We start from the raw sequence: 144,179 nt of genomic DNA, 5'->3' as shown, positions 1-144,179 counted from the left end.
CCAAGGAGATGGAGGGTTTCTCCTATTCCATCCTGTAATGTTTTCAGGGTGTCTGCTTTGACTCCGAGTTCTTTGATCCATTTGGGGTTGATTCTGGTGCAGGGTGATATATAAGGATCTAGCTTTAGTTTTCTACAAGTGATTAACCAATTTTGCCAGCACCATTTACTGAAGAGGCTGTCTTTCTTCCATTTTATTTTTTTAAGCTCCCTTATCGAAATTTAGGTGGTTATAGTTCTGTAGGTTCATTTCTGGGTTTTCAATTCTATTCCATTGGTCCTGAGGTCTGTTCTGGTGCCAATACCAAGCTGTTTTGAATACTATGGCTTTGTAGTAGAGTTTGGAATTTGGTAGTGATATTCCTCCAGCACTGTTCTTTCTGTTAAGGAACATTTTTGCTATTCGGTGTCTTCTACTGTTCCATATGAATTTTTGAATTGCCTCTTCAATTTTCTTGAAGAATGATTTTGGAATATTTATACGTATCACATTGAATTGGTAGATAGCCTTTGGAAGTATTTCAATTTTCACGATGTTGATCCTTTCAATCCAGGACCATGGGAGGTTTTTCATTTTCTAAGTTCTGTTTTGACATTGTTTTTCAGGTTTTTAAAGTTTTCATCATAAAGGTCCTTCACTTCTTTGATTAAGTTAATTCCTAGGTATTTTATTTTTTTGTGGGGCTATTATGAATGGAGTTGCTTTCCTGATTTCAGCCACACTTCTCATTGTTGGCATGCAGAAAAGCCATTTATTTTTGAAAGTTAATTTAAACTATGCTTCTTTGCCAAAATTTTGAATCAGCATGAGTAATTTGGGAGTGGAGTCTCTGGGATTCTTTAAATACAAGACCATGTCATCTGCAAAGAGGGAGAGTTTTACATCATCTTTCCCTATTTGGATCCCTTTTATGTTTGCGTCTTGTCTTATTGCTGTCGGTAGGCATTCTAATAATAAATTGAAGAGAAGTGGGGAGAGTGGACATCCTTGTCTTGTTCCTGAGTTAAGAGGAAATGGCTTTCGATTTTCACCATTAATCATAATGCTGGCTGTAGGTTTGTCATATACAGCCTTTATTGTATTGAGGTATATTCTCTGGGTTCATAGTTTTTCCAGAGTCTTCATCATAAAGGGTGTTGGATCTTGTGAAATGCTTTTTCTGCAACTATTGATATATCCATGTGGTTCTCATCAATGTTCTTGTTGATGTGATGAAGTATATTAACTGACTTGCATATATTGAACCAGCTTTGTATCCCTGAAATAAATCCTGTTTGATCGTATGTATGATTTTTTGGGTGAATTGTTGAAGTTGATTGGCCAAAATTTTGTTGAGGTGTTTAACATCCATGTTCATCAAAGGAATGGGTCTATAGTTCTCTTTCTTTGATGAGTCCCTGCCTGGTTTGGGATAACGGTTATGTTGGTATCATAGAATGAATTCGGTAGTGAACTTACTCGTTCAATTTTATTGAATAATTGGAGGAGGTTTGGTGTGAGCCCTGCTTTGAATGCCTTGTAGAATTCCACTGCAAATCCATCTGGTCCTGGGCTTTTCTTAGATGTGAAGTCTCTTATTGCTATTTCTATTTCTATACTTGATATGGGCATGTTAAGTTGTTAACTCTTGGTTGAGTTTCAACATGTCGATATTTGATAGGAAAAGGTCCATTTCTGCCATGTCTCAAACTTATTAGCATACAGTTTTGAGAAGTATTACATTATAATGTTCTGATGGTGATGTTCCCATTCTCGTCCCTGAGTTTGTTTATTTGGGTGTGTTCCCTTCTTTTTCTGATAAAATTTGCTAAGGGTCTGTCAATTTTGTTATTTTTTTGGGGGGGTGGTCCGGTCGTGGGGCCTGAACTCTGGGCCTGGGCGCTGTCCCTCAGCTCTTCAGCTCAAGGCTAGTGCTGTACCACTTGAGCCACCGCACCACTTCTGGGTTTTTTCTTTTTGCTTATGTGGTGCTGAGGAATTGAACTAAGGGCATCATGCATGCAAGGAAAGCACTCTACTTCTGAGCCACCTTCCCAGTCCTAATTTTGTTAATTTTTTCAAAGAACCAACTCTTTGTTTTTTTATTCTTTTTAGGGTGTTTTTGGATTCTAATTTACTTAATTCTAATTTAATTTTAATTATTTCTTTCTGTCTACTGCATTGGGGTTTATTTTGCTGATCTTTTTGAAGGAGGTTCAGATGTCTTATTAAATTGTGGTTTCAGATTTCTCTATTTTGTTGATGTAGGAATTCAGAGCTATAAACTTGCCTCGGAGTACTGTTTTTGTTGTGTCTGAGAAGAGCTGGTAATTTGTGTGTTTATTTTTGTTGAATATCATGAACATTTGCATTTCCTTTCTAATCTCTTCCATGACTCATTGGTGATTCTACAGTGTGTTGTTCAGCCTCCATGTGTTAGAGGACTGTCTTTGGTCGCTTTTCATGTGGAGTTCTAATTCTTTTCCCTTAGATGCCATTTCTTGGCCTTTGTCTTGTTAGTTTTCTATCTGTAGGATATCTTTAAGTACCTTTGTAGGGATGGTTTTTGTGGAGATATATTGTTTCAATTTTTCTTTGCTATGGACAATTTTTATTTGATCTTCAGTTATGAAGGAGAGTTTAGCTGGGTACACTATTCTTTGTTGTGGTTTGTCTTTAGGGCATGTCCTACATCACTCCAGGCTCTTCTTGCTTTAATCATCTTTGCTGAGCAATCTGATGGTATACTAATTGGTTTCCCTGTATGGGTGATTGGTATTTTCTCCTTGACAGCTTTAAGGATCCTTTCCTTGGTCTGAGTTGATCCTGTGCGGATTATAATGTGACAGTGACATGTCCTGTGCTGTTCTGGTCTATTTGGGGTTCTGAAAGCTTCTTGTATCTGATTAGGCCATAGGCCTATCTTTTTGCATGTTTGGGAAGTTCTCTGCTAGGATTCTGTTAAATAAATTTCCTAGACCATTAACTTCTGTCTCTAGGTGCTCCTCTATGCCCATTATCCTCAGATTAGGCCTTCTGATGGTGTCTTCCAAATATTGGATAGATCAATCATATTTCTTGGATTTATACTGGATAGTTGTACGTTATTTCTCTATAATATCTAGGCTGTCTTCTATCCCCGAGATTTGATCTTCTGCCTTGTCTAACCTACTGTCAAGACTTTCTATTTGTTTTTAATTTCTTTCCTTCTAGTTGGTCGGCTTTGATGGCTTCAAATTCTTTGTTGGAGCTTTGGTTTAGATCTTGTATGAGCTTTACTTACTTAATTTTGTGTTCAGTGTTTATTCTCAGATCACTTAGTTGATTGGTTATGGTTTCCTTGGACTCCCATTCCTTTTGGCAGGCTCTATTCTGCATTCCCTTTGTGGTCTCCCTGAATTGTTTCAGCTGTTTCTTTATGAATTTTTTGAATGCCTCTATTTATCTCTGTCTATTATGATCACACTCTCGCAATTCCTGTATTACTCTTTGATTAGTTTCCTCACATTAAAGCAATTCCTGTAATTCTCTATAACTGTTCTCAGCCTGCTTATGTAATTCCTTTATTAATTTTTAAGTAGCTTCCTAATGCTCACAAGATTCCTGTACTACTCTTTGGATTGCCTCCTCTTGGTCCCTTTCACGCTCACACTGAGACCTTTGCAAATTTTCAATCATTTCATTCACCATGTTTACCAGTAGTGTTTGTAGAGCTTTTGGGGAAATATTAATTATTATTTTACTCATTAACTATTCTTCTTATAATTATCATTAATTATTCTGTCACCTGATTATCATTAGTGGGAGTTCAGATACCTGGACTTGCCATTTTTCTTGTGTTTTTCTGGCTTGTTCTGCCCATTTGGTATGAAAGAAAGAGCAACTTTGTGCTAGAACACTATTTTAAGGTAAGCATCAACCAGAGTCCTTCAGTTGCACAACCAAAATGGTTGCAGATACAATCTAGTTCAACAGATACAATCTATTCTAAATCAAACAACCATGGATTAATGGGTTAAGAACAACGAAGAAGGATTTGGCAAACCAGAAATTATTAGCTTCAGGGAGAAATGTGGGTCAAAATAGGACTAGAGGGATGTGGAGAGGTAAAATGAGAGTAAATATAACCAATTCCGGACAGAATCATAGGAGAGAATTTTTTTAAAAAAATGGAGAAACAAAAATTTAAATTTAAGAAATGAAACATGTAAAAATTATGTAAGTTTAAAGAAATGATATTGAGAGAAGAAAAGGATAAGATGAGAGGAGGGGAGGGATAGAAAGGAAACGTGAAAACTAAAAAATAAATTTTTTAAAATTAGTAACTTGAAAATTATGTAAGTATAAAGAGATAATACTGCTATTAACGAGGTTAAGCCTAAGAGGTTGTGAACTGAGTAATAAATTTCTGGCTTAAGTAAGTACATAATGGGGGAGAAGGTCTAACAATTGACAACAGGTATGTATCTGGAGTTGAGCAGAACAGCAATTAAGTCATGCAAAAAATAAAGAAAGAGAGAAAAAATGAAACCAATAAAAAGGACCAAAAGGTCAAAGAGATTAAACAAACAGAAAACACTTTAAAAAAATGAAAAATTAAAAAAATATGTTCAAAAAAGAGTTCTTTGTTTTGGGGTTTTTTTTTAGGAGTGGGGATGGGAAGAGCCTGTATCTCCCCTGTGTCTATAACCAGTGTCTTGGTGGAGTCTCTGGTCTGCTTGTGATGTTTGGTTTTCCTATGGCTTGATTGGTTTCTTAAGTCAATTTTGTCAGGCAGAAAATGCCCGGTGTAAAGCAGGATTTTGTGATCCTCCTCCCAGGCTAGTTCAGTGGGAGGGAGATCTTTGAGTATCACAAAAGAGGGAGATGGTGGTTTCCTCTAGTTTGGAGATGCTGTGGTGAGGCTAGGTTCTGGGTTGGGTTGAAGCCTTTCAGCAAACAGTAGCTTTTCCCTGAGGGGCTAGCACCTGAGACATTCACAGAGCCCAGCTTAGAGCCATTCTCAGGGTTTATGTTTACTGAATTTCAATTGTTGTTTAGGCTTCTGTAGGATGGGGCAGCCTCTGGCTCTGTTTACCCGGTGAAGAAAGTCTTTTCTCCGATGACAGTTTACTCTGCCTGGCAGAGTGACTTTCCCCTGGGTGTAACTGAGCCTGGCAGGTCACTTCTAGTTCCTGTGACCTGCAAAATGACTCTTTTGTTTTTTTTCCAAGGCCTGACTCGGAGCTATCTGCTCAACCTGGCCTTTGTCAGTATCAAAGATGGAGACTTCCAGTGGTGGTGAGGGGAGGGGTGGCCTTCCCACCTCTGCTCCCTGAGGAGTGAGGAAGTCAGGGTTCTACTCACACCAGAATCTTGGTTCCTGGACCCACTCTGGTCTGAAATCTGCAGGACGAAGATATTTGCTCCTTCTCAGTTCTTGCTGGTGTTGAGTAGAATCCACCAGTCTACTGTGTCTGGCTCCTTTGTCCTGGACTCTAGGTTGTAGGTATGGTGTCTATTGCCGCCACCGCTGCCACCACAGCCCTTGCAGCTGCGGCTACTGGCAAGTGCTCAGATCTCTTTCCTTGCCTGGATTTTCCCTCTCTGGCCATACTCCTTGTACTGTGATGGCGCACTTGGGTATGATTCTATAGCCTAAGACTGTTCACAGGAACACTAAAACTGCTTTCTATGCGAGCACTTGTTTCAAATCCTACCTCTCCTCAGCTATTTTCTTCTGAACTCCCTTAACACATTATTATGACATGATATTGTGACATCACATTGACATTGTGATATCACTGTGCCATTCTGTTTTCACAAACCTATTATGACATCTCATGTTAGAAAAGTCATGGGTTTTAGGACTTTTAGCTCCTTCCTTGAACTCTTGTCCTCATTGTAACCTAGTAGCAATTGAAATCAGACATGTGATTTTAATATTACAAACTAGAAGTGACATCACTATTCTATGGGTGACCTCATTACCAACCTGATATCACAAACCTATTGCAGCACCGCATTGCCATTGTGACATCACAATCACATTGTGACATTTCAATCGGTTATGACCTCTTAGCTCTTTTGAAAAAGCATATGGCCTTTGCGACATCAAAGTTCACTTGTTTACCCATATAATCATTGTGGTCTAAAAAGATCATTTATACTATTGTAATATTACAAACCCTTGGAGGCAGGATCACCAGTGTGACATCATTAACCTGCCCTTTCCTCATAACTTTGACACGATACCCTTGTGATACATAGGCCTTTGTGATCTCATAATGTTTTTGACTTCATATTTCAGGTATGATGTGTGATATTAGAAACGCACTCTATCATAAAAATTGTGTCATCATTGTCAGATATCATGAGCATGTGTTACATTGTGATATCACATACCTGTTGGGAGTTCATCACATTTGGGCCAATGCATGACTGTGTAGATCTCACAATCCCATTCTGAAATCATATTCTCATTGGGAGTTAATGAAAATTGAAGTCCAGCATGCCATTGTGACATTATCAACCCAATTGTGACATCATAAACCTATTGTGACCTCATCACCATTATGGAATCACCAACTAATTATTATATCAAAATATTATTATGAATTGATATTGTGACACCATATTGCCATCACTGTCCAATTCGGATTTGCAAACCAATTATGACCTCATAACATTTTACAAATTTCGTGGCCTTTGAGATTACTAATATGAAGTATTAAACTTATGATGCATAAAACACAAGACAATCCAATAAGGCACATTGAAAATAACTTTATTTACACTCAAAATGGGCCTGCATTTAACTTGTCCTGGTCTGTACACTCAGTGACAAGCCAGCACCAACCACGAAATCTCAGACCTCCAGTGAGTGGGCAGCCACACATAGTTAATTGGTCTACAAAGCACCAACTCCCCAAATTATCATCTCCAAAGCTCCAAACTTCAATAGGTAAGGCTTTGTCCTTTTCCCTTACTCCCTCCTTCTTTATAGACTTTCCTTCATTTCCGTTTTTCCCTTCCATCACTTCCTTTTTCTCTTTAGGCCTCTCTACTATCCACAGTCCTACACTTCTCTGACCTGGTGGCCAACTGGCATACTTTCCCTCCTACTCTCCCTCAAATTCCTCTTCTCCCAAGGCTTTCCCCTCCTGCTGTCTCACCACTTCCTTCCCTTGATTTTCTCCAATTCCATTTCTCTGACCATGCAGCGTATACATAGTTTGAACACCTCCATCACTCCAGTGGGTCTCCTGCCTAACAGTTTTCAACCATCACTTCACAAACTGCCCGTTCCCCAATCACTTCTTCACAGTTAATCAAGTGAGGATGACATCCTACCCCTTCCAACAACATACTCTGGCCCTTTGGTGGTATGTCCCATGCACTCCAGTGGGCCAGGACATGGGGTCACATTGATTAGTGGGCCCTGCTGATTATTAGGGCCCCGCTGCTTTATACACCCCCCACTGGTTTTCATGTCCAATCAAATCCTTGATTCCTTCTTACCAACTCCTAAAAATTCCCTTCTCTCAACCCAATGAACAGACTTAAAATGTAAATTTAATAGAAAACAAGTAAATTATAGAAACACACTAGTTAGCAGTAATTAACACTTAGTAAGTCTTATCCTTAAAGGATCATCTGAGTGTCTCTGCACAGTTCATCTTGCAGCTTTCTCTGTATATTGGTCCCAGCACCACCAAATATGGTCCTTGTCACTTTGGTTCTAATTCAAGAGCATGATGAATTTTTATACCAGCTGTCCTGGCAAGAAAGAATGGGTGAAGTATTTTTTTTTTTCATCTCCATTTCTTAGTTTATTTCACTTACTTAAGGTCTAGCTTTTGAATTTATTGTTGAAGGAGACTTGCTATAGAATAAACTACATCACTCTCCCCAAAGAAATTTGCCTTCCAATTGGATTTAATTTCTTATTTTATATTTGAACTTATCTGTTGCCATCATGATTATTTATTTTTTAAATACTTTGTACTGTTATTATTTTTAAGTAGTTGTAGAAAGAAGTTCCCATTCTACAAAACAGTACATGAATACAAGCTGTCTGACAACATTGTCACCCATCCCTCATAACCCTTCCCTTCTCACACTTTTTTGTAAAAATTGCGATAGGTGATTACATATATTTCACATATTTCACAACATTGTGGAATTGTGATACTTAGTTAAAGTCACAAACACATTTTAAACTTGACAAGGCAAAATATCGTTATCATGGTCTAAAGTTTGTTAATTCTATGATCTTTGACAATCCAAATTATTTTTCCTACCTCAGGTGATGTTTACATTTTTTCCCTTTTGCTTAGTGTAAGCTATTCCCTCTTTCCCTCTCATTCCTCCCTTCCCATCAGTGTGTTTGGGTTACTTAGTTATTTTTCTTCTATGTCCAGTGCAGCTGATGGACACCTTTGTTGTATGTTGTTCCATTTCCCACTAATTCTGTTCCTCCTCCTGGCTTCCCTCCATTGTGTGCATATTTCTACCATCTACATAGTCAAGAACATGAAGTCATTAATGGTGATACAACAAAAAGAGTGGCTGTCCTTTTTTACTCGAGTTCTGTTTACTTTGTCATACCTTCTTGCATTTTGGCTTTAGAATCCACATATCAGGTAGACCCTGTGCCATTTGTCTCTTTGTTCTTGGCTTACCTCACTCAAATAATTTTTTCTAGTTCCATCCATTTCCTTACAAATGCCATCATTTTATCGTGTCTAATCGCTGCATAGTATTCCATTGTATATAGGTACCACAATATTTGGATCCACTTATCAGTAGTGGCTCATCTGGGTTGTTTCCATATCTTAGCTATTGTGAACAGTGCTGCAATAATCATAAAGGTGTGTGTGTCTTTGTATACTGGTTCCTGTTTTTCTGAATAGATGCCTAGGAGTGGTATGGCGAGTTCATAGGACAGGTCGATATTTAGCTTTCTGAGGTACCTCCAGACTTCTTTCCAAGTGGTTGTATTAGTATACATTCTCACCAGCAATGAAGTAATGCATCTCTTTCTTTGCATCCCTTCCAGCATCTGTCATTGGCTGAATTTAGGTTGTGGGCTATTCTGACTGGGGTAAGGTGGTATCTCAGAGGTTCTTTTTATTTGCATTTCCTTTACGGCCAGGGATGATGAACATTTCCTCAATGTTTCTTTCCTGTTTTTACCTCTTCTTCTGAGAAGTCTCTCTTTAGCTCCCTTGACCATTTCAAAATTTGTTTGTTAGGTTTGTAAAGGGTTAGTTTCTTGAGTTTACCATATATAATGGATATTTGACCCTTGTCTGATATATTGCTGGTAAATATTTTTCCCAATTATTTGGCTTTCTTTCTAGTTAGTTGCTACTTTTTATCTGTGTAGAAACTTTTTATTTTAAGGTAGTCCCATTTATCGAGTAATTCTCCAATTTGTTGTGACCCTGGGAATCTGTTCTGGAAGTTCCTGCTTTTGCCTATAAGTCCAAGTCTCTCTCATACTCGGTCCTGCAGTATTTTCAGAGTTTCAGGCTTGATGTTAAGGTCTTTAATCCATTTTGAGTTTATGTTAGTGTATGGTGATAGGCTAGGGTCCACTTTTAGTTTTCTACATGTGGCCAGTTTTCCCAGCACCAGTAGTTGAAGAGGTTATGCTTCTTCCACCGTATGTCTTTGGCTCCTTTGTCAAATATCAACTGACTGTACATGTTCAGCTATACTTCTGGGTCCTCTAACCTGTCTCACTGATTTTTGGGTCACTTTTTGTGCCAGTACCAAGTTGTCTTTGTTATTATGGCTCTATAGTAGAGCTTGAAGTCCTGTATCATGATCCCTCCTGCATCCTTTCTTTTGCCTAAAATTTTTTGGCTATGTTAGGGCTTTTGTTGTTCCATATGAAATTTTGGACTATTTTCTCTATTTCAGTAAAGTAAGTGGTTGGAATTTTAAAGGGAATTGCATTGAATGTGTTTATTATTTTTGGCAGTATGGCCATTTTCACCATATTAATTCTGCCTATCCAGGAACATGGGAAGTCTCTCCATTTTCTGGTATCCTCTAAGATTCCTTTTTTTAGGCTTTTATAGTTTTCATGAAATAGACCTTTTACATCGTTGATTAGGTTACTTCCTAAATACTTTTTTTTGAGGTTATTGTGAATGAGGTTGTTTCCTTGATGTCCATTTCTGTTTGTACTTTGTTGGTTTACAGAAAGCCGACTGATTTTTGTGGGTTAATTTTGTATCCTGTTACTTTGCCAATTTGGTTTATAAGCTCTAAGTGTTTGGTGATGAAGCTTTAGGGATCGTTAATTTATAAAATAATGCCATCTGCAAAAAGAGAGAGTTTATATTCTTCCTCTCCTATGTGGATCCCTTCAATGTATTTTTCTTGCCTTATTGCTCTGGCTAAAAATTCCAGAACTACATTGAAGAGGAATGTAGAGAGTCGGCATCCTTGCCTTGTTCCTGTTTTTTGGGGAATTGGTTGTAGTTGTTCCCTATCAAGCATAATATTGGCTTTTGATCTACTATGTAAGGCTTTTATTGTCTTATGAAATGTTCCTTCTATTCCTATTTTTTCCAGAGCTTTTAAGATGAATGAGTGATGAATTTTATCAAAATCCTTTTCCAAATCAATGGAGATAATCATGTGGTTCTTGACCTTGGAACTGTTGATGTGATGGATTACATTTATTGACTTACATATGTTAAACCATCCCTGCATCTCTGGGATGAAGCCTACTTGGTTATAATGTATGATTTTTTGATATGTTTCTGGATTCTGTTGGTTGCAATTTTATTGAGCAGCTTTGCATCTGTCTTAATCAAAGAGATCGGTGTGTAGTTCTTTTTTTGTTGGGTCTTTGCCTGGTTTGGGGATGAATGTGATATTGGGTTCATAGAATGAGTTTGGGATTACCTCCTCTGTTTCTATTTCTCTGAAGAGCTTGAGGAGTATGGGTATTAGTTCCTCTTTAAAGGTCTTATAGAATTCTGTAGTGAATCCATCAGGTCCTGGGCTTTTCCTGTTGGAAGATTTCTTATTACTTCTATCTCATTGTAGGTTATTGACATTTGTAATTGCTGTATTTCTTCTTGGTTCTGTTTGAGCAATTTGTATTTCTTTTTTTTCATGCAGGAAAAGAAGTTTATTTACCAAAAGGCTGCCCCCACCATGCATGGTGGAAAAGCATGACTGAAAAGGAAGGGGGTAGACCCACCTATGATCAAGTCTTATCTAGGCCAAGGACAGGAAGAGGTGTGGCCAGGTGCTGGAAAATTGTGGCCACATTGGATCTGGATGAATAGTAGAGAGCAAAGAGATCCTGAAGGTAAAGAGACTTCTCACAATGTACCATTGCAGAGACATAAATTGTCTAAATCTGAGAACAGCAAAAAATATTAGGTTATATGGCTATCCAGGGAGCGCAGGAGGCTTGTCAGCGGGGTTTCACGGCTCGGGAATGACTCACACGACCCCATTAAATGTGTTAGAGAGTCAGTTTGGTGAGTGAAGGAGAGCTGACTAGGAAGAAGCGGAGTCCCGGCTTGCCCCAGACCCCTATAGAGAGAAATGTCTAAGCCCCCCAAACCAGGCATTCTCCACTTCAGAGATGACCATCCTTTCTGATAAAGGCCATAGGAGCTCTGTGGAATGGCGCCACATCTGAGCAGAGATTGAGCAACAGAGAGCCGTGGAGAGTAGTTTCATTCACCAGAGTAGAGAAGTGGTGTGCACATGGATGTGAAGGCCAGCAATGGTATTGACTTTTCACCAATTGCTGAAAAGTCTCACATGGTTTATCAAGGCAGTTTGGTTTGCAGAAAAGGGGTGGTTAGGAAATTCTAGCATTTCCAACTCAAAAACCTCATCCCAATCATGGCACCATTTGTAAGGTATATGAAATAGGTAGATTTCATTAAGTAGCCCATGAAGAGAACACCACACGCTATTCAGGCATGAAAAGAAGTTTATTTACCGAACTGCTGCCCCCACCATACATGGTAGAGAAGAATGGCTGAAAAGGAAAGGGGGGGGGATAGCAATTTGTACATCTGTAGAAATTCATCCATCTCTGCTAGGTTTTCCTTCCTTTGTGAGTAGAGTCTGGAATTATTTCTTTATGATTGTTTTGATGTCTTGGATGTTTGCTGTAATTTTTCCTGTCGTATCTCTGATATTATTGATTTGGGTCTCTTCTCTTATTTTGTTAGTTACTCTTGCCAGTGGTCCCTCAGTTTTAGTGTCTATTATTTAAACAGCTTTTAAAAATTAATTTTATTTATAATTTTCATAGTCTGTCTCATTAATTTCAGCTATTATTTCGGTTCTCTTTCTGTCTAGCAACTTTAGGTTCAATTTTTTCTTGTTTCTCTAGTAGTTTTAGTTGCATCATAAGATCGTTTACTTGTTCTATGTTTTCTTGATGTGTGCACTGAGAGCAATGAATCTGCCCCTCAGGAATGCTTTCGCTGTGTCCCATTGGTTTCTTTGTGATGTTTCTTCATTTTCACTGAATTGTAGGAACTTTTAAATTTCTTCTTTAATTTCTTCTGTGATCCATGTATTGTTCAACAGAGTGCTGTTTAATTTCCATGTGTTTTTTTTCTATTTATGCCTTGTTCTTGAGAACGAGTTAGATTACACTATGCTCAGAAAGAATACAGAGTATTATTTCGATCCTCTTGTATTTGCTTAAATTCCATGTATGAACTAAGAAATGATCTATTTTAGAAAAAGTTAGGGGGATTGCAAGAGGAAGACCCTACTCGTGTGAATACCTGTAATTCTAGCTACTCAGGAGGCTCAGATCTGTGTATTTAGGTTCAAAGCCAGCCCAGGTAGGAAAGGTCATGCGGCTTTTCTGGGGTTGCTCAGCACCACAGCCTGCCTCAAATCTGGGGTTGTTCACCACTTTTGCCACCATGAGCTGCTTATGCATGCCAGTATGGAGAGGCAGAAACCACCACGGGTCTGGACTTGTTCACTGCAGCTGCCCCCACCTCAGCCACTGCTGCCACCCCTGGCTGGTCTGGGCAAGTGCCAAGAGGCATTGTGCCCCAATTCTGGCTGGTCTGCCACCACTGCCAGCTGCTGCTGCTGTTTCAGGTTAGGCTAGGCTATTTACACCAGCAGGACAGAGGTGCCACCCTGAGAGTTTAGGATCCTTTGCCACTGTTGACAGCTGCTACTGCTCCTGACTGGGCTGGGCTACTTGTACCAGCCAGGCAGAGGCGCTGTTCCAGGGAGGTTGAGGGGAGTCTTTGTTCCAGCTCTGCCTTCTGAGATTTCTGTTTGTATATTCTGGGTTGGCCCAGCTCTTGGGAGTTCCTTGGAGACTTGGGAAGCTTGTGGGTGTGTGGTCCTCAGAAGGTGAGGGAAGGGTCTTCCCACTTTACTGTCTGTGTAGGATTTTCCCTTTTCTTTTTGCACTTCCTTTATCTCTCTGAGTAATTGCCTTTTTTTGTGGGTCACTTGGAGAAACAGAGCATTGAAATACAAACTCTGTATTTGGTTGGAGAGAGCTGTTGTGTTTCCCTGCTGTTCCATCACCTTCTTGGTCCCTCCCCTTCAGGTGGAGTTTTTCTTAGCCAGCCAGTGGGCCTTGGTTACCAAAAGAAAGGTACATAAAAGAATATGTTGTAAAGCCTGCAGATTGAAGTTAGACACTTCTGTTAATATAGCCTTCCTAATTTTAGGAAGCCAAGGGGGTGTTCTACACTAAAGTATTTCAAAGGGATTGAGTCCTTTAACATAAGGGCTACATCTTGCTCGAAAGAGAGTGAAGTGGAGGAGGCTTACCTAGCTATGGCCAGTCCCTGTATTTAATTTAGTTAAAGTTTCCTTTAAGGTCATTTTCATTCTTTCTAATGCTTGAACTCTGAGACTTATAAATGGATTGTAACTTCCAATTTATTAGGGCATTAGTTAATAATTGAGAACTTGGGCCATGAATGCTGGGCCATCTTTTGGACCCCACAGCTAAGGGTAAGGCAAATCAAAATATTATTACATGCCTCAGCTCAGCCTGAAAAAATGTCCATTATTACTAACAGATACCAATAGCCATACTTTCCAGGATTTACCTCTGTGGAGTCCACTTTCCCAAATTCACCATCTGAGGTTCCTCAAATATGAATTATTTTCATATGTTCCAGCATTTCAGCATTTACCTGTTGGAAATTACCTACACACATTACAAAGTATTGTCAGGCTGAGGCCCCACCGGTTTTCAGAACAGTTTTAGGCAGTGTCCTAGGGCAATTTACCAGGCTGCAAATATCTGCATGTAAACTGACAGAAAGCTTGAGCCTGTATGCATTTTTCACAAGTTCAGTATCAACATTTGAACACTTATTACCACTGTTTATGCTTCTTCCTTTAATATTGATGACCAGTATTTCTAGAGAAACAACTAGTTTTAGAGTGGTCTCCCAAGCTACCTCATCAGCTCAGATGTTTCCCTGTATCTTAGGGTCTCTAGTTTCTTTAACTCCTGTAAAGTACTCTGAAACTTGGAGACTTCTTCCATTTTATTCTCCTCCTTTTATCTTAAACTTGCTTTCATGATCCCACTCTCCTTCTCAATGTGCTCCTTAACCTAAATGTGTTTTGGCAGGGTCACCGGAGAGTTCCCTTGACTGGCCAAGTGCTCCTCCTTCTCATAACACCTTTGCTTGCTCTTCAGCTCCTCCCTTAAGTTCACAAAGGTGCCATTGAGAGGTATTTTTCCCACCTCCACCTGTTCCACTGGGACACGATGCTTCTGCATTACATTTTTGGTGAAGATTTCAGCAGTCTTTTGGGGATTTTACTCTAGTAGTTTCTCTTTCTAGTTTTCCACTTCAGTGTATTTTTGTGACAGATCTTTCAACTGTTTGTTTAGCATTTCTGCTTTTCTTCCTAATGGTCTTTCCCTTTCCATGGCATTCTCTATCAAAGCAAGTGGTCTTTTAACTCTTTCTGAAGAGAAACAATCTCTTTCTTGAGCCTGATATTTTCCTGTTCTCTTTTCTTGGCCTCTTCTTCTATGACAGAGCACTTTCCCGTCTTCTCTGCTAACTACTCTTTCCTACTTTCTCTGTTGCTTTGAATTTATGGTGACACTTTTCAAAGCTTATAATCGACATGTACTTCAACCTAATATATTCTTATATCAGGTCCAGCTCTTTTCTTTTCCTTTTTTTTCTTTTTCTTTTGGGTCTGGTCGTGGGGCCTGAACTCTGTCCAGGACACTGACCCTCAGCTCTTGAGCTCAAGGGTAGTGCTCTACCACTTGAGCCACATAGCCACTTCTGGCTTTTTTCTTTTTGCTTATGTGATGCTGAGGAATCAAACCCAGGGCCTCACGCATGCAAGGCAAGCACTCTAAAACTGAGCCACATTCCCAGCTCCCCAGCTCCATTTTCATAGCCATAATTTCTTAATGGAATTCAGAGATCCTTTGCATGTTTCTCCAGAGCAATGAACACATTTTCCTTGTAATTAATGTGATTACTTAACCTGTCATTTACATTTTCCAGGTGGTGAATGTGTCCTCCTTGGACATTCCTTTTTCTAATGTCCATTTTGCTTGCATTAAGCTCACTGATCTAGTCCTAGAGGTTCCCTACTGCCATTTGCAAATGATCTGTACTGTATTTGCCAAAGGTTTCTTGATCCCTATTCTGGTGCTCCTACCAAAACTCAAACTCTTTTTTTAGACTCGTTTTTTTTCAGGGTGTCTCTGTTATCAAACACCAACTGAGCAACCACTTTACCTCAAAACCTTCTAACTTTTCAAGCTTTCTTCTAATATCTGTGGCTGACTGGGTAACAAAGGCCATATTTAGGGCTCTTTGATTCTCCAGGATTTAAAGATCTATAGCCTATAGGTTCTATAGGCTTCTGGCAGAATTTCCAGAAAAAGCATTAGGGTACTCACTGGGGAACAGTACCATCTCACTCACCTTAGATTGAAGACTGGGCTTTCTAGCCACTGCGGTATCCCTGCTAGCTGAACCTGGAAATAATTGGTAAACACCTCCATATCTCGACTGCTGTAAGCCTCAGCTTGGGTAAGTCTGGAGAAAGACTTGTTCCAAATAGTCTGGGTCAATAGTGGGGCTACTGTCTGGTTCAAGGACCACCGTCAAGTCAACGACAGTATTCACTCCCTTTTCTACCAGGTGAAAAACACCTGTAAAATTTGCTGACAGTCATCCCAGATGTGCTTTTGTGTGAAAATTACTGTCTCTAATGAGGTAATGAGCCCCTGTTTTTTTTTTTTTTTCTGAAAAGGATGGATTTTTCTGTTTCCAGTTACACAGGTCATTACTTGTAAAGGGAACATATATTAGAAAGGGGTCCTGCCCACCATCTCCTCCATGTTCCTGTCTCAAGGGTAATAAGGGTAACATACCACATTGTACCACCTCAGTCTGGTACAAGTAACCACTTTTAGTATGGGAGGACTCATTAAAGTTGCTGATGAAAAAGAATAGGAGAGAGAGTACATCAGTGCATCTTCCTCTGAGGATTCTGTAAACCTGGGGAAGAATATTTTTTGGATATGACAACCTAAGGCCTTGTTCTCCCATCCTGAGAACATGAGTAAACAGGTGCATGCAGGACATAGATAGAACTATCAGCATACATACAAAGACCAAGATCCATAGACACTTAACCCACATGTCCCATACCCCTCAATGTTGACCTCTACAGGAGGTCCCAGATGACAGAGAGAACGTCCCAGATTGCCTCTTGAGGAGGCCACAGATGACCTCTGGAGGATGTCACATATATACTACCTAGGAGGCCCTACATGACCTCTCATGGAGGTTCCAAATGGATTCCCAAGGAAGTGTCAGATGACCTCCAAAGGAGTTTGCAGATGTCTTTTCAATGAGACTGAGATTACCTCTCAAGTAGCTCCCAGATGGCCACTCAAGGAGGCCACATGAACTCCAGAGAAAGTTCCAGATAACCCTCTTGAGAAAGTGACAGATGACCTCCAGAGAAGGTCTTATATAGCTTCTCAAGGAAGTCCCAGATGATGTCCAAAGATGGTTATAGATTTCTCATCATGGTAGCCTGAGGTGACCTCCCAAAGAGGCTCCAGATGACCTCAAGAGGTGGTCCTAGATTGCCTCTTAAGAAAGCCCCAATGACTACTTTTGAAGAGGTCTCAGGTGGCCTCCTGAGGAAGCCCCAGGTGACCTCTGGAGATAATCCAAGATGGCCCCTGAGAAGGACCCAGATGACCTCCAGTGTAGGTCTCAGAGGTCTTCTCAAGTAACTCGCAGATGTACTCTTGATAAGGTTCCAGATGGCTTCCCACAGAAGCCCTACATTATCTCTCAAGTAGGTTCTAGATGGCATCCCAAGGAAGCCACAAATAGCTTCCAGAGGGGTACAAAACAAGCTGGCAAGCTTACGAAGATGCACCTCTAGAGGTACATAAATGACTTTTGTCCATGTTGGACCTCCGGAGACAAACACTCGAGGTAGACTCTCAACCCTGAGGGCTGACACTCTCACCTATGGGTATTTTTCCTTGGGGCCAAGGCCTGATGCAATCCAAATGGATTATCTCGATAGTCTTCAAAAATAAGGACCTCTGTAGTTCAAAAAAATCCATCGAGACACATTTTAAATAATAAATGTTCTCCAAACCACCAACCCCCAAAATTATGATATCCAAAGCTCCAAACATCAAAGAGAAAGCCTCTTTTCCCCTTCTCTTTGACTCTCCTTCGCTACAAACAATACTTCTTTCGAGGTCTTTTCCTTTTTCCCTTCTACCAGTTCTTTCTTCTCTTTAGGACTCTCCACTCTCCACAGACCAGAACTGCTTTGCAAGGCTCATCAGTTACCATCCTTCACCTTCTGCCCTCCCTCAACTTCCTCTCCACCCAGGTTTTTCCCCTTATGCTATCACACCACTTCCTTCCTTCCAGGACTTTTTCTTTTTCTCTCACCTTCTCTTGCTCTGAACAAGCAGCCTACATAAAGTCTGTACCCCTTCTCCATTCCAACTGCCTGTTTTCAAACTGCCCACAGCCAATCACTTCTTAACAGCTCAATTCGTGGTGATTAATGCACCAGTCCCTCCCACAGGATGCCTCACCTTCTTTGGTGGCATTCTTTGTCCTCTCCAGCTGGCCAGGAAATGGGCCCATGCTGATTATCACACCCTATAGATTATCGGGCCCTGCTGATTATTACAGTATCCTCCTTGTGAACAAGTAGCAATTGAAATTGGAAATTTGATTGTGGTATTACAAACTCATTGTGACATCACAAACCCATTTTGACATCATCACTACCACGACATAACAAACCCCTTGTAACAACATTGTCATTGTGACATCATGATTCCATTTTGACATCTCAAATCTATTATGACCTCTTAGCTCCTTGGAAAAATAACATGCCATTTTCAACATCACTGTCCCTTTGTGTACACATATCCTTGTTGTGAACTGACAGTTGAGATCAGACATGCCATTATAAAATCAAAAATTGTTTGTGACATCCTTAACAGTATGACATAACATTTTCATTATGAGAGCATCAGCTCATTGTAACATCACCAAACTTAATGACAGAATCGCGTTATGACAACAATTCTTGTGAAATCACAGACACATTGGGAATGCCTATTCTGTGATTTCATTGTATTTCAAATGTGGCATGAGAGTTGATATCAGAAATGCATTTTTGTGCATACAAACCATTTTGACATCATACTAACTTTGTGACATCACAGTACCATTGTGATATCACTAACACAATGTGACATCAAAAACCTCTCCTGTCCTCCTAACTTTTGTGACATGCTGACTTTGTGATATGTTAGACTTTTTGCCCTCATAATGTGTTTTCAACCTCATATCTCATTTATGACTTGAGATAACAGAAATCAACTCTGACATCATGACTATTGTGACATCACACTGACAGATGTCATGATCATCATGTCACATTGTGATATCACAAAAGGTTTTGATATCACAATTAATTGGTGATACCATACAGTAAGGGGGCTATGATGTAACAATTGGTTAGTGATATCCAAATGGCATAATGGATCTCAATTGTTATAAAATCACAGAGAATATGAGTTCACAACAGACTGTGGTATCTCCAAAGTCATGTGTTTTCACAAATGTTATGAAGTCATAGGAGGATTGTGATGTCACATTGTGACACAATGTTTACCATGTCTGTCAGTGTGATGTCACAATGGTCATGATGTGACAGTGCCTTTCTGATATCATATATCATAACTGAAATATTATAAGGTTGAAAACAGATTATGAGCTCATAAAGGGCCTAAGACATCCGAATTGCTGCACATCACAAGACTTATGAGGTCTGGGCAGGTTTTGGATGTCACAGTGTGTTAGTGATATCACCATGGCACTGTGATGTCACAAAGTGATTGTGATGCCATATATTTATGACATCACAATATATTTCTGACATCAACACACATGCCACATATGAAATAGAATGAAATAAGAGAATAGGCATTTACAATGTGTCTATGACATCATAATGACAATATAATGTCATAATGCTATGAGATCATTGTAAATTGGTAATGTTGCAAGAAGGTAATTGTGTAATAATGAATATGTATTGTCACACTGGCGATGGGATCACAAGGGGTTTGTGATGTTACAATGGCATATATGAATTCAATAGTCATGTGTTCACAATGAGGATATGGGTACACAAAGGGCCTATGATGTCACGTATGCCATGTGTGTTTACAAAGGTACTTGGGGTCATGATAGCTTTATGATATACAATTGTGATGAAGTCACAATGGGCTTTTGATATTATAATGATTTGTAATATCTCAAACACAAGTCCATTTTCAATTGTTACTATTTCACAATGTGCATACAAGTTCACAGAATGAGCTGGAAGTCATAATGGACATGAATTTTTAAAAATGTTAGGAGGTCATTTTGGTTTGTGAATATACAATGGGACAGTGATATCACCATGACAATGTCAACTCATTATTATTGTTTTGCTGTCACAATTAGTTGATGATTCCACAGTTGTGGTGAGGTCAGAAAATATTGTTGTGTTGGGCATGTCACAATGACATGATGATTCTCAATTGTCTTAACTTTCAATGTGTATATTAGTTCACAAAGGGACTGTGGTTTCTCCAAAAGTATGTGTTGTCACACATATACTGAAATCCTAAAAGGTTTGTGATGTCAGAATTTGACACAATGGATATTACATCTGGCAGTGTGATGCCACCATGGTCATGATGTCACTGGGAATTGTGATATAAAATGTCATCTGTCAAATCTAATGAGGTCAACAACAGATTCTGAGGACAAAAAGGCCTAAGGTATCAGAATTGCAGCATGTCACAAAAGTTATGATGAGAGGATAGGTTTGTGATATCATGGCGGGTTAGTAATATCACAATGGAAACATGATATACAAAGGGATTGTGATATCACAATGGTTATGAGTTCCTGATTTGTTTATGATATCAATGTACATGCCACATTTGAAATAGAATGAAATCACAGAAAAGGCATTCATAATGTGTCTTTGATGTCACCATGACAATGTAAAGTTTTAATTCTATCATATCATTTTAGTTTTGTGATTTCACAATGAGAAGATGGTATAAAAATGATAATGTGATGTCACAATTATGATGATCTCACAAATTGTTTTGGATGTCAAAATGTCATGTCTGATTCTCAATTGTATTTCACAGTGGGGCTTTGGGTACACAAAGAGACTCTGATATCACAAAGCTATGTATTTTTCAAATGTTATAAGAGGTTATAATAGTTTTGGAATGTCACAATGTGATCCTGGTATCAAAACAACAATGTGAAGTCACAATGGGTTTGTGATGTCACAGTGGTGATGAGGTCACAATGGGTTAGTTATGTCAACAGTTTGTAATATCACAATTATTTGTCCAATTTCAATTGCTACTAGTTCACCATAAGGACACAGTAATAACCAGAAGTGCCCCTATAATCCACGGGAACAGATAGTCATCATGGCCCCCTAGTCTGGACCAATGGAGAGAGGGGTGCATGACATTGGAGGGAGCAGGGCATGCTGCTGAAGGAGATAGGATGTCAAGCCCCACATGGTGAGCTGCCAAGAAGTGATTGGGAATGGACATTTGGTAAGTGATAATTGAAAACTGGAAGGCAAAAATCATATTGTAGTTGGGGAAGGGTACAGCCTTTATATAAGCTGCATATTCAGAGCAAGAAAAGGGGAGAGAAAAAGGTTAAAGGCCTGGATGGAAAGAAGTGATGAGACTGCTGGAGGGCAAAGACCTGAGAGGAGAGGAAATTGAGAGAGAGCAGGAGGTGAAGGACGGCAATTGGCCACCTGAACAAGGCAGGGCAGGCCTGTCAAGAGCAGAGCAGCCTGAAGAGAAGAATTAAATGGTGGAAGGAAAAGAAAAAGAACTGAAAGGTAAGACAGATCTGTAGAGAAGGATAATGAAGAGAAAAGAAAAAGCCTTGTCCTTTGAAGTGTGGAGCTTTGGAGATCATTATTTTGGGGGTTGGTTGTTTGCAGACCAGTTAACAAGTGGCTGAACTGCTCTTTGGAGGGTTCATGGTTGAGACTGAATTTAGCTCTCAGCATCCAGCCCAGGCCAAGGTAGTCGTTTGTTACAAAATTTATGAGGACAAGACAGGTTTGTGATGTTACATTGCATTAATGATATCACAATGTCAATATGAGGTCACAAAAGGATTGTAATGTCACAATGATGATGTGGTCACAATGGGTTTCTGAAATCAACCTGTATGCCCCATTTGTGATAGAATGAAATCACAGAATAGGCAATTGAATTGTCTCTAGGACCTCACAATGAAAATTTGATGTCATAATGCCATGATGTCATTGTCGTTTTGGGATGTAACAATGGGCTGATGGTATTATAACAACAATGTGATCTCACTCTGGAGAAGATGTCACAACGCGTTTGTAATGGTACACTGGCATGTCTGATGTCAGTTGTCTTTGTTCACAATGACGACATGATAACCCAAAGGGACCATAATATCACAAACACCATGAGCTTTTTCAAAGGTGCTAAGCAGTCACAACAAGTTTGTGATGTCACAAGGTTATGATGATATCAATGTGGCAATATGATGTCATAATGGGTTTGTGATGTCAAGTGGTGATAAGGTCACACTTGGATAGGGATGTCACAACGAATGTGTAATATCACCATTACATGTCCAATTTCATTCTACTAGATCACAATGAAGATAGGAGTTCACGTAGGGAGCTAGAAGACAGAAAGGCCATGAATTTTGTAAAATATGAGTACATAATAAGCTGGTGAAAATGCAATGAGACAGAAATAGATGCAGAAAAAGCATTCGACAAGATCCAACACCCCTTTATGATGAAGGTTTTGGAAAAATTAGGAACCCATGGAACATTCCTCAATACAATAAAGGCTGTATATGACAAGCCTACAGCCAGCATTATACTAAATTGTGAAAAACTAAAGCCATTTCCTCTTAACTCAGGAACAAGACAACGATGTCCACTCTCTACACTTCTCTTCAATCTATTATTAGAATGCCTAGCTACAGCAAAAAGACAAGATGCAAACAAAAAGGGGATCCAAATAGGGAAAGAAGAAATAAAACTCTCCCTCTTTGCAGATGACATGATCTTGTATTTAAAGAATTCCATAGACTCCACTCCCAAATTACTCAAGCTGATTCAAAACTTTGGCAAAGTAGCAGGTTATAAAATTAACCCCCCAAAATCAATGGCTTTTCTGTATGCCAACAATGAAAAAAGTGTGGCTGAAATTAGGAAATTAACTATATTTGTAATAGCCCCACAAAAAAATTACCTAGGAATTAACTTAACCAAAGAATTGAAGGACCTCTATGATGAAAACTTTAAAAACTTGAAAAAGGAAATCAAAACAGAACTTAGAAAATGGGAAAAACTCCCATGCTCCTGGATTGGAAAGATTAACAATGTGAAAATGGCAATACTTCCAAGGCTATCTACAAATTCAATGTGATACCTATCAAAATTCCAACCTCATTCTTCAAGGAAATAGAGGAGGCAATCAAAATATTCATATGGAACAATAAAAGACCCCGAATAGCAAAAATGCTCCTCAACGGAAAGAACACTGCTGGAGGAACATCAATATCAAATTTCAAACTCTACTATAAAGCCATAGTAATCAAAACAGCTTGGTACTGGCACAAGAACAGACCTCAGGACCAATGGAATAGAATTGAAAACCCAGAAATGAACCTACAGACCTATAACCATCTAATCTTCGATAAGGGAGCTAAAAAAATAGAATGGAAGAAAGACAGACTTTTCAGTAAATGGTGCAGGCAAAATTAACTACTTGTAGAAAACTAAAGCTAGATCCTTATATATCACCCTGCACCAGAATCAACCACAAATGGATCAAAGACCTCGGAGACAAAGCAGACACTCTGAAAACATTACAGGATGGAATAGGAGGAACCCTATGTCTCCTTGGCGCAGGCTGAAATTTTCTTAATAGAGACTCGGAAACACAATAAATCAAAGAAAGGTTGGGCAAATGATATTGCCTAAAGTTGCACAGCTTCTGCATGGCAAAGAACACAGCTAGCAAGATCAATAGAAAGCCTACGGATTGGAAGATCTTCACGAGCCATACAACGGACAAGGTTCTCATATCTAAAATATACTTGGAACTCAAAAAATTAAATCTCTCCACCGAAAATCCTCAAAGAAACAACTGCCCTATAAATAAGTGGGCTAACGACTTAAAGAGAAACTTCTCTGAAGAAGATAGAAGGATGGCCAATAGACACATGAAGAAATGCTCAACCTCCCTAGCCATAAAAGAAATGCAAATCAAAACAACATTGAGATACCACTTCACCCCAGTTAGAATGGCAAAAATCAAGAACTCTAATAACAACAGATGCTGGAGGGGATGTGGACAGAAGGGAACCTTACTGCATTGTTGGTGTGAGTGTAAACTTGTTCAACCACTTTGGAAAGTAGTATGGAAGTTCCTCAAAAGCCTTCACATTGAGCTCCCCTATGATCCAGCAATCCCAGTTTGGGGCATTTACCCAAATGTTTACAAACAAGACCACACTAAAGCTACCAGCACAACTATATTTATTGCAGCATTATTTACTATAGCTAAGATATGGAACCAACCAGATGCTCCTCAGTAGATGAATGAATCAAGAAAATGTGGTATAGATACACAATGGAATTCTATGCTTCCATCAGAAAGAATGACATTGCCCCATTTGTTAGGAAATGGAAAGACTTGGAAAAAAATATATTAATTGAAGTAAGCCAAGCCCAAAGAAACATAGGTCCCATGGTATCCCTTATTTGCAATATCTAGTATAGGTATGAGTCAAGCAGAAAAGGTCAGATAATGTGATGTTAGGAAAATGAACCCTCAGGTATGTATTTTAATGTTTTTTCTCTTATGCATGTCTTTCTAACGCATTTATAAGATTATTTCTTTGTTGCTTTGTATGTCCCTCCCCCACAGTATAACCCTACTTTCACTGTATTTGATGTCAGTAAAATTTGTGGAGGGGAAGGGGAAAAACAGGTCGTTTAAATTAGTATACAGGTGGATCCATTGCAACAATGAGAATTACAAGTTGTCATGTCGAAAATGAACTTTACAAGTTTGGTGGGGGGGGAGCATTGGGGAGGGCAGGGGGAGGCTGGGAAGGGATGTGAAGGATAAACAAAGGAGGAGGCTACAATGCTTGATGAGATATGTACTCATTATTTTGCCCATGTAATTGTAACCCTTCTGTACAATATGTTCACAATACACAATAAAAATTAATAAAAAATACATCATACTTAATTTTGGTATTAAAAAAAGAAAATGCAATGAGACAGAGATATCTCATTGGCAATGTGATGCTACCATTACATGAGATAGTATTGTTTTGAAGTCACAAATGGTGATGCCCTACAGGTGATGAGGTCACTTAAGTTTGTGATTTCACAATGGATTGGTGATGTCACAATCTCATGCCAGATCTCTAATTGACAATGACTATATAAGTTCACAAGGGATAATGATGTATCCAAAGGCCTATGTTGGCACAAGTGTAATGAGTCAACATGTTTGTGATGTCCTCATGTGACACAGTGGTCATGACATCTGGCAGTGTGATGTCACAGTGGTCATGATATCACAGTGGATTTTTGATATCACATGTCATGACTTAAGTATTATGAGTTAAACAATTTATGTACTCAGAGAGGCCAAAGAGATCACACTGGCAGAATGTCAAAAAAATTATGAGGATAAGACTGTTTTGTGATGTCACAGTGGGTTAGTGATATCATAATTGTAATATGGTGTCATCAAGGTATTGTGATATTATAATGATTATGTGGCCACAATGTATTTCTGATATCAACCCACCTGCAACATTTGAAATAGAATGAAATCACAGAATAGGCATTCCAATGTATCTGTGACATCACAATTACATGTGATTTGATGTCATTGTTGTTTTATGATGTCATGTTGGGCTGATGTTATCATATTGACAATGTGATGTTACACTGGTGATGATGTCACAAAGGTTTTGCTATGTTAAAATGGCATGCCTGATCTCAATTGTCATTAGCTCAACATGAGGATATGAGTGCACAAAAGGCCTGTCATGTCACAAAGGCCATGCTTTCTTTCAAAGCTTCTGAGGTCATAATAGTTTTGGGAATTCACAATGTGATCATGTTGATACAATGGGAATGTGATAACACCATGAGTTTGTGATGCCTCCGAGGTAATGAGGTCACAAAGAGTTAAGGATGTCTCATCAAGTTTGTAATATAACAATGACATATACAATTTCAATTTCTTCTAAGTCACTATGAGGATACTATAATAACCAGTGGGGCCAGAATTATCTGTGGGAGCCAATATTCATTGTAAATTCTTGGCTTGGCCCACCGGAGATTGTGGGGAATGCCGCTATAGGTGGAGGTGTCAAGCCTCACACGGTGAGCTGTCAAGAAGTGATTGAGCATTGGGCAGTTTTGGAAGTGATCGTTGAAAACTGTTAGGCAGGAGATCCGTTGGAAGGAGGAGGGATACAACCTATATATAAGTTGCATTTTCAGAACATTGTAATGGAGATAAAAATGGGAGTTACCCGGATGGAAGAAAGTGGTGAGACAGCAGGAAAGGAAAAGCCTGAGAAGAGAGGAAGCTGAGGGAGAGCAGAAGGTTGGCAAGTGGTCACTGGGTCAGAGTAGGGCAGGCCTGTGGAGAGTGGAGAGGCCTGAAGAGAAGAAGGAAGTGGTGGAAGGGAAAAAGGGAAAGACCAGGAAGGAATGACATGTCTGTAGAGGAGGGAAGAATGGAAAGAAAAAAAGCCTTGCCCATTGAGGTTTGGAGCTTTGGAGATCATAATTTTGTGATTGGTTGTTTGCAGAACAATTAAGAAAGGGCAGGGCTGCCCCTTGGAGGTCTGAGGTTTGGTGGTCAAGGCTGCTCTTGAACCTGGGTATCCAGTCCAGAATAAGGTAATCACAATCCCCTTTCTAGTGAAAAATGGTTTATTATATTAAATGTGACTCGATGATTTGTCTCCTTTCCTTAGAGGTCATATGTACATGAGTTCACAGAAAGAGCTTGAAGTCTCAAAGTCCATGAATTTTCTAAGATCTGATGAGGCCATAACAGGTTTGTAAAAACACAATGGGAGAGTGATATCACAAGAGCAATACTACAATATTATGAAAAATTATGATTTGATACAACAATTAGTTGTTGATGCCATTCTCATGATGAGGTCACAATAAGTTTGTGATGTCACAATGGGTTCACGATGTCAGAGTGGCATGGGAGATCTCAACTGTCATTAGTTGGCAATGAATATATCAGTTCAAAAAGGGACTGTAATGTTTACAAAGGCATGTTTTGTTACAAATGTGATGCCGTTCTAACAGTCTTGTGAGGTCAAAATGTGACACAATGGACATGAAATCTGGCAGTTTGATGTCACAGGGAATTTCTGATATCACATGTCAAACCAGAAATATGAGATTGAAAACATATTATCAGCTCACAAAAGGCCTAATATATGGCAATAGCAGTATGTCACAAAACTTATAAGGACAGGACTTGTTTGTGATGGCACAGCACGTTAATGATATGACAATGGCAATGTGAAGTCACAAAGGATTGTGATATGACAATGGTTATATGGTCAAAATGGGCTTCTGAAATAGATTGAATTCACAGAATAGGCCTTCACACTGTTAAGTCACAATGTCACTGTGATTTATAATGCTATGATGCCATTGTCGTTTGGTTACATCACAATGAACTGATGATGTCATAATGACAATTTGATGTCATTGGTGATTTAAGGTGTTACAATGGTTATGAGGTCACAATATGCTTCTGATACTAACACACATGTTAACTTTGAAATAGAATGAAAAAGCCACGTGGCGGTGGCTCATGCCTGTAATCCTAGCTACACCAGAGGCTGAGATCTGAGGATCGTGGTTCAAAGCCAACTCAGGCTGGAAAGTCTATGAGAATCTTATTCCCAATAAATAAAACCATTAGAAAACCAGAAGTGGCTCTGTGGCTCAAGCGATAGAGAGCTTGCCTAGAGCTGAAGAGCAGGGACAGTACCCAAGCCCAGAGTTCAAGCCCCACGACTGACAAAAAAAAATTAAAATTAGGCATTCACAATCTTTTTATAACATCACAATCACAATGTGATCACATAATGCTGTCTTGTCATTGTAGTTTTGTCATGTCAAAAGTAGTTGATGCTGTCATAATGACAATGTTATGTCACTGTGGTGATGTCACAAAGGGTTCATTATGTTAAATTGACATGTCTGATATCAATTGTCAGTTCATAATGAGGGCATAGTTCCACAAAGGGACTGTGTTGTCACAAAGGTCATGTGTTTTTTCAAAGGTGCTAAGAGGTCCTAATAGGTTTGCATTGTCACAATGTGATAGTGAGGCCAAATGGCAATGAAAGCTCACAATGCTTTTGTGATGACACATTGGTGATGAAATCAAATAGTTTTGTGAAGTCACATCTCATAATCACATGTCCAATTTCAGTTGCTACAATTTCACAATAAGGTATGAGTTCACAGAAAAAGACAAGTATAAAAGGCCATGAATTTTCTAAAATGCTATGAAGACATACTAGGTTTTTGAAAACACAATGGTACAGTGATATCACAATGGCAATGTGATGTTGCAATATGATGACTTAATAATATTTTGATATCACAATTTGTGATGCCACACTGATGGGTTCACAAGAAGTGTGTGATGTCACAATGGGTTGGTGATATCAAAATGACACATGTGATCTCTATTGTCATTAACTCACAATGAGTACATGAGCTCACAAAGGTACTCTGATGTCTCCAAAGGCATGCATTTTCACAAAAGTGATGAAGTCCTAACAGGTGTGTGTTGCCAGAATGTGACAAAATGCTCATAACATCTATCAGTGTGATGTCACCATAATCTAGATGTCACATTGGATTCTAGTATCACATTTCATACCTGGATTGGGTTTGAAAGCATTGCAATTTCACAGTGGGTTAGTGTTATCAATATGGAAATGTGGGGTCACAAAGGAATTGTGCTATCACAATGGCTATTAGATCACAATGTGTTTCTAGTATAATAGGTTTGTGCTGTCACAATTGGTTGGAAATGTCACAATAGCATGCTAGATCTCAAATGTCATTAATTCACAATGAAGATATGAGTTCACAAAGGGACTGTGTTGTCTCTAAAGTCATGTGTTTCACAAATATGAAGTCCAAACAGATTTGTGAGTTCATAATGTGCCACCATGGTCTTGATATCTATCAATGTGATGTTACAATGTTCATGATGTCACAGTGTTCATGATGTCAGAGTTAATTTCTGATATCATATGTCATACCTGAATTATTGAGTTTCAAAACTGATTATAAGCTTACTAAAACCCTAAAATATCCTAATGGCAGCATATCACACAAGTTATGACTAAGTTATGACCTCCACATCAGTATGGCATCACCAGTTGTGACATCAAACCATTATTGTAACATGATGTTGAAACATCACATTGTCATTGTGAAATCACTGTCCCGTTGGGTTTTCACATAGTATGACCTCACACTATGAAAGCTTCTTCTATCAACTGGTATCCTCATATTGAATTATGGGTAACTGAAATTGGATATATCATTCTGATATTACAAACAACCTGTGATATCACAAAGCCATTGTGACCTCATCACCACTTTGACATCAAAAACCCAATGGGACATCTCACTTCCATTGTGACATTATGGATTATATTGTGCCATTACAAAACTATTATGACTTATAACCACCTTTGAAAACACACATGGCCTCTGTAACATCACCGAACCTTTTTTGGATCCATAACCTCATGGGGAACTAATGACAACTGACATCAGACATACCAAGGAAACATAACAAATGCTTTCTGACATGATAATTGTGACATCATGTTGCCATTATGACACCAGCAGCTCATTTTGACATGTAAAATTACAATGGCATCATAGCAATTCAACATCACATTGTTATTCTGATGTCATAGACATGTTGTGTTTGCCTATTATGTTATTGATTCTATTTCTAATGTGGCATGTTGGTTGATATCAGAAACCCACTGTGTGTTCATGACTATTTTGATACCACAATGCCTTAGTTCCATCACGTTGCCATTGTGATGTCACATTGCCAAATTGATATCACAAGGGATTTTGATGTGACAATGGTTGTGACATCACAATGAGTTTCTGATATCAACCCACATGCCACATTTCAAATACAATGAAATCACAGATTAGGCATTCATAATGTGACTATGATATCACAATGACACAATGGCAAATGTTATAATGTCATTGCCATTTTGTGATGTCACCATAAGCAAAAGATGTCATAACAACAATGTAATGTTACACCAGTTATGATGTCACACAGGGTTTATAATGTTACAATGGTTATGAGGTCACAATGTGTTTCTGATATCAACTGATATGCCACATTTTAAATAAAATGAAATCACAGGATATACACTCACAATATGTCTAAGACAGCAAAATGGCAATGCAGTGTCATTCTATGTGGTCACTGTAGCTTGTTGATGTCACAATGTGCTGATTGTGTCATAATGATTGATATCAAACTGGTGATGATGTCACAAATGGTTTGTATGTCACAATGGTATGTCAGATCTTAATTGCTATTAGTTTACAGTGAGGACATGAGAATGAAGTCACCATGACATACACAAATTAACTGTGATGACACAAATGCCATGTTTTTTTGTCAAAAGTGCTAAAGTTCCTAACAGGTTTTGGTTGTCAAAGTGTTAATGATATAAAAATGGGTTAATGATGTCAAAACTATTTTGTAATATCACATATTATTTCAAATTTCAATTGCTACAAGTTTACAATGATACAAGTTCACAGAAGGAGCTTGATGTCCCAAAGGCCATGCATTTTCTAAGATGTGATTAGGTCATAATAGGATTGTGAAAGCATGATGGTACAGTAATATCACAATTGCTATATGATGTCAAATTCTAATTAATTGGTGATACCATAATAGTGATGAGTTCAAAATTGTTTTGTGATGTCGCAGTAGATTGGTGATGTGACAATGGCATTCCAGACCTCAATTTTCATTAACTCACAATAAGTATATAAATTTAGAACGGGCTTGTGAGGATTCTAAAGCATGTGTTGGCACAAATGTGATGAAGTCAGAACAGATTTGTGATGTGACAATATGACACAATGGTCATTACATCTAGCAGTGTGATATCACTATGTTCATGATGTCAAAGTATATTTCTAATATTTCATGACATTCCTGAAATAATATGAGGTCAAAAATAGATTGAGCTATCAATGGGCCTAACATAACACAGTGGCAACATGTCACAAAACTTTTGAGGAGAGGACATGTTTGAGTTGTCACAGTTGTTTAGATATCACAATTTCAATGGTACATCACAAAGGGATTGTGATGTCACAATGGTTATGAAGTCAAAATGTGTTTTTGATATAAACCCACATGCCACATTTGAAATATAATGAAATCACATAATAGGCATTCATAATGTATATATGATGTCACAATGACAGTGTGATGTCATAGTGGTATGATGTCATTACAGATTTGTGATGTCACAATGAGCTGATGTTGTCATAATGACAATGTGCTGTCACATCGATGATTATATTGTAAATACTTTGTGATATTTCTTTGGCATATCTGATCTCAATTGACATTTCACATTAAGGATATGGATACACAAAGGGACTGTCATGTCACAAAGACCAAGTGTTTTTTCAAAGGTGCTAAAGATGTCATAATGGGTTTGGGAGGTCTCTAGGTGATTGTAATGTCATAACAGCAACGTGATATCACAATGGCTTTGTGATGTCACATTGGTGATGAGGTCACAATGGACAAGACCAATTTGTGATGTCAAAACAGGTTACTATCACAATGGCACTGTGATGTCACAAAGGGATTTTCATGTCACAATGGCTTTGAGGTCATAATGGATTTCTGATATCCACCAATATCGCTCACTTGAAATAGAATGAAATCACAGAATAGGCATTCACAATATGTCTATAATGTCACTATGACATATGATGTCATAATACTATGATATGTAAGTTTAGTGATGTCAAAATGTCATGTCTTATCTTATTTGTCATTAGATTACTATGAGGATCCCAAAGGTTGCTATGTGCCGATTCCTTCAAAAGGCCCATTGTGCTGAGTGCATTACACAGGGTTCTTTGTGCTATTTTTTAAAATTGTTCTGAGTCCTTGAGAGGTAGGTATCCCAACAATCACACACACACACACACACACACACACACACACACACACACACACACACACATGGAGGGACACCATGTACCTGCTTGGTGTATGGGGTGAATGGAGAAGAGTCCCCCAGCGGTTGGGCTGAGGGGAGATTCGATGCACCCCCTGGACAGCTGCTGGGGTTGGGGGGAAGCCCTGACCTGAGGTGAGGCTTCTTCTGTCATAGCCTGATAGCCTTAGGGCAGAGTCAGGACAGCACAAAACCAGGGATGGAGGCGTGGCTGAGGGGGGAAGAGGCGTGACCCAGGGAGGACAGGGCATGGCTGAGGGGGCACATATCTGCTGAAACCAGTGGCACACAGGGGGTGGAGCACTTGCAGAGATAAGAGCAGGCACATACATCAGGGGTGGCAGCCTCAATGCCTCTGCTGCTGTAGGAGCATGGGTCTGGGCCAGGAGCACAGAGCTGCTGTAGGAGCATGGGTCTGGGCCAGGAGCACAGAGCACACAAAGCCAGCACATCAGGCACATTCCTCGCACCACCCCAGGGAGGCTCAAAGGCTAGCTATGCCCTAAGTCTTAGGCCCCTGGCTGGGAGCTCAGCTGAAGAAGGGGCATGCTCAGCCCAGCCATCCACCAGCCCCTGCCCCTGCCCCATCTCCTGCGCTCCCTGCAGCATTGCATCGCCTCTGGCTCAGACCTGCGGCACCTCTTGGAGTCATCCAGTGATGGTGCGCCCTCAACTGGTTTAAGGCCGGGACCCGGTACAGACCCCTGGTCCTCTGCTCTGGGGCCAAGCGTCCACCATGCCACTGCCATCGCTGCAAGCTGCACACAGAACCACAGCCTACAGATTCTCCCAGCAGCACAAGTGAGTGGCCACCCGCAGGTCAGCACCTTGCCACCTCCCCCTACCACTACTTCTGCCACCCTGCAAATCCCGCCTCCCCTCTTTTGTCCCAACCATACCTCCCCAGCACCAGGCAGGCCAGCCTTGACTCTGCCACAAATGCGCCCCAGGATTGAGGGGGTGGGGGATTGGGTGTTGACTCTGGGAACTCACACTCATCCCTAGTGGCCAGTATCCCTGGAAATGGGGAGATGCAGGAATGGGTGAGAAGGGATCACCACTGAGCCCCTGGCTGGAGTAGTGGAAGCCACACAGTCCCACATCTGCACCCTTCCTCTCCCTGGTGGGAACCTGGTGGCTTTAGGCAGAGGTGGGGAACAGCACCTTTGCACCTGCCTTATTGGGTCTTTTTCTTTTTTTCTGGGAGTAGGGGGTGTTGGATGCAGAAGATAGGCCTCCCTTGCTGTGTGAGCCCTTGTCCTCTGTGCTCAGTCACCCTTTCATCTGAGGAGGGTCCCAGAAAAGCCCACTAGGGAGGTGAGAGCACTGGGGGTCAGATAGTAGGTGAATATATGGGTGGAATACAGGCCCTCAGACACACATATACCTGGTCTATCCCCCACCCCAGCTGTCAACAGTACTCACAGGGTGATCACATTTCCCAGCTCTGCCAGCATCTGCCGGTGTTCCCTGTCCATCTGGTCTCTTTGTCCTCCACAAGAATTTGCCCAGTTGACCAGAAGATTCTAGGCTGGAAGTAGGAGTCTGTCCATGTGTGTAGCCTTTAGGACCCCATCCATTTCCTCAATACCGCTCTCACCCTGGGTCAGACACCCGCCTTGGGACCCCATGACCCACTGCTTGTTTCAGTCCTGGCTCTGAGGAGCCACCTGTCTGGGGATTCCTTCACCCAGCGTCCTGGCCTAGGGTTTTGGTGAATGGGGAGTTAAGGGTGATTGTTCCCAAGGAGAAAAGTCTGGCCCTGGAGAAGGGGAGAGGCGGGGTCGTGCTGTGCCATTAGAGTGGTGCTCCCCTTGGGTGGGAGCCCTTGGTTCTGACAAGGGAACAGAGAATGGGAACCCGCATGCTCCAGCTAATACATTGTCCCAGATGAGGAATCAACAAACTTAGGAGAGGTACTACTCTGAGTCTGTGTGTGTGTGTGTGTGTGTGAGTGTGTGTGTGTGTGTGTGTGTGTGTGTGTGTGTGTGTGTGTGTGTGAGAGAGAGAGAGAGAGAGAGAGAGAGAGAGAGAGAGAGAGAGAGAGAGAGAGAGAGAGAGAGAATCTTTCTCCTTGTACAGCCTGACCGTCCTCAGGTGAGTGATTAGTTGGCAAATTGCAGGTGCTGCATGGATGAGTCAACTTTCACCATTCTGGAGAGGTGTGTGTGTGTGTGTGTGTGTGTGTGTCTGTGTGTGAATGTGTGTGTGTGTCTGTGTGTGTGTTGGGAGAGCAAGGAAATGAGAACAATGAAAATATATTTAAGTCACCATGTTTAAAACAGCAAAAGTATTTTCTTTCTCTCTCTGTGTGTGTTTGTTGTTGTTCTTTCTTCATCAATACCAAATACAAGCCCAGCCACAATTTTTGTTTTCTCCTTCACAGTTGTATGGCTCCTTTATGGAAGATTTCAGTAGACATTACTTTCCTCCCCTTTCCACCTCTCTCTTCCCCCTTTCCTGTAGCCCACAGTAGCTGCTGGGCCTGAGTGGGCCTCCCTTAGAAGAACAGTGTGAACCCTGGACTGGAGTGGATGTCTGTCCTTCTATCCCCAGCCAGAAGTTTGGTGAGGCAAATGAGATCACAGCCACATTCTTCCAGCCAGACACTCTACTCTTGTGTGTTTAGTTGGAGATAATTCAAGGGTGTGGAATGTGTCTGCCCAACATAATTAGGGAAGGAGATGAGGGAAAGGATAGGGCAGGGGCTGTGAAGCTATAAGGTTTTGGTGACTGGCATACGATGTGACATGGCAGATGGTTCACCATGAGAGTGGATGAGAGGAGAACCATATCTAGGGCATTAACAGTCTCTGTGGGCATCCGGGCACAGGGTTCTGGGCCCCACTGGTGGTGAGGATACCCTCCTGGGGCAGTGCCCAGTGTCAATCCTCCCTGGAGTCCTGCAGAATCCAATCTGTGTCCCGCCTGGGCTGTTTCTAGCTGGGCAGTAGTTGGCAAATCCATTCCCCCTGCTGGAGCCCGCTCGGTATCAGGAAGTGGCAGTTAGCTAGGTCTCGCTGAATGCTAGTTTCTGTAACCTGCTATAGGTTGTCTGAAGGAAAAGGGGACCACTGACTTTGGAACCCTTTAAGTTTGATTGGGACAAATTAAATATCACATTTTCCAGGTTTTTTTTAATTTAAGCTGGCAAGTTCGACTAATGCCTGGGATTATGGATCAAATTATATGGATGATTTCAGCCATCAAACAATGATGTTCAAAGCGACACAGGCAGAGTTCCCAAGCCAGATTGTGTCCTGCTTTGAACGTTGTGCCTTGACTGCCTTTCTCTGGCAGCTGTTGAATCTCTCTAGAGTGACCACCCCACTCGCGGACATTGAGGGGGGCAGAGATTGTGACCTCACCATGCTCAGACTGTCAGCTATGAGCATAGATGATTCCCAACACCTGTACTGGACTCTGGGAGATTCAGAGAACCCAGGCTGCCTCAAGGATCCTTCCTCAGCAGCATGAAACTTAGGGGCCAGATGTGGTGGACGATTCTGACTGGCCCCAGGGGAGGACAGGAGGCCCCTTGAGCCAGGCATTCAGCTCACAGCAACCTCATTCACACCTATGTGGGGAATTGAGTGCCACAGTGCTGGTCAGCTGCTGGACAGAGATCTTTGAGATGATAGTCATTCCAGAGGCCCTGGAATGTAGTGAGTACATAGTGGCTCACACCCTCAGAGACAAAAACTATTCAGTGTAGTGGCACCAGGATGGGGTAAGAGGGAGGAGGGAGAACTGTGGGAGAGCTTCATCAGGATTCTTCCCCTCCTCCCCCACAGAGGATTCTTACCTGAATCAGATGGGACTTTTCTGTAGTATTGTCATAGAGAGATGCTCATTTATTTATCCAACAAACCATTACAGTGTGCAACAGACTCTGGGATGTCATAGACAATGAAAAGTTCCAGGACTGGTTCCACAGCCCATGAAGAAACTTTGGATTGATTTGGATGCCAGTGCTTCAAGCGTGTCATCCTAGCTATTTAGGAGGCTGAGATCAGAGGATTGAGGCTTTTGGCCCAGGCAGGAAAGCCTGTAAGACTCTTGTCTTCAATTAACTACCAAAAACAAAACACCAGAAGTGGATGTGTGGCTCAAAACATAGACTGCTAGCCTTGAGTAAAAAGGCTTAGGGACAGCACCTAGGCTCCGAGTACAAGGCCCAGGACTGACACAAAGAAAGTGAAGAGAGAGAAGAGGGAAGGACAGAGGGAGAAAACGAGGAAAAGAAGGAAGAAAGGGAACATGCAAGCCTTGGTTTGGAGTCCATGGATCAAGGGAGCCAACTATTCACATTCTATGTGGAGACAGTTTCAGAGCCTAAAGTCAGTATGTAGGACCAAGCCACTGACCCCTCAGCAACTTCATGACAGCCAGGAGCTGTGTGATCACCGACTATATAGGGAACTAGCCTCGGGTAGAACCTAGGGCTCAGGGTGGGTCACCAGGTTTCAATTAACCCCAGCCTCATCTGGTCAGATCAGAAGAAAGTTTCCAAGATCTAGGGAGGTATTGGAGTGAGAGAGTTTCAAGGTGGGGGGGGGGGCAAAGCATAAGTAGGAATTTGAAGAGGGAGAAAGGTCAGGTATGTAAGGACATTGGAGCCATGACCTCGCCTGACAACAAAGACTACCAGCCTTTGATCCAGCCACACTGCTATTAGAAGTCCTGGCCCCTTGGGTTCATCATTGACAACCTGGCTGCCGTTCACTGCAGGATGCCTGTGCAGTATATCCTTAGGGACTAGGACATTCCAGGGCTCAATCTGATGATACCACCCCCGGTGTTCTTTCCTTCTCCAAAGACTGAGGTAAGCATGCCACTGCCACAGAACAGTGTGGGAATGAGGGCAGGAAATGGGTCTCTTGGCTGGCTCAGTCTTTAGTCTAGATGGCAGATCTGGGATTCAGAGAGGGCAGGCTGAAGGTGGAGCAGAGCTGGGTAGAGGCTGGTGGGAAAACCAGAGTGACTGGGCTTTGAGCAAGGTTGTTTCTTTGATAATACTCACAACGTAGGAACATTTCTGGGATAGAGCAGCCCTTTTCACCTCCCCAAGAGGACCTACATCCCCCCAGTCTCTGTCCCTTGACCAGGAATCCCTTTGGTTCCCATATATTATGGTTGGATAACTAGACCTTACCTCACTGCCCAGTGTTTAGGCAGTACAGTGAGAGATCCTGATTCTTTGATAAGGTCATGGGATCTTCAGTATGAGATTGTAATTGAATGTCCCAAATTGGTGCATGCTCAGTCCTATCTAAGACTGCCATGATGTAGGACATAATATCTAGGGAATCAGAGCTGGATGGGGTCTGTTCTGGGAGTTTTGAGTATTATGTGTTGGCTTTGAGCTCCCGTGTGCCCACTTGCTTCCCTTTCTTGGGTGGGTCCACGCTAGAAAAAGCTTGAAACTAGGGTGTGGATCTTGTCTTTTATGCTCCAAGATAGCACTCTACCATTTGAATCACAGCTCCACTTCCAGCTTTTTTGGGTGTTTAATTAGATAAAGAGTTCTCACGGGCTTTGCTGCTAAGTGGCATCCAACTGCAGTCCTCAGATTTCAGTCTCCTGAGGGGAAAGGATGACAGGAATGAAAAAATTTTTTTGGCTGGGTGCCAGTAGCTCATGGCTGTTATCCTAGGTACTCAGGAGCTGAGATCTGAGGATCACGAGTCAAAGCCAGCCTGCTCAGGAAAGACCCTAAGAGTTTTACCTAAAAGGAATTTCCAGAAAACCAGAAGTGGTGCTGTGGCTCAAGCAATTGAATGCTTGCGTTAAGCTAAAGAGCTCAGGGACAGCACCCAGGCCCAGAATTCAAGCCCCACAACATAAAAAAGAAAGAAATTAAGACATCTTTGCCTGCAAATGATGGTGGAGGTGTGGGGGTGTGGGGAGGGTGCTGTGTTTGGGAGACCAAGTGCTGGCCTCGTTGTACAGACATTTTTAAGAACTCCCCAAGTTTGCCCCAGTTTAAAGCCACAGCTTCAAGAGGACATGTCCTGTGACAGGCAAGGAGTGGGCAAAGGGGTGCAGGTGTGAGATTGTTGTGTCTTTATTTCCTCCATTGAAGGATAGATTTGGATGCTGGGTACCAAATCTGAAGTGAAGGGTTGCAAAAAGTTTGTGGCCTGACGAGATGGGTTTTCTCTGTGTATATGAAGGTGGCTGAAGCTGGAAGCCACCGGTGGCTCACAATTCTCATCCTAGCTACTCAGAAGACTGAGATGTGAGGACCGTGGTTACAAGTCAGCTTGGGCTGAATAGTCTGTGAAAATTGATGATAGACCACTCGAGAACAGGTATTGTTGCTTTGGCTCAACTGGGAGTATGCTCACCTTCAGCTGAATTGGTGAGGGACAGCACCTTGGCCCAGAATTCAAACCCCTGGACCAACAACAAAAAAAGAGGTGACTAAGTTTTCCACATAGCAGTGTGTATGATAGGAAATGCCATGCTGGTGTATGAGACATTCCAGATATGTGTGAGGCTCAATGTTTTGTCTACAGTGGGTCTGATGTCGGTACTGCCACCTTCTAGGGGTTGAGATCTGATGCTAATTGAGGGAGTTCATGTTTCTGTTCTCAGGGACTGCTGAATCCTTGGGCTATCCTGTGTGTGTGTGTGTGTGTGTGTGTGTGTGTGTGTGTGTGTGTGTGTGTGTGTTTGTCTGTCTGTCTCTCTGTCTGTCCGTCTGTCTGTCTGACTGTCTGTGTCTGTGTCTGGGTGTGTTCGGAGGTAGAAGACCTGGGCCTTGAACTCACGGCCTAGTTGCTGTCCCTGAGATATCTTGCTCAAAGCTAGAGCTCTGACACTTGAGCCACAGGTCCACCTGTGGCTATTTGGTGGTTCAGTGGATGGCTTTGAACAGGGATCCTCAAACCTCAGCCTCCTGAGTAACTAGGATGACAGAAAGGAGCCACCCGTTATGGCTCTGTGTGTGTGTGTGTGTGTGTGTGTAGATATTGGTTGAAACAAGGAGTGCTGGAGCCTTTGGTAACTTCTTATCACTGTCTTTGGGGGGTGCATGTGCTTTGTGGCTGAGTTCTAGGGGACTGGAAGGGTGAGACATTTGAAGGGGACTCAGCACCTATAAATTATAAGAGCAAGGGATTTTGTGACCTGGAACTGTCTACTCCCTTGGACCTGGTTGGTGGCAGAGGGAGCACGGGAGGACCAGGGGGTGGGGCCCATAGGGGTTGACTCCCCAGGAGGACAGAGAACATGGTCAGCACTTAGTAAGGCTGTGAGCCCTGTTAGTATGGACCTTATTGGCATGGGTCAGCCTCTGGGTCATCTCATCATGATGTCTGATGGGCAAGGCCAAACCTATTTTAAATCTTGACCAGTGTTCTTCAGACCTCAGCCTCCTGAGTAGGTAGGGTTATAGGCATGAGACTCTGGCACCGGGCCTCAGATATTTTTGGTATATTAGGGTTTGTACTCAAGAGCTTAGGCTTTCCAGTCAGGTCTTCTTCCATGGGAGCCAAGCCTTTCTGTCTTGGGCATTTCTGAGATGGAGACTCCATTTATGCTCAGGCTTGGCTGGATCATGGTCCTCTTGTGACAGGCATGCGCCACCATGCCTGGTCCTCTGTATTTGGGATGGTAGATATGTAGCACCATGCTCAGTCATCGGTTTAGATGGTTGTCCTAAACTCAGTCCACAGCAGCCGATTCTTGACCAGAGTTGAAGCTCTGGGTTCGGCCTCAACCATTGGTCCTCAGTCTTCTCACAGGACAGTTGTGAGGAAACAAGGGATCAATACAAGGGGAAATCTGGGGCAGGGCCAGGCATAGAGGGAACGGTCATCATATAAGTTTCTTGGCAATTCTGTGAGCATATAACAGGAAGATACCTGGAAAAGACTAAGAAGGGGCCTGTTATTTATCATGCCAAAGGTATGGGATTAGGAAACAAAACATGGCTCTCTTTCATCCTTACCCTATCCCCATGAGGAAGGGGATCATTCACTATTCAGCTTTGCAGCTGGGGAAAAAGCACAGAAAAGCTGGGTGACCTACTCATGACCCCCAGATGACAGGAAGCTCCGCCTGACTTGTCTGCCATGCTCCCTAGTACAATGGGTGCTATTCAGTCCATTTCTTGTGGTGGGAATTCCACTTATTGTCAGTCTTGAGTTTTGAACTCTGGGCCTGCACACTTTCCCCAAGCTGCTCAGATCAGGTTTAGGGCTCTACCACTTGAGCTACAACACCACTTCTGGGAGATAAGCGTCTTAGAGACGTTCCTGCCTGGGCTGGCTATGAACCATGATCCTCATATCTCAGCCTCCTGTGTAGTTACCACTGTAGGCCTGTGCCACTGGCATCCGGCTTAAGTGTAATTCTCTCTCTCTCTTTCCCATTCTCTCTCTCTCTCTCTCTCTCTCTCTCTCTCTCTCTCTCTGTCTCTCTCTCTCTCGCTCAGTAACATGTTGAATGTGTGCTGGAGGTTTTGGCTCAGCGTCCCCATATGGCTGGGACCCAAGGTGACCCTCTCATTCTGGAGGTAGGCTGTGGGTCAGGATCATTTTGGCTTGGACTGTGGAATTAGCTTCCTTAGGTAAGCCCCTCTGTGCCTTGGGTAGACCGTGATGGTTGCTCATTGTCAGTCTGTCTGGTGAGTCCTTCCCCACTACCCTCTGCTAAGTCACTTTAAGGAAAGTGGATGAGGAGGCATCGCATTGTCCAACTGCACAGCACTATCCCGAGCCTCTGATCCTCACTGCCACTTATCTGGCCAGACCCTGATTATAAGAAACTGATTTCACTCTATGTCTACCTTACATTGCTGCAGTGTGTCGTTTCGGGGATAGGGAGCAGTGTGCAGAGGAAAGACCATAGATCCGACACTTCCTGGGGGACATTTGTTCTGTGACAGCACGAAGTCATTGCTGTGGATAAGAAGAAAGCCAGCATCAGACTGAGCCAGAACAATGCTCAAAGGTAGGTAGGCTATTGAAGTATCAAACCAACCCATGTCTGCTTCCCAATCACAAAAAGGAGAATGCAGTGAAGGTAGCCCAGCACTGGCCCTAGGGGACTATAAATGGATGGTGGTGGTCAGGTGCCAGTGGCTCTTGCCTGTCATCCTGGCTATTCGGGAGGCTGAGTTCTGATGGTCGTGACTCAGAGCCAGCCTAGGCGGGAGAGTCTGTGAGATTCTTATCTCCCATAAACTACCTCCTCCACCCCCCGAAAAAAGCCAGTTGTGGTGCTGTGGCACAAGTGATAGAGCCTCAGCTTTAAGTAAAAGAAGCTCAGGGATAACACCCAGTCCCTGAATCCAAGACCTGGGACTCACAAAATATAAAATAAATGAATAGTGGGCACATGTTATCTTACTACCAAAAAGGATGGATTCATTCTTCTCTCCGGTACTTGTAGCCAAAGGTAAGTGGCGTCCCTTGATTTTCCTCTAAACATCTCCTTCTGTCTATTATTTCTCCTGGATTCAGTTGCAGGATAGAATTCAGATCATCCCACTTGATATGACCTTAAGTACCCTCCCTTGCCCGATTTTCTTGGGGTGGGGATCCTGGATGTACTCACCACTGGGTGAAAGAAGCACTAGAGAGAGTGGAGTAGGTATCCCTGAAACTCATACACACACACACACACACACACACACACACACACACACACACACACACACACACTCACCTAGGCCAACTCTGACTAGCCTTTTCCAAAGATACTTTATCTCCTTGGGTTAACTGGCCTAGGAGAGGAACTTGATCCCCTATAAATGACTATTTTAAGTAGGGCTTGCTAGTTGATACAAGATAAACAGAAGCTTAAAGGAAAGGTTCTGGACCCTCTCTGGCTCAGGCTCACACTTGACATTCTGGCTCCTCGGTAGGCAGAGATCTGAAGATCAAAGATCGAAGCCAGCCATAAGCTGGAAAGGCGATAAGGTTCTTCTGTGCATGGAACCACCAAAAATCCAAACGTGGAATTTTGGCTCAAGTGGTAGAGTAGCAGCCTTGAGCATGAAAACGCACAGAGACAGCTCCCAGATCCTCAGTTCAAACCCACACAAGAAATGGCCCCATTTGTTGCCCCCAGACTGCCTGGGCCTCAAGTGCCCTCTCACAGAGTGTGATACTGCACTGGTCCTGGGTAGTGTATCAGAGTCTTCAGAAATTAGGTAGTGAAAGCCAGGCCTTCACCTTTGCACGCTCTCAACCACACCAGCTTGAGGCAGAGCATGACAATGCTAGCAGCCTGCAGAGCCAAGAATATCCCCCTCTGCCAGGGTGATTGGAGCCGGCTTCTTAGAGGCAGCACTTGAAAGGGTGTCTTGCTTAACAAGGAGGATGTGACAGGAAGCACAGAGAGAAAAGGTGCCATAGATCATGGACAACATAGCAGACCGTGTTCTTTTCCAGCCAAGGCTGCTGGTTAGATACTCGGTAAATATGTGCAAGACTGTCCTGAAACAGGCCCAAGGGGTCACAGAACAGCTATCCAATGTTGGGATTTTATCTTAGCAGTAGTGGGCTCACCTAGCACACAGGAAACCCTGGGTTCAATTCCTAGGTCCCACATACACAGAAAAAGCCAGAAGTGGTACTGTGGCTCAAGTGGAAGAGTGCTCACATCAAGCAAAAGAAGCTCAGGGACAGCGCCTGTACCCCGATTTCGAGCCCTAGCACTGTCAACGTAAAACTTCACTCCAAGAGACCTGGGTGACAGATGGATGGTGTGCCCTCTAGCACTTAGTAAATCCATCCATGCTTCGTGTCTCCTTCTATGACAGAGGGCATCTGGACACTCCTTCTGCTCTGGGTACCCCTAGACACGGTTATCAGCAAACCTCCCAAAAGCTTCCACTGGGACATGGAGCAACTGGCCCCAGAAATTCTCAGGTACCAGTTGTGTGTGGCGGGGGGTTACAGGGCAGGCCTAAGAAGTCCTAGTGGGTCTGATATGCCCCAGACAACCAGGCCATCTAGAGGAAGTGGATGGGAGCTTAGAAAAGGGAAGTGATTTGAAGGGGACTCTTTAATGCCCATGGCCCTACCCTGATTCTGAGCCTCCCTTTGCTGTCCCTGAGGGAGGTAGAGGAGGGTCTAGGTGGTAGTGTCTAGAGGAGGACTAGTTGGAAATTGTAAAGAATAAGACACCATAGGCCATGCGCTGATGGCTCATCCTGGCTACTCAGGAAGCTGAGATCCAGAAGGTCTTGTATCCTTGCACAGGGTGGAAAGTCCAATGAGAGTCTCATTTCTAATCTCCAACCGGATGTGGTGCCATGGTGCAAGTGGAAGAGCACTGGCCTTGAGCAAAGTTCATCATCAGGGACAGTACCCAAGCCCTGAGTTCAAGCCCCTCATCCAAAAAAACAAGAAAGAAAGACACCCCTTGCTTGGCAGAGATGGTGAAGGAATAGGGTTGCTGTGGTTGGGACACCAGGTTCTGGCCTCAGTGTACAGCCATTTTTAAGAACTTCCCAAGTTTGCCCGAGTGTGAAGGTAAAGCAGGCTGGGCATGTCTTACCAAGAACTCCAGAGGTTGTGGCCAATCATAGGCAGGGTTTGGGCAGGGTTGGAGGGTAGTGTCGATTATATTCTCTCCAACCAAGGAAGAATGGCTTTGGATACTGGTGTCAAAGTCTGAAAGTGAAGGGTTGCATGTGCTTTATGGCCTGACAAGCTGGATTTCCCCTGGTTGTAAGAAGGTGGCTGAAACCTGGCATTGCCAGTATCTCACAACTGTCATCCTAGCTACTCAGGAGGCTGAGATCTGAGGATCACTGTTCAAAGCCAGCTTGGGTAGGAATGTCTGTGAGACTTTATCTCAAGTGAAGCACCAGAGAACTGGAAGTAGTGCTGTGGATCCAGTGGTAGGGCGCACACCTTCAGCTGAAGAGCTGAGGGATGGCACGCAGGCCCAAAGTTCAAACCCTATTACCGACAATCAAAATAATGTGGCTGAGTTTTCTTAATAGTGGTGTGTACAGTATGAAATGCCATGCTGTTTTATGAGCCATTCCAGACGTGTGAGAGGCTCTGAGTTTTGTCAACATTTCGTCTGAGGATGGTAGTGCCGTCTTCTCAGAGTTTGGGAAGTTCAGTTGCTCAGGGACTGCTGAAGCCTTGGGCTACTTGTGTGTGTGTGTGTGTGTGTGTGTGTGTGTGTGTGTGTGTGTGTGTGTGTGTGTATTTTTCCCTCATCATTCTCTACCCACTTCCTGGATGCTTGTCTCCCTCTTCTTGACCTTGGATGGTGCCCTTCCTCAATAGCAACCCTGTCTTTAGTCATGGTCTACAATGAGTCCTAAATTGCCAGAGACCTGAATGCATATTCCAGGTTTTCCTTGGGACCCAAGTCCGGGTGTCCATAACTTTGTCCTCATCCAGGGGATTCTGCATTCTCAGTGCTGTCTAGCATATGTTCTCTCCTGCCTCTGGGGGGGGGCAGGGTCAGTCATGCTGTGTCCTGTCCTTTTCTCAACTGGACCCCTGGCTGCATGTCCCACTACCAGCAGGCTGGTAGTGGTGTGGAGGAAGGGTGGATGCCAGTGGCTCTGGCCAGCTAGACATTGATAGCTGACTGAAGGCCCCCCAAACAAGGATAATCTGGGGCTACATGAGAGGTGAGGCCAAGGTGGCATGGATGTGGATGTATTGTTCGATGTCTAGGAAATGTCAACGTACCTTGTTGTAGGCAAGTCTATCTTCTGGCCCCAGCTGGGCCTCTCAGGTCCTTCTAGACAATTCTGGATGCCCAGAATACAGAGGCATATACTTTAGATTCCAGGGCCAGGGAACTGGGGGATGAGAGATTGGTATAGCCAGTACCTCATTGTGTTGGGGCATTAGTTTTGACCTGGATGACCCAGCCTTGAATTTCATGCCTGCCTTTGCTGAAGCCATAGAACCTTCATACCACTCACACCACCTGCTCTGCAGCACACCTCAGGACCTATGCCCATGCTTTACCTTCTGCCTGAGGCGCTCTGTCTTGTACCCACAGATTAGAACTACTGTGGAATTTTGGCACTGGCTATATCACTTCCAGGAGCAAATCTTTCCTTCCCTTCTCCAACTTTATTTTTTTTTAATATTGGTTTGTTAGAGATGGAACTTGTGCAGGCTGACTGGCAAATGCTCTATATTGGTGTGTGTGTGTGTGTGTGTGTGTGTGTGTGTGTGTGTGTGTGTGTGTGTGTGTGTGTGTGTGTGTGTATGTGTGTGTGTGCCAGTCCCGGGGTTTGAATTCAGGCCTAGATGCCATCCTATCCCTGAGGTTTTGTGCTCCAGGTTAGCACTCTACTACTTGAACCACAGCTCTACTTCCAGCTCTTTGGGTTTTTAATTGGAGAAAAGTGTCTCATATTGATTTTCCTGCTTGCAATTGGGATCCTCAGATCTCAGCCTCCTGAGTAGATTACAGGGGTGAGCCACCAGCACCTGCCCTCAACTCTACCTCTTACCTATAACCTCGGCCCTCCTCTGAGTCCCAGAAGAATATGTCTCACCAGGCTCAATTTTTTTTGCCAGTCTTGGGGCTTGAACTCAAAGCTCATACTTGGGAGAGATTCTAAACATGTGAAGACTGTGACAAATGCTTCCATTTAATTATGTATCATGTTTCAACACTTAATAAAATGTTAATTAAAATGAGTCAATGCCCTAAATTATTGTGTATAATTTTATAATAGATGTGCAAAATATAATATGTGTATAACAATACTAAATACAATAATCAATACATGAATCAAAGAAAAATAAAATACAAAATCAATAATAAAAATCATAATAGGAAATTAACATGCATATATAGGTCATGTATTACACATTTATAGAAGTATTTCTTCCATTGCAGGGCCTTCATTCAGGCCCTGGGAACTCTATCCTGAATTTCTTTTCCTCATGGACAATGAGCTTCGCATTCAGCCATGGTGCAAAAGAGTTATCTGGACGGTGAGCTCAAAAACTAGCAATGGCAGAAATACTGGCCCCAGTTCCAAGAGACTGACTTAATTTTTTAAATGGAAGCAGTTATGTTTATTCAGTTCCATACTGAACATTAAAAAAAGTAGTGTAGAGTTGTACAGCTATTCAAACATCCTTCCCTTACCTGCAAAGTGCTTCTCTGTGAACTACATTGTTTCTCTTTTTTTGTACATTTTTTATTGTAAAAATGTTCTACAGAGGGGTTACAGTTCCAGGAGCAAGGTAATGAGTACATTTCCTATTGAGCATTGTTTACTCCTCCTGTGTTTTTCCCCTACCATCCCTTCCCTCCCATCTCCACAACTACCTCCCCGTGCCGAGGTCAGTGACTTAGTTTTTCATTTTTGGTTGGCATGGGGTTTGAACTCAAGTAATGGAACTCTTTGCTCACATTGCTACAGATTTACCAAGACCCTGAGTTCAAATCCAAGGCTAGGAAAGAAAACTGGCAAAAATTCCAAAACAGGGAGCTTCATTTTTTAAAATTTAGTTAAATAGTTAATTTTTATATGTTCTTTTTTCTTTTTTTTGGCCAACCATGGGGCTTGAACTCGGGTCATGGAAACTGCTTCAGCTTGGATCTCGCTTGGCTGGGGTGCACTCATTGGACCCATAGCCAATCATGAGATCCTGGGCCAAGAGGACTTTCAGGAGGAAAAAAAATTTGGAAAGCACAAAAAGTGGTGAGCTGCAGAGAGCTGGGGTTTTACAATTTTTTTTCTTTGCACAGTGACCATCCTGGGTCTGAATGGCAAACCTGCAAAGTGGACCTGTCCTGCCATTGCTGGTGGTTATTGGGCTATCAATGAGGCCATAGGACAACCTGTCAACATAGACCCTGGGTTCAAATCCCAGTCCTGACACCAATAGCAGGAGATCACAAGAGACTCATACCTATGCATAGGAATACCGATTGAAAAAGTAGTTTAAGCATCGGTCTACTCTAAAATTGGATGCAATAATCCTAGAATGCTGATTGATCTTAATTAATAATTTATTAATCATGAAAAGAATAATAATCCTTCAATGGCGGTTTAATAAATACCTAAGAGTTGGTAGGAACATAGTAGGTGTCCTTCTATCATAGAGAAACGGCTATGGAATTCTTTACCAATATATATTTATTTGTATACCTCCGTCTGCCTATCCATGTATCGCTGTTTGGGCCAAACCTGGGGGTCGATCTCAGAGCCTGGGAACCACCTGACATCTTCATTGGCTAGAGGCTGCCATGCTCAATCTCACCCAATCATGAATTGGGCCTGCTAGGCACAAAGTTCAGATCCTGGCATTGCCAGGCATGATGGAGAACACATCTAACATCTGGATGTTATGTGATGGGATGTAAACAATATAATAAATGGTATAGGTGTCATCAGAGTCAATAAAATAAATTATAAATAAATGAATGAAACAAGAAATAAAATAAATAACCACATCAAACACAATATGGACTGAACATCTTTCCAGAAGTATAAATCTTATCTTTTAAATATATATAAGGAGGGCTGGGAAGGTGGCTCAAATGGTAGAGCACTAGCCTTGAGGTGAAGAGCTGAGGGACAGGGCCCAGGCCCAGAGTTCAGGCCCACGAGTGGACCAAAAAAAAAAGTATATAAGGAGTATCTTTGCCAGGCTTGAAGCTTGAATTCAGCCTCCCTACGAGGAGGGAATGGTGGGAGATCCTGAGATACTCGTTTGTGGACCTGGGATGAGTCATGGAATGTGATCGATCTCATCCTTGAATGAGTAGTTCGTGCATGATGCAAGTAGGAAATGATAGGCAAGACTCATGGGGTATCGATTATTTGTAAAGAAGAGTTGATGAAGCACGACAATAATCATCACAATCATGAAATGGAGGCATTAGGAAAGATCCAAGAATCGGTAGTCCACAGATTGGATTCCACCACAGATTACCATCTCTCCTACTCTATTCAAATGTGTACTTATTTGCATACTACTTTCACCTTATGAATGGATGACTGTTGTGATCCCCGCTCTACCCGCGGGGTCGGGGGCTCAATAGCAGGTCCTTGGAACGGCCTAGCTCCTTCGTGGGTCAAAGGCTGGTGTGCTCAATTGGACCCATTCGCCATTTGGTTCTGCTAGGTCCCGAGTTCAGATTCCCCGCCCTGCCAAAATATTCATCTTGATGTCAGAAGTCAATTGTTGCATCTGTTTTTTTTTTTTTTTTTTTCTGTGCAAGACCTGGATCTCAGCTAGGATGGAGAATGCATGGGCCACCCTGTGGCCATGGGAATAAGTTGTTATCCATGTCAGCCCAATTATATCTGTCACCATATACTCAAGAAAATACACAAAAAACCCATGAATAGCATACAAAATAAAGGGAATAACTACACTCAATGCACGATGCAGTCCAAACACGGATGTGAATATACATCCCATGTTTAAATGATCATTGAGGACTATTTTGGCCTCCCTGGGGCTCGATCTCAGTTCCTGGGAATGGCCCAGCTCCTTAGTGGCTCACAGTCTGGTGCGATCACGTGGACCCATTGGGCAGTTGGGCCTTCTAGGCCCAAAGTTCGAATACCAGCACTGCCAAAAATTCACACTGATGTGAGAAGCCAGTCGTTGCACCTGTTTTCTTGTACTGTGCAAGTTCTGGGTCTCAACTAGGAATGAGAATGTATACGCAACTCTATACTCATGGGAATAGGTTGTCATCCAGTTCACCACAGTTATATCTGTCATCCTATACTCAAGGAAATACACAATACATCAATGAATAAGACACAAAACAAAGAGAATGACTACACCAAACCCAAGATGCCACCCACCATGTTAGGTAATACAAATGCTCTATTTAATTATGAATTTATGTCTATATTGGCCCCCACCAGGGCTCCATCTCAGGTCCCAGGAATGGCCTAGTTCCTTAGTGGCTCACAGCCTGGTGTGCTCACCATGACCCATTCACCAATTGTGCCTGCTAGGTTTTGAGTTCAAATTCCTGCACTACCAAAAGATTCATTCTGATGTGAGAAGCCTGTGTTGGCACATGTTTTCCTGTCCTGACAATGTCCTGGGTCTCATTGAGGATGGAGAATGCTATATAGGCAACTCTTAGCTATGGGAATAGGTTGTCATCCATGTCAGCAGAGTTATATCTGTCACCCCATGTGCAATAAAATACACAATACATCCATGAATAAGACAAAATAGAACGAATAACTACACTGAATGCAAGATGCATACCACACCTCTAGGTAATGAGAAATTCTATGTTTAAAAATGGTGGGCTTGCTATTTTGTCCAGTGCTGGGGTTTCAAATCAGGCCCTGAACCAGGCCTGACATACTAGTCTTCAAAGATGGTGAGCTTCCCTGTCCCACACAGTGCAACAGAGTTACCCAGTCCTGAGCTCAAATCCCAGCACTGACAAAATTCCATCCTGATGTCAGAAGCCAGTCGTTGTGCCTTTTATCCTCTCCTATGAAAGTCCTGGGTCTCAAATACGATGGAGAATGCATAAACAACAATGTAACCATCGGAACATGTTGTCATTCATGTCAGCACAGGTATACCTGTCACCATACTTATTAAAATACCCAATACCTCCATGATTTAGAGACAAAATAAGGAGAACAATTGTACTGAACACAAGATGCTGTCCACACATGTATGTCAATATAGATCCTATGTTTAAATTATGAATTTATGACTATAGTGGACCACCCTGGGGATCAATGTCAGATTCTGGGAATGGCCACACTCCTTAGTTGCTCATTGGTTCATATGTTTATCTTGACTGATTGGCCAATTGGTTTTGCTCTGCCCTGAGTTCAGATCCCAGCACTACCAACAAGTGGATCGTGGAGTAAAAAGGACAGTGTGAAACTTTTTTTCCTTTTCTCTGTGAGTTCTGAGGGTGAGGCATGATGGAGAACATTTCTACAAATCTAGATGTTCTGTGATAAGTTGTCATCAATGTAATAAACAGAATGGGTTTCATCATAGTAAAATCAATGGTAAATAAATGAATAAAACAAAAGATACAAGGAACAACCACACCAAACATGTATGGACTGAACATCTATAGGTATGTATAAATCTTATGTTTACAATATATATAAATAGTATGTTTTCCAGGGCTGGGTCTTGAATTCAGGACTAGTGAACAGGCATGACTTTTTTTTCTTCATGTAAGGTGATCTTCCCCTTTATCCACATTGCTGCAGATTTACCCAGATCCTGAGTTGAACTCCAAAGCCTGTAAGAATAAACTGTGAATTGCAAGCCAGGGAGCTAATTTTTTTCTCAGCATGGGGCTTGAACTCAGGTCATGGCAAGTCTGCTTCAGCTTCAATCACCCTAGGATGGGGTAAAGCCACTGGACACGCAGGTGCTCCTGTGATCCTAGAACCCCAGGTATTGCAGGGAAAACAATGCCTTTTATGTTTTCTTCCTTTGCAGTGACCCTTCTCGGTCTGAATGACACTGTTGCAAAGGGTACTTCACCTTCCATTGCTGAAGGCTGACAGATTATCATGGAAGCCATAGGCCCATGTGGCAACATAGGTCCTCATTTCAAATCCTGGTCCTGACACCAACCAATGGCATGAGATACTAAGAAACTGGTTCCCATCCAAAGCAATATTACTGGAATTTTGTCAATGTCACAGTTGAATGAGTTGATAGTGAATGATGATCCTATAAAATTAAACAGCACCATTTCAGAAGGCTGGTTGATTTTATTTAATATTTATGAAGCATTAAAAGAATATTATTACTTACAGGAACACAATAATTTCAGGACACTGAGTGCTTTCATTAATAGTTTAAGGACTTAAACAATAACATTAATTACATGGACACATAATGAATACTCAGGAATTGGTAGGAATATAGTCTATATAACTGAGTAATGTATAGACATCTCTGGAACTCTATAAAGATATATATTTAATAGCATACTGCCATCTGCATGTCAATCTGTTCTTATTTTGTTAAGCCCTAGGGCTCGTTCTCAGGTCTTGGGAACATCCTGTCAGCTCAAATTGCCCCAGGATGGCCTGTTGACACTCACCCATTCTACTTGCTTCACAGGATTCTGGCCATACCCCCATTCTTTCATGCTCCTTTCTGACCAATGGGATACAAGAATGCTGGCCACGTCCACATTCCATGCTGCCAGGTAGCACTGGGATTCTCTCTGTTAGTTTACACCACTACCAGTAGTTGAGGAATGTAGAGGTGGCTGAGTGGTGAGGAAGAGACTTGAGGTGACTTTGGAGTATAGTAGGAAATTGATGCTCCCACCCCCACCTGGCCCCTTCCTTCTGTTCATGTGGTGCCAGGTTTCAAACCTCAGGCAATGGCGTGCTGCCAGCAGGCCTAAATCCCCGACCTGGTCCCTGCCCCTAGTCTTCTGCTCTGGGCCTATATGTCCGCAATGCTGCTGCCATCGCTGCTGCCGCACTTGGAAGAGCTGCCAACAGCTTCTCTCAGCAGGTGAGTGGCCGCCCCAACACCAATTCAACCGGGGTCAAACACCCCTCTTGGGGCACCATGACCCCCGTAATTGTTTCCTCTCCTCACCTCTGATGAGCCACCTTTCTGTCTTGAGCATTTCTGAGATAGAAACTAAATATATGCTCAGGCTGGGCTGGATCACAGTCCTCCTGTGAAAGATATGCTCCACCGGGCCTGGTCCTCTCTAGTTGGGATGGTAGACATGTGGCACCATGCTCAGTCATTGGTTTAGATGGATTATCCCAAACTCAATCCACAGCACTGGATTCTTGACCACACGTGAAGTTCTTTGTAGAGCCTCAGACATTGAACCTCATTCTCCTCACAGGACAGTTGTGAGGAAACAAGGGATTTATACAGAGAGATCTCTGGAGAATGGCTAGGAAGAGAGGGAGCGGCCTTCAGATAAGGTTTTGGCAATTCTGTGAGTATATGACTGGAAGATACCAGAAAGGGCTCAGGTGTGGCCTGTTATTATTAGTGTAACAGGTGTGGGATTATGAACCTAAACATGGCTCTCTTTCATTATTACCTGTTCAGTTTTGCAGCTGGGGAAACCGAGGCACAGAGAAGCCAGGTGACCTACTTATGACCTCAAGTTCACAGGAAGCTCGGCCTGACTTCTCTACCATGATCTCTAGGACAATGGGTGCTATTCAGTCTACTTCTTGTGGTGGGAAGTCCACTTCTTTTCAGTAGTGGGTCTTGAACTCTAGGATTGGGCACTGTTCTCGAGCTCCTCAGCTCAAGGCTACCACTCTATCACTTGAGCCCACAGTGCCCCTTCCAGTTTTATGGTGGTTCTTTGGAGATAAGATTCTCACAGAAGTTCTTGCCTGGGTTTTCTATGAACCATGATCCTCATATCTCAGTCTCCTGTTTAGTTAGAATTAGAGTTCTAATCCACTGGCACTGGATTTAACTGTAATTCTGGTTTTCTCTCTCTCTCTCTCTCTCTCTCTCTCTCTCTCTCTCTCTCTCTCTCTCTCTCTCTCAGGAACTGGTTGAATCCGTGCTGTAGGAGGTGGCCCAACATCCCCAGGTGGCTGGAAGCCAAGATGGCCTACTCATTCTGGAGGTGGGCTGTGGGTCAGGAGCTGTCTCACTCAGCGTGTTGATACATCTCCATGAGGTAAGCCCTCTGTGCCCTTGCTAGACTGTGAGGGTTATTCATTGTCCATCTAGCCATACTGCATTTATTTTATTGTATTCTTTCTACATCATTTTCTAGCATGTGGACAATATTATGGTACATAGTTATGGAAGGAAAATGTAATGTCAACTTAAGAAAGTCATTTAGGGTTCTGGGAATGTGGCTTCATGATACGGTGATTGCCTTGCATGCATGAAACCCTGAGTTCAATTCCTCAGTACCACATAAAAAGAAAAACACTGGAAATGGTGCTGTGCCTCAAGTGGTAGAGTGATAGACTTGAGCAAAAAAAAAATTCAGGAATTATTCCCTAGCCCTGAGTTTAAGCCCCTTGACTAGCAAAAAACAAACCAAAACAAAACAAAACAAAAGCAAAAAACATTTAGTTAATAAATACAAAATAAGGAACCCATACTTGGAATATAAAATTGCTTCTCCATACTGACATGCCATGGCACATACACTTGGTTGAAACTTCTGGAATGAAAGGTTCTGGACCGGAGTGGAGCCTGGCATAGATAGACTCAAGCCCCAGGCATCCCCCAGGAGTTGGTGAAGAACCGGATTCCCTAGAGAAGACAATCTGGTTAGACTTAACCGGTTGTTCTCTGAGAAAGAGAAGTTCCAGTGTGACTGCTGCTCACCACAGTTACCCAGGGCCCAGTGGCAGGATGCCTGCCCTGTGCCCTAACAAGTCCCACCTGGGAGAGCGTCTGTCCTGCCTCCAGGCCAGTTCAGGCCTGCCAATGTACACAACAACCCTTGTTTCCTCCTCTAACAAGCAGCTCAATATCCAAACACCATGGGAACCCAGTCCGAGAGGCACAGGCACAATGGAGGGGAAGCTGCTGAAGCAAGCGTTTGGAAAGGAGCAGAGATCACAGCAGGCAAAACAGCCATGAGGATGTGTCTGCAAAGAGTCCTTAGCTGGGTTCAGCAAAGAGAGGCTGGCGTAGGTGAGCGGGGCACTTCCATAACCAATTTGAACATCTAATAAAGCTGCCTGTGGTGGATAGATGGCTTCTGATTTGACATCGGCAACAGAATAAGGGGCTGCTAATTCAATGAATAGTCTCTGGCCAGAGAAACAAAGTCAAACGCTTAAGTTTCTGCACTTCCAGTGGTTCCTGGTATCTCCAGCTGAGTGAACATCTTTCTGTGGCCAGTTGGTGCCATGCCACCTTCTGCGGAGTCTGCGTGAGAGATCATGCTAGACAAAGAGCTTCAAGGAAGCATGCCTGCAGGGAGGGGGTGTTGGTTCAAGGCTTCCCATACACTTCGCTGCACCTTTATAGCCTCTACCTTTATTTTTACTATATTCTTCTTGGCTGTACATTCGTTACCTTTAATCTCGTTTCGGCTATTTTTCTACTGATCCGCGAACAGAGCATGCTGTATATTTCCAGGCCAATAGAGATGGCTTCTCTAAGTAATAAAGACTAAGACCAAAGTTTAAATGTGGGCAATGCCCCAATCAATCTATCATCTGGTGTTAAATTGCCTCCAGAAACTCCTACAACTTCACAAGCGGTTTTGCAGCTCACGCATAGAAAATATATAGACTTAAAATTTCCAGATATGTCCAACAGACAAAATCAATGAATTAAACTAAGTTAGAAAGAGTTATCCCAGTAGTTCAGAGAGTTCTAAAAAAAAGGGACCTCTGTTTATAAAAGAAAAAGAAAGATTCTCCCAACAGTTAATATTAAGTTTAGTCCATCTTACGTTATAGGGAATAGATGGTGGTTTCACACAAAATATAACCAACCGAAGAACCATTTCCTTATACAGGAGCTTATAAAGATGAAAATTGTTGGATAAAAATAAAAATAAAAAGAGTACAATAAAAGTACATCCCTGCCTTAGGTTTCTTAATTATTAAACATAAAAAGGCTGAATAGATGGCGCATTCTATTAAACAATATGCTAGACTTGTTTCACACCACTTAGCTTAAACTGTTGGTGGGATAGTCATCAATTTTCATGTAATTCATCAATGCTTTGCCTTTAAAAAAATTGATTACGTCCTTAAATAAACAAAGAATCTATGTCACAATCACACACTGTATAAAAATGTTAATTCTCCTCAATAAAGATACACCCAGATGCAACACTTTTGAGTCTGTGTCTGTTTGTCACTTCGCCGACACCTTACCCACCTATCCCAAGATCCCTGTCCCATCGGTCCCAGTGCTCTGGCTGAGCTGGTCTGTCACACTGACACCTGACTATAGTCCCTAATTCATGTACTTTACTTATATTAGGATATTGTGTTGAAAAAAAAGTTTTGTTCATTAGGTCACAGCAATTAATGGCTTGAATGTGCTTACAAGTCAGGTGAAGATTAATTCTGGAAATTCAAAGTTTCCAGGTTTTTGAATGGTCACTGCTAATCACAATGAGAGGGGTAGTCTAAGTGAGATTTGGAAATATTTTTGGTCATTCATGTCACCAAAATGGCAGAGACAAATTAACAGTAGTGACAGAAGAGAAGGAATAATTCGAGAGTTAATGAACAAATGACAGTAAATAAGGTATACCAGAAATTGTTTTAGAGAACCATTTTTGGTTATTGAAGAAATAGTTATCAACTAGTCTTATTCCATATTGCCTTTAGCATTCTAAATCTCTTAGACTACTTCTTAATTTCTGTGTAATAAATGTATCTCCTTCTGTGCTGTTCTTTCATACCTTATCTTTTTTGCTTTCTAAAAATCTCAGTCTTCTATATTCCTCTATGAACATTTCCTGATACTAAATACAACTACAAAGATGGCAGAGGATGCTAATGTAAGGGTCCAATAGCTCATGAGTCATTAATGAAACAACATGGAAAAGAGGACATATTTATTGCTACTTCACATTTTCTGAAAAGCTGCAATGCCATCATTTGATTCAAATTTCCATTATTTGTCTACATAGTGTCATTCAGTGCACATAAGTGCAAATATGAGCTGGGTGCTGGTGGTTCACGCCTGTAATCCTAGCTACTCAGGAGGTTGAGACCAGAGGATTGTGGTTCAAAGCCAGCCTGGTCAGGAATGTCCATGAGACCATTATCTTCAATTAACCACCAGAAACCCGGAAGTGTTGCTGTAGCTTAAGCGGTAGAGTGCTCAACTTGAGCTGAAGAGCTGAGGGAGTGCCCCCAGGATCAGAGTTCAAGCCCCACAACCAACAAAAAGTGCAAATATTACTTTAAGTTTCCCAAAAGGACGGACAAGATCAGTAATCTTCCCAAGCAGAAAAAATAATTTCAAAATGATTCAGTGCACCTATTTTTGCTGAGTTATTTAAGTTATGGCTTCTTTGCTAGACATATCCTCTTCCTTTAAAAATTGTCATATATTAGCTTTACAATAAACTTCATCTAACATTTCTTGTTCCAAAGGAGAAGTCTATACAGTTGATGTCACTTAGCTTTCTTATTATCTTAATTCAAAGCCAAACCAGGCAGGAGAGTCTGTCCAACTCTTATAGTAAATTGAACACCAAAAAACCAGAAGTGGAGTTTTGGCTCAAGCAGTAGAGTACTAGCTTTGGGGGCAGGTGGGCAGGAAAGACAACTGTTCAGGGACAGGATCCAGGTTCTGGATTCAAGCCCCAGAACCAGTACAAACTAAACAAACAAACAAACAAAAATCCCAGATATTTCTTTGGGACCTTCCTTAAAAGAGTATTGGTCTGAAAAGAGGCTCCTTTTGCTGATCATACTCACTGGATCCTGCTTTTTTGGAATCCTTATTGCTCTGGAGAACTCAGGACCAGACCAAAGGAATTGATAACTGACTCCTGCATCAAGAGAATCATCTCGGGGTGAAATGTCCATCCATATGACACTTTAAAACCTCTTTGTTCTTTTGCAGGAGAACACTTTTAAAACAAAGTTATTTCCTTTTGTTCTATGCTGGTCTTCAAATGGTACATTATTTCCTTTTGTAATACTCTCAACTAGAAGTTTACAGAAAAATTTTATATGAGTAAAGAACACACTCGGGAAAAGCCAGGGACAGCGTTTCCTTCAAGTCTTGGGATACTTTTCTTGTACAGTAAAACGGAAAGCACAAGGTAACTTGAACTTTGTTAATCCTCTATGTTCTATTCCTCTCCTGGTGTCATTTTCCACATCCAGTAAAAGTTACTTCCAGTAACAATCGATGGTGCTGCTTGAAATATAATGAATGCTTTCTGGCTTCACTGAAATAACACTAGGACACCTTTGGACCTGAGGTAACACGTGTTTCAGAGACAACTCAGTAAATAGAAAATATGAAATTCATATTGCTTATAAATACATTATAAATGAGTACATTGAGTTCAAACTTTGTAAGTTCTCTGTAAATTAAGGTGAATTTTAAATGGGAAGAAGGTTCTCAGAACATTCTTTTTGTGAGTGTATGTGCTGTTCATAATTTCCCAAATGTACATGAGCTAACAGTAAGGGAATCAATAGCAATAATAGGAGAAAGAGAAGTTCTGTGTTTAAGTATAAGGCTTCAATACAATATAGCAAACTACAAATAAGACAACATTGAAACAATAAAGCCAAGTCCAGTATGTAGATTTATGGGAGTGATATACAGAAAGCAAGACTCCTACATGGAACATGAATTATGAGGCCACTCTCATTCTAAATCATGCTTGTTAATCATGCAATTTTGTAGAAAGTAGAATGGAAGAATAATATTGTTCCCAAAGCAAGTCAGATATATGAGCATGGATTTAACTGAAAAAAAAATGTCCATCTTGTGAGAGCAGGGATTATATTAGCAATGAACTGGTGGCTAAGATCACATTTCTTTTTTTTTCTTCACTTGCATATGTATATTTTTTTTGTTGGCGGTGGTCTTGGCACTTGAACTCTGGGCCTGCGAGCTGTCTCTCTTCTATTCAGCTCAAGGCTAATGCTCTACCACTTTATCCACAGTGCCATTTCCAGTTTACTTTTAGTTAATTGGAGAAAAGAGTCTCTAGGACTTTCATACCTGGGCTGGCTTTGAACCCCAATCCTCATATCTCACCACAACCCAGCTTAGATCACATTTCTAACAGTGTAACTGAGGATAAGTAATGTGTGTGTTCATCTATCTTTATAAGAATTCTTGAGTTAGGGGCTGGGAAGGTGGCTCAGAGGTAGAGCAGTTGCCTTGCATGCAAGAGGTCCTGGGTTCGATTCCTCAGCACCACATAAGCAAAAAGAAAAAAGCCGAAAGTGGCGCTGTGACTCAAGTGGTAGAGTGCTAGCCTTGAGATGAAGAGCTGAGGGACAGCGCCCAAGCCCAGAGTTCAGGCCCCATGACCGGACCCCCGCCACCAAAACAAAAAAAAAAAAGAATTCTTGAGTTAAAAATCTGGGCTACAGCTTAGATATTACCCTCAGAAAAATGTTTGTAGTTTAAAAGTTGATACTCCTGGAGAAATAAAACCTTAGAATGAAAAGGAGTCTGGGAAGTTCAGTTTGCATCCAGCTTGGGCAGGACAGTCTTTCCAACAGTACATATAAAAAAGAAGCCAAAAGCTGGATTGGAAGAATGGCTCAGGTGGTGGAATACCAGTTATGAGCAAGATTGCCGAATAAGAGGTTGAGGCTTTTGCATGCATACATAGAAACATACACAAACACACAGAGGCACTTATATGTGCACACACAAATACACAAATGAAACAACTCTCAGAATGTGTAGAAAAGTTAGAAAACAACAGAATATATATCCTGATTAAGACTCGAATCAAGGGTTAATTTTTAATATTAGAAAATCCTCAAGTGAACTTCCTTCAAAAAAGTTTGAGAATATTACATAGGTACTGTCCAGACATAGTAAGAGAGTCAATTAATCATTATTATAGGGATCACATCCACGGAGGAACGAATCAGAGACCCCGCAAGTGCATCTGAAAATATTCATATCCTGTGTCAAATGTGAGAACATCTTTGAAAATAGTAGATAAGCAGTCTGAACAGTCACTATGGTGTATTATATCCCTGGAGAAGTTCAGAATTGGTAGTCTGTATCTAGATTAAATAAACCAAGAAACTATGGCAGGGCAATGTGATACAAGCCTAGAATTCTAGCACTGAGATTAAGACAGGAGACTAGAGAGTGGAATTACATAGTGATACCTTCCCTGGACCAGGTAGTATAATTTTGTCTTAATAAAAAAAAACAAACCAGAAAGGAATACATAACTGGACGTTTGGGCTAATTTTGTCACTATGTTTTGAGAAGTCAAATTTTCTGTTGAAATGCAACTCATACTTAATCCTCACTTGTGTTTTAAATTCTCTCTTCATTACAGATCATTCCTAGATGCAAAATGACTCATGATCCCATCCAAAATTTGAAAAAGTAAATAACCATCATTCTGTTGTATCTCAAAGAAATGATGTAGGATTACAACAATTTAAGCCTAAAAAAATAGAAAAGTTTGTCTAATGTAGGATTTTGAAGATCTTGCTAAATTAGAATTTAGATTTAAAATAAATATTTTGATTTTGTTTTTAATTTCATATTCTATCGGATGCTAAAATTTCTTTTTAAGTAGAGGGTTTAATTGACAAATTCACAAATGATTTTGCATTCTATTTTCCTAGAATATTCTTTCAAGAGAGTTATAATTAGAACTTAGTTAATAGATAATTCCAATAATTAATGTATAAAATGATAATGTGAATGGTGTAGACAGAGTTGCCAAAAATTGATGATATTAATTTATAAATTTAGAATAAGAGCAATTTTTGGAGTCTTTGTTATAACATGGTATGAAGAGAATAATCATGTGACATCTACTTTCTTCTACCTGTACGTAACACAGGAAGCAATTTCCTTAATTATTTGCCACTGTATACAATGAGAAAAATGTTAGTTTTGAGGTTTCTTTTTATTTTTGTTTTTGTTTTATTGGTTTGTCCTAGGGATTGAACTCTGGGCCTGGACACTGTGTCTGAGCCTGTTTATGCTCAAGGCTCGTGCTCTCCCCCTTCAACCTCAATGCCACTTGTGTCTGACTTTTGCTGATAAGTTTATACGATAAGAATCTAGGGAATCTTCCTGCCTGGATGGGCTTTGAACTGTAATCTTCTGACCTTAGCATCCAGAATTTATATGATAGTTAAAAAAGTATAAATATAAATAATATTTGCAAGTGTTCCCATCTCAAGAATAACAGTGGGGGGGAAATGATGCAACCCAGTTTATTGTGGTGTTCTTTCCAAAACATGTGTGGCATCACATTAGCAGAGTTGTATTTTTTTCACAGTAGAGATAAGCTATTCATGATGTGAATTAAGGGAAGTTTGTGGTGCACCCTAAAATTTGAAAACTGTTGGACTAGGATGACTCTATGTCATAAATATTGGGATTGGTGGTCATAAAAAAATAGCTTACTGTGATAAACAATTGCTTACTCTTGAAGAATTATTACCTATGGTACATAGTTTTATCCTCAACCAGAATGTGGTTATTTTTCTGTTGACTCTCAATCTGTAACACCCCATGGAAAAATGCATCTATTGCAGAATTACGTAACATGCAAGCCGGTACTGTTTTGAAACTCTCAGGTATGGAATTTTCTGAATTTGAAAATGAGTAGTTATTGGTCATTGGAATGTTGAAGAACCCATATATTCTGTCTTCTTAACAACTTATTTATTTTTAAAAGTTATAGGTTTCCATAGAATTAAACTGTTTTCGCTTTTAGTATGAGAAAGTACTATATTCTTTTTTAAAAATATTGGTAAGTATATTGTGAAAATATTGTCTAATCAGATAGCATTCAAGTTGATGGTCCTCTGATTAAAAAGGATAGTTAATTCAAATGAGACGCCAAACAGTACTGATTTTTAAAAAGGTACTACATAAAGAATAATATTTACTATACCAATACAGTGAAATGTTATTTCATGCAGCTTATTTTTTAAATTTAATTTTGTTGTCAAAGTGATGTACAGTGGGGTTACAGCAATTTTAAGGTAATGAATAAATAACTTTGCAAACTTGATACCCCTTCCCTGATTTTCTTCAGTTTTCCTTCACCCCAATACTCCTCACAAGTTGTAATGTATATTTACAACATATTGTCTTGTGAGTATTGCTATTGCATTGGTTTGCCTTTGTCCTTTGTCTCACCATTTTGTTGTTCCTCTTCCCTTCTCTAATTAACGTAAATATATGCACAATACACAGGCTACCAAAATCAAATACAGCAGGGAATAAAGCACAGGGGAAAAACCCCAAAGAAAACAGAAATCACATAGCACATTAAAAACAACAACTGCAAATAATATTCTCGTTTTCATATCTTGGAGTTCATTTTGCTCAGAATCAGCTTATATGGTTTTATATACGCATAACAAAGCCACTGGAAAATAATAGTTTCATGGACACTATATCATGAAAACAACATGTTAACTGTTTTTCATGGTAAAGGTGGGGTTAGGATTGGTGAATTCGCAGTTCTAATAAAAGAATTTCAAAAGAGTTTTAAAATTATAACAGGTAAATTTTTATTTGTTCAAATTTTTAACAACTTTGCCTATTATGAAAATTTAAATTTGCCTGGGAAAATAGGCGTTCATGCAAAGTAATCCATGGAGACTTTGCTGAGAGGGAGCAAAGTGGGTGAAGATGGCTCATTTTCACACTAAACAAACCTCAGAAACCTTTCTATAAATCCTGTAGGTTCCCTTGAGAATTGTCCTTACCCAGGAAATCTACTCTTACTGTGTGAAACAAGGTTGTAGTGGAATTTAAATTAAAAGTTCTTTAAAAAAAAAAAAAAGACATCAAAATTTGTGAATTGACTTTAATTACCAAACAGTAATTCTCTGAAAAAGATAATTTGGGTCCAAATATTTAGGGAGAAAGTACCCTCAACATTGAAAGAAGGTATTGGGTTTACACTTTTCTGTTTGTAATACTTTCCACAATGTCTTTGCACTTGAAGCACTCAACAACAGAAAAAAATCTGATTGGATACTTGAAACCAATGATTTCACATTTTTTAGTAGTTTACAATATGTAATATCCTTATTAACATGAAATATTGAGGACTTCACTTATTAAATAAGCCAAAAAGTTTTGGGATCAGAAAATAATTGAGCAAATTGAAAAGGCGAGAAAACTCATTCTTAGAAGCCCTAGCTAAGCATATTGACTTCAGGAGTGGAGGGAGGCCAAACTTTTTGATATTCATTGTCTTAATATTTTTGCTACCTAAAGTGATTTTACGGAGCCTATTTAGGACACTACAATGCAGAACAGATTGAATGAAGGCATGAAAATAAATTCCACATCCAAATAAAAGAGTTTTAAAAGGAAAACCATGAAGATGTAGTGTGGGTAGAGCCGGTCAGATCTGGTTGAGTCAGCTAGAGTAGCAGTTGAAGCACACTTCCTGCTAATAGAGACGTGACCCACAGGCATGTCTGCCTAGCTTGCCAGAAATGAGCTGTCCATGCTCCCTACAAGCCCGGGAAGACCAATCAGTGCCTGTCACCAAGCAGTGCCCATCACAAGTGCCTTACATCAACTCCCCACTAAGTAATTGGCTGGGAAGGACTCAGGAGGTTGGGAAAGCTGGGGCTATATAATCCCCCCCTTGTGCAGAAATAAACCAGACCTGCATAAGCCTGTTCTCCCAACGTGTGTTCCTTGTGTGAGTCGTTCATGCTTACCTCCTGCTGGAGATCTAGCCCTACAAGTGGTGCCCAACGAGTGGCTCGATCGCTTTCTGCAGATGGACGGTCGAGGGTCTAGTGCAAAATTAGTGCCTCCATGGGCAGCCTTCCCCCAGCAGCAGGAGAGCCTCAATCACAAGCATTTGTTGCCCTGCTCCGGAGTAGGCAGATAAAAGTATTACAAAAGGAAGCTAGATTAATATGGGAAATAGTGAATGAATTGTATCCCTGGATTGACTCCGGGGCCCTTTGGGATCCAGACAGGTGGACCCTCGTCCTTCATGCAGTTCATAAAAAGGAAGTCCATGACGGCTCTGAGCTGCCCCTAATCTTTAACCCCATTGTAGTAGCTATTCAAGACTGTCTATCAGGGAAAGAAGAAGGGGAAACTCTGCAAGCGTTTAACACCTCGCTGCAAGAAGAAACAGAACAAAAGGAAAATTGTGAAGCTGCTTTAGCACTCCCATCTTCTTGTGACACAGCAAACAATTCCAGCAAGAACACAGATAACCAACAACTTCCACTAACAGGTGACCCAGGGGGCCAGCCAGCTACGCTTGTACAACCATCTCCCCCACACTATCAGTCACAGGAAGCCTGCCCAATCATTTCTTTTGGCTGTTTAGGCAAGCCTGGGAATTCTTCTCAGAAAATTTTGTATCCTTGGGCAGAGATATCCAACTTTGCCCAAGAACAAAAACTCGTTGTTCCCTCTGTAATACAACAGTTGTTCACAGGCCCCACATCTACCATGGCAATGACAGCCAAGCCTATAATTGAACCCCAGTTCATGTTCCCTGAAAACGTCCACCGAACATCTGCACGACCTAACCAATGGTACCCCCATGACCCAAAAATACCGGGCCGCTGTCAAGGAAGATGGGTTACACTCCCTGAATGCTCAACAGATGCTCGAAACCCTTAGCATTGATCTTAACTGCCTCCATGATTGGAAGAGCTTAATGAACTGTAGTCAACAAGAAAGTTTAAAAAATGCTTAGAATGTATTGCTAAGTACCAGTTTTATAAATGGCTTTGCACTGTGGTTTTTGGTTATTTTATTTTACATGAGATAATATTTTCTACTACCAATAAGTTTTGGAAAAAGAAGAAAACTAAAATTTACTATTGTAGAGGAATATGATAGAAGTAGAAGAAAGATTTTATGTTTGTCAAATCTCTGATGAGTACCCGTATTCAAGACTTAAAGTCATATTTCTTACTATGTTAGACAGATAGGGAAAACAAAACACCATATGATAAGGCAACTATTTGTGATTTTTTAAAATGTACTTAGTATGTGATGAAATTTACTTTATTAGCTAATGTTTTGGTTTGAAATATGGGAGGCTGATCTATTTAACAAATTTTTGAAGTCACCTACTGAAAAAACAAATGATGGGGGGTATAATTTCTACACTTTAATGAATGGATGAACCTGTTTGGCATTAGTGCAGGGTAAATAAATAAACTCTATTGTAACTTGCTCCCTCCCCTTGAAAAACTATTTATGTCACTAAATATCATCTACTTGTAAAGTGTTATTTGGCAAATGTGATTTTTAAAAGTTTATTTGAAAAGGAATATACTTTCAGGAGATTAAATGTAGGTTATCATTTGTTTGACAATGACAACATTTTTATACTACAGAACCAAGTTTTACTGAAGTACCAGTGTTTTGAAGCACTAAGGATCTTCTCAATTAATGTTTTTCTGAATTATATTTGACCTCTATGTCAAGTATTCCTAGCATTGGTAGACCAAATATGGATCTATTGTTCCAGGAACTATTTTTTGGCCTGCTGATGCTGGAATGAAATTATTCATTAATCATTAGGAGAGGGGTATTACAAATGATCTAGTGACATTCGTGGTCTTGTTCAATCATATATGATGGTCATCTGAAAATTAAAAGTTTGAATTACTGTACTTTCACATTTTGTGATTTCATCTTGCATTTTAAGTTGCCTTGCATTTCCCAATTGCTTACTGATAATTCCTGCATTTCAAGGAATTGGGCCCTGAAATATAGAAAATGAGAAATTGAGATGGGTCTTCAATTACTTTCTGTTGGCATGTTGCATGGACGTAGGTGAGAATTCTTGCCTTAGTTATCTGATGATGCGGATAACTGGGACCTGGGATCCTAGGACCCGTGGATCCTGTAGAAGAATAATAGCTTTTAGACATCATATCAGAAAAATTTGAGTATAATCAGTAGGAATGCTTCAGAAACATGGAGAAAAACAGTTTGGGACCAGCGAGTTAAAACAATAAACAGAGCAGCAAAGTAAAATCCCTTATAGATTAGAAGCAAACAACATTGTTTTTTTTACCATGTGAATTCAGAAGACCAAGAACATTTAGAAGTTATCACAAGTTTATACCGAAAACATTGCATTGATAATTTTTATATTCTAATATATATTCTAATCCTGATTATTTATATTCCAATCTATTTATTGGAATAAATATCAATTAATTTTTCAAATTATCAATTAATTCTAATAAGATTCACTGTGTGAAATATAAAATCAGCACATGTAAATATAAAATATATAATAATATATAATATTAGAAAATGTTTGGCATTGTTCTGTTGTGGTAAGGGTATCAAAGGCAACAGTTTTTTTTTTCTTTCTGCTTATGTGGTGATGAGGAATCAAACCCAGGGCCTCAGGCATGCAAGGCAAGCACTCTACCACTGAGCCACAAGAGGCAACGGTTTTAAAGTATTATTCCATTACCTCTACCTCAGTGTTTGGTAGAATTAGAGCTAAAGCTTTACCATTCCGAGATATACAGCCTAGAGGCAAGAGGAAACACTGTGATTAAAACATTACCAATTTAAGTCCTAATAGCGAGGAGAAACATATGGACTTCTTTTGGAGCTATGGAATATATTTGGTGATAGAAAATCAGTGGTGTAAGTTCCTGCCTGCTTGGATGGTAGACAGGCCAAGACATTAGGTAATCATACATATGAACAATTTTTTCACCTTCTTGGCTTTAGCTTCTTTTGAAATGTTAGTGTGTAATAAACAATTATATTTTGAAAAAATACCTTCTAGTCTGAACAGTACTGTCTGAACTGTTTGTCTCTTTATGATCCCTTGTAACAGATTAGTTTTGCTCCAATAAGAAAATCTATGCTGTCAGGGTAAGATTCTGGTTCGTCTGTTCCTACATGGAGCAAGGATAAAGGGTCAGGAAGACATTTGTGCCAGTAAGACCTCATTTGGGAGATTTTAAGCTGCAGAAGTTTAGAAGTAGCTTTTAAGCAAGGCTTACTTTGACTCCATTATCTCCACAAAGCTAAATCAGTTAATAAATAAGTACTTGAAAATCCATCATCTTTGGACCTAGATATAAAGGCTGCAAAGTATGATCCAATTTCAAATGAAAAAGACTTAAAATAGTCATTGAAAAAATTGCAAATGTGAGCAATTGAACAAACAATATAAGTTTTTTCCACCATACACAGAATTTTACAGAAATAAGATGAACTGCAATTTTGGGAACAATAAGGTTTCCTTCTTACAAATAGGCAACCAAAGATATATGCCCGTCTTAAGATTGCATCATTAACTACTTAAATTTCCATGATACTACATGCTTCAGCAGCACGTCTACCCAAATTACAATACAGAGATTTACATGGCTCTTGTACAAGGATGATATGAAAATTTGTGAAGTATTGCATATTTTTCATTCTTCTGATGCAAGAAATTAAAAACAGTTATTAAAAAGTTGATTACAAATATACAAGTGTAAGAATACATGTAATTCACAGAAATAAAAGTTAGTTTGACATCATTCAATCTTCACTTTTTACAAATTCCTTTACATAGCATAACCTTTATAAAACTTTTGAAATAAGATAACATTGTCATTTTATCCTAAAGAAATAAAATTCTTTAAGGACCTAGGAATTAAAGGAATCTTAAACTGTTTCTATATGGAATGCAATCTGAAAGGACACATTTATTAATTAACCTATATATTATAAAACAATGTCGAATTCAAAGGATTATATCTAGGAGAGAATGAAATAGGTTATGGACATTACACAAACAGAATACTAAATATTTTTAAATATACTTTTTTCAGACATGCACCAGAAATATCTTTACTTTCTGTATTACTCATTTCAACAGATAAGTTAAAATTATTTATGATTTAAAAAATCACAAACTCTATAGAAATCATTATAGATGTATACAAACAACTCGAATATATTTTGACATCAAAGTCAGGCAATTCACTTGGAAGAATACCATGGAATCCATGAATTTTTAAAGTAAGATATTGCTGTTGCTTTGTATTGTGAAAATATTTTGTATGGACACATAGGATGGACTGGCAATTTTGAAATTTAAGAAACTTAACTGATTCATTAGGACTTAGGAGAACAATTTGTACAGCTTTCCAAAACTTCAAAGAGGTAGTAATACATACTTATCCTTTTGGCAATATCAAATGCAGCTTCTTCCAAGTTGTGCTTCAGACATGGTTTGAAATAATGGTTCACCAGAAGGAGATCCAGCATATCTTTGCTATATCTATTCCCAGCAGCAAGATGCAAGGGGGTCAAGAGGCCTTTAGTTTGGGCTTTGTATCTGTATCATGATGAAATAAAGAAGCCACTGTGGTATTATTCCATGTATAAGTACTGTGCAGGGGTGTCCAGCCATTCACAATTATTCCAGGAATATCTACCTTGAGCCACCAACTCATGGACAATGTCTAAGTGTCCACTGTAGGCTTCTCGATGAAGAGGGGTATACTCATCGTCATCCCTAGTATTCACATGAGTGGTCTTTTTGGAAAGTCTTCTCTGCACTGTAGTAAGGCGGTTATTTTCAACAGAACAAAGAAGAAACTGATACCATTTCTCACTTTTTCATCTTGTTCTTCAACTTCATAGCAATTGCCTAACCAGAGACTTTGAGTGCCAGTGAGAATGAGCTGTCCATGTATTTTCCCAATAGTTCACATTGGATGAAATGGTCAGAAAAATCCGGTGAATTTTCTGCATTTGTTTTTTTCACTATTATTTATTTTCTCTTTTTTCATTTTTACTATTCTAAATTATTCTAAATGGAGAGTAGGGAATTGGTAGAGAGCAGGGGAAAGATTTTCCTCCGTATTCAAAGGTACAGAATGAAAATGAGGACTAGTGGTGTCTTCATCAGCAGCTTATTCTAGGAATGAGAAAATAGGAAATAATGCTTTCTATGTAAATGAATTGGGAAATGGCAGAGGAGAAAGTGAAATGATGCAACCAAAAATATAAAAGCAAAATAAATTAGGATAATTATGGAGCAATCTTATTATCTATGAGAACCATGAAAGGGAGAGAGGAAGAGAGAGACAGATGTGCAATGATCTAGCTAGCCACAAAATCCATCCCTCTGATCAAATTATAGTGCAAATAATTTTACTTTTTAAAAGAGATGGAAATAGAATTTAAGATCAAATGTCTCCATTGTTTTTAATTATATTTTTATTATCTTAAATACTTGTACAAGGGAATTTCCATTAAACAAATCAGTTTTTTAAGTATAATGGATCTTTATATAGCTTTTCGACACCCTTCCAAACCTCACCCCACTTTAATTTTTTTCTAGTTTCATACTATCTGAATTGAATATTATACCTTCACTCTCTTCCTCCATAACTCTCTTTATTCCTTTCTTTTGACTTCCCCTCATATCTTCCAAGTGATAGTTTCCTGGTATTCATTTTGTTGGAGTAAAGTTCAATTTCATAAGAAATTAAACCTTTGAAATAATCCTCTGCAAATAGCATGCTTTGGTTAATATTTTTGTATAAACTTGTATAAATTTCTATCTTCCAAATATGAGACAGAGCATGGGTCCTTTGTGTGTCTGGCTCTGACTTAGTTCACTTAATATATTTTTAGATCTATCCATTTCGTTGCAAATAATGTAACAGTCTTCAAATGGATGGGTGCAATCCAATTGTGTATATGTGCCACACTTTCTCCAACCATCACTCCACCAAAGGACATCTGGGCTGTTTCCGTAACTTGGCTACGGTGAATATTGCAGCAGTGAACATGGTTGTGAAAGTGATTTTCTGTAACCCTTTGGAAGAATTCATCACTACCTTTATAGGAGCAATCCTCTAGCTAGTTTTCCAGAATAAGAATATCCCTCCCTTCATCTTCATCACAATGTATTGCAAGTCCTCAGAAACACCTTTCCCCCTACAGGTCTCAATAAGCTAAAACCACACAGTGCCCATATTCTTTCAATACATTTTTTACATAATTGGACATATAATTAAGTGAGAACCTTCTATATATTTTCCTAATGTGGGAATGAGGGACATGACAGAGTAAAAGTAAAAAATATGTAATTTAATTAGCTATTATCATATTTAAAATCATTTTCAGCTCTAATTCATAGCCTCACATATTATTTTAATCTTTATTTGATTACTTCATCTAACCCATAAATTATAACAGGTGAGTTTAAAACAAAGGCAAAAAGTGTGGTTTGATTTTGACACTCATGTGTGAAGTTGCACAACATGGGCAAATAGATGGATTGTTAACGTAGAGACGGTTTTCCCAAACTGATTCTCACAATTCGCATTCCATTCAACAACAAGAAACATGTGATAATTTCCTTTGATTTGCTCCTTATTAACTTTTGTTTCCATTTAATTTTATAATGGATGATTTCATAAATCTACTGTAGATACAAAAATATGTTAAAATATTTCTATCCGTATGCATTGATATATACATACACACATATATTACACAGGCTATAATGATAATGTATAACTTCAGTAACTGTACAATTTACTAAATTATTAAAACTATCGACGGCTCATGCCTGGCATCCTGGTTACTTGGGAGGCTGAGATCTGACGATCATGGTTTGAACCCATACTGGGCAAGAATGTCCAGGAGCCTCTTATCACCAAACAACCATCAGAAAATCAGAATTGGAACTGTGGCTCAAAGTAGTAGAGTGGTAGCCTTGAGAGAAAAATCTCAGCGACATCATCCGGGCTCTTAGTTCAAGAAGTACAATCTACCCAAATAAACATCTATTTAATTTAAACATGTGTAAGTAAAGTATTTCCATCACCCAAATGCACAACCATGCTCATTTGGAAGGTAACTCTGTTTTTTCTGAAGTACCATAAAACATTTTCACTTAAGTTAAAAGGATTGCACTATGGGTTCATTCTCTCATTCATTTTTCCACTCAAATACTCAAATCTTACAATTTTTCCAATTATTTAAAATCATAGATTTTTACTTTAATACCCAAATATTAGAGTTTGAATTGAATGTCTTATGCCCCCTAAATGGGTGTTTTTACCATTTTGTCATGTCCCCAACCCTAAATTATCCTTATTATTTTTCAGATACTTGTGTATGACCTTGGGTTCAGTCCATGTTATGTTATTCTTCCTGGAATTTAGAATAACAGGTGCATGGCATTGTGTACAGATCTTACTGTCCAGTCTGGGCTTTAACCTCTATCCTCACAACAGTAGACTCCCAGGTAGTATGGATTTTCATAAGCTCGTCATAGCTGATTTTTTTTTTAAGTCTTTGCATTTCCTGCAGGTTCATGAGTACTGAATTAATTTGTTTTCTTGGGTTATTTTTATTTTTTTATTGTGTTTCATTTCAATGTATGTGTTGAGTTGTTCCTCACTTTTCCTTTTGTTTCTTTCAATCAAGTTCTTACCTAAAGTGCTGAGAAACCAATTCTTCTTTTTCACGATAGTCAAGATGAACATGATTTATTCCCAAGCAATTTCAATAATATTTAAACACCTTCATATCTATGGATGGTATATAAATGATAAATGCTGCGAAGGGTCTTTTTATTTTCACAGCAGTCTTTGTCATATACAGACAGATCATGAAATATATGCAGATAATTAAACTACAGATGTAAGCAAAGAGAAGAAAAACCTATTATTAATTGTTTGTAAGAGGCTTTCCTTCCAGTGAAAGAAATGCGTTGCTTGACGCAGGATTTCACAAAATTATTTTGCTAGGAGGAAGCTCAACAATCATCTGATTCTATAGAATTGAGGGAGAAGAATCAAACTCTTGAATAGTTTATATTTGGGTCAAATAAAAGCATCCTTCCTAAAAGAGAGTTGACTTTAGAGAAACATGATGAGTTTATGTAAATAGGTGCTTAGCTGATTTTGTTAATTTGTAAACTAATACAGGGAAATAGAGTACAGCAAGGTAAAAAAAGAACTTCACATTGCAATACTTATGTGTGTGTGTGTGTGTACACATGCACGTGTATACACGCACATGCATGTGCAAGTGCTCATTCATTCATCATCTCTAAGCTTCTGTGACCTAGGATAGTGGTTTACCACTTGAACCATCGTTCCACTCCTGTTTTTTTGGAGATAATCGCATGTATTTTCATGATTGGACTGGCTTTGAATAGTGGTCTTCATATCTCAGCCTCCAGAGAAGCTAGCTAAGCTTATTCATCCTCCAAGTAGCTAGTTAAAATTGGGCCTGTCCTCTATGCTTCACTGCTCTTTTATTCTTGTCCTGAGTTGTTCACATGCCTAAGTCATATATATGTCTAGTTTTCTTAAGAAATACTCTTACTGCTTGGCACCAGGGGTTCCCATCTGAACTCTTAACTACTGAGGAGGCTTGAGAACAGAACCCAGGCCAAAAGTTTAGTAGACTTCCTTCTCAATCTATAGCTGGGTGCATTGGATCATTTCCACCATCCTGCACTATCTACAGGTTAAGATTGGAAGGACTGCAGAATCCAGGCCAGCCAAGGTAGGAAGCTAGACAAGTTGGTGTGCAACTCTTATGCCATTGATAATGGGAAGGCTAAAACGACAGATCAGGTGCATGTTCTTGTGGAAAGGGAACCCCTATCCTAAAATTAACCACTGATATGACACCAGTCCAACAAAAACAAGACCCTAAGTTGAACACAATTTCCCACAACCAAAGTAAGTATATACCTTAACATCCAGAAACTTAGTACAATCTGCTCTTTGCTCTAATATCAGCTTCATCTAATTATCATATGATGTAACAAAATAGTTTCTTCATTAAATTTATTAAATATTTAAAAAGACCTAGAAAATTTTTTCTCACGTAGAAAGTGTGAACGAATGGCAAATTGCCTCATTTCTTACATACTTGACTACCACTATAAATTCATCTTATGATTATTAATATTAATATATTCTGATTTATTACTTTATTTTGTAACAGTTTTTAAACATTTGGCTTCTCTGCTGAAGTTGAAGTATTTTTTAACCAATGGTTTCTAGTAATTCTGTTTTTTTGGGGGGGTCTGGTCCTGGGACCTAAACTCTGGGCCTGGATGCTGTTCCTCAATGCTAGTTCAAGGCTAGCACTCGACCATTTGAGCCACAGCACCACTTTTTCTGTTTATGTGATGCTGAGGAATCTAACCCAGGGCCTCAAGCATGTAAGGCAAGAGCTCTACCACTGAGCCACCTTCCTAGCTCTCTATGAATTCTTAATTTGTATATTATTTAGTTTATTTTTAATTTCAGTTTAATTTTATTGTAAAGGTAATGTACAGAGGGATACAGTTACATAAATAAGGTAATGAGTACATTTATTATGGAAGAAATATTGTTACCTCTTTCATTGATTTTTTTTGCACACTCAAAAAAAGCCAAGAATTCTATGCTTCCATCAGAAAGAATGACATTGCCCCATTTGTTAGGAAATGGAAAGATTTGGCAAAAATTATATTAAGCGAAGTGAGCTAGGCCCAAAGAAACATACGTCTCATGGTTTCCCTTATTTGCAGTAACTACTATATGTCTGAGACAAGCAGAAAAAGTCAGATAAGTTGATGTTAGGTAAAATGAACCCTAAGAAATGTATTCAAATGTTTTTTTTTCTTTCATGCATTTGTTTCTAACGCATTTATAAGATTATTTCTTTGTTGCTTTGTATGTCCCCCCCACCCCCACAGTATAACCCCTTCTTTCACTGTATTTGATGTCGGTATAATTTGTGTAGGGGAAGGGGAAAAACAAGTCATTTAAATAAGGATACAGGTGGACCATTGAAACAATGAGAAGTACAAGTTGTCATGTCGAAAATGAACTTTAAAACTTTGGTGTGTGTGGGGGGGAAGATTGTGTGGGGAAAAGGGGGGAAGGCTGGGAAAGGATGGGAAGGGGAAACAAAGGAGGAGGCTACAATGCTTGTTAAGAAATGTACTCATTATCTTGCCATCTAATTGTAACCCAACTGCACAGTATTTTCACAATAAAAAATAAATAAAAATTAAAAAAAAAACTACTGATGCTTTTCCTGTCGTCATTGATCAATAGGTAATTTGCTGTCTTTGTTCATGCATTTTTTATTATAAAATTGATATACAGAAGGCTTACAGTTACTTAAGTCAACCAAAGAGTACACTTCATTTTATTTTCTAAATTTCAAATTTTGAGCTTAATTATTTTCTTTTGTTTCTTTAGGGTAATTCTTTTATTCAGAGTTGTAGGATTAGTTAATTTAGTTTTGCATAATTTTAACACATGTAAATTATTCAGACATATATTTTGCTTTCAAAATAGTTAACATGTGAATATTTAAAAATTATTTTCTTAAATTTTATATGGTTCGTGAATTTAAATAAATTTATTATCTCATAGTTCTAAACATATTTGTCCAGGTAACAAATACTTTATTTTCAAGAAGCACATACTTTATTAAAAAAGCCTTAATTACATGGTCACTTTTTGGCAATATTTGTACTTAAATTAAAAAAAAAGTCTCTTTGAACTGGGCATAGTGATTTGTGGTTTCCATTTTCTAACTATGGTGGGATGTATAAATAGGGTTTGTAATTCGGGAGAGAATGGGAAACTATGAGACCTTATCATAAATTTCCAGAGTGAAATGATTAGAGATATAGCCATCCCTAGCAAGATATAGAGCACCTGGTTATCATATTCTAAATCTTGAATTAAAACACCAGTAACAACAATCTTTTGTCAAAATAAAAGGATACATGTTTCAAAATGTTTATTATTTAAAACTTGTTTGCAAAGTTCTCATGTCTTTTATTTCTTAATTTTCAATTTACTTAATCTATAAGAATCCAAGTATTTTGTGACTATTTTATTTCTACTAAACTTTTAAATACTATGAGCAATATTATGATTTCATATATTAAAATATTTTTACTGTTTGTGATAATTTCCTCTGTTTCATATGATAATAACAATATCCCAAATGTGTGTATATGGTGTGTGTGTGTTTATGTGGTTTTTTTTGTGTGTGTGCTTTTTGTGTACTTTGTAATGCTTAGGAAATCACACAATTGCTTCCCATATGTTAGGCCAATGTTTTACCACTGAACTATACTGTTTAGTTATAATACAAATTGTGTTTTAAGTTATGACTTTTAAATTTTCATTCCTAGTAAGCTTTTTCAAAATTATATATGATAAAATGTGATCCAACTTCTTTTTTTTTAATTTAATTTTATTTTATTTGTGAACATACTGTACAGAGGGGTTATAATTACATGGGCAGGATAATGCGTACATTTCTTACCAAGCATTGCAGCCTCCTCCTTTGTTTACCCTTCACCTCCCTTCCCAGCCTCCCTCCTCCCCCCTAATCCCAATCCTTCTCCTTTCCCCCCCTTCTCCCCCCTCCCCCCCCCCCCGCACCGACTTTGTAAAGCTCGTTTTGGACATGACAACTTGTACTTCTCATTGTTGCAACAGGTCCACCTGTATCCTTAAACAACTGGTTTTTCCCCATCTCCTCCACAAGTTATACTGACTAGGGTTTTCCTTATTTGCAATATCTAATATATGTATGAGTCAAGCGGAAAAGGTCAGATAATGTGATGTCAGGAAAATGAACCCTTAGATATTCATTTTAAGGTTTTTTTCTTTCATGCATGTGATCCAACTTCTATCCACGTTAGCAATTGTTATTGTTATTTTTTCTCTTATTTCTTTGGAAATTAATTATATTCCTATTACAGCTTTTTTACATTGTAACAGCTCTATACAATGCTTTATTTTCTATTTTATTTTTTCCATGTTATCTGACTTTCAGTCCAAACTATCAGGTGGATTAAAAAGAAACTTAATTCAGGACACTTTATTTTTCTCCTTCTCTTCTCTGAAGTCTTACTGTTTTTTGAAACAATACCAATGACATACAACTCCTATGTGGTCCACCATTTCCCCCCCCCCCCCCCGTTCTGCAGTACAGCTCAAGTCGTTATCATTCAGCTTTATTATGCTATAATGTTACCTGAACCTAACTCATTCCTAAATTAATTTTATTTGCTTTGAGCAATCACTAAAGACATTTTTCTAAATATAATATCGGGGGTTTGTGTTTTCACAAGGTGTGAAATATGAGTGACTATCCAACATCTAGATATCTCTGGAGAATATTGGTCCACATGCTCAACAATCACGTGTGTAAATTCAAGGAATACAGGTCAGTCAGAACAATGTTGTAAAATGGTGTTGCTGGAGCCTTCATACTAGCTTTGAATCGTATTACCATGTTTAGTGAAGATAACATAGTTCTACTATAAGAACAGACACATAGAAGAAGGTAACAGATTTTTCAAAAATAAATTCTTAGTTTTATGGACCACAGACTTTTGAAAAGGATGCTATGACTTTATGAAATAAAACAGAATCTTAAATGGTTGTATTGGCAGAATTGCCTCTTTAGATTTAAAGAATGATCTTAGACTACTACCTCAATCCTTTGTTTGTTTGTTTGTATGTTGGTCATGTGGTTTGAACTCTGGGCTTGGGAACTGTCCATGTGCTCTTCAGCTCAAGGTGAGCACTCTACTGCTTGAGCAACAGCAAAACTTCCGGTTTTCTAGTGGTTTATTGGAGATAAGAGTCTCATGGACTTTCCTGCTCTGGCTGGCTTTAAACCACAATCCTCAGATCTCAGCCTCCTGAGTAGCTAGGATACAGGCATGAGCCACCGGCACCTGGCCTACCTCAAACCTTATAAAGAATGATTATCAACCTAAATGTGAGATGTAAAAACCTATAAAATATAAATATAAAAATTCATAACATTGGCTCAGTAAAGGTTTCTAAAAACTTGACATGGAAAACATTAGTAGCTAAAGAAAAGCAAGAACTGGATTATATCAAGTATTAACCTTTCATAATTCAAAGGACACTATAACAGAAATGAAAACATATCCAACAGATAGAGGGCACATATTTGTTAATGCTACAATGTTAATGCTACAATGATTCCGAAACAAGTATTTTAATATCTTCTAATTCTATATAATTTTTTTTCCTGAATAGGATATTTCTTTAAATTACATATGTAAATTAATAGTCAATAGGAGGAGCATATGAAATAAGCTCCTCTTTAGTGTCTAAGAAATAACAAAAAGAAAAATCACTATTATGACCATAATATATAAAGAGGACACAAAATATAGTAATTCATTTGTGGAGAAATTGATATACTTCTTATAGTGATCGATTTGTATAATACTGCAATCATTTTAGCAAACAAGTTTTCAAGCCTTCAAAAGGTGAAAGAGAATTGTATAGGATTCAGGCATTACACTTCTATGAATGTATTTAACAGAAGTAAAAAACTTTTTTGGACAGAGAATATAGTTAATTGACAGTGAACTTGAATAGTATGTGTGAGACCCTGGAAATGATCCCCAAAAACAAATTTTGAAAAGACACACTATAGAGGACGTATGCTGGGCAAATTTCTGTAACTGAATTTGATATCTATTTTAATGTCGGTTCTAAAATTTACAGCATTTCTATTTGAAGAATTGCAAGTTTGTGAAAATTAGGCTTTGAAAACCTATGAAGGTAAAATTCACTTCCAAAGCACTAAAATGTATACAATAAAAGGAGATAATATATTGTAAGTGAATTGCATGTCAGGAAAAAAAACTACTTTTAAACTTCTTCACACAAAATGCAGAATCGCTAAAAAGATGTTTTTGGAGTTGGCTAAAAACTCATTGTGAACAGATATGATTTCTGTTTATTTTGAGAGTATTTTGTCCGTTTGAGTTTATACAGAAATAACTCAATCCAAAGGTATATGTGATAACTGGAGTACCTAGGAATTATACATCAATTCTAAGTATTTTTTTATTATTTTTTATTGTGAAAATCCTGTACAGAGGGGTTACAATTACATGGGCAAGATAATGAGTACATTTCTTATCAAGCATTGTAGCCTCCTCCTTTGTTTCCCTTTCCTATCCCATTCCATCCTCCCCCGCCGCCCCACCCAATCCTCCCCGCTATTCTCCCCCACCAAACTGTAAAGTTCATTTTTCGACTTAACGACTTGTACATCTCATTGTTGCAATGAGTCCACCTGTATCCCTATTTTTTTCCCATGGTTTCCCTTACTTTTAATATCTAGTATATGTCTGAGTCAAGCAGAAAAGGTCAGATAAGGTGATGTTAGGGAAATGAACCCTAAGATAGGTATTCAGATTTTTTTTCTTTCATGTGATTGTTTCTAACAAATTTATAAGATCATTTCTTTGTTGCTTTGTATGTCCCTCCCCCACAGTATAACCCCTGCTTTCACTGTATTTGATGTCGGTATAATTTGTGGAGGGGAAGGGGAAAAACTTCTAATAATTGAGAAACTTTTCTGGAAGAAACTTATAGCAAATGACAGAAGACACAAATCTATGCATCTGCATTTTATGAAAGTCATATGCTATTTGCTCAATCCAATTGCTTATCTCTACTTTGCTAGGAAAAACGTGTTCTCAAGGTAAAGCCAAAAGCAGTGAAAAGAACAAAATACACAATCATCTTGATTTATTTGTGAAAGTCACAAATGAAATAAAACAATTCCACTTAAGGGACTCCAATATTAGTGTATGTGAAGATGTTCCTGAATGCCAATATCCATTAAATTTTTGGAATTTTAATTTCTACTAATGTATGAAAACTGGAACAAGAAAACAAATATAGACTTAGAGTGAACCAGCCTTGAAATCATTTTCTTAATTGTTTTGAAATTACAAAAGAATTGATATTCCTTTGCTTTGGAAATCATTTAAAAATATTTATCACTTATGATAATTCAAATACCAAGGAAGAGTAATTTTATATAATCATTATAAATATCATTTTATTACTATTGTAAAATAGAATAAAAAACAGTCCCAATATATGACCTACCTATCATTATTCTTAAATTCTAATCATTACCTAAATATCTTAAACAATCTAAATAGTCATGTCTTTAACATAGACGTAAATATTCTATACTATTTTACTTAATATTTTCCAGGGGTATGTATTCATGTTTCTAAGAAATGTTCACATCAGTTAAAACATGCTTTTGTGAAATTAATGTGATACATTTTGTTGTTGTGGGTGTTGTTTTTAGTGGTTAATTGGAGATAAGAATCTAACAAGTACTTTTCTGTCTGGGATAGTTTCGAAAACAATTCTAAGACCTCAGCACCCAGAATAGCTCTTATTATAAGGGTGAGTTATCGGCACTTGGTTTCAAGAATTTTTTTTTATTTTAATTATATTTTAAGATGCTTGTTTCGCTATCATGTATATAATTCTACACATAAATTTAGATATATGTATATATATCTGAGGACAAATTATCTCTAAAAATGTACTATTCTACACATAATATTTATATATATATAGAAGATATATATATAGAGAGAGAGAGAGAGAGAGAAGACAGACTCCCTCTAAAACTTTTATTCTACAATTTTTGACCTTTTTCATTTCAAAGATATACAGTATATTTTTCTAAAAGTTTCCTAGAATAAAATAACTAATATTTCAATAGAAAGTAGAGTTTATTACTTTCAAGGTAATTTCAGATATAGAAATGATATTGTAGTTATATTTACAGTATATTACTTGAAAAGGTTCTGCCCAAACTCTTAAATATTTGATTGTAGTTAGGGGGAGAGAGGAAGTAAATTCATACTGATTAGGAATTTGCAACGCTTCCAAAAATGTATTCTGTAATTTGTTATAAGCACATTGTCATGCTACCTGATATGGTTAAGATTTTATTTATTTGTTCAAAATTTCAATATGGATGCATCCACAGTGGTAAGATTAAAATTATTAATCAAAAGACAAATAATAATAAAATCATAGACACATATCCAACGTTCAATGATTAGCACTTATGATGCTAATAATAATTTTGATGAAGAGAATGATGACCACAGTGTAGCCTGATAATGACGATGTTGTGATTGAAAAGGAAAAAAAACTTAGACATATTGAAAATGGATTTTCCACATTGAATCCCTAGTTATAAACAGCGTTGGATTAGAACAATAAGAATAACAGGAGGAGGGCTGGAAAGGTGGCTCAGTGGCAGAGTGCTGGCATTGCCTACATGAGGTTCTGGGTTTGATTCGTCAGCACCCCATAAGCAGAAAAAGCGCGAAGTGGCACTGTAGCTCAAGTGGTAGAGTGCATTGAGCTGAAGAGCTGGGGGACTGTGCTAGGCCCAGAGTCCAGGCCCCATGACGAACCAAAAAAAAAAAAAAAAACCAGAATAACAAGAGGAGAGTTTGATTATCAAGAAATTCAATCACATAAACAGGTAGAGACAGTAAAAACCCTAATGTCATTCCAGCAGTCTTTCTAATGTATACTCACTTTTCTTGGTGGTATTATTTTCTTATAAATAAAATCGTTTATTTCCACATTTTGATGGACTAAGATGTAGGTTTCAACTTTGTGTGATTAGTTCAAATAACATTCTCATATAGACACCATTCAATAACCAATGTTTTCCAATGATATATTAAGAGTATGTTCTTCAGTACAGCTGTAAACACATAACACAATTTACATAATACTACTTACATATCTGCAGTTACCATAAAAGGACACAAGCTATAGAGCCAGGAGTTAAAATTTATTTTTATTTCTGCATGAAAGTATTTCTGACTATATACCAACAGTCTCAATTTGACACTTTCCTTATTTGAAAGCTAAGGTAGACAATGTAAGGACTCTTCACTTTTCTTTTTCCTTGCTCTAGAATTCAACAAATATATTCTTCAATATTTCTGGTAGATTACATCCATTTACAGATGAGAAATGTAAGATCACCAGTCAATGTTGTGAGTAAATAATGATACTAGAATTTTTGTCTGAGTTCTTCACTCTGTGTGCTTACAAAGAGAGTCATTGGGTGATGGAGAGGAACAATATGAAAAGACTATGGGAGAAATGCATACTTTGTAAACAGTTGTTTTAAGACTGAGTGACTGGTGATGAGTATTTGCAATAGGCTGGTGTCAGGGGCATAAAAAGGAGTACATAGAAATTACATTAGTGACAGAAACTGAGAAAATCATGATCATTCATCCTATCTAATGGATGGAGGTAGGGTAAGAGGAAATCTAAAGGTTTTCCACATCTCTGTCTTCTAATTGTGTTAGTTACATTCTTGGTGATAAGGACTACAGGTGGAAAAGATGGATTTAGAGGAAAAAACTCTCTGATAGTTCTAAGGTTTATGTTAAACAGATGCAAAGATAGGTCTGTTTGGACATCATCAAAATATTCACGAACATGAATATGAAAAATAATCATAAAATCAGTGACATTATTAAAGGGAAGAGGAAAAGGAAAGTTCTGATGAAAGTGTGAACAATGTAAGTACCAGTGTGGACAAGATTAGAGGAAAGAGATAAATAAGGAAACAAAAAATTAATAAACACAGATTTTCAGAAGAAAAGGAAGGAAAGAATTTTCAGGAAGATATTGAAGGAAATCTGCTATTTGGATTTGAAAGGTAAAATGACATAGACAAGTTCAATAAGAACAGTGTTTTGGTGAAAGTCATATTGATTAAACGTTGAGATATGAATATGAAGACATAAAAATCTGGATCCATTTATTCAACAGATCCTGTTGATTCTAAATGATGGGAACAAATGCTTTAATCCTGACCTTGGAAATGTTATACAGATATAAATGTCATGAACTTTTCTTAGTGATATTCTGTGAATATTTTTGAAAACTTTATTTAGCCAGGAGATTATAGATTGAACTACAGCACAGACAAGCCTAATCTGTCCTACAGTTCCAATTAGTGACCCATCTATCCATATCAGTTTGGAATTTTATTGAAATATATTTAGATATGTTTGGATATCTTATCAGCCTACTCATTATAAATGTAGGACAAGTAACACCAAGTATTAGGTTGAACATACAGCTTTACTGATGTGACTGAAGACTCCTGGAATTGATTCCACTTTAGAACAGAAAATGCCTCAATAGCCATTGACAAACCATAACTGCCATATACACTATTGAAATCTAATTCTTGTTAGGTATACCTCCATGCTGTGTCAACAAACCTGACACAAATTCTTATATGTAGGAAAATGTTCTTATAAATTCAAGCTTTTATTGAATGGAAAAGTTCAGACATTGCTCTCACCACTAGGATTAAATGCCTAAAAAGATAAGACATTTTGCTTTAATGTCTTTCTTTCATTTTCTCATACACATTGTCAAGGAGTGAAGGATACTGATTTAACAATACTACAATCGTGACTTGTATTAACACAACATCTAGGATCTAATGTTAATTCGGATACTTACTAATTAGCTCCAAATTTTGTGGATATTTATATTTCTCCTGGGTAAACTAATGAACTCCAGGAAAAAGTCCATAAGGAGCCTTTCGATTCTAATATCACTGTTTGTCGCAAAGTGCTTTAAATTCTACATTCTCGAATGTGGGCATAGGGTTATATTGTGGAACTTTTCTACTCAGAGAGTTACTATTACCCTATTGCTTAGCATGGACAAAGTACCTTCATACTTAGACTGGGCGTGTACAAATAAGAAGTGGTAGTTGAACAATGCTCTTAGCAGTTTGTACAGACGAAATGGAAATAGAGCAACGATGAACTCAAAAGGAATGTGCAAAGAAGACAAAGGCACAAAGTAGAACGTGCCAAGAAAAGCTTAAGTATAATTTTAAATAATGTGCTCAGGTGTGAGGGTGTGTTCAAAGTACAGGTTCAGACAATGTAGTTGGATATCTTGGGCAGAAAACTGCTTTAAACTATTCTGAGATAACTGTACCAGTAGAAGCCCCTAACTCTGACTCTAATCAGCAACAACATCATCAACTTAGGAACTATTTTCCAAGTGCAAAGTGAGAAAAAGAGGGCTGATCACTATTAGTGTTCAAGTTGAAGCAATTGCAATCACATAACTTTTCTTATAAGTGTTCATTTATTTTGGAACATTAAGTAGGGAAAAGCCAAGTAAATATTTTGCATGTACCTAAATTAAGTGTACGTATTATATTGGTCTCTCTTTTACTTGGAAGTTATAGATTATGTATTTTTATACTCTAACTTGGGACAATGATCTACTGTCAGTTATTTTCTTCTCTTACCCTTCTTTTGCCTTTCCACTTACATAATTATTATTTAAAGAGACATAATTGAGCTTGCACTTCTAAATGCTTCAAAATTATCTGAACTACTTCATACTTGTGGCAGGCTCCTATATCTTTCTCAAGGGAATATTTTGTCACTACCATTTTGATCCTACATGATATTGGATATCTTCCTGCCTAATTCAGTTTAAGATATATATTAGACTCATCCTATATCTCAACTCTTGTACCAGCATAAAATACTATCTTACTTAGAAATCATGATATTGTTATATCTGGTGAGGTGGAATCTGTCATTTTTGAATGGCCTTTAGTGATATTTACATGCAATCATGTTTTAAACCAATATGCCACTCAGTAGATGAACGAATTGACAAAATGTGGTTTATATATGTACGGAGTAATTCTATGCTTCCTATTCATAAGGAAAAGGAAATACTTGGAAAAATCCTACTAAGAAAAATAAGCAAGACACAAAGAAACAGATTCCATGGTTTCCTTCATTTGTAATAACTAGGAAATATCTAAGATAGTCCTAGCAGATGAGCAGAATGGCTCAATAGCTATGTATAAATGACCATATAAAATGATGCTGAGCAAAATAAACTCCTAAATATGGAAAGAGAGGTTTTTCTTTTTGGTTGTTGTTTTTAATGTACTATGTGACTTCATTTTTGTTTTGTGTTTTCCCGTATGGTTTGTCCAATGTTGTATTTGATTTCAGTCTCCTGTGTATTGTATATACATTTATCTTCATTTGGCAAGGGAAGCAGAACAATAAAATGGTGAGACAAAGGACAAAAGGTAAACCAATGCACCAATGCAATAGCCATACTTACAGAACAACATGTTGGAAATTTACATTACATCTTGTGAGGAGTATTGGGGTAAAGAAAAAGTGTGAGAAAAATGAGGGAGGGCGTAAAAATTTTGACATGTTATGTATTCAATACCTTACAATTACTGCAACCCCTTCTATATATTACCTTGACAATAAAATTAAGTTAAAAATGAGCTACATAAAATATAATTTCACTTTATTGATATAGTAAATATTATTCTATGTGTATTACCTTTTAAAAAATGAACATTTTGGCTGCTAACTTGAGTTAGCTCTTTCTTTATCAGAGGGACATCAACTGGAATGTTATCAAACTATACAATATTTTCAGAATATACTTGCCATTATTTTGAAAAAAAAAACATTATTTTAGTATTGGCTCATACTAAAACAGAAAACAGTTCAATTCTATGGAAACCCTAACTTTAAAAACTGAAAACTGACTAATTGTTAAGAGGACAGAATATATGTGTTCCTCAACATTCCTAAGACTACTAACTACTCATTTTCAAATACTGAATATGCCATACCAGACACATTCAAAATAGTACCTGTTTGCATTTTATTTAATTCTGCATAGATGCAGTTTTCAATGCTACATTACATATTTAAAAGTCAACAGAAAAAATAGACATGTTCTTGTAGAGGATAAAACTATGAAGTATCTATAATAATTAATTCTTTGTTTTGTTTTGTTTTTTTGGTCAGTCCTGGGGCTTGAACTATGGGCTTGGGCGCTGTCCCTGCACTCTGCAGCTCAAGGTGAGTGCTCTACCACTTGAGCCACAGTGCCACTTCCTATAAATAATTACGTAAGAGTAAACATTTGTTCATCAGAGTAAGCTATTATTTCTATGACAATCAATCCCAAGTTTTTATGCTGTAAAGTCATCCTAGCGAAACAGTTTGCAACTCGTAAGGTGCACCTTAAAATTCCCTAAATTCACATCATGACTACTTTATCACTATTGTGAAAAAATACTACACTTCTGCTAATGTGATGCCCTTCCTATTTTGGAAAGAATACTACACTAACTTTGCTATATCATTTTCCCCGCAGAAGTTTTCTTGAGATTAAAACACTTGCAAATATTATTTATTATTATTTTTATTTTTATATATTTTATTATATATAATCTATCATAGATATTCAAGACATCTGTATATCTTAATATTAAGATTTCAAGATTATAGTTGAAAGCCCACCCAAGCAGGAAAGTTCCTTGGATTCTTATCTCCAATAAACCCATAAAGAAAAGCCAGACTGAAGTGGCATTAAGGTTCAAGTAGTAGAGCAATAGCCTTGAGAAAATCAGGCTTAGGGACAGTACCCGAGCCCAGAGGTTAAGCCCTATGACAAACCAAACAACAAAAACAAAATAAAAACAAACCTCAAACCTAGCATTTTTCTCATTGTATACAGAGGTACATAAATAAGGAAATTTCTTCCTGTGTTATGTATAGGTAGAAAAAAAAAGATGTCACACAATTACTATCTTCAAACCATGTTACACCAAAGTCTCAAAAGATTGCTCTTTTTCTATATTTATAAATTAATATAATCAATTTGTTGGCAATTTGTCTAGATTATTGACATTATCATTTTACACATCAGCTGTTGGAATTATCTATTAACTAAGTTCTTATTATACCTCACTTGAAAGACTAACTACTCTAGTCAATTAGAATGCCAGAATCATTTGTGAATTTGTAAATTAAAACTTTTACTTTAAAAGAATTTTGTAGTATCCTATTGAATATTAAAGTATAAACAAAAATATATATTTTAAATCTGAATTCTAATTTAGCCAGGTCTACAAAGTCCTACATTAAATGAACATTCCTATTTCTCCAATAAACTTTTGTAATCCTTCAGTTCTTTGGAAACTAAATGAATGATGTTTACTTTTTCAAATTTTTAATTGGGAATCATGAGCTCTTTTGCATCTAGACATGTTCTGTAATTAAGACAACATTTACAACACAACTGAGGATTATACATGAGTTGCATTTCTACAGGATACTTGACTACCAAAACGTAATGACAAAATTAGCCCAAAATTCCAACTGTGTATTCCTTACTTGTTTATTTTTTATTCCTTTCTCGGTTGGTTTTATTGAGACAAAATTATATTCTGCTAGTTGGCCAAAGTTTCTGATCAACTCAAGTAACTTGAGAGTGGAATCCATGGAGTCCATTAAATACAAGATCATGTCATCCTCATGTTTTTTTTTCTTCTTTTTCTTTCTTTTTAAAATTTATTATTTTTTCTTGTGAAAATACTGTACGGAAGGGTTAAAATTGCCTGGGCAAGATAATGAGTGCATTTCTTGTCAAGCATTGTAGCCTCCTACTTTGTTTTCCCTATCCATTCCTTCCCATTTACCCCCTGCGCCCCCACCCTATCCTCCTCCCCCCCACCAAAGTTGTAAAGTTCGATTTCAACAGAATGACTTGTACATCTTATTGTTGCAATGGTTCCACCTGTATCCCTAGTTAAACGATTTGTTTTTGCCATTCCCCCCCAGAAATTATACGGACATCAAATACAGTTAAAGCAGGGATTATACCATGGGGGAGGAACATACAAAGCAAAAAAGAAATAATCTTATAAATGTGTTAGAAACAATCCCATGAAAGAAAAAAAAAACATTTGAATACAAATCTTAGGGTTCATTTCCCTAACATCAACTTATCTGACCTATTCTGCTTGACTCAGTCATATTCTAGTTACTGCAAATAAGGGAAACCATGGGAGATATATTTCTTTAGGTCTAGCATACTTCACTGAATATAATTTTTTCCAAGTCTTTCCATTTTCTAACAATTGGGGCAATGTCATTATTTCTGGTGGAGGCATAGAATTCCATTGAGTATATATACCACATTTTCTTGATCCATTCATCTACTGAGGTTCATCTGGGTTGGTTCCATATCTTAACTATGGTAAATAATGATGCAATAAACATAGTCCTGCTGGAATTTTTAGTGTGTGTGGTCTTGTTTGTGAACTTTTGGGTCAATGCCCAAAAGTGGGATATGCTGGCTCATAGGGGAGCTCTATGTGGAGTCTTTTGAGGAACCTCCATATTGCTTTCCAAAGTGGTTGAACAAGTTTACACTGCCACCAGTAGTGCAGTAAGGTTCCCTTCTGTCCACATCCCCTCCGTCGTCTATTGTTATTAAAGTTTTGATTATAGCCATTCTAACTGGGGTGAGGTGTTATTTCAATGCTGTTTTCATTTGCATTTCTTTCATGACTAAAGAGCATTTCTTCATGTGTTTCTTCATTCCTCGTCAGAGAAATTTCTTGTTAAATATTTAGGTCACTTATTTATTTGGCAGTTCTTTCTTTGAAGATTTGTTGTTGGGAGATTTAACTTTTTGAGTTCCAGGTATATTTTAGATATGAGACCCTTGTCTGTTGTACGGCTAGTGAAGATGTTCTCCCAATCCGTGGGCTTTCTAGTGATCTTGCTATCTATGTCCTTTGCCATGCAGAAGCTCTGCAATTGCATGCATTCCCATTTGTCCCATTTGTCTTTGATTTTGTTGTGTTTCTGGATCTCTATTAAGAAAATTTCGGCCTGTGCCAAGGAGACCTAGGGTTTCTCCTATTCCATCCTGTAATATTTTCAGAGTGTCTGCTTTGACTCTGAGGTCTTTGATCAATTTGGAGTTGATTCTGGTGCAGGGATATAAATAAGGGACTAGCTTTAGTTTTCTACAAGAAGTTAACCAATTTTGCCAGCACCATTTACTGAAGAGGCTGTCTTTCTTCCATTCTATATTTTTAGCTCCCTTATTGAAAATTAGATGCCTATGGGACTGTAGGTTCATTTCTGGGTTTTCAATTCTATTCCATTGGTCATCTTATATGTTTTACTTCATCTTTCCCTATTTGGATTCCCTTTAAGTTTGCATCTTGTCTTATTTTCCCAGCTAGCATTCTTATACTTATTTGAAGAGGAGTGGAGAGAGCAGACATCCTTATCTCTTTCCTGAATTTATAAGAAATGACTTTAACTTTTCACCATTAAGTATAATGCTGCTATAGGTTCGTCAATCCTTAGCCAAAAGAACAGCACTGGAGCAATATCAGTTCCAAATTTCAAAGTATAGTGCAAAGCCATAGTAATAAGAACATCTTGGTACTGGCACAAGAACAGTCCTGAGGACCAATGGAATAGGACTGAAGATTCAGAAATCAATCAAGTGACCTATAGCCACCTAATCTTTGACATGGGAGCTAAAAAATAGAATAGAAGAAAGACAGCCTTTTCAGTAAATGGTGTTGGCAAAATTGGTTAAACACCTGTAGAAAACTAAAGGTAGATCCGTATATATATATATATATATATATATATATATATATATATATATCAGCCTGCATGAGAATCAAGTCCAAATGTATCAAAGATCAAAGACCTCCAAATAAAAGCAGACACCATGAAAACATTACATGAAGGATAAAAGAAACTCTAGGTCTCTTTAGCACAGGCCAAAATGTTCTTAATAGAGAACCAGAAACAAAACAAATCAAAGAAAGGTTGGAGAAATGGGATTGCATGAAACAGCAGAGCTTCTGATCAATAGAAAGCACACTTACTGGGAGAAGTTCTTCATGAGTCATAAAACAGACAAAGTCTTATATCTAAAATATACTTAGGACTCAAAATCTTAAATCCCCCAACAACAAATCCTCAAAGGAACAACTGCCCAATAAATAAGTGGGCTGAAGACTTAAGGAGAGACTTCTTTGAAGATGAAATAAAAAATGTCCGTTAGACACATGAAGAAATGCTCAACTTTTCTAGCCATAAAAGAAATGCAAATCAAAACATTGAGATTGCACCTCACTCCAGTTAGAATGGCTACAATCAAGAACTGTAATAAAGACAGATGCTGGTGGGGGTGTGGCTAAAAGGGAACCCTACTGCATTATTGGTAGGAGTGTAAACTTGTTTAATCACTTTGGAAAGCAGTATGGAATTTCTTCTAAAGACTCCATGTAGAGCTCCCCAATGACCCAGCAACCCCACTTTTGGACACTTACCCAAATGATCACAAAGCTACCAACACAACCATATTTTTGCAGTATTATTCACCATAGCTATGATATGGAACCAATCCCGATGCACCTCAGCAGATGAATGGATCAAGAAAATGTGGTACACACACACACACACACACACACACACACACACACACACACACACTGGAATTCTATGCTTCCATCAGAAAGAATGGCATTGCTCCATATGTTAGGAGATGGAATGTCTTGGCAAAAATTATATTGAGTGAAATAAGCCAGACCGAAAGAAAACATAGGGCCCATAGTTTACCTTGTTTTGCCTTCGAAGGATTAGAACATGTCTAGGACAAGGAAAGAAGATCATATGCTAAGAACATATGACCATACAAGATAATGTTAAGCAAAATATACCCCAAGTCAGAGACACAAGTGGTTTTTCCTTTCTTTCTTTTGTTTTTAATATGTTTATAATGCACTATGTAATTCTTTTGTAGGTTCATCCCCCCAGTGTATACCCCTGTTTTCACTGCATTTGATTCAAGTGTTCTGCATCATATATATATATATATATATATATATATATATATATATGATATAATATATATCTTATACCATATCATACATATTTTTAATTTGGGGAGTGGAAGGGATATAGCAGAATGCTTAAATGGGGATTCAGGTTGACCATTGTGACAATGAGATGTAAAGGACACTGTGTCGAAAATGAATTTACAATGTCAGGCAGGGTTCGAGGAGGGAGGAGTTGGAGATGTGAGGAGGGAAAAGATGGCAGGGGAAAAACAAAGGAGGAGGTAACAATGATGTATAAGAAATGCACTCATTACCTAGTCCTGTAACTCTGAGCCCTCTGTACAATATTTTTACAATTAAAATATATTAAAAAAAATCTCTGCCTAGTGTAGATTTCTAGCGCTGCCCTCGGAATTGCATTTTCTGCCTATTCTGGCTGCGGTGAGGTCCACCTGCCCAATGGATCAGTAGTCTTCTAGACATCTTGGTCCTGAAGTGGGACTTGGATTATCCAGTGGTGGTTAGAACCAGGCCAAGGACAGGACAAAACCACTTCCAGGACATGGCTTCTTCATTCCCCATGCAACTAAGATTGCAAGCAGAATTTCTCTGACTTTGACTCCAGAAAACAATCAGTGAATCAAAAGGAAAGTCCACCAAACACCTCACTCCTCCCCCCGCATTTCCTCCTTTCTCCCTGCTGGAAAAGTACAAAATAATTTTGCAGGCTTTGGCACACACACAAAATGCCCACCATCTCCCCTGGTAAACTAGGTTTCAATTCACTGTCATGTAAGTGGATAATGCTGCATTCATTATTCTGGACAACATCTTCAGGCTGTTTGATGCTTTAATTTTAGTTGTTGTTGGTGGTGGTGGTGGGGAGGCCTGACATCTGGGTCTGGGTGCTGTCCCTGAACTGCTCAGTTCAAGGCTAGCGCACTGCCACTTTAGCCACAGTGCCCCTTCCCGTTATTTCTGCTTATGTGGTGCTGAGGAATTGAACGCTGGACCTCATTCATGCAAGACAAACATTCTACCACTGAGTCTCCTTCCGGCCCTAATGGTTTAATAATTTAAAATTTCTTCTTGTCACTCATGGGGCTTCAACTCAGGGCCTTGGTATTAACATATCCGTGAAATCTTGAGCTCAAGGGGAGCCCTCTCCCACTTGAGCCACAGTGCCACTTCCTATTTGGAGATAAGTGACTCACAGACTTTCCTGCCAGGGTTTGCCTTGAACAGGTGAAATTTTAAATTATATTTCTTCTAGGTGTTTATTGGTACCTTACAGTTTTCTGGAATTTAAAGTTTTCTGTAAACTTTTGTCTTCAAGTAATCCAACAGCGTTAAATATTACATTTTGAAGCTATCCTTTAGCACATCCATTTTGAAATTATTATCTTAAGATGAAACTCTAATTCTTTGTAGTAACAACCCATTAAAGTTCAAATGAGAAATATGCTAATTTTTCAGCAGCCTTGACTCTCCTTCCTTTTTTCTCTCTCCAGTATCTTTTCTTGTTTTGGAACAAGAGTCATGGACTGTCCAACCATTCAAAAGGAAGCTTATTCCATTAATTTAAGAGGAAAAGAATCCAGCCTGCCTGCATCTCAAGGCAACTTTGAGTATAATGTTAATCTAATAATTCATGTCAGTGGATTTTCAGTCATTTCGATTTTTTTTGTTTAACCACTCATTAAAGAGGTTCCATGAAGCAAGAATCAAAAATCATGTTCTGCTTTCTAAGAATTTTTAAGAAGCTAGTGATTCAACAAGACACATTCTCTTCTTCCAATATTCCACGGTGAAGAATTTCTCTTTTATCATAGCCCTTACCACTGACCCCTTCCCTTCAAATTTGTAGCTTTGTTCAATTTTCTTGTACCAGCTTGCGTTTTGGTATTAGCCTCAGTAATCTCCTTGTAGTATTTGACAATGAAATTCTATTTATTTTTAGAGAGCTCAATTCATGTTGCCAAAGGCAGCGTAATGAGCATATCATAAAGCATAAACCATTGAATATCATTAACATGATAATATGCAACTAATTCATAAATTAATATAAGTACCACATAAATGTGCATCTTCATATACTTTTTAAAATGCCAAGTAGTTACATATCTATGTCATAAAATAATTCAGATCACTGGTACATGAGACTAAGCTAAACCTTTTATATCATCCCCAATAATTTTTCAAATTTTCTTTTCTCATTAAGTTTCACCTTAGGGTCTGCTTTTCCTAGCAACAAGTTATAAGTTGATATCCCTGGATATTAGTCCCCTCTAAGTAAGCTTTTTTCTTCCCACTACTAGTTGGTTCCTCATGATAAATACCTGAGGAAAACGTCCCATTGTGCCTGCAAGAGGAATACCCAAGTCGACTGTCTGTGCCTACTCTTGCCTTGCTTTTTTTGGGAATGTGGTAGCAGAGTCAGGCGTGCCAGCAATCAGGTGGCTGGAACCATGGTGTTAAGAATTATGGGTAGCAAAATGAGTAGCAGAGAAAGGGAGTACCAGGGATAGGGTAATTGCTGAGTTGCAGTGGTAGAAAATTGGGTAGCAGCAACAGCTTTGTAGGGGTAGGGGTAGCTAATACAGGAATCCAGAAAAATTTAGCAGGGACAAAGAAGCATAGACAAATTGAAAGATAAAGGTTGTGAGGCATTGTGGGGATTCTTTGTCTACCAATGCTATAAAAACGGAGGAGGGTTATTTTAAACTAAAACTACAAAAGAAAATGTAAGGTCTTGGTGCTAACAAATATACCCAGGTGTTATTACATTAAACAAAGAATTCAAAATGGTTTTTCTTCATGAATACAGAGATCAAAGGTATTATAATACTTATTGCAAAATGCAAATTAAAGGGAAAAATAAGTCAGGAGTTAAATTTACATCGAATGTTAACATTTAAGAGGAAAAGAAGATCCTAGATGGCAAACTAAAGAAAAAGCAATATCAGAGCACTATATGTTCAATAATAAAGAAACATTAATTGAAAAATTGAGCTGGAATGTACACATCAGGCAAAGACAAGCAATCTGAGCCTACCACCAACAAAGAAACACCATAATGTATATCTTAGAAAAAGGAACCAAGTTCCTTATCCTTGATTTCAATAATAAACATACCCCCACACACACGCATGTATGCAACAGTTTAATCTAATCACATCCATTCAACATGAAACAAAGATCTTCCTGTAATATTTGAAACTCTAAAATTTTCAAGTCTTACTCTGAAAAAATTATAGGACGGAATAGGAGAAACCCTAGGTCTCCTTGGCACAGGCCGAAATTTTCTTAATAGAGACCCAGAAATACAAAAATAATCAAAGACAAATGGGACAAATGGGATTGCATTAAATTGCAGAGCTTCTGCATGGCAAAGGACATAGATAGCAAGATCACTAGAAAGCTCACGGATTGGGAGAAGATCTGCACAAGCCATACAACGGACAAGGGTCTCATATCTAAAATATACCTGGAACTCAATAAATTAAATCTCCCAACAACAAATCCTCAAAGAAACATATGCCCAATTAATAAGTGGGCTAAAGTCTTAAAGAGAAATTTCTCTGAAGAGGAAAGAAGGATGGCCAATAAACACATGAAGAAACGCACAAACTCTCTAGCCATAAAAGAATTGCAAATAAGAACAACATTGGGGTACCACCTCACCCCAGTTAGAATGGCTATAATCAAGAACTCTAATAACATCAGATGCTGGAGGGGATGTGGACAGAAGAGAACCTTACTACATTGTTGGTGGGAGTGTAAACTTGTTCAAACACTGTGGAAAGCAGTATGGAGGTTCCTCAAAAGACTCCATATAGAGCTCCCCTATGACCCAGCAATCCCACTTTTGGGCATTTACCCACATGATCACAAACAAGACCACCCACACTAAAAATTCCAGCATGACTATGTTTATTGCATCATTATTTACCATAGCTATGATATGGAACCAACCCAAATACCCCTCAGTAGATTAATGGATCAAGAAAATGTGGTATATATACACAATGGAATTCGGTGCCCCCATCAGAAAGAATGACATTGCCCCATTTGTTAGGAAATGGAAAGGCTTGGAAAAAATTATATTAAGTGAAGTAAGCTAGACCCAAATATACATAGGTCCCATGGCTGCTTTATTGCAATAAGTAGTATATGTCTGAGTCAAGCAGAAAAGGTCAGATGAAGTTGACGTTAGGTGAATGAACCCCAAGATAAGTATTCAATTTTCCTCTTTCATGCAGTTGTTTCTAACATATTTATAAGATGATTTCTATATTGCTTTGAATGTCCCTCCCCCACGGTATAACCCCGGATTTCACTGTATTTGATGTTGTTATAATTTGTGGAGTGGAAGGGCAAAAACAAATAGGTTAACTAAGAATACAGGTGGACTCGTTGCATCAATGAGATGTACAAATCATTATGTCGAAAAATGAACTTTACTACTTTGGTAGAGGGGTTTGGCCATCTACTTTCCAGCTGATCTCTTGGTGTAGAAGCAATATGTAATACAAAGCAATACAAACCAGTTCTTACTATAAAGAATTTTTCTCTGAACATCTTAAAAATAAATTCTGACAACATGAAATAAAAATCTCTAAGCTTAAAACATTCTTCTAGACAAGTTAAAGAATTACTGAGAACAAGTATTTTAAGAATAATTTCAGAGAGCTTGAACCCAGGGCCTGGGTTCTGTCTCTGAGATTTACTACTCAAGATTAGTGTTGCCACTTTGAGCCACAGTGCCACTTCCAATTTTCCCTTGATTAATTGAACAGAAAAGTCTCACCAATTTTCCTCTCCAGAATGGCTTTATACTAGGATCTAGAGGTCTAAGCTCTCTGAATAACTATGAGGATAGGCATGAACCCCTGGCACCTGGCTAGAAAAATTGCTTACCTGAGACAGAGGCCAGTTAGTATTAAATGTCAATCATGTTTAACTTTGTAATATAAAGTTAACTGAAATGTCTTCTGCTAGAAATAAGGAATCAAATGTGTAGGTGGTTTACAAAGTTTTTATCAAAAGCCACATATTTTCCTTGTTTTATTTTTTCTTCCAAAATTGTGTGCTTTCCAGAATCATACCTTATCTTTCCTTGCTGGTTTCTTTAGTTTATCTCATACATGCCCACAGCTCCTTCATTTATAAATTCTTTATGTGAAGACCTTGCAAATATCTATTTTCAGTCCAAACCCCTTGTATGCACCTCTCATACATATATTCTACTGACATAAAAACTTGTGAAACAGTAATCATCTCTTATCATTACTGGATATTAATGTGTAAATAAAATTTAAGAAAATAAAGAATAACATAAATAAATATAACATGATTTTAATAGTAATGCTAAACATAAATACAACGTCGATTATTTTCTGAGCAATTTAATAAAAACCTCAAGGAAAAGAAATCAACTTTTTTGAGTGCTGATATTATGGTTTAAACTCAGGACCTTACCTTGTCACTTAGGCTTTTTCCCTTAAGGGTGGTGTTCTGTGTTTGAACGACAGCTCCATTTCCAACTTTATTTGGGGGATTATATAGCGATAAGAATCTCACAGAATAAAAATCATTTGTGTCCCTATCTTGGGGTTCATTTCACATAACATCCTCTTATATGGTTATATGGTACCAAATACTAGTTACTGCAAGTAAGATTAACCATGGGATCTATGGTTATTTTAGCCTGACTTATTTCACTTAATACAATTGTTTCTGTGTCTTTCCATTTCCTAGCAAATGGGGCGATGTCATTCTCTCTGATGGAGGCATAGAATTCCATTGTGTGTGTGTGTGTGTGTGTGTGTGTGTGTGTGTGTGTGTGTGTGTGTGTGTGTGTGTGTGTGTGTGTATCACATTTTCTTGATCTACTCACCTACTGAGGGGCATTTGGGTTGGTTCTTAGATATTTGCCATATCTTAGATATGGCAAATAATGCTGCAATAAACATAGTTCTGCCGGTAGCTTAGTAGGGTCTTGTTTGTGAACATTTGGACAAATGCCAAAAATGGGATTGCTGGATCATAGGGGAGCTCTCAGTGGAGTCCTGGAAAAAATTATAAAAAGTGAAGTAGGCCAAACCCAAAGAAACATAGGTCCTATGGTTTCCTTTATTTGCAATAACTATTATATGTCTCAGACAAGCAAAAGTTCAAAAGCTATGTACATATGACCAGATAAGATGATGTTAAGCGAAATGAACCCCAAGATAGGGTTTATAATCTACCATGTGTTTTGTTTTTCTTTTTATGTTCCTCCCCCATGGTGTAACACCTGTTTTCACTGTATTTAATGTCAGTGCCCTGCGTCTTGTATACACCCTTCTCTAGCTTGGGGAGGGGAAGGGATAAAATAGTTAATTAGTGATACAGGCTGATCCATTGCAACAATGAGATGCACAAGACACTATGTTGAAAAAGGATCTTTACAATATAGGCGGGGAAGAGGGGAAGCGAACAGGGGGGAGTATAGTTGTGGAGGTAGGAGGGGAAGGTTAGGGAAAAACTAAGGAGGAGGTAACAATGCTTGATAGAAAATATACTCATTAACTTGCTCATGTAAATATAACCTATCTATACAGGATTTTTACTATTAAAACTTCTACTGAAAAACAGAAGGTGTGCCGGGCACCGGTGACTAAAACCTGAAATCCTAGGTATTAGGAGGTTAAGATCTGAGGATCACGGTGCAAAGCCAGCCTGAGACTCTTATCTCCAATAAAACCACTAGAATACCGATACGGGTGCTATGGCTCAAGCCGTAGATTGCTCCCCTTGATCTGAAGAGTGCAGGGACAGCGCCCAAGCCCAGAGTTCAAGCCCCACGACCGACAAACACACACACACACACACACACACACACACACACACACACACACACAAAACAGAAGGTGTCATGTACACCATATATAGTAGCCCACATCTGAAATCCCAGCTGATTCAGAAGCAGAAATGATATGCATCATGGTCTGAGGCCAGTCCAGAGAAATAACTGCCAAGACAACCATCTCAACAAATGAACTGGCCATAGTGGTTCATATCTGTAATCCTAGTTAATTATGTTATGAGGCATTGGTAGCAAAGTCTGTCAGTCTAAGATCAGACCAGGGCAAAAAGTCCAAGTCCTCAAGTAAATAAAATGGACTAGAAGTATGGCGAAAGTAGTTGAGCTGCTTGGTGCTATACAGACAAATTCCTGTCTAGCAAGCAGAGAACCCATGAATAGAACCCTAGTAATATTCCTTTCTTCCACAAAAAGCCTAAATAATTTTGTCCTATTTGAACATCTAATTTCAAGGCCACTGACAAATCAGAGATGGTGACATTCTCTTAAAAATTAGGTATTCAAAAGAGACAAAGTTCTTTATGTTTTGAAAAAATTGAAAAGGAAGGAAAATGCATGTGATTTTTGTTAGCTACATAATTCTTGTAAACAAAAAATGTACTCAAGTATTTAATATATATCAATATTTGTGCTTATATCCATGTATGTATAAATGTGTGTATGTATATAATCATTTATATATATACATACATATATATGTATGGTTCATCTCTTTTCTTTGTAGCAAATGGTACAAATGAATCTGTACAATCACTACTCATAGGCATGAATAGACAAAGAGAATGAGCAGAGAACTCATACTCAGGAATCTATGGTTAGCCCATAACCCTGAAAATCTTTTACATCAGTTTGCATGTGTCAGTTAGTGCAGTACAGGGACAATACGATGGCAGTGAGATACCAGGCAGATGACATGAGAAATGAGAGCCACAAATGGTACAATATTCTTTTTGATGGGTAAGTAGAATTTCCAGTGTGTGTGTGTGTGTGTGTGTGTGTGTGTGTGTGTGTGTGTGTGTGTGTCTAAGTGTGTCAGTCCTGGGGTTTGAATTCATGGCCTGGATGCTATTCCTAAGTTTTTATGCTCAAGGCTAGTATTCTACTACTTGAACCACAGCTCTGGTTTTTTTGGTGCTTAATTGGAGAAAGGTCTCATAAAGACTCCTGCCTGCACTTGCTTTCACATATAATCTTCATATCTCAACTTCCTGAGTGCTAATATTACAAGGGTGAGCCACCACCATTATGGTGAGCTCACAAGTGTGAGCCCTCTACCTCTTACCTATAACCTCGGCCATCCTCTGAGTTCCAGAACTGTATGTCTCACCAAGCTCACATTTTTTGACAGTGTTGTGGCTTGAACTCTGGGTCTGGGTATGTTCCTGATCTGCTTTTGCTCAAGGCTACATTCTATCACTTAAGCCACAGTGACACTTTTGGCTTTTTCTGTTTATGTGGTACTGAGGAATCCAACCCAGGGCTTCAAGCTTGCTTGGTAAGCACTCTACCACTTAGCCACATTCACAGCCCAAGGCTTACCTCTAACAGGAACTATGAGGGTGGAATTTATTGGCATATTCTTTTCAGCATAGAAATCGCTGGCCATTTCATATCTTTGCCAGGATTTGGGACCAGTGTGAGACTCGGCAATGCGGAATGATGAATGAGTGATAGCCACCAGGCCTCAGAGACCTAGGCTCACAACTTACAGAGGGATAGGGAATATGGAGCAAGAACGTTCTACAACTCCTACAGCCTAGGAAGAGTGGTCTCCCTGGCTGCTAGATGTCCCAATGGGACACCTCAGCCAGAACATAATGCACCCGTTGCATACCCCAGCCAAGGCAAGCCTTCTGGGCTTCAGTTATTAAATGGCACAGAAAGATGCTTTGTTCAAGCTACTGGCTCAGGCTTAGTACTTTCTGAGGGTTTGTCCCAGCTTGCCAGGTTGGGGGTCTGTTCATGGGCAACCTGATGAATGCCCATCATTCATACATCATTCATAAATACACAGAGACATGGAGTTATTGCCTTCTTTTTTTTTTCTTTGGCAGGACTGAGGTTGAAATATGAGCATAGGCACTATCCCTGATCTCCTCTTTCTCTAGGGTAGCTCTCAGCCCTTGAGCCACAGCCATAACCCTTAGGGATCTTTTCCTGTGATCTCTTAGAAATAAGAGTGTTGTGGACTTTCCTGCCCTGGCTGTATTCAAATTGGCATTCTCTACATCTCAGCCTCCTGAGGAGCTAGGATTACATACAGGAGCCACTGACACCTGGGTTACTTTTCTTCTTGTTGTTCTTTTTTGAATCCTGACAATCTGAAATCTTCAGTGTCATTCCAATGATTTGCATTCGAAGTAAACTTTCCAGGCCTGGAGTATGAATGCCAGGACTGCCACACACAAATGGAGGGAGATCCTGACAAACTCATTCCTATTTATGTGAATGGTAGTGGAATGTTATAAAAGTAATTAAATTTGAAGTTACTTCATGATTCTATTTTAGAAAGCCACACAAAAATTATTACATTTTCATTTTCCTTTCTAGCACCATGTTATGATTCCCCTAATGGAAGGATATTGATTAATTTTTAATTAATGCTTTTGTAAGTATTCAACTATGATACTTCATTAAAGGGAGACATAACTTAATAACTAATTATTGGTAACTATATATATATGATCTAATGATATCCTCACATTCTCTCTCTCCGTATATATATGCATATATATACATCAATCTATACCCCCCTCTCTTTCTCTTTCTCTTTCTCTCTCTCTCTCTCTCTATATATATATATGTATATATATATATATTTGGCACTACTGTGGATTGATAACAGGTCGTCAGAACTTCCTGGCACCTCAGTTTGTCAGAAGTTGGTGTGCTAAGACTGTGACCCCATTTATGGATTGGGCATTGTAGGCTGTGAGTTGAAATCCTAGCATTGCCAAAAATTTATTCATGGATTACGAAGCCACTTTTCACACTTTTTTTTTTTTCCTGAAAAACTGTCCTGGGTCTCATAATGATGTATACTTCATATGCAAATATATCCTGTGTGATAGGATATAATAAATGAAATGTTATATGTGTAATAATACTAAATGAATAAGGGTAATAAACCTCATACTCACTAAACTCATGTATGTATTTTTTCAGTGCTGGGGCTTCAATTCAGGCCCTGGGAACTGGTCTGAATTTCTTGTCTTCAAGGACGGTGAGCTGACCCTTCACCCACAGTTCCACAGAGATACCTAGATACTGAGTTCAAATCCCAGGCCTTCCAGAAAAATGGTGCAAATTTCAAGCCAGAGCCTTATTTTATTTTATTTTTGCCAAGCATGGGGCTTGAACTCAGGTCTTGGCATCTCTGCCACAGCTACCTTGGGATCCTAGGACCCAAATTCAAATCTCGGCGTTGGTAAGAAATAAAATAAAAAGGAGAAAGATAAAATGGAGAAATTCAAGAAGGTGGTTTTGCATTTTTTCCCTTTGCATTGTGACCATCCTGCATGTAAATGACAAGGCCCAGAAAGTGTACATGATATAGCATACTGAAGTTTGGCTGGCTATTAGGGAAGCCATAGCCAAAACCTCAAATTAGGCCTGGAGGTCAAATCCCCGGACTGCCACTAAGTATTGGCATGAGATTCTAAGAAACCCATTCCCATATACATCCATACGAATGGAATTTTATAAAAGTAACAAATTAGTAATTAGTGTACAAGTGTACTATAAAATATACACAACAATTATACTACATTGACTAATTTTCAATTAATACTTTATTATGTATTCAACCATAACCATGATACTTAAAAGTGGAAGGAATAATTTGATTGTCAATAATGGGTAGTAATATAATATATGTAATTTCATACTCTACAGACTCCTTTCTCTTGTTTTATACATATATACATATATATATATATATACATATATGCCAATCTACACATTTATCTCTTCATACACTTGTCACTCCTGGGGCTCAGTGGTATAATGATGGCTAGTACATACAAAGCCCTGGATTTGATTCCTCACTACCACATGCATATAAAAATCCAGAAGTTGTGCTCTCACTCAAGCAGTTGAGCATTAGCTTTGAGCACAAAACTTAGGGACTGTGTCTAGACTCTTACTTAAGGTCCAGGATGGGCATGAAAAAAAGATTGAATGTGACTGCAACTCTATAAGGAAAGGACTTCAAATACCTCATCACAGAGCAAGCCGGGAGACTGATACTGACAGCTGCTATCTAACCTGACTTAGTCAGAAGTATACTTCTGCAACTCAGCCACACAGAACAAGATGCTGCTGGCTTGCTCACCCCTGAAATCCAAGATTCTCGGGGGCTGAGATCTGACACTGGTGGGTTTAAAATCCTGCCCTGGCAGGGGTGTGGATCAAATTCTCTACATGTCAGCCTCCTGAGGAGGTGGGATTACAGTCACCAGGCACTTTCACCTTCTTTCTTTCTTCTTTGCTCTTAATCTGGAATGACTTCTTAATAGGGTCATTCCTATGGTTGGGACTTATAAGTCAACTTCCCAATGTTCTTTATATCTGCTTTATTTGAGAGTATTTTCTCTCTTCATCTTACCCTCTGGTCACAGGGTTGAAGCCAAAAGTGAGAAATGACTGTTACAGGATTTAGGAGCAAATGTCCACAGGAAATGCCAGTTCTGTCACTTAGCATTGAGCTGTAGTGAATTTACTGTCTCAGGATATGAGGACCGAAACCTCACACTACCTGCATTGCTCCTTTTGCCTATAAAGTGATCTAATAATTATGAGAGTTGTGTGTCTCAAATCGTCATTATCTAGAACACACTAGAAACATGTTCCTGTGTCCGTTTTTCTCTAGTACCTCTCGAGATTTAGACTAAAGTTTTGGGTGGAGTGGCTCCTAGGTGAATCCTTGAAGAAATCCACTTGAAGCCTCCTCGGGAGATCTCCATTCAAAGCCAGCCCTAGGAGGAAAGGTTTATTGTCTCCAATAAACCACCAGAAAACCAGAAGTGGAGGAGTGGCCTAGAGGGTAGAGCTCCAACTTTGAGAGAGAAAGCCAAGCAGGAGATACAGGGCCAGACCAGGCAGGAAAGCCTGGGTGGTGCTTATGTCTATTGAACAACCAGATGGCTGAAGTGGAGCTGTGGCAGTGGTAGAACCTCAGCCTTGTGAAAAACAGCTGAGGAATGCATTGCATCCTCAGTTTAAGCCACGGGATGGCCACAAAAGAAAATTCAAAAAGAGAAGCCAAGTTTATGTATCAGTGTCTTACTTACTTACGTGTGTATATTACTTCCCTAAGTGCAAAGTGGCTGTATGCAAAACTTCTGCTTTTATTTACTGATTTATGTTTTAGATATGTTCATTGTACATACTGCATCATTCTCTTCATTTCAGCCCCATTGCTTTTCTCTTCCAGGTTTCTTGGCCTGTTTGCTTATAGGATGCACACTGAAGCTCTCAGGAGCCTTTATTTACATTTTATTATGAGGCCAATGAAGGAGCAGTCAAAATTAGGCAGGGGAAGAAAAGATCATAGTTCATAGAAATAAGCGGTATTCAGAAAATTATACTTGGGTACTCAAAATGGTAGCATATATATGTAAAAACTACCATTAAGAAAAAAGAGGAGGGGGCTGGGAATGTGGATTAGTGGGAGAGTGCTTGCCTAGCATGCAAGAGGCCCTGAGTTCAATTCCTTAGTAACATATACACAGAAAAATCCAGAATTGGTGCTGTGGTTCAAGTAGTAGAGTGCTAGAGACAGTGTCCAGGCCTTGGGTTCAGCCCAAGAAATGTGAAAGAGATAACTATGTAGGTAGGTAGGTAGGTAGGTAGATAGGTAGGCAGGTAGGTAGGTAGGTAGATAGGTAGGCAGGTAGGTAGGTTGGTACATAGATAGATACATAGATACATAAAAAGAAAGAAAGAAAGAAAGAAAAAAGATAGAAAGAAAGAAAGACAGACAGAAAGAAAGAAAGAGAGAGAGAAAGAAAGAAAGAGAGAAAGAGAGAAAGAAAGAAAGAAGGAAAGAATGAAAGAAGGAAAGAAAGAAGGAAAGAAAGAAAGAAGAAGGAAGGAAAGAATGGAAGAAGGAAAGAAAGAAAGAAAGAAAGAAAGGAAGGAAAGAAGGAAGGAAGGAAGGAAGGAAGGAAGGAAGGAAGGAAGGAAGGAAAGTCAATAGACAGATAGATAGATAGATAGATAGATAGATAGATAGATAGATAGATAGATAGATAGATAGATAGATAGATAGATAGATAGATAGATAGATAGAAAAATGATAGATGAATCTGGTCTTGGACTTCAAGAGGAAAGAAGAGAACAATTCCCAGTCATGTGGTCTTCTGCAGTGTGCCAGGACACCAGCATCATCTTCACACAACCACAGAGCAGGAAGAATGTCTCTTTCACACTTCTCAGGCAGCTGAAGGCCCCAGAGCCAAGAGGGCAGAGCCAGGGTGTAACTCAGCTGCTTGGAGCCAAAAGAGAAATGACCCTGCCTCACCTTGGACTGGGGATTAGCATAAATGATGTGGAGAATGAAGGAAGGAGAAAAGACTGGCAGAGGTAGAAGGAGGGCCTTCAAATCTGATAGATGGAGAGTAAAAAACCCACTCCCTAAGACCAGAGAGCAGGGCCTTTCTACTCTGTTCCTCCCCTCTCCCTAACTAAACTGGCTCTCTATTGGTAACCTAAAGATCGCCTGAGGCTCCCTTCACCTGAGGGAGGAAGGTTAGTCATTATTTGAGGAAGCTGAGAAAAGCCTGACCCTGGTGTAACTCTAACAAATGTTTCAGGTTTCCCCCCATTGCTGGCTGTGCCTGAAATGAATGAAGTGGTTTTGCAGCTCGCTTCCCTGTTGAGTGTGTATATTCTGCCTCCTTGTTCTCTTCACCTAGCTTGGCTTTTGAAACTGTTTTCTGTCCTTCAAATGCAGTGTTACACTGGAGTTCTTCTGGCTAACTGTGCCAGGGCTTGGATCCTTAGAACTTCATTTGAACCCAGGATGGGTCAATGGGTAAAGAACACTAAGAACATTTAGAGTAACTTCTCATCATCAAAGGAAAAACAAGAAGCTCTTGAACATCTGACCTTTCAGACATGGAAGTCAGAGTGTCATAGACTTTCCTGCCCTGGCTGGGTTTGGTGTGATCCTGAGACCTCAGCTTCCTGAGCTAGGGTGATTGGCAAGAGCTACTGGTGCTCTGCTAGGTTCAGACGTGTAATGACATTGACAATACAAGCCAAGTGCTTATCACAAAAGGCTTTGGGAGCATATTAAGCCTTTCAACATTGGACCTTTCAGAACTCTCTGGACACAAGGTTACAATGCTAGAGTCTATGAGGCTGGGCATGTGGATCTGCTACACTTAAGCCTGGAGGTCTGACTCCAATTCTGGTGTATATGAGCATTGATTTTCCAGAGAATGTTCTCGTAATTAGCAAATAGAAAAGTACTTTGATTAACCCTCAAATTTTTTCCAGTTGTGTGTCTTGTAACAACCCTGGGCACTGTCCCTGAGCAATTGAGTCAATGCTAACTCTCTACCAGTTGAGCCACAGCTCCACATGGGATTTTTTAGTGGTTCATTGGAGATAAGAATCTAGCAGGTTTTTGTTGCCTAGGCTGTCTTTGAACGGTGGTCTTCAAATCTAAGCCTAATGAGAAGGTAATTTTCCAGGTGTGAGCCACCGGCATCTGGCCTACTGTTTTTGACAGTCCTGGGGATTGTTTTTCTCAAGGCTGGTACTCTACCATCTGAGCCACTCCACTGTGTCTAGCTTTTTCTGAGTATGTGGCACTGAGGATTCAAACCCTGGTATTCATGCATGTTGAGTGAGCTCTTTACCACTAAGCCACATTTCTAGCCTCCCCCTTACAATTTTATCCAACAACTTGCGTGTCCTCAAGAAAAGGCTTCTCAATATAAATTATCTAAAGACATCCCTATAGGAAGGTGTCCAAAGATAAGTAAGACAAAGCTCATTCTTGGGAGAGACGCTAAACGTGAGAAGACTGTGACAAATGCCTCCATTTAATTATGTATCATGTTTCAACATAAAAAGTTTTAATGATAAATGAGTCAATGTCTTAAATTATTGTGTATAATTTTATAATAGATGTGCAAAATGTAATGGAATGATAATATAAGTAAAATAAAAAATAAAAAATGAATCAAATAAATAAAATAAATACAAAATCAATAATGAAAAACATAACATGTAAAAAACATACATATGTAAGGATATATCATATATTACACATGTATAGAAATATCTTTTCCATTGTAGGGCCTTCATTCAGGCCATGGGAACTCTAGCCTGAATTTCTTTTCCTCAAGGACAGTAAATTTTTCCTTCACCCATGGTATAAAAGAGTTACCAGGATGGTGAGATCAAATCCCAACATTGGTATAAATACTGGCCCCAGTTCCAAGACAGTGACTTAATTTTTTAATGGAATCAGTTTATTCAGTTCCATACTGAACATTAAATAAAAAGCAGTGTAGAATTTTGTACATCTATTCAGACATCCTTTCCTTAACCCCAAAGTGCTTCTCGGAATACTACATTGTTTCTTTTTTTGTATGTTTTTTATTGTAAAAATGTTGTACAGAATGGTCACAGTTACATGAGCAAGGTCATGAGTATATTTCCTATTGAGCATTGTTACCTCCTCCTTTGTTTTCCCCCTACCATTCCTTACCTCCCATCTCCACAACTACTCCCCGTGTCAAGTTCAGTGACTTAATTTTTTAGTTTTGTCTTGGCACGGGATTTGAACTCAAGTAGTAGCAAATCTGCACTTTCCTTCACATTGGTACAAGTTCCTGAGTTTAATTCCCAGTCTAGAAAAGAAAACTGGCAGAAATTCAAAACCAGGGAGCTCTATTATTTTTAAATTTTGTTAACTAATCAATTAATTTTTGTCTTTTGTCTTTTTCCTTTTTTTTTTTTGGCTGATCATCGAGCTTGAACTCAGGTCGTGGCAACTCTGCCCCAGTTTCGACCACCCTAGGCTTGGTGCAGCCTCGGGACCCTTACCCAATCCTGGAATGCTAGGCCCAGAGAGCTTGCAGAAAAAAAAAAGTGAGATAGCACAAAAAGTGGCAAGCTGCAGAGGGATGGGTGTTTTTTTCTTTCTTTGCGTGGTGACCATCCTGTGTCTGAATGTCACGGGTGCAAAGTACACCTGACCTGCCATTGCTGAAGGCTGGTGGGCTAGCAGGGAAGCCATAGGCCAACCTGTCAAAATAGGCCCTGGGTTCAAATTCAGGTAAGGACAACTACCAATGGCAGGAGATCACAACATACTCGTTCCTATGCATAGGAATACCAATTGAAAGAGAAGTTTGTGCATTGGTCGAGCCTAAAATTGGATGCAATAATCCTAGGACAAAGATTGGTCTTAATTTCATGCTTTATTAAGCATGAAAAGAATAGTATTCGTTTAATTATGGTACAATAAATACCTAAGAGTTGGTAGGAATATAGTATATGTCATTAAATCATAGATAGGCGGCTATGGTGCTTTTTACCAACATATATTTATTTGTATACTACTGTCTGCCTATCCTTGTATCGCTGTTTTGGCCAATCCTGGGTCACGATCTCAGCACCTGGGAATCAACTAACAGCTTCATTGGCTAGAGGCTGCTGTGCTCACACTCACTCATTCATGAATTGGACCTGCTAGGCACTGAGTTCAGATCCTGGCAGTGCTAAAAATTTAATCTTGGAGTATGAAGCCAAGTGCGACACCTGTTTTCCTTTTCTGGGAGAGTCCTGGGTGTCAGACATGATGGAGAACACATCTACAAATCTAGATGGTATGTGATAGGATGTACACAATGTAATACATAGGTGTCATCACAGTCAATAAAATAAATGGTAAATAAATGAAAAAAATAAAAAAAAGTACAGTGAATAACTACACCAAACATAATATAGACTGAACATCTGTATGGAAGTTCAATCCTATCTTTAAAATGTATATAAGGAGTACATTTTCCAGGTCTGGGGCTTGAATTCAGGCCTAGGGAACAGGCCTGACTTCCTGGTCTTCAAGCACTGCGAGCTTCCCCTTTCCCCACAGTGCAACAGAGTTACCCAGACCCCGGGTTCAAATTCCAAGACTTGCAGACAAAAAAATGGCACACATTCCAAGCCAGGGAGCTTCATTAGAATTTTTAATATTTTTTAAAGTTCACTTTGCCTTTATTTGATACATATTGATTTTATAACATGAGAATTTTTCAAAAAAGAGTTTAAACTTTTACATTTCAGTATAGCACATTGGTGTTTCTATTTTGACCCTCTGCCTTGAAGAATGAGAATGAAAATAAGGACATCATTTCTCCCTAGAATATCCGGACTGTTGAATTTATTTCTATTTACAGTTATTTCTACTATTATAAACTCTCTGCATTTGTGTCATATGAGTTTTCCTCAGTGCCTACCAAGAAATACACTAGGGGAGTCCTCATAGCACAAAAGGTTGGGTTTCTGAATAAAACCTCACTTCTGTGAGGACAGTAGGTACTTCTAAGCATTTTGGGAATAAACTGGATTGTAACATGAAAAACAAAACAATGGGATTGTGATGTATCTCAGTAGTGGAGTACTTGCCTAAAGAGCATAAGACCCTGGCAGAAAAGTTTCCTAAAGCTCAGAATGTTAGAATTTTATGATCTGCATGAACAAACTTCATTTTTTATTTATCTTTTGGTCCTGGGGCTTGAACTCAGGGGTTATGCCTGTGCTCTTCAGCTCAAGGCGAGTGATCTACTACTTGAGTCACATTGCCACCTCCGTTGTCTAGTGGTTTATTGAAGATAAGAGTCTCTCGGACTTTCCTGCCTGGGCTGACTTTGAACCAGCAACCTCAGATCACAGCTTCTTGAGTAGCTAGGATTATAGGCTTGAGTCACCGGTGCCAGGAACATGAACAAACTTCTTAAAGATTGATTCTGAGAAAAGAAACTTGGAATACACTTTTAGTATAAATAATTTATAATGCCATGGTTAAGGCACTAATTCAGAAGTATTTATTCATTGGTTGGTTTCTTAGTTTATTTAAAGATATATATATATATATACATGCATTATAAATATATATACATATATATTATTAAAAACATAGCTTTGAAGTGCACCTAAGAGCTTATGTGCTCATGTACAGTTATACAACTGCACAAGCTTCATTTTTTTTCAGTTTGGTTGGTACCTTAAATTAGGTGGGATTTATGTATTGTCGTTTTGTTCTCTGTTTTTGGAGGATTTCTCTGCCTTTTATTCCCCTACCTCCTCTCCTCACATTTGAAGTCAGCTTGCTCTTTTTGGCTTTGTTTTTCATAGCTGATTTTCTACCACTTCAGCTATGCCTGTAGCCTGGCATTTGCCAGTTAATTGGAGATGATATCTCTCAGGCTTTTCTGCATTCATTGGCTTTGAAATTTCATCTTCCAGTTCTCAGCCTCCTGAGTAGCTTACAGATGAGAGCCACTGTGGTGCCTAGGGATAAATTAGACTTCAGTAAATTAGACTTCAGTTGGTGTATTCTTTCTGTTTTTCTAAGCATGGCATCATCTACTATAGTATTTCTGTGAATGTCCAGGGTCTGAAGTAAGATATATAATATATATGCAAATCTGTATAATTTTCATAAGATGTAGTAAATTAAAATGTGTTATAAGTGTAATAATAGTCAATAAATATAATGAATGAATAATACAAAAAAGCAATATGCAGTAAATATAAGTATGTAGATATTAATAATTTCAAATGTGGATGAAAATTAATTTACAGGGCTGGGGATTGAATTCAGTCCTAGGGAACAGACCTGAATTTCATGTATTCAAAGAGGGTGAGTTTCCCCATTCCCCACAGTGCATTAGAGTTTCCCAGACTCCAAGTTCAAATCCCAGGCCTGGCAGAAAAAAAAAATGAGCACGCATTCCAAGCCATATTTTTAAATTTTTAAAATTTATTTTATTTTATTTTTTATATTTTTTATTTATTTATTTATTTAGCCAAGCACGGAGCTTGAAGTTAGGTCGTGGCAACTCTGACTCAGCTTCCATCACCCTAGTCTGGGTTGGTGCAGCCTCTAGAACCACAGCCCATCCTGGGATTCTGTGGTTCAGGGGCTGACAGGAAAAAAAAGTGAAAATGGCAAGGAAAAATAGCCATGAATTGCGAACTGTTTCTCGGTTTTCCTTCCTTGCATGGTGACGATCCCGGTTCCAAATGACAAAACTGCAACCTGTAGGTCACCTGGAATTGTTGTCAGCAGGCTGTCAGCGAAGCCATAGGCCAATCTGCACACCTGGGCCCTGAGTTTGAATCCGGCCATGACATTTACAAAGGGCTGGAGAGCGTAAGAAACTATTGCCTGTCCATAGGAACACCAGAGGAATGTCGTCAATGTCATGGTTGGAAGAATAGTTTGTCAATTAGTCTAGCATAAAATTAAACCCAGAATTCACAAGATGTGGATTGATTTTATTTATAGTTTATTATGCATTAAAATACTAATCTGTGTGTGTGTGTGTGTGTGTGTGTTTGTGTGTGTGTGTGTGTGTGTGTGTGTTTTCAGTAGTGGGGCCTGAACTCTGGGCCTGGGCATTGTCCCTCAGCATTTCAGCTCTGGTTTAGCGCGGTACCATGCGAGACACAGCTCCATTCCCGGCTTTTTCTGATCGTGTGTTGCTGAGGAATCGAACCAGGGACTCATGCATGCAAGGCAAGCACTATCAAAATGAGCCACATTCCCAGCCCCTAAAAGAATACTATTGATTAAATGGAGTCCTCACTAAATATCTGAGAATCACTAGGCAGGTAGTATATGCCATTGAATATTAGATAGACATCACTGGCAATATCTAAATATCTAAATATATGTTTATTTTTATACCACCATCTGCATAGAGAAGTATTGCTACTTTGGCCAAACCTGTGTCTTCATCCTAGGTCCTGGGATCCACCTGGCACCTGAATGTGCTAGAGGCTGCCGTGCTAACACTCACACATTTGTGAATTGGGCCTCTAGGCCCTCAGTTCAGGTCCCAGCATTGTTAAAAATGTCTTCTTGGAGTAAGATTGCAAGTGTGATACCTGTTTTCCTTTTCTGTGCAAGTGCTGGGTGTCAGGTATGATGTTTATAATATGTCTGCAAAGCTACATGCTATGGAATAGATTTGAATGAATGTAATAAATGTTATAGGTGCACTCACAGTCCATAAAATAAATGGTAAACAAATAAATGTATAATAAAATATAATGAATCATTCCAACAAACAAGATATAGACTGAATGTATGGATGTAAGTATAAATGATATAATAAAAACGTCTATAAATGTTATGTTCTCCAAGGCTGGGGCTTGAATTCAGGCTTAGGGAACAGGCCTGAATTCCTTGTCTTCAAGGGAGGAGAGCTTCCCTTTTCTTCCACCCCCTGCCCCAAGTGCATCAGAGTTACTCAGATCCCAAGGTGACATCCCTGGCCTGGTAGACAACAAAATGGCACAAAATCCAAGACAGGGAGATTCAATAGTGTTGTTAATGAATTAATTAATTTTTTGCCAAGCACGGGGCTTGAACTCAGGTTGTGGCAACTCTGCCTCAGTTTCCATCACCCTAGGCTGGAATGGTGCAGCTTCTGGACTCACAGCTCATCCTGGGGTCCTAGGCCTCAGGGGCTCACAGGAAAACAAAATGAAAACAGCATAGAAAAAAAGCCACAAACCGCGGAAGGTCAGCAGTTTCTGTTCTCCTTCCATGCAGGTTGACCATCCGGGGTGTGAATGACATGGCTGCAACCTGTAGGTCACCTGGCATTTCTGAAGGCTGGCGCTGTCAGTGAAGCCATAGGCCAACATGGACACTAAGCCCTGAGTTCGAACCGCGGTCATGCCACTTACAAGGGGTTGAAGAGCCTAAGAAACTATTGCTTGTCCATAAGAACACAAGAGGAATGTGATTAATGTCATGGTTGAAAGGGTTGTCCGTCAATCAGTCTTGCATAAAATTAGACCCAATAATCACTGGACAGGGTTTGATTTTAATTTGTAGTTTATTATGCATTAAAAGAATACTATTGATTAAATGGAGTCCTAACTAAATACATGAGAATCAGTAGGAAGGTAATATATGTCATTGAATACTAGATAGACACCTCTGGCAGTACCTAAATATCTAAATTTATATTTGGGCTGGGAAAGTGGCTCAGTGGTAGAGTGCTTGCCTTGCTTGCCTGAGGCCATGGGTTCAATTCTTCAGTACCACATAAGCAAAAAGTAAAAACCCGGACGTGGCACTGTGGCTCAAATGGTAGAGTGCTATTCTTAAGCTGAAGAGCTGAGAGACAGCGCCCAGGCCCAGACTCCAGGCCCCACGATGCAACACCAAAATAAATAAATAAATAAATTTATATTTATTTATTTACCACCATCGTCATACAAAGTTACTGCTATTTTGGCCAAATCTGGGTCTTGATCCCAGGTCCTGAGATCCACTTGGAAGCTGAATGGGCTAGAGGCTGCGGAGTTGACACTCACTCATTCATGAATTGGGCCTCTCAGGCCTTCACATCAGGTCTCATCATTACCAAAAATTTCTTCCTGGTGTAAGATTTCAATGGTGACACCTGTTTTCCTTTTCTGTACAAGTTCATAATATGTCTGCAAAGCTACATGCTATGGAATAGATGGGAATAAATGCAATAAATGTTATAGGTGTACTCACAGTCCATAAAATAAATGCTAACTAAATAAATAAATGATAAAATATAATGTATCACTCCAAAAAACATGATATAGACTGAATATATTGATGTAAGTATAAATCATATATTTTACATGTCTATAAATGTTATGAGGTGCTTGAATTCAGGCCTAGGGAAGAATTTAGTTCATGCATGATTCTCATAGGAAATGATAGGCAAGATGTATGGCACAACAATTAGTTTTAATTAAGAGTTGATGAAGTGTGACAATAAGAATCACATTCAGGAATTGGAGGCATTGGGAAAGATCCAAGAATCAGTACTCAAATGGTAGATTGGATACGAACACAGCTCACTACATCTCCTACTCTATCCAAATAGGTAATTAGCATACTAGCTTCAGCTTATGAATGGATGAATATTTTGCCCCATCCCCACCCTGGGGCTCGATCTCAGGTCCTGGGTATGGCCTAGATCCTTAGTGGCTCACAAGCTGATTGGCTCATGTGGACCTATTTGGCTGTTGGACTTCCTAGACCCCAAGTTCAAATTCCAGCACTACCAAAAGGTTTATCCTGATTTGAGAAGCCAATCCTTGCACCTGTTTCCCTGTATTGTGCAAGTGCTGGGTCTCAGCAAGAATCAAGAAAGCATAAGCAACTCTACACCTGTGGGAATAGATTGTCATCCATGTCAACACAGTTTTATATGTCATTCTATGCTCAATAAAATACACAATACATCCTTGAAAAAGACACAAAATAAAAAGAATAACTACACTGAATACAAGACGCATACCACACCTGTACGTAAATAGAGATGCTATGCATAAAAGAGCTGGGCTTCTTATTTTGTCCAGTGCTAGGGCATCGAAGAAGGCCCTGGACCAGGCCTGACATTCTTGTTTTCAAGGATGGTGAGCCTTCCCTTCCCCCACAGTTCAACAGAGTTACCAAGACCTGAGTTCAAATCCCAGCACTGACAAAAGATTCATCCTGATGTCAGAAGCCAGTCGTTGCACCTATTTTCCTCTCCTGTGAAAGTCCTGGGTCTCACCTAGGATGGGGAATGAATGCATAGGCAACCCTGTAACCATGGGAAAAGTTTATCATCCATGTCAGCACAGTTATAGCTGTCACCATACTAAGTAAAATACACAATATCTCCATGAATTAGACACAAATTTAGGAGAAGAAATGCACTGAATGCAAGTTGCTATCTGCACATGTATGTCAATATAGATCCTATGTTTAAATTATGAATTTAGGAATATAATGGCCTCAGCTTCAGTAACCTCAGGGTGGCAGGCTGCCATGGGCCCATAGCCAACCCTGGGATCCTAGGCCCTGAAGTCTTGCAGGAAAATACACACACACACACACACACACACACACACACACACACACACACACACACACAGAAAAAAAGCCGCGGGATGGATTTTTGACATTGGTTTCCTTTCCACAGTGATCATCCTGGCTCTGAATGACTCGCCTACAAAGGGTACTTCACCTTGCATTGGCGAAGGCTAGTGGGCTATCAGGGAAGCCATAGTCCCATGCAGCAATGTTGGCCCTGAGTTCAAGTTGGTTCTGACACCAACCAATCGGGGGATTTCCCAAGAGACTCATTCCTATGCATCGGAATACCGATGTAATGTGAGCAAATTCTTGATTGAGAAGTTTCCCCATGGATGGGTCTAGTCTAAAATTAGACACAATGATCCTAGGATGCTGACTGATCTTATTGAATAGTTTATTAAGCATCAAAAGAATCCTATTCCTTCAATGGTGGCATAGTAACTACCTAAGAGTTGGTAGGAATGTAGTTGATGTCATTGAATCCTAGGTAGATGTCTCTGGCACTCTATACAAATATATATTTATTGGTGTACTACCACCTGCCTATCCATGTATGTCTATTTTGTCCACCCCTGTGGCTCAATGTCAGGGTCTGGGAACTGCCTGGCAGTTTCCTGGGCTAGAGGTTGCCGTTTTGACACACCCATTCATGAATTGGGTCTGCTAGGCCCTGAGTTCAGATCCCAGCACTGTCAACAATTGGATCATGGAGTAAGAAGCAGAGTGTGACACCTGTTTTCCTTTGCTCTGAGCATTCTGGGTGTCAGACATGTTGGAGAACATGTCTACAACTCTAGATATTATGTGGCTATGTGATAGGATGTCATCAAAATAATAAATGGAATATGTGTTACCATGGTCAATAAAATAAATTGTAAATAAATGAATAAAACAGAAATACAATAAATAACCACAACAAACAGGATATGTACTGAACATCTATGAGTAAGTACAAATCCTATCATTACAATGTATATAAATAGTATGTTTCCCAGGGGTGGGGCTTGAATTCAAGCCTAGGGCCTAGGTCTGACTTTCTTGTCTTCAAGCACGGTGAGCTACCCCTTTGTCCACAGTGCTGCAGAGTTACTCAGACCCTGAGTTCAAATCCAAACCCTGGCAGAAAAAAACAGCACCAATTGCAAGCCAGGGAGATAATTTTTTTTTTTTTTTTTTTTTTGTGAAACAAGGTCTTGAACTCATGTAAGGCAACTCTATTTAACTTACATGACCATAGTCTGGGGTGCAACCACTGGAACCACATGTGATCCTGGGATCCTAGACGTCCAGGCCTTATGGGGGGGGGACGCACAGAGAAGAAGTGGTGGGATGGAGTTTTAACATTTTGCACCATGATCATTTGGGTCTGAAGGACACGGCTACAAAGGGTACTTCACCTTGCAGTACTGAAGGCTGGCAGGGTACTGGGGAAGACAGTCCTGCAGGACAATATAAACCTAGAGTCCAATCTCAGTCATGTCACTTCTGAATGGCGGGGGTTCCTAAGAGAGGGAGTAATGATTGAATGTTGTAAGTGTCACAGTTGAGTGAGTTGCTCATGAATGATACTTGTATAAATTTAAACATCATGATTTCAGTAGGCTGATTGATTTTATTTAATATGAAGCATTAAAAGACAACTATTTCTTACAGGGACACAACAATTTCAGGACACTGATTTACTTAATAGTTTATTAAGGATTAAAACAATAATATTAATTATATGGAAGCATAACAAATACCCAATAATTGTTAGGAATGTAGTCTATATAACTGAATAATGGATAAACATCTCTGGCACACTATAAAGATATATATTTATTAGCACACTTCTATGTGCGTGCCAATCTGTTCTTATTTGGTCAACTCCAGAGGCTCAATCTCAGGTCCTGAGAAATGCCTATCAGCTCAGTTTGCCCCAGGATGGCAGGTTGACACTCAGTCATTCATGAATTTGGCCCTGTAGGCCATGAGTTCAGATGCCAGCACTCCCAAACAATGAATCGTGGAGTAAGAAGCAGATGGTGACATATGTTTTCCTTTTCTGTGAAAGTCCTGTGTGTCAAGTATGAAGTGGAATACATATGCAGACCTATATCCCATATAATCAATGTAATCAATATTCTATGTGCCATAATAGTCAATAAAATAAATGGTTACTACATGAACAAAACAGAAGGTAAAATGAATAACTACACTGAATGCAATATCGAGTCAATATATGTATGTAACTTTAAATCATATATTTAAAATGTACACAAATAGGATGTTTTCTAGTGGTGGTGATCGATTTCAGGCCTAAGGAACAGACTTGAATTTCTTGACTTCAAGAAAGCAAGCTTCCCCTTCCTACACAATACAACAGAGTTACCCAGACCATGAGTTGCAATCCCAGTCCTGGCAGAAAAAAATGGCATCTCTATGCTATGTGACAATCAATTCTTAGGTATTTCATTATTTCTCCTTTAATGAATGTAATTTTTTAAACGCTTCATAAAGTATTGATTAAAATCTATCAGTATCGTAGAATATAATTGTATATAATTTTATCCTAGAATTATTCAAGAACTGCCCATTCAAGCATGACATATATCACATTCCATTGGTATTCATATGGATAAAAATGAGTTTCTTAGAATTTCCTGCCATTTGGAGGTGGCAGGACCAGGATTAGAATTGTAGGCTCCAGCTCCCAACACTTAAACCCGAAGTTAGGGAACTCACTGGTCTGTCCAAGAACATCAGCAAGACCAATGATTAAGCAGGCACCAGTGGCTCTCAGCAGTCCTCCATGATACTTCCAAGGCTGTGAAAGGAGATTCATGGTCAAAGTCACCCTAGACTGGAAAGTACTTGAGACCCCTGTCCATCTTCAGTATCAACAAAGCCAGAAGTAGAGCCGTGTGGCTCCAGTGGTAGAGGTGTAGCTTTGAGCAAAAGCAGCTCATGGACTGTGCCTAGATCCTGAGTTCAATGCCCAGGACAGGCAACAAACAGACATACACAACAATCTGTGCAACCATCCGGCCATCTGTTGGTTAACACCACTACCAGCAGTTGAGGAAGGTAGAGGTAACTGAGTGGTAAGCAAGAGTATCGAGGTGAATTTGGAGTACAATAGGAAATTGAGGACCTAGTCAGTGAGTGGGAGAATAGAGGATTTCCCAGAGCCTGGGAATGTGGCCAGCCCATCTTTCCCATCCCAGGACTTAGATGTCTCAAACAACAAGAATCTGAGACAGAGCTGTGGGCAACAAACTACTGCCAGAACACCAGCAGAAATATTCCATCGTCAGACCTTCAACATTCAAGAAAACAAAGAATACAAAAAAGGGAAAGATCCCAAAGACAAACTACACTGGGGAGGGTGATTCAATGGAGGGTCTTGCCAAAGGCCTCCCCTGCTTTTGGACATAGTCACAGCCACCAGGGTCCAGAGTTCAAGGGTCCCGATACCACCAAGAATCTGCAGAGGTGCTACAGACATGTGGTGCCTGCCCTGCACTACAGCAAAAGAAGAAACCAGGTGCTCTGTGACAAGATCTAACCACTGAAGAAGGAAAAGACAGACGTGCAGGATTGACAAGAGAAAGAGAAGGAGAAGGTAGCCCAAGTGCACAAAGCACCAAACTGAGCTAGACATCCACAAGCTACCCCTACAGAGGGTGGTTTCGGCAGAAAGTGATTTAGAATCGGCACCAGCCCACATGCTGCTTACAGCCGATGACAGAAATGGAGCACGAAGCCCTCACCAGCTGCCTACAGGCCATAGAGCAGGACATGGGGGAGCTGGAGATGGTAGCTTCTGTGGTTACTACTTACAGAAGGAGACTGAATTGTTGTTCCAACAGCTGAATGATGTAACACTTCAGCTCAAGGAAAAGACCAGAAGTTTCTATGACATGGAGCAAGTGAACACAGAGTTTTAGGAGAAGCTGGAAGCACTCTGGACATAGAGGAGCAACAGGAAGAACAGAATCTGCAAGTTCCAACAAGTGCTGCAGAGGCATGATGTACTAAAGAGACTACAGGACAACCTGAGCTGAATGGTGACCACAGCAAATCTGGAGACAGACACCTTCTCGCAGAACCTGAGCATTTAGAGGGCCCTGCAGAAGGAGGAGGACTGGTGGCTGACCGACCAGGTAAACCAACTGACAGAGGAGAAGGAGTGAGGATGGAGATAGGTGATGCACCTAGAGAATAGCTGGGGGAACTGAGAATGAAGCTGGCAGAGCCATTGCCCCCTAAGGGTCCATCTCAGGAGGAGCACCAACTGCAGGCCCACATCTACCACACGCAGATGGGGTTGAAAAACCTGGAGGAACAACTTCACATCTACGTCCAGGAAAACCAGAGACTCCGTCTCCAGATTGCGGAGCAGCGGGAGCAACTGGGAAGACTAGAGGAGAAAACCAAGGATCGGCAGGAGATCCCCGAGACCCCACGATGTGCATGTGTGTGCAACACACAGATGGAGGAACAGCTGGCCTTGCTGCGGGACGCTCTCCCCATGGTGAGCAGTGAGAAGGAGGATCTCACCAGCATCGTGGACTCAGAACAGCAGCTGACGAAATATCTGCGGGAACAGCTGGACTGCTCAGATTAGAAGATAGAGGAATGGAAAGAGGTGGCTGAGAGAGAGCCAAATGGCTCGGGGGCTGCAGGAGCAGCAAGAGCAGTCCCTGGCCTAGCTGAAGGAGCTCAGAGCCACCTGTGAGCAGCACATCACTTCCAATGAGCAGCTGTGCTCCAAGTAGTAGGTCCTGCAGTAGCAACTGCAGAGGTAGACCCAGTTGTTGGAGCAGCTGAAACAAGTGCAGTGTCCGACCAAATGGGGGGACTAGGTGGTGCCCCCAAAGTGGCAGGACAGTTTCAAGTGCTTGGAAGTGACAAGTCCACCTGCAGGCCCAGCTGAGCTTCCTGGCTTTCCCTGGGGAAGGGGAAGATGTGAACCCTGGAGAAGCAAAAGCTGAGGAAGCGACTCTCCTCGATGTGCCCATGGCAGAGGATGGAGATATATCCCAAACTGAGGGGGACTTGGCTCTGTTCGCACTCTCAGAGGCTGAGATCCACAGGGGGCAACTCCTTCAGGACTGCTGCAGGCACTCCTCCTCCCTGGGACAGCTCAGTGCCAGATAGAGCCAGAGCCACAGGTCCCCTGCCCCGTGATCTGCCACCACAACATGTGAGAGAATGGGAAGTGGGACATGTGGGCATCCGAGAAGAAAATCTGCTTCATCCACAACCTGTCTGATGAGGTGGACCTCCAAAGTCCTGAAGATGAGCTCCAGCATCGATGCAACCAGCTGTCAGCACATATCCGCACCATCCAGGAATCCCTCCTGGCATTTAAAGGACAGATGTTCATTCTGGATCAGCTGTGTCAGGAAAAAGCAGAGTGCAAGTGCCGGCTGTCTCAGGAGAAGATGAAGAGTAGATAACTGCAAGTGCTGCGGTCTCTCTTACACAGGGCTCCAAATGCTGACACAGGCTGAGCTCCCCACAAGTGCAGTTGCTTCAGAGGCCTCAGGCTCCTGGGTGGTCAAAATGAGGGAGAAGCAGAAAGGTTTTGAAGAATTGCAAATTCAGGATAGTGTGGAAACTGAAGGGGAGAGGTCAGGGTTCCCTTCCCCGGACTCCCCCACAGAGCATGTCCTGCTGCAGATCCCCACATCCAGAACTGCCCACAGCTGGTGCGCTCAGGCTTGCAGTACTCTGTCCCATTTTCTGTAGACTGATGGGGATGATGACTCCCTATGTGACATACTGAGTCCCAAAATCCTCAGCAGCCACCAGAACTAGGTGGCCAGGTGGGCTTCTCTAGGCCTCCATCTGCCTGGTGATAGGAAGCGTAAACTCCGGGCCAAGTAGAGCAGAGGCTGCTGGGAGGAGGCCCAAATTCCAGGGACATCTAATGGCCCATTGGTGGTCAGGAAAGAGGCCTATGGTATGCTTATCACAAAGAATAAATTGTTTCCAAAGGGAAAATAAAGCCTCCACAAAGATTTGTTCTTCCAGTTATGGGGCTTGAACACAGGGCCTGACCACTCTCCTTGATCTCTAATTGATCATGCCTGGTAGTCTACAAGTTGAGCCCCAACTCCCCTTCCAGCTTTTTCATTTTTGGAATCAAACACAGGGCTTCAGGCTTGCTAGGCTACCACTCTATCACTGAGCCACATTCTCAGCTAGGATGATTCCCTGCCCCCAAACCCATATGGCCAATCCTCAAATAAATAGGAATTAGGGGCTAGGATGAATATGAAGCACAAGTCTGGTTCACTTGGAAATACTCCTCTGCCCCCTCTTCGACACCCTTATTTAAAGTTTCTCTTTTACTATTGAGGGATGAGAGAGGGAGAGGGATGTCCGAGAGAGGAGTACGAAGAACAGTGGCCCCCTGAGTCCCACAGCCTCCCACACACAAGTGGTCCTACAGATTCCCGTCTTACCTGACTCAATGTCATGTCTACACTGTCTCCCTAACCATGCAAGGCTCAGAATGAAATAAATGTCAGCCCTGGCCTCAGCCCACACCCAGAGTAGAAGCTCCTAGTCCCAGGCTGACTTCCACTTCTGACTTCCCCGAGTTAGGCTGGACCCACCACTCATCACTGTGTTGGTGTCAATGATCTCATGGATGGATTTCAGGAAGAAGGTCTATGTCAAATAGCAGAAGCAGCAGTGTGAGCAGGGAGGAAGGAGCCAGGGCAATTGGTCTGGGATCTTCCTCCTTGGAGCCATCCTGTCAATCCAGAGCTATCCTGACCTGAAGCACAGCCAAGGCCATGAGGTGGACAAGATAGTGGAGCACGGGACTAAAGGAGGTACTGCTTTATCTTGGCGCACTTGAAATTTCTAATATTTGGCCCATGCCAATCCCAAAGCCAACATGCAATTCCTCTCCTTGTTGTTGTTGTCCATGAGCTGTTGCCCCTGACCTCTTTTTCTCAAGGCTTGTACTCTACCACTTGAGCCACAGGGACACTTCTTGTTTTCTGATGGTGCATTGAGGATAAGAGTCTCACACACTTTCCTGCCCAAGCTGGCTTGGAAGCCAGATCTCACCTTCCTAAGTAGCTAGGATGACAGGCGTGGGCCACCAGTGCCCAGAATGTGATGCCTTTTTAAAGGATCTTGGCAAGTCTGTAAAAGGAACCCCAAAGGGTCTGGATAGACCATGATCCAATCAAGGAGCTGGGATTGGGAAAGGCTGATCGGGGAAGCCATTCTGTTCCCCAAAATTATAGATGTCAGGTGGTGTTGGATGCGTCAAACTCCTAGGCCAACAACCACTAGACTTAGTGGGAAAAAAGGTAGAGAATACCCAAAGGTTACAGTGTAGAAATCTCTGATTTTGCATGCATATGGGTTGTGTGTGTGTGTATGTGTGTGTCTTCAATGATGGTGGGTTTCCCCTCCCCCACAGTGCCAGAGAGTTAATCAGACCCTGAGTTGAAATCCCAGTCCTGTCAGAAAAATGGTTCAAATTCCAAGGACGGTCTTAATTTTTTTTTTGACCAGGAACGTGCCCTATCTTGAAAGCACTCTCTGTGCTATGACATCATTCTATTCAAAGCAAATTTGTTAGCTGGGTGCTATTCTTGATAACAACTATGGATGTTCACTGATAGAAATACATGTATATATACACAAACACATGCAGTTACTGGCTCTTTTTTTTTTTAGTGCAGATCCTGAGGCTTAAACTATGAGCCTAGAAATTGTCCCTGAGCTCCATTTACACAAAGAGCACTTTATTGTGCCTTAATCCATGATACTTCATTAAATGGAGGCATAATTTAATATCTAATAATTATTAGTAATATATTACATGTAATTTAATAATATATAGACATCTAACATTCTATAAATATATTTATATTTAAATGTACAGTAGAATATACATATACATCTCTCTCTTTCTCTCTCTCTCTACATTTATATACACGTATTTGCAACAATTTACACATCTATCTCTTTATATATTGGCCATTCCTCGGGCTAGAACTCTGGTCCTGGGAACTGCCTGGCATTGAATTTGTTTGAGGTTGCTGTGCTTAAACTGACCCCTTGATGAATTAGACATTCCAGGCCCTGAATTCAAATCCCAGCAGTGCCGAAGTCAATAGGTGGAGTAAGAAGCCAATGTTGACTTGATTTCCTTTCTGTGGAAATATTGTGCCCTAGGTACAACATGTAATATCTATGCAAATACATATGTATGACATATATTATACTTGTGTACAAATATTATTTTTGCCAGTTATAGGGCTGGAATTCACACACTGGGAAATTCTCCAGATTTTTTTCTTCTAGGAGGTTAGCTTTTACTTCACCCAAAGCACAATAGTGTTACCCAGTCCCTGAGTTCAAATTCCAGGTGTGGCAGATAAAATGGCCCAAACTGCTAGCCAGGACCTTAACTGTTTTTGGGTGCAGGCACGGGGCTTGAACTCAGGTCGCCACAACTCTGCCTCAGCCTTGATTACCCTAGGCTGCGGTGCAGCGTTTACACCCACAGATGATCCAGGGATCCTACAACCCGAGTTCAACTCCAGCTCTGGCAAAAAAAATAAACCAACCAAGATGGAGGAAGAAAAACCTGGAAGTTTTAGACAACAGTTTTACCTTTGTTTCCTTAGCACTGTGACCATCCTGGCTCTCAATGACTCGGCTTGAAAATTGCACATGTTCTTGCATGGCTGAAGGCTGGCTGGCTGTCAGGGAAGCCTGAGCCCAACCAAGACACCTAGGCCCTGAGTTTGATCCTAGGAATTCCACCTACTCGTTCCTATCTATAGGAACAATAATAGAATCTTTGTAATGTACCAATTGAACTACTGATTAGCTAGTCATTGTAGTATAAGATTGTACGCAACAAATACAGGTCATTGATTAATTTAATTAATACTTTATTAAGTCTCCTACCGTGATTAATTAATTGAGGCATAATTTTAGACCAAATAATTAATAGTAATAGAATATATAAAAATAAGATATGTCATCATTCTTTAGAGTTATAAACTAGCATCGACATAAATGTCTGGTTCTCTATATAACTTTATTTAGAGATTCATATACATATGTAAATATGCACACATACTGCAATCTACATATCTACCTGTTTATATATTGGCCACTCCTAGGGCTTCATCTCAGGTCCTCAAATTTGCCCGACAACTTCACTTACGTCAGACTGGTGTGCTAACATTGACCCATTCATGAAGTGAGCCTTCTAGGCCCAGAGTTCAAATCACAGAACTGCCAAAAACTTAATCCTGGTGGAAGTAGGCAATTGTCCCACTTGTTTTCTTTATTAGTGAAAGTCCTGGGTCTCAGGAATGATTTACATAGGCAAATCTATGTTCAATGTAATAGGATGTAAAAAATGTTATACATGTAATCATACTCTCTAAAATATATAATAAATTAATAAAAAAATGAATACACTAACTGCAATATGCAGTAAACATGTGTATGTAAGTATAAATCATGTATTTAAAATATTTACGAATATTATTTTTGCGAGTGCTAGGAACAGGCCTGTCTTTCTTGTCTTCCAGCCTTGTGAGCTTTCCCTTCCCCCACAGTACTGCAGATTTACCCAGACCCTGAGTTCAAATCCCAGGCCCCACAGAAAAAATGACGTGAATACAACACCAAGTAGCCTAATAATTGTTTAAATATTTTTAATGTATATATGTACGTATGCATGTATGTATTAAGTATTTTTATTTTGTCAAGCACAGGGTTTGAACTCAGGGCATTGCAACTCTGCCTCAGCTTTGATCACTCTAGGCTGGGTTGCAGCCACTGGACCCACAGCCGAGCTTAGGTTCCTGGGCCTCAAACTCTGACAGGAAAAATAAATAAATAAAATGACACAGAAAAAAAAAAAACAGCAACTTGCTGATGGCTGCCAGTTTTACATTTGTTTTCTTTTCAAGGTGACCATCCTGGGTATAAATAACAGGGCTGAAAAGTGATGGTAACCTGGCATTGCTGAAAGCTGTTGGGCTTCCAGAGAAGCCATGGGCCAAAATGATAACATAGGCCCTGTGTTCAAAGGCGGATCCTGACCCCTACCAATGGAGGGAAATCCTAAGAGTCTTGTTCCTATTCATAGGAATACCGATGGAAATTTATGAATGTCAAGGTTGAATTACTTGTTTCTGAATGATACTAGCATAAAATTAGAGTGTAATTTTAGGAGGCCGGTGGATTTTAATGAATATTTTTTGACACATTAACAGAATTCTATTAATTACATGGACACTATAGTTTCGGGACAGTGGTCGATATAATTAATAAATCATTAAGGATGAAAACAGTAATATAATTACATGGAGGCATAATAAATATCCAAGAATTGGTAGGAACATAGCCTATATAACTAAATAATGTATAGACATCTCTGGTACTCTATAAAGATCTATATTTATTTGTGTACTAACATCTGCATGTCCATATGTTCTTGTTTTGTCAACCCCTGGAGCTCAATCTCAGGTGCTGGGAACTGCTTGTTGGCTCCATATGCCCCAGGCTGGCGTGCTGACACTCACCCATTCATGATTGGGCCATGTAGGCTGTGAGTTCAGATGCCAGCACTGACAAAAATTGAATCATGCAGTAAGACACAGGGAGACACATGTTTTTTTTTTTTTTCTGTGAAAGTCCTGGGTGTGAAGTTTCATACATAGGCAATTCTATATCCTATGTAATAAATGTACTAAATATTCCATGTGTTATAGCAGTCAATAAAATAAATGGTAAATGAATAAAATAATAAAATGAATAACTACACTAAGCACAATATGGAGTCAACATACGTGGCTCAATCTCAGGGCCCGGGCACTGTCTGGCAGCTGAATTGGCTAGTGGCTGCTGTGCTGGCAGTCACCCATTCATGAACAGAGCATTCTTTGCCCTGAGTTTAGATCCCATAACTCCCAAAAATGTAATTGAGTGAGAAGCCAATCATGACACATGTTTTCCTTTTCTGTGAAAGTTCTCAGTGTCAGGTATGATGTATAATTTGGATGCAAATCTATATGCTATGTAATAGGATGTAATAAAGGTAAAAAACATCATAGGCAGAAGAATTGCCACTACAGTGAATCAGTAGTGAATCATTCTAGGATAAAATTAGATGCAATAAGTATAGTTTGTGCACTAAGTTTAATTAATATTTTATTAAGCATTAACAGAATAAAAATTACATGGAGACATAATTAAATAACTAATAATTTGGAGTAACACATGATGCATAATTTAATAATATATAGACATTGGTCTCATTCTATGAAATATCTAATTATATGTATAGATATATGTATATATATGATAAACAATTATAAGATATTGAGTAATTATTAATAAATGCTTTATTAGTTGTTAACTGAGAGACATCATTAAATGGAGACATAATTTAATACCTAAGAATTGGTAGCAATATTATCTATAATTTAATGATATGCAGAAATCTCTTTTTGTGTACAAAATATTTATATACAGCAATCGCTATTTATTTATACCTTGTTCACTCCTGAGGCTCGGTGGTTGAGTGCTCTCATAGTAAGCATGGAGCCCTGGGTTCGATTCCTCAGTGCCACAAAACAGAAAACTCAGAAATTCTGCTATCTTTCAATCAGTTGAGTGCTAGCCTTGAGCACAAGCGTTTAGCGACAGTGTCTAAGCTCTTAATCAAGCCCCAGGTCTGATGCCCAAAAAAGGTAGGATCCTCTAACTGTAATTATAGAAGAACAGAACTTCAAAAACCTCATTAAAGAGCAAGCTAGTAATCTGGTGCTGACAGCTGCCACCTAACCTGACTTAGCCACAGGTAAATCGCTGCAACCCAGCTCCACGGGTTACCCATGTCATCCTGGCTTATGCCCGTCATCCTAGCTGCTCAGGGGCTTTAAAACACAGTCCTGGCAGGAAGTCTAAGAGACATCTCAAATTGTTGCTCCAAGTGGTAGAGCTTTGAGTTCAAGCCCCATGGCTAACAACCCCTCCCAAGAAAAACACCCGACTAAACCTTTAGATGTGAGCTTGTATGGTTTGTAAATTTTTCCTCCAAGAATGGTGATACTGATGAAAGCACCCTAACTCTAGTGACAGCTTGTGGAATGGAGCTATGAGCTGAGTCCTCCATAGGGTTCTCCGTTCTGAGGCCTGCACATGGTGCTATGTGCTGGGTCTTTCACAGGATGCAGTGTACTAAGTCCTGCATTGGGATCTGGTTGCTGAATATTTCACAGGATGTTGTGTGTTGAGTGGTGCAAAGACTGCCATGTGCTATGTCCATAACAGAGTGCATTCTTACAGGTTGTCTATGTAAGAGCTCCACAACTTTGATGATTATACAGACATGAATATTGAGGCTCAGATAGGTCCCCATGTCAGGAACAAAATTATGTATTACTGAAGACTCATGAGTTGTCTACAGCAGACAATGGTTTGGTTTATTTTTTTCTTGGTCATGACCTTGAACTCGGGACTGAGGCACTGACTCTTACCTCTTGGACTCATGGCTAGCACTCCACCACGTGGACCCATGGACCCCCTTGTAGCAGAGGCCATTGCCAAGGGGGCAGTAGCTGAAGTCTGTCATCCTGCCTTCTCGGGAAGCTGAGTTTTAAAGATCTGGATTCCAAACTATCCCAGACACAAAAGGTACCATGAGACTATTATCTCTAATTCACTACTAACAACCTGAAGGGGAAGCTGGGTGCTTGAGCTCATGTAGGATATCCTACCTACTCAGGAGGATGAAATCTGAAGAGCATGGTTCAAAGCTTGCCTAGGCAGGAAAGTCCTTGAGAAACTTAGCTCCAATGAACCACCAGAAAACCGGAAGTAGCTCTGTGGCTCAAGTGGTAGAGCACAAGAATGGACTTGAAGAGGTCAGGGACAGCACCCATGCCAAGACTTCAACTCCTTCAATCGACAACAACAACAAGAACAAAAGGCAGAAATAAACTAACATAGCTTAAGTAGAGGGCTGGGAATGTGCCTTAGTGGTAGAATAATTTGCATATATGAAATCATGGGCTTCATTTCTCAGGACCACATCACTAGGACAAAGCCTGAAGTGGCTCTGTGGCTCAAGTGGGAGAGGGATATCATTCTACAAGAGAAAATAGGTACAGCACTCATGTCCTAAGGTCAAGCTTCAGGACTCATGTATATGTGTGCATGCACACATACCTGTGCACACACACACCGTGGTGTGCACACATACACACTCACACACACATACACTCACAGACCAGAAGAAATGTTGTTACACAAAATGATAAAGCACTGGGATTCAGCACCCAGGCCCTGTGTTCAAACCCAAAACCTAGGCACCCAGAGCCAAACTAGGAGAAGTCAAAGGTTTCAAAACCTGATGAGCTTCACCAATCATAGATGTCAGGGAGCTTTGTGATATCCAACATGTGCTTGGATTTCCCAAGCCTCCGCAAACATAGGAGAGGCATCATAGGCCCAACATTGCCTGCAATGTATCGTTTCATTATGTTCAGTGCCCTAGTTGTCTGCCTGAAGGACTCCTGAATTATATTGAACACTGTAACTGAACACCAGAATATAGTCTCACAAAGGGAGGATAAGCACACAGAACTTGGCCTGCCATCGGAGGTGGCACAAATGAAGGTCTTCTATTAAAACAGAGCACTGGGGATAGAGATCAGTAAGGGTACAAAGAGGTCTTATTCTCCTGACCTTCACTCATCCTCACTAACTGGCACAGATGGAGTTGTTACCGAACTGTACAGGAGTGAGGGCTTTTGTGTGCCTGTTCAGGCAATGAGAAAGTTTTCCTCCAGCAGGACTGTGATGCAGAGAAACCCTCAGGTTACACTGTGAACAGTGAGGGGACCCCCGGAACATGCACTATCTTGAAAGAAGTCTCTCTGTTATGAACTCATTGTACTGAATACAAATTTATTAGGTTGGCGCTATTCATCATAGCTACTCGGGAATTTCACCTATAAGAATACAATAAATAGACAAAGACATGGAAGTACAGGCTCTTTTTGAGGGGGCAGGTCCTGGGGTGGAAATATGAGCCTATGCATGGTCCCTGAGCTCCTTTTGCTCAAGGGTATTGCATTAAGCTTGAGTCCAGCCCCACTTCTGGGTATTTCTGTGATCTCTTAGAAATAACTGTCTCATGGACTTTCCTTCACTGGTTGCATTCAAACTAAGTTTCTCTAAATCTCAGCCTCCTGAGGACCTGGGATTACAGACAGCAGCCACTGGCACCTTATTTCTTCTCTTCTTCATTTCTTAATCTGGACAATCTGACTTCTTAACAGGGTCATTCCCAAGGTTTTAATTTATAAGTAAACTACCAAATGTTCTTTATAGCTGCTTTCCCTTAGAAGGATTTTCTCTCCTCATTTTCCCCTCTGGTCACAGGTTTGAGGCCAAAAGTGAGAAATGAGTGTCACAGGATTTGGGAGCAAATATCCACAGTACATGCCAGTTATGTCACTTAGCATTGAGCTGCTGTGAATTTACTGTCTCAGCATATGAGGGCCGAAAGCTGGAGTGATCCTCATACAGTCTGCATTGCTCCTTTTGCCTATAAAATGATCTAATAATTATGAGTGTTTTGTGTCTCCAACATTAAGTGTCTAGAACCCACTAGGAGCATCTTCATGTGAAGGGTTAAAGTTTTGAGGCAGTGATCGCTTGTTGCTTGTTTCTAGCAGAGCAACTCGTGCTGGTAATCCAAACACCTGGTTGGTTGTGTGCCTTTATAAACCCTGCAAATCTTTAGCTCGGGCTTCTCCTCCAAGGCTCCGCTGTGTGAGAGTATAGGATGAGTCCCAAGCAATAGTCCGTTTAAATAAAACATTAAAACAGCTGTAAAGTCTGACTGTGGATGTTCTTCGTGGTGGGGATCCTGCAACATGGGTATAACATATTAGTGGGGGCTCGTCCAGGATCCCCCCCAAAAACCCCCCAGATCTCAGACTCCAAAGGTAAAACAGAGCTGTCTTTGTTAATTTGTCTTGTCCTATCATTTGTCTGTTTTACTTTCATTTTCCTTTGTGAGGATGGCCACTCCAATTCATAAGGGGTTGTTGAAGCAGAAGTGCTTGCACCACAACCCTGGAGCAACTGGGAGATGTCCAAGATCATCTTTTGGGGCGGAACCCCTCCATGTGGGGCAGGAGTCCTTGGAACCCCGCTGTCTGTGGCGGCAGGGGCGGTCCTTGGAACACTGGTGTGTGTATTGTAGGCCGGGGGTCCGTTCAGTTTTGGGCTAGAACTGACCAAGAGGGCCTCTGTTAGGAGGCCCACTGTGGCTCTGCTCCTTCTGCTGTGTGGCGTGGGTGTGAAACCCCATCGTGATATTAGTCAGTGGACCAATTTGGGAGATCTCCACTTTGTAAGGCTTTTTTTTTTTTTGTAACTGTAGGGCATGAATGTGTTTTGTTTGTACTGTTTATTGTTTTTTGGACTGTACATCTGACGGGACTGGAAACCATAGGCACCACTCCATCTAGCCCCCTAGACTTACAAAAAGAAACTGACACAGAGGGAAAGAAAAGTACCCCCTGTTTTTTCAGGGAGATAACTTGGATGAAGAAATGTTTCCTCCCCCATACTCTCCTTTCCAGGTTCATTTTGCAGAACCTGTGAATGATCAAGAGGAGGAGGGAGCTATAGAACACTCGGCACTTGCCCTTAAAGTTTCTGAGGGGCCAGTCACTCGACAATGCCATCGTATCAATCCTCCTTCTAATGCACCTGTTTTTCCCTTATGCCCCATAGGTCCTGTGGATGCGGATGGTCAACAGCAACTCCAATACTGGCCATTTTCTACCAGTGATCTATACAATTGCCACACCCAAAATGCCCCCTTTTCTGAGAAACCCCAGGATTTAATTCGTTTGCTTGAAATTATTCTCTTTACTCATCAGCCCACTTGGGATGATTGTAGTCAGCTTTTACAGGTCCTTTTTACCACCGAAGAGAGAGACTGTATCCAAGAGGCGGCCCAGAAATATATCCCTGGCCCCACAGGAGCACCTATCACAGATCCTGCCCTAATCACTACCTATTTTCCTGAGATGCGACCAACATGGGACTACAATACAGTTGAAAGTAGGGAGCAACTCCTCGACTATCTCCAGGCTCTGTTGGCAGGTCTCAAGGTGGCGGATTGCCAAAGTAATAATATGGCCAAAGTTTATGATGTTAGGAAGGAAGTGAAATTCCAACAGCATATCTTGAGCGGCTCATGGAAGCTTTTAGTCAATATACCCGTATGACCTTGAGACCCAGGAGTCGGCTCAGATGATTATGTTTGCCTATATAAATCAAGCTGCACCAGACATAAAGTGAAATTTGCAGGCTCTAGACAGACTTGGTGAAAAGTCTATTAGGGATCTCGAAGCTGCGGTGAAAAGGTTTACAATGAGAGAGAGAGATAGAGTAGCAAATACAGGAAAGGAAAGACAGGGAACGTGAAATTGAGTGTGAAAAGAGTGACCAGGCGAAAGAAAAGAGGCCAGACTTGTTGGACTCGCCACTATCGCATGCCGATCATACCTTGTTCACAAAAGGCAGCAGTTTCATTTGAAATGGTAAAAGGTACACCGGTGCAGCAGTCACAATGGACACTGAGATAGTGTGGGCAGAAGCACTCCCCCAGGGAACGTCTGCACAAAAAGCAGAACTAGTGGCACTAACAAAAGCCCTACAGAAGGGAAAAGGGAAGAGCCTAAACATTTACAAGGACAGTTGGTATGCTTTTGCCAATGTGCATGTCCATGGAGCCATTTACCCAGAGAGAGGGCTGTTGACAGCTGATGGAAAGGCTATTAAAAACGAACAAGAAATTTTAAGCCTCATCCGTGCCTCATGGGAACCAGTAAATATTGCCACTGTCCTGGACATCAAAAGGTAACTGATTCAATAACTGAGGAAATAACTTGACCGATCAGGCAGCTAAGGATGTGGATCTCCAGCCCAGAGCGGAAGTAGACCCAGGGCCATAAGCTTTGCCTCCTGAGCCTCAGTACTCCCAAGAAGACTTGGGGTAGATAAAGAAAATTTCCATGGACAGAGAAAGAAATGAAGACTGGAAGAAAACTGGTGAGGGGAAACTTATCTTGCCACAAAGATTGGGCAAAGGATTCTTAGGAGAATCCATCTGGTCTCTCACATGGGAACCTGAAGAATGGAGGACTTGCTCCTAAACTCAGAAGTAAAAATCAGGCAAGGAAATCAACTCATTGAGGACATTGTTAAAAATTTTAAAAGCTGTCAGCTCACCAATGCCCCTAATCAACTGGTTACAAAAGGAGCTTGCCTCCATGGAGATAGGCCAGGTGTGTATTGGGAAGTAGACCTCACAGAAATTGAAACTGGAAAATTTGGATATAAATTTTTGCTAATTTTTGTATACACCTTTTCAGGATGGGTTAAAGCCTACCCAACAACGCATGAGACTGCGAACATCATGGCTAAGAAGATCCTGGAAAAAATCCAACCCAGGTATGGCTTCCCATCCACCATCAGGTAGGAATATGGACCGGCTTTGTTCTCAAAAGTAATTCAGGGAATAGCCACGGCACTGGGGACGGATTCTAAATTGCACTGTGCTTATAGACCCCAGAGTTCAGGGCAGGTAGAAAGAATGAATCGGATTCTAAAAGAGACCTTAACTAAATTGGCCTTAGAGACTGGCCCAGATTGGGTATCGCTGCTTAATTTTGCCCTGTTTAGAGTAAGAAATTCACCCATTTAGCTTGGCTTTACTCCTTTTGAAATAATGTATGTACACCCCCCACCCATTATCCCTAGCCTTCAGACTGAGTTGCTTGCTGATTTGGATGATATTGAATTTCTGTGTAAGCTTGACTATTTACAGCTGGTGCATAAGAGGATGTGGCTCCAGCTTAGAGCATTATATGATTCTGCTTCTATTCCTACCCCCCCCCCATTTGTATAAACAAAGGGACTGGGTGTTTGTTCGAAGGCACAACCTAATATCTCTGGAACCACGGTGGAAGGGACCTTACATGGTGCTAATGGCTACACCTACTGCCCTTAAGGTGGATGGCATTGTTGCTTGGACCCACTGCTCCCACACCAGAACGGCTGATCCCTTTGCCCTGGACAACCGTGAGGAAACATGGGAATTCTCCAAGCATCCTACCCAACCACTCTGCATACACCTCAAGAAAAGAAAAATGAACTGATTGTTACTGGTATTGTTGTTTAATAGTATGGTTAGGTCAGTTAAGGACCATACCCATTCAAGATCAAGAGCAGTTGGAGTTTAGTTTGGGGATGGAGCCACAAAATTGTGTCTCAGGACCATAAGTCAATGGGGGGAATGAAGGATTAAAGTTGTGAGGCAGTGACCACTTGTTCCTTGTTTCTAGCTGAGCATCACATGGTGGTAATCCATACACCGGGTTGGTTGTGTGCCTTTATAAACCCTGCAAATCTTTACCTTGGGGCTCTCCTCCTAGGTGCTGCTGTTTAGAGTGTAGGACAAGGCCGGAGCTGCAGCCCGTTTAAGTAAAACCTTAAAACAGCTGTAAATTCTGACTCTCGGTGGTCTTTTTGGTGGGGGTTCTGCAACTGGGGTATAACAATGTTTCCATTTTTCTCTAGTACTCGTAGAGATTGAGACTAAGGGTTTGTGTGGAGCGGATCCTCGGTGAATCCCTGAGGAAACCACTTGAAGCCTCCTCAGGAGAACGCCATTCAAGCCAGCCGAGCAGGAAAGTCTCTGAGACTATTTTCTCCAATAAACCAACAGAGAACCAGAAGTGGAGAAGTGGCCCAGAGGGTAGAGCTCCAGCTTTGAGAGAGAAAACTGAGCAGGAGATACAATCCAGACCAGGCAGGAAAGCCTGGGAATTGCTTATGTCCAATTAACTACCAGCTGGCAGGAAGTGTAACTGTGGTGGAGGTAGAGCTTCAGCCTTTAGCAAAGCAGCTCAGGAACACATCAGTCCCTTGGTTTAAGCCCTGGGATGGCCACAAGAAAATTCAAAAAGGGAAGGTCAAGTTTATATATCAGTGCCCTACCTACTTATGTGTGTATGTATACTACCTCCCGTAGTGTAAACTCTGCTTTTATTTACTGGTTTATTTTTCAGATATGCTAGTTGTGCATACTGCATCATTCTCTTCATTTCAGGCCCATTACTTTTTCTCTTCCAGGGTTCTAGGCCTGTGTCTTTATATGATGCACACTGAAGCTCTCAGCAGCCTTTATTTAAATTTTATTATGAGGGCAATTCAGGAACAATCACAAATCAGGCAGGGGAAGAGAAGATCAGGTTTCTTAGAAGTAACTGGTATTCAGAAAAATAAACTTGAGAACATAAAATGCTAGCATACTTATGTAAAAATTGCTATTAAGGAAAAAATGAAGGGACTGGGAATATAGATTAATGAGTGAATGCTTGCCTAGCATGCAAGAAGCCCTGGGTTCGATTCCGCAGGCACCAGTACACAGACAAAGCCACAATATGTGCTGTTGTTCAAATAGCAGAGTGGTAGAGACAGTGCCCAAGCCTTGAGTTCAACCCAACAACTGTCAAAGAGATAGCTACCTAGGTAGGAAGGTAGGTAGAGAGATAGAAAGAAATAAAGAGAAAGAAAGAGAGAGAGAGAGAGAGAGAGAGAGAGAGAGAGAGAGAAAGAAAGAAAGAAAGAAAGAAAGAAAGAAAGAAAGAAAGAAAGAAAGAAAGAAAGAAAGAAAGAAAGAAAGAAAGAAAGAAAGAAAGAAAGAAAGAAAGGAAGGAAGGAAGGAAGGAAGGAAGGAAGGGAAGGCTGAAGGAAAGAAGGAAGAAAAGAAAGAAAGAAAGAATATTGATAGATGAATCTGATTTTGAAGTCAGAAGGAAAGAAGGGAACACTTCCCAGTCATGAAGCTTTCTGCAGTGTGCCAGGACACCAGCATCGCCTTCACACAATCGCAGAGTAGGATGACTGTCTCTCTCCCACTTCTCAGGCAGCGAAGAACCCTAGAGTCAAGATGGCAGAGCCAGGTTCTAACTCAGGTGCTTGGAGACAGAAGAAAAATGGCCCTGCCCCTCCTTGGACTGGGGATTTGCATTAATGATGTGGAGCATGAAGTAAGGATAATGGATTGGTAGAGAATGAAGGACCTTCAAATGTGACAAATGGAGAGTCAAAAACCCACTCCCTAAGACCAGAGAGCAGGGTTTTTTACTCTGTTCCTCCCCTCTCCCCCAGTAAACTGGCTCTCTATTGGTAACTTAAAGATAGCCTGAAGCTCCCTTCACCTGAGGGAGGAAGGTTAATTAGTCATCGTTTGAAGAGGCTGAGAAAAGCCTGACCCTGCTGTAACTCTATCAAATGTTTCAGGTTTCTCCCATTGCTGGCTGTGCCTGGAATGAATGAAATGGTTTTGCAGCTCACTTCCTTGTTGAGTGTGTATATTCTGCCTCCTAATCCTGCAGGCCTAGTTCTCTGTACCTAGCCTTGCATTTGAAACTGTTTTCTGTCCTTCAAATACAGTGTTACACTGGAGTTCTTCCTGCTAACTGAGCTAGGGCTTGGATTCTGAGAACTTCATTTGAATCCCAGATGGGTCAATAATATTTCTTTCCTTCTTCTGTAGCTCAAGAACTCCAAGAACATTTACAGTGCAAGTAACTTCTCATCACCAAGGGAAGCACAGGAATTTCTTGAGCATCTGACCTTTCAGAACAGGAAGTCAGAGTGTCCTAGACTTCCCTGCCTTTGCTGGTTTCACGCAGTGATAGAGACCTCAGCCTCCTGAGCTAGCGTGATGGGCATGAGCTATTGGTTCTCTGCTATGGTCAGAACTGTAATGACATTGACAAGACAAGTTAACTGCTTATCACAAACGGCTTGGGGAACATATTAAGCCTTTCAACAGTGTGCCTTTCAGAACCCTGTAGGACACAAGTTTATAATGCTAGAGTCTGAGAGGCTGGGCTTATGGATGTGCTACAATTGAATCTTGAGGTCTGACTCCAATTCTGTGTACATCAGCATACATTTTCCAAAAAATATTCTCATAAATAGCAAATAGGAAAATTACTTTGAATAACCCTCACTCTTTTTTCCAGTTGTGTGTCTCAAACTGAAGCCTGGGTGCTGTCCCTGAGCCTTTCAGCTCAAGGCAAACACTCTACCACTTGATCCACAGTGCCACATGTGGTTTTTTTTGATGGTTCATTGGAGGTAAGAGTCTAACAGGCTTTCCTTCCCTAGGCTGTCTTCAAACTGTGATCTTCAGATCTCAGCCTCCTGAGAAAGTAGGTTTCCAGAGCCACTGGAATCTGGCGTATTGTTTTGCCAGACCTGGGGCTTGAAATTAGGGTCTGGGTACTGTCTGTGAGCTTCTTTTTTCTCAAGGCTAGCACTCTACCACTTAAGCCACACCACACTTTCTGGCTTTTTCTGAGTATATGGCACTGAGGATTCAAATCCTGGCATTCATGCATGCTGAGCAAGCTCTCTACCACTAAGCCACATTCCCAGCCCAACCTTACAATTTTATCCCTGAACTTGCCTATCCACAAGAAAAGGCTTCTGAGTATAAATCATCTAAACAAATCCCTATAGGAAGTTGTCCAAAGATAAATAAGACAAAGCTCATACTGGGGACAGACTCTAACCATGTGATTACTTGACAAATGCCTCCATTTAATTATATATCATGTTTCAACACTTAATAAAGTATTAATGAAAATGATTCAATGTACTGAATTATTGTGTATAATTTTATAATATATGTGCACAACATAATAAATATTATGTGTATAACAATACTAAATACAATAAACAATAAAAGGAATAAAATAAAAATTAAATAAAAATCAATAATAATAATAATCATAATATGAAATAAACATACATATGTACCTATATAGCTTATATTACACATGTATACAAGTATTTTTCCTATTGCAGGGCCTTAATTCAGGCCCTGGGAACTCTAGCTTGAAAATCTTTTCCTCAAGGACAGGGAGCGTAGCTTTCACCCAAGGTGCAAAAGAGTAACTTGGACAGTGAGCTCAAATCCCAGCAATGGCAGAAATACTGGCCCCAGTTCCAAGAAAGTGACTTAATATTTGTAACAGAAACAGTTTTGTTTATTAAGTTCCATATTGAACACTGAAAAAAATCAGTGTAGAATTTTGTACAGCTATTCAGACATCCATCCCTTACCCCCAAAGTGCTTCTTGAGCACTACATAATATTGTTTTACATTTTATATTTTAAAATTTTGTACAGAGGGGCTGGGAAGGTGGCTCAGTGGTAGAGCACTTGCCTTGCATGCTTGAGGCACTGGGTTCGATTCCTCAGCACCACATAAGAAAAAAAAGCCGGAAGTGGCGCTGCGGCTCATGGTAGAGTGCTAGCCTTGAGCTGAAGAGCTGAGGGACAGCGCCCAGGCCCAGCGTTCAGGCCCCACGACTGGACCAAAAAAAAAAGTTGTACAGAGGGGTCACAGTTACATGACCAAGGTAATGAGTACATTTGAGCATTGTTGCCTCCTCGTTTGTTTTTCCCCTACCATCCCTTACCTCCCATCTTCACAACTAACTTCCCTGCTGAGGTCAGTGACTTACTCACTTATTTTTGGCTTGGCATGGGGTTTGAACTCAAGTAATGGCAACTCTGCGCTTTCCTTCACATTTCTATGGATTCATCAAGACTCTGACTTCTAATCCCAGACTAGGAAAGAAAACTGGCAGAAATACCAAACCAAAGAGCTTTATTATTTCAATTTCATTAGTTAGTTAGTTAGTTAATGAATTAATTAGTTAAGTAATTTTGCAACCACAGGGCTTGAACTCAGGTCATGGCAACTCTGACTCAGCTTCACTCTCCCTAGGATGAGGTGCAGCCTCGGGACCCAAAGTTGATCCTGGGACCCTAGGCCCAGATGGCTTGCTGGAAGGAAAAAAAAGCAGAACAGCACAAAATGTGGGGAGCTGTAGAGGGCTCAGGGTTTTAAAATTTTTTCTTTGCTTGCTGACCACCCTGGGTCTGAATGATATGGTTTCAAAGTAGACCTGGCCTGCCATTGCTGATGGCTGGCAGGCTATCAGGGAAGCCATAAACCAACATGTCAACATAGGCCCTGGGTTCAAATCCTAATCCTTACACTTACCAATGGCAGGAGATCACAAGAGACTCATTCCTATGCATAAGAATACAGATTGAAAGAGTAGTTCATGCATTTGTCAAGTCTAAAATTGGATGCAATAATCCTAGGATGCTGATTGACCTTAATTGTTTATTAAGCATGAAAAGAATAATATTGTTTCAATGGAGATATAATAAATACCTAAGAGTTGATAGAAACGTAGTAGATGCCATTCAGTCATAGATAGACAGCTCTGGAAGTCTTTAACAATATTTATTTATTTGTATGCCACCCTCTGCCTATCTATGTTTTGCAGTTTTGGTCAAACTTGGGCTTGATCTCAGTGACTGGGAACCAACTTGGCTAGAGGCTTCTGTGCTCACACTCACCCAATCATGAAATGGGCCTGCTAGGCCTTGAGTTCAGATCTCAGCACGGCCAAAAATTTAATCTTTGAGTAAGAAGCCGAGTGTTACACATGTTTTCCTTTTCTGGGAGAGTCCGGGGTGTCAGGCATGATGGAGAACACAACTACAAATCTAGATGGTATGTGATATGATGTAAACAATGTAATAAATGTTATAGGTGTCATCAAAGTCAATAAAATAAATCGTAAATAAATGAATAAAAAAAGAAATAAACCAAATAACCACACTAAACATGATATGGACTGAACATCTGTATGGAAGTATAAATCCTAACACACTAAACACGGTATCTACTGAATATCGGTATGGAAGTATAAATCCTATCTTTAAAATCTATACAAGGAGTATGTTTTCCCTGCCTGAAGATTGAATTCAGCCCACCCCCATGAGAAAGCAATGGCGGGAAATCCTGAGATACTGGTTTCTCGACCAGGAAAAGTCATGAAATTCGATCGATCTCATCAAAAGAGTAGTTCATGCATGATGTGACTAGGAAATGATAGGCAAGACTCATGGGGTTTTGCTTATTTGTAAAGCAGTGTTGATTAAGCATGACAATAATCATCACAGTCATGAAATGAAGGCATCTGGAAAGATCCAAGAATCAGTAGACACATGGTAGATTGGATTCCATCACAGATTATCATCTCTCCTACTCTATACAAATGTGTACTTATTTGCATGCTACCTTCAACTTATGAATAGGTGACTGTTGTGTGCCCTCCCCTGACATCCCCACCTGGGGGTCTATCTCAGGTCCTGGGAACGACCTTACTCCTTAGTGGCTCACAGGCTGGTGTGCTCACATAAACCCATTCGTCAATTGGGTCTGCTCTTCCCCGAGTTCAAATCCCAGCAGTGCCAAAATATGCATCCTGATGTCAGAAGCCAATTGTTGCACGTGAGTTCATTTCCTCTGCAAGTCCTGGGTCTCAGATAGGGTTAAAAATGCATGGGCCAACCTGTGGCCATGGGAATCGGTTGTTATCATGTGAGCCCAGTTATACCTGTCATCATACACTGAAGAAAATACACAATACATCCATGAATAGAATACAAATTAGAATAACTACACTAAATGCACAATACAGTCCACATACGGATTTGAATATACATCCCATGTTTAAATGATTCATTCAGAACAATTGTGGCCCCCCTGGTGCTCGTTATCTGTTCTTGGGAACCGACCAGCTCTTAGTGGCTCACAGTCTGGTGTGATCACGTGGACCCATTGGGCAGTTGGGCCTCCTAGGCCCAAAGTTCAAATCCCAGCACTGCCACAATTCACCCTGATGTGAGAAGCAAGTCATCGCACCAGTTTTCCTGTGTCGTGCAAGTCCTGGGTCTCAGCTAGGATGGAGAATGCATAGGCAACTCTATACTCATGGGAATAGGTTGTCATGCAGGTCACCACAGTTATATCTGTCATCCTATAATAAAGAAAATACACAATACATCAATGAATATGACACAAAATAAAGAGAATGACTACACCGAATGCAAGATGCTGCCCATCCATGTATGGAAATATAGATCTTCGGTTTAAATGATGAATTTATGACTATATTGGAGCCCACCAGGGCTTCATCTCAGGTCCTGGGAACGGTCTACCTCCTTAGTGCCTCACAGGCTGGTGTGTTCACTATGACCCATTCACCAATTGGGCTTGCTAGACCTTGAGTTCAAATCCCAGCACTGACAAAAGATTCACCTTGATTTGAGAAGCCAATCGATCCACCTGTTTTCCTGTCCTGTGAAAGTCCTGGGTCTCAGCGAGGATGGAGAATTCTATATAGACAACTCTATAGCCATTCGAATAGGTTGTTATCCATGTCAGCTTAGTTAGAAGCCAAGTGTGAAACTTTTTTCCTTTTCTCTGAGAGTCCTAGGTGTCAGGCATGATGGAGAACACGTATACAAATTTAGATTCCATGTGATAGGATGTCATCAATGTAATAAAGGGAATGAGTGTCATCATAGTAAAATCAATGGTAAATAAATAAATAAAACAAAAATACAAGGAACAGCCACACCAAACGTGTATGGACTGAACATCCATAGGTAAGTACAAATCATGTATTTACAAAGTATATAAATAGCATTTTTTCCAAGGCTAGGGCTTGAATTTTGGCTTACAGTACAGGCCTGACTTTCTTATCTTCAAATACAGTGAGCTTCCCCCTTCTTCCGCAGTGCTGCAGATTTACCCAGATTCTGAGTTCAAATACAAAGCCTGGCAGAATAAAGGGGGTGAATTGCAAGCCAGGGAGCTAACCTCTTTTAATTATTTTTTGCTCAGCAGGGGGCTTGAACTCAGGTTGTGGTAACTGCCTCAGCTTTGATCACTCTATGCTGGGGTACAGCCATTGGACCCACAGTAGATCCTGGAATCCTAGACCCCCAGGCCTTGTGTGGCAAAAATGTACAAAAAAAATGCAGTGAGATGGCCTTTTTATGTTTTCTTCCTTTGCACGGTGACCCTCCTGGGTCTGAATGACACTGTTGCAAAGGGTACTTCACCTTGCATTGCTGAAGGTTGTCAGACCATTGAGGAAGTCATAGGTCAACATGGCAATGTAGGCCCCGATTTCGAATCCCAGTCCTGACACCAATCAATGGCAGGAGATACTAAGAGATTCGTTCCCATCCATGGGAATAACAAGGTAATATTATCAATGTCACAGTTGAATGAGTTGATGGTGAATGATGCTCCTATAAAATTAGACAGCATCATTTCAGGAGACTGATTTTATTTAATATTTATGAAGCATTAAAAGAATACTATTACTTACAGAAGCATTAAAAGAATACTATTACTTACAGAATGCAATAATTTCAGGATATTGATTGATTTACTTAATTGTTTGATAAGAATTGAAACAATAACATTAATTACATGTAGCATTATAAATACCCATGAATTGGTAGGAATGTAGTCTACATAACTGAATAATGTATAGACATCTCTGGCACTCTATAAGGATATATATTTATTAGTGTACTATCATCTGCATGTCAATCTGTTCTTATTTTGTCAACCGCTGGGGCTCAATCTCAGGTACTCGTAACTGCCTGTCAGCTCAATTTGCCACATGATGGCAGGCTGACACTCACTCATTCATGAATTGGGCCTTGTAGGCTGTGAGTTCAGATGCCAGTACTCCCAAAAAATGAATCGTGTAGTAAGAAGCTGATGGTGAGACATGTTTTCCTTCTCTGTGAAAGTCGTTAGTGTCAGGAAGGACGTGCAATACATATGCAAACCTATATCCTATGTAATCAATGTAATCACTGTTCTACGTGTCATAATAGTCAATAAAATGAGTAGTCAATACATGAATAAAACAAAAAATAAAATTAATAACTACACTGAATGCAATATGGAATCAACATATGTATATAAATATAAATCATATATTTAAAATGTACACAAAAAGGATGTTTTCTAGTGGTGGACATCGATTTTAGGCCAAAGGAACAGACTTGAATTTCTTGAATTCAAGGAGGCAAGCTTCCCCTTCCAGATAGTGAAACAGCAGGGTTACCAAGACCATGAGTTCAAATCCCAGTCCTGGCAGAAAAAAAATGGCACCTCCATGATATGTGATGCCCAATTCGTAGGTATTTCATTTGGCCTCCATTTAATGAATGTGATTGTTTAAATGCTTCATAAAGTATTAATTAATATCAACCAGTGTCCTATAATGTAATTGTGTATAATTTTATCATTGAATCATTCAAGTAGTGCCCATTTAATCATGACAAACATCATATTCCTTTGGTAATCATATGAATAGAAATGAGTTTCATAGGATCTCTTGCCATTTGTTGGTGGCAGACCAGGATTCAAACTGTGGGCTCCAGCTCCTACCACTTAAATCTGAGGATATGTAACTCACAGGTCTGTCCAAGAACATCAGCAAAACCAATGATTAGCCAGGCATCAGTGGCTCTCAGCAGTCCTCCTTAAAGCTTACAAGGCTGTGAAAGGAGGATCATGGTCAAAGTCACCCTAGGCAGGAAAGTCCTTGAGACTCCTGTCCAACTTGTGCCAAGAAAGCCAGAAGTAAAGCCATGTGACTCTAGTGGTGGAGAGCTAGCCTTGATCAAAAGCAACTCACAGATTGTGCCCAGATCCTAAGTTCAAGGTCTGGGAACAAACAGACATACACAATAATCTGTGCAGCCATCCTGCTAAAGCAGGTCACTCTCTTGTCCCCAACTGGCTTGGACAGAGTTCTGGGGAAAGGGGGTGCTGTCATATTGACTCTGCCCATTCTGCCTGCATCACAGGATTCCAGCCACACCCCCATTGTTTCATTGTTCTTTCTGACCAATGGGATACAAGAATGGTGGCCACGCCCACATTCCATGCTGCCCAGTAGCACTGTGATTCCCTCTGTTTGTTGACAACACTACCAGCAGTTGAGGAAGGTAGAGATGGCTGAGTGGTGAGCAAGAGACTCCAGACCTAGGAAGAGAGGCCTTCCTCAGGCCCACCATGTGCCCGCCTGCGCCCCTGCCCCTCCCCCATTCACCATGGAGCAGGATTTCAAACCTGGTGCTTATGGGTTCAGACCCATGGATTCCTCAGGCAATGGTGTAATGGTGTGCCACGAGCTAGCTTGTGGCTCTGACCTGGTCCTGGCTGCCCTGTTCTCTGCTCAGGGCCTGAGTGTCTGTCATGCCTCTGCCATTGCTGCTTGCCCCACCTTGAGCAGTTCCCAACAACTTCTGCCAGCAACACATGTGAGCCCCGCACCCTGCTACTCCATATCCCCCTCACCTCCAACCTGGAACCACGCCTCCCCTGTGCCCCACAGTCTGGCCCACACACTGGACACAAATGTGCCCCAGGGGTGGGGGTAGGTGTTGACCCGAGTATCCCACCACCATTCCCAGCGGCTAGTGTCCCAGGATACAGGGAGATGCAGGGTTGGGTGAAGAGTGGGTGCCACAGATCCTCTGGCCTGGAGCAGTGGGAACCACACAGCCTCACATCAGCGCCCTTCCTCTCCCTGGCGGGAACCCAGTGACTTTAATCAGAGGTGGGGAGCAGCATGTCTACACCTGCCTTCTGGGGTCTATTCCTTTTTTTCTGGAGATGGGAGATGTTGGATACAGAAGATAGACACCCTTGCTGTGTGAGCCCTTGTCTTCTGTGCTCGGTCAATCTTTCACCTGAAGACAAAGAGACACAGAGAGACAGAGAGAGGGACAGAGAGAGAGAGAGAGAGATCATCTTTTTCCTTGTACAGCCTGACTGTGCTCAGGTGAGTAATGAGTTGGCAAATTGCAGGTGCTGCATGGATGAGACTTCTGTCACCGGTGTGGATGTGTGTGTGTGTGTGTGTGTGTGTGTGTGTGTGTGTGTGTGTGTGTGTGTGTGCGGGTGTGTGTATGTGTGTGTGTGCGGGTGTGTGTATGTGTGTGTGTGTAGAAGTGGGTTGTAAAAAGGAGGCTGAATGTTTTGGTAACTTCTACCTGCTATCTTTGGGGCATGTATGGGCTTCACAGCTGAGGTCTGGGGGCCTGGAATGGTGAGAGGCGTGAAGGGGACACAGCACACTTAAATTACAAGAACAAGGGATCTGTGTGCAATGGAGCTGTGTACTCCCTTGGGCCTGGTTGGTGGCAGTGCGAGCTTGGGAGGACCTGGGAGTGCGGCCTGCAAGGGATAGCTTCCTAGGGGGACAGAGAGCAAGGCCAACACTTAGTGAGGATATGAATTATGCTAGTATGGAGCGCAACAGCATAGGTCAGACTCTGGGTCTTCTCATCATGATGTCTGATGGGCGAGGCCAGCCCTATTTTAAATGTTGAGCTATGATCTTCAGATCTCAGCCTCCTGAGTACCTAGGATTATAGGCATGAGCATCTGGCACTGGGACTCTGGTTCTTTATGGTTTATTAGGGTTTGACCTCAAGGCCTTAGGCTTGCCAGTCAGGCCTTCTACCATGTGAGTCAAGCTCTTCTGTCTTGGGCATTTCTGAGAAGGAGAATTAATATATGCTCAGGCTGGGCCGGATCATGGTCCTCCTATCTGTGACAGGCATGAACCACTAGGCCCGGTCTTCTGTAGTTGGGATGGTAGACATATAGCGCCACGCACAGTCATTGGTTTAGATGGATTGTCCCAAACTCAGTCCATGGCAGCCGATTCTTGACCAGAGGTGAAGCTCTGGGTTGGACCTCAACCATTCGACTTCAATCTCCTCATGTGACAGTTGTGAGGAAACAAGGGATTAATACAGAGGGATCTCTGGAGCAGGGACAGGCACAGAGGGAGGGACCATCTGATACTGTTCTTGGCAATTCTGTGAGCATATGTTAGGAAGATACCTGGAAAGATATCCGATGGTGTGTGTTATTAATGGTGCAACAGGTAAGGGATTGTGAAACAAAACATGGCTCTCTTTCTTTATTACCCTATCCCCATGAGTAACGGGATCCTTCACTTTGTTCAGTTATGAAGCTGGGGAAACTGATGCACAGAGAAGCCGGGTGAACTACTAATAACTTCCAGCTGACAGGAAGCTCGGCCTGACTTCTCTGCCATCCTTCCTAGGACAATGAGTGCTATTCAGTCCACTTCTTGTGGTGGGAAGTCCACTTCTTTTCAGTCACGGGGCTTGAACTTTGGGCCCGGGGCAGCTCCCTGAGCTCCTCAGCTCAAAGCTAGCACTCTACCACGTGAGTCACGGCACCTCTTCCAATTTTCTGGTGGTTCTTTGGAGATAAATGTCTCACAGGTGTTCCTGCCCGGGCTGGCTATAAACCACGATCTTCATATCTCAGCCTCAATTGTACTTCAGCTTATAGGCCTGAGCCACCAGCACCTGGCTTAAGTGTAATTCTGACCTTCTTTCTTTCTCTTTCACTCTCAGGAACTGATTCAATGCGTGCTGGAGGAGGTGACCCAGCATCCCCATGTGGTTGGAACCAAGGTGGCCCTCTCATTCTGGAGGTAGGCTGTGGGTCAGGAGCTGTCTCACTCAGTCTATTGTACCAGCTCCATGAGGTAAGTCCCTCTGTGCCCTGTCTACAAGGTGACAGTTATCCATTGCCCATCTAGCCTTCCTGGACTCCGTACTGTGGTCAATGCTCTTTTCTAGCAAAAATTTTCTGGTTAAAATTATGATACATAGTTACAGAATGAAAAGGTAATGCATCTTAAGAAAGTCATTTAGGGTTCTGGGAATGTGGCTTCATGGTATGGTGATTGCCTCGCATGCATGAAACCCTGGGTTCAATTCCTCATAAATAGCAAAGGAAACACTGGAAGTGGTCCTGTGCCTCAAATGGTGGACGGTTAGCCTTGAGATAAAAAAGAAAAGCTGAGGAATAATTCCCAAGCGCTGAGTGTCAGCTCCAGGACTGCCAAAACAACAACAGCAACAACAACAACAATGAACATTTAATTAGTAAATGAAAAATAAAGAACCCATACTTGGAATGTATAATTGCTCCTTCCATACTGATACCTGACAATAGTCCCTAATTAATGTACTTTACCTGTGTTAGGATACTGTGTTGAAAAAATATTTTGTTCATTAGGTCATATCAATTAATGCCAGGAATGTGCTTAGATGTTAGGTGATTATTTCTGGAAATTCAAAGATTCCAGGCTTTTGAGTGTGGTCACTGCTAATCACAATGAGAAGGGTAGTCTAAGTGAGATTTGGAAACTCTTTTGGCAAGTCATCGCACCAAAAAGGCAGAGGCTAATTAACAGTTGTGACAGAAGAGAAGGAATAACTCCAGATGGAAAGAAAAAATAATAGTAACTAAGGTATAGCAGAAAGCGTTCTAGGGAACTATTTTTGGTTATTGAAAAACTAGTTATCAACTAGGTTTATTCCTCATTGCCTTTAGCATTCAAAATATCCTAGGTTAGTTCTTAATCTCTGTGTGATAAATGTATCTCCTTCTATGCTGTTCTTTCATACCTGATCTCCTTTGCTTTCTAAAAATCTGTCTTTCTATATTTCTCTATGAACATTTTCTGATACTAAATACACCTACAAAGATGAAAGGGGATGCTAATATAAGAGTCCCATAGCTCATGAGTCATTAATGTAACAAAATGTGAAAGGAGGACATATTTATTGCTACCTCAATTATTCTGAAAAGCTGCAATGTCACATCATTTGGTTCAGATTTCCATTCTTTGTCTACATAGTGACATTAAGTGTACATAAATGCAAATATGAGCTGGGTGCTAGTGGCTCATGCCTCTAATCCTAGCTACTCAGGAGGTTGAGACCAGAGGATTTTGGTTCAAAGCCAGCCTGCTCAGGAAAGTCCATGAAACACTTATCTTCAATTAACCCCCAAAATCCGGAAATTGTGTTATAGCTAAAGTGGTAGAGTGCTCAGTTGAGCTGAAGATCTGAGAGACAGTGCCCAGGATCAATGTTCAATCCCCACAACCAACAAAAAAGTGCAAATATGGCTTTAAGTTTCCCCCAAAGGAATGTGAAGTCAATAGTAATCTTCCCAAATGATTAATAGTGCACCTACTTTGGCTGAGTTATTTGTTATGGCTTCTTGCTAAACATTTCTCTTCTTTAAAAATGGTCAGATATTAGCTATATAATAAACTTCATCTCATATTTCTTGGTTCAAAAGAGAAGTCCATACAGTTGATGTCACTTAGCTTTCTTACTGTCTTAGTTCAAAGCCAACCCAGGCAAGAGAGTCTGCCAAACTCTTATCTGTAATTAAATACCAAAAAAGCCAGAAGTGGAGTTTTGGCTCAAGCAGTAGAGTAGTAGCTTTGGGCCAGGTGGGAAAGAAAGACAACTGTTCAGGGACAGGGGCCAGTCTCTAAGTTCAAGCCCCAGAACAAGCACAAACTAAACAAGAAAACAAAACAAACCCTGGGTGTTTCTTTGGGACTCTCCTTAAAATAATGGTGATCTGAGAAGAGGCTGCTTTTGCTGATCATACTCACTGGATCCTGCTTTTCTGGAATCCTTATTGTTATGGAAAACACAGGACCAGAATAAAGGAATTGATAACTGATTCCTGCAACAAGAGAATCATCTCAGGAGTGAAACATCCATCCATAAGACACTTTAAAACCTCCATATCTTTACTTCTTTGCAATAGAACACTTTTAAAACAAAGTTACTTTCTTTTGTTCTATGCTGGCCTTTAAATGGTATATTGTTTCCTTTTATAATACTCTCAACCGGAAGTTTACAGACAAGTTTTACATGAGTAAAGGACACACTCAAAAAAGTCAGAGACATAGTTTCCTTCAAGCCTTGGATTCTTTTCTTGTACAGTAAAAAGGAAAGCAATAGATAACTTCAACTTTGTCATTTCTCTATGTTCAATCTCTCTCCTGGGATCAGTTTCCACATCCATTAAAAGTTACTTCCATTTTCTTCCACTAACAAACTATGGTGCTGCTCCAGGAAAAATATGAATGTTTTCTTGCTTCATTGAAATAGCACAAGGACACTTTTGGACA

At 40.1% G+C, this 144,179-nt stretch overlaps 1 pseudogene; it reads left to right on the top strand.

Moving 5' to 3' along the window:
• Positions 1-65,871: 65,871 nt before the first annotated feature.
• LOC122124828 lies at positions 65,872-65,968 on the top strand (annotated as a pseudogene).
• The last annotated feature ends 78,211 nt before the right edge of the window (positions 65,969-144,179 follow it).

Source organism: Dipodomys spectabilis, unplaced genomic scaffold, assembly GCF_019054845.1.
Source record: "Dipodomys spectabilis isolate Male_0828 unplaced genomic scaffold, ASM1905484v1 ptg000249l, whole genome shotgun sequence".
NCBI lineage: Eukaryota > Metazoa > Chordata > Mammalia > Rodentia > Heteromyidae > Dipodomys > Dipodomys spectabilis.
The sequence above is the reverse complement of the archived record's forward strand: the minus strand, read 5'-3'. Positions and strand labels throughout refer to the sequence as shown.